This window comes from Nematostella vectensis, chromosome 5 (genome assembly GCF_932526225.1).
Source record: "Nematostella vectensis chromosome 5, jaNemVect1.1, whole genome shotgun sequence".
Lineage (NCBI taxonomy): Eukaryota > Metazoa > Cnidaria > Anthozoa > Actiniaria > Edwardsiidae > Nematostella > Nematostella vectensis.
This window is the reverse complement of record NC_064038.1, coordinates 15,509,504-15,636,215: the sequence shown is the minus strand read 5'-3', so window position 1 is coordinate 15,636,215 and position 126,712 is coordinate 15,509,504. Positions and strand designations below refer to the sequence as shown.

The following is a 126,712-nucleotide window of genomic DNA, read 5'->3' as shown; positions in this document are numbered from 1 at the left end:
AGGCGTTGTGGCAGATCTATCTCCCAGCTCCAAAGTATGTCCCCAGACCGCATTGGACTGTGAATAAACCTAATCAGATTCACCAAGCCGATCTGTTGTTTATGCCCCACGATAACGTAGGCAGAAAAACCTACCGTTACGCGTTGGTCGTGATTGATATTGCCTCGAGATATAAAGATGCAGAAGCACTGACTACCAAGGATTCGAGTGGAATTGCTAAAGGGTTTGAAAAGATATACTCCAGAAAACTTAAATGGCCTCATACGGTGATTGTCGATCCGGGGACAGAATTTAGGGGAGAGGTAACGAAGATTATGAAAAAGAAGGGGGTTACCATACAGCGAAGCGAAGCTGGGAACCATCGCGCACAGGCTTTTGTCGAACGCGCCAATAGAATACTGGCGGAGAGGTTGTTTTCTCATCAGTATGCTCAAGAAATGATTAGCGATGATCGGTCCAGAGTTTGGGTGAAACGATTGCCAGGTGTTTTGAAAACTCTGAATAGTCAACCCATAAGAATCACTGGCAAAGAGCCTGCAAAATCTATTGGTTTGAAAGAGGTTGATATTGACCCTCCAACGTATAAGCGGCCTGTTGGACTTGATGAAGTTAGACTACCACCAGGGGTTAGAGTTAGATATCTGTTAGCTCCTGGAGAAGAGGAAGGAGGTGAACGCAGACGAGCCACAGATCCTATTTGGAGTTTAAAAGTGTTTGATCTATCACGCAGTGTTGTTTCAGTTGGACAGCCTGTGTTGTATTACCTCTCCGAAGGCGCTCCAAGGAGGTCGTTCGTTAGGGAAGAACTTCAAGTCGTCCCTGAAGATACTGAGCCACCACCTAATAGCGTTCTGAAATGACCGTGAGCGAAGGTGTGAATACCATCATCACAGATGACCCGTTTATCATCCTCATGAGATAGAGCGACCTTGTTCACCGTTTCAGTGTAAACATCATGCTTATGACTTCTGATGACATTCATAAGTCTCATCTGAGGTTTCTTACCAAATAAGCAATCCTTGTAGTCATCGAAACCGATGCTCTTCTTGACGACTGCTCTCTTGACGCCCTTGCATTTCTTTTCTTCTTTACCTTCATCCATCTTGTACGAGTAAAGTTTGGCCCTCAGTCCTACAAATTCTGTGATTTGCTGACCCCCAGCCTCATCTTTAAACATTCCGATGACTTTCTTGTTCACACCCACCTCAATACCAGATGGGTGACCCTTCGGAAAGTTGCTGGTGTCGAACATGGACCTCACATCCCCGCTGATGTCCTCGTAAAAGTCTTTCGTCTCGATCTCATACATCAGGCTGTCAGTATCAGTGAATAAGAGCTTTGCATCCTCACCGTACTTGGGCTTGACGAAGTTGTAGTGGAAATCGTACATGAGCGTCTTACTCAGGTCCAGAATGGACATGCCCAAGTAGACAGGCTTGTTGAAGATCAGCTTTGTCTTCTTCATGTGGATGGCGGCTAGATTCTCGCAAAAGATGGTGCGATGTTGATAGTTCGGCTTTGATATGAGCTTCTTAGCCTGCTTCTCGTCCGTCACCAACCGAATGTCCACCCTGTTCCTAATGTTCTCCATAGTCTTACCAAAGACGGAGTTGTTCATTAACTTGAAAAAATCTTTCTCAAAATCGTTTGTCGCCTTGGCTCTCAGATCGGTGTTCAAGTCAATGTAGGGCTCCAGCCAAGCAGACTCCTCAAAAGTGACACCCCTGTGAATCTTAGTGACTTTTAGCCCAAAACTCACATAAAGTCTCAGAGTCTCATGGTGGATAACGTACTTTGTCTTGTCGTTAAGGTTGGGGACCAACTTGTCCACATTGCCTAGCCCGATAGATTCCGGGGCTAGTGGGTAATCGTTGTGTAAGTCATGTAGGTGGTGAGGGTACTCCAAGTCAACCTCCAGAATGCATGGGCGGTCTCTCCAACCTGACAGCTCTTGGTCACCCATCCACCTGAAACCGTGAGTCGGTAAAGGGTTGCTCATCGCCCAGCCATACAAATTGTTAGCATCAAGGTAGGTGATATATTTTGTGGGTAGGTCAGGGTCATACTCCTTCATGTAAGGGTTATTCGCCTCCCCATGTCTGTTGCTTATCATGGAGACACCCCCACGGATGCCCTTCTCAATCATGAGCAACATGTCATAGTCCGTTAGAAGCTCTAGCCTCACCTTGGTAGTCTTCAACGCCGCATCCCAAGCCAACCCTGGCGCTGTGTAGTACCAAGCGGGGTCCAGACCGTAATTCTTGAGACAAACGTCCCTAAAGTTCTCGAAAACGTCAGCTAAAAGCAACACATCCGACTCTAGGTACAGATTGTGGTAATCCCTCATGGTCCCCATCCCAAAGACCTCCCACACTCTCCGCGCGTGCAGGTGATCCTCCTCCGATATGTCGGTGTCGTTGAGTTTGGAGTGGAATGCCTCTCTCTGTGGGAGCTGTGTTGCGTCGAGCTTGCTAAAGCCGTCGAACCAGTCGTAAGGGAAAACACCCTTCCTCAACAACAGCTGGAGCTCCTCCCCCTCATAGTACTCCGCCAGGTTTTTGAAGCACTCCCTTGACATATTACCTACTAGACTGTCGAGACTGGCCGACATAAACCTGAAACTGTCGATAAATCTGATATCACGTTTAACATCAATCTTGTTGCCCTCCTTGTTCGTGAAACTGTCGACTACAATCTGTTTTGTGAAAGAAATATACTTTTCCTCGTTATTAGGTATACAGTTTATTTTACCTTCCGATGTACCAAGGTTCTTGATAAATAGATGGCTGTCGTACCCAGACAGATTGTGAAAGATAACAGGGAAGAACTTTGGAATTTTGTGATCTAAGTTGCATGCGTTGTGAGCAGCACCTCTGTACTTTCCGGTGAGGTGGCAATGGTCCAAAACCTTGTCTTCCCCTAATTCACCCTCACAGATGTGACAGTGAGTGGCGCCGTTATAGGCGATTTTGTCCTTCGGAGTCATTTTCACCTTCTTAGGGAACCTGAACTTATCGTAAATTTTCTTAATGTCTGACTCCAAAGACTCTACGAAAAGCTGTGGGATATCTTCGTCTGGAGATTCAGCTGTGTATCGTACAAGCTCGGATGGGGATATATCTCCGTCGAAACACTTGATGAGATAGCAGAAACCAGACGGTTTGTGTTTCTGGTATTGCTTAGTGAAGCTTTTACTCTCATCTGGGGAGCATGTGTCTATATTTTCTGTGAAGCTCTCAAAGTCGGCATAGACAACAAAGGGGACACGCATTTTTCTGTTGTAGTTTTTGAATTTAATGTGGGGTAGATTTCCATCCTTATCTATCTTAGGCATCTCTATTCCAACCGCTTCATGATTGCCGCAGCATTCAGAATGTTTTTCTAATGATTGTTTGCACCGAAACGAGTTCAGACATCTGCAGCATAAAAAACGAGTATGATGAAACTCATCAATTTGAGTAGATACTAATCTCATCATATTCTTTATCCAGCAGTAATGATTCGTCTCATCATCCGAGATGAGAAGTAAGTTGATTGCATTATCTGGATCCTTCTCACTGATTCTCAATGGATATATTTTGGTTTCGTATCCAAACACATTAACCGTATACTGGTTCTGTTTCTCGAACTTGTCAATCTGTTTTAGTGAGACGGGGAACTCTATCCCTGACCAGTCGAATTTCTCAGAGTTCTCTATCATTTGTTTACTGAACCTTTGAGGATCTTTCTCCCTAGGATACACAGCAGAGGTTACTGCCCACTTGAAACATTCGTGATCATTCTCGTTCTTAACATTGATGATCGCCTTCTTAGACGCTAGTTTCGGCGGCAGCGGAATATAGGAAGACCCAGAAAGCGGTTCAAAGGGGTCTATGTTGATGTCAAAGTATTCCACTTGGTCAAACTGCCATCCGGAGCCTTGCTTCTGGAACAGCTCAACTAACCCGAGTAAATAATTTGTCATCGTATCGAACAAATCAGAGAGATCAGTCGACTCTGTCACAATCTCGGGCTTCTCTGTATGAAAATATCCCAGTTCTTCTTCGATCTGAGCTGTAGCCGGATCCTCTTTTATAAACCCGCAAGTAAAGATAAACTTCACTTTGATAGGCTTTTTTTGTCGACTGATGAGCTCTAAGACTTTCGGTTTGATTCTGGCGATGAATGTCTTGGGGTCGTAACCTCTCTGCCCGGCTATTCCGTGGGTTTTAAGATACCCCTTCAACGCCGTCTGTTGTTCCTTGGGTGTGAAGCGATCTTCCACCTCCTCGTGTAGACGCTTAATCCTCTCCTTCAGACGTTCGACCCGTTTATCTGCAGCCTCTTTGACGGTCTTTTTGATGGGCTCAGGGACATAAGATAGTATCCAATCCGCAAACTTGTCTAACTCGCTCTTGATCAAGTTGGCCGCCCTGTTTGCAAAATGCTTGAGTGATTGGACGCGGGAACTCCGTGGGGGTTGGGAGGGTTTTAGAATAGGGACATTAATCTCAGGTATCGGGCCGTCGAGAATACTCTCCGACGTGTTGGACGGGGTAATGCGGGGTGGTCGTGGCAGTCCTTTGACAAGTTTGGGTAAAGGAACCCGTCGGGGTGGTGGTGGTGGTGACGTGCTGGTCAGCGCCCCGACGAGCTCGTCTCTCCGCATCCAGTAATATCTTGGGATACCCCGCTCCTTGGCGAGGGCTTTCAGATCTTTCACCTTCAGGTTCTCCATTTCTATCAAACCAGCCATGTCTTTAAACCACTTTTCAAAAGCTTTTTTAGATGTGAAGCTGAGAGGCTAGCCCCCTCGAGCTCCCCCTAGGTGCAGCACGTGACAAAATGATTGACAGGTGGGCTTGGCTATCACGTGACAAAGTGATTGACAGGTTTTTTACAAAATGATTGACAGGTGGGCGTGGTCGTCACGTGACAAAGTGATTGACAGGTTTTTTTACAAAGTGATTGACAGGTGGGCGTGGTCGTCACGTGACAAAGTGATTGACGGGTGGGCTTGGCTATCACGTGACAAAGTGATTGACAGGTGGGCGTGGTCGTGCAAGAGATCTCTGGCAAACTCGCGCATGCGCAGGTCGCGAGGCTTGGCGGAGGTGCGCGGAGACTTTTGCGCCATTTTGGAATGAAATTTGGGGAGATCAAAAAGTTGCGCCAGCTGCGCCAAAATCCTACTACTCAGTATCAGAAAATATCACAAAACAGTATCAGAAAATATCACAATATCAAGAGGTACAGCAAGGGAGAGTTAGATATCTACTTTATGCACACAAAATAGAAAAGAGTAGTGAGTGTTTTGCAATCTTTGAATTGTGTAAAGCATTATAAACATGTTGTACGAGTTTATATAAAATATAATCAGGGCTTAAAATTTAAAAATGACAAAAAAAAATTGCCCGTCCATCTCTGTTGGAAGAGCCAACTATGAAAATATCTAGTAAATAAATAAAATAAAAACCTGGAAAAACATTAACATTTCAATATTAAAAATATTAATATTAATACCTTAATGCTGCTTCCATTCCTTTTATGGAAGGTGGCGCCAGACCCTTGCAGGCAAGACTGCCAATTTTGGTGCCCTTCGGTTCGCCTAAGTATTCTAAAATATAAAAACAAATGAATAAATTTTTGCAATTACAATATTTAAAATTATTAAGGTTCAAATTATATAAAATCAACACAAACACAAAAGATGTGTGAATAGATCCATTTGGGGAACTGGATATTTCAAAAAGCCTTAATAATTTGAAAAGTAATATGTTCCTTGAACAAGGACCACCACTATATAAAAAGGCAACCTAGGTTCTTTTAAGTTTCTTCCTCTCGTGCCCGTTTGTTTTTCAACTCTCACTCACCTTGGGCATGCTTACCATCGATAAATCAGTGAATACAGGCATTTTAAAAACGGTAACCTCCTTTTTATAACACCTCTTTCCTCAGTGCATGTGTAAGAATAATGAGTGATAGTCATGAGCATTTCCTGTTTACTAACCTAATATTTCTATACCAGGACACAGTTTAATAGAGGTTGTTAAACTTTACTAATAATAGCCCTAACTCATTTCAAACTTGTATAATTCTCCTTTCTAACACCAGCCCTCCCTCCCTCTTATCAGCCAGTTTTGAGCTGGCTTGAATCAGTTAGTATCGGGAGCAAATGATAAACGACCTAAATGGCCTAGGGTCTGTAGGGTTAGTGTAGAATCTGTAAGAAATTGAAAGGAACTTCTTATTACCGCATTATTTTACAACAAAGCCGCCTATAAAATCCGGCGCTCCTGGTATTAGCCTAGATTAACAGGGATGGTCTAGCAGGGCAGTACGTTTATCTAGGATATAGATTGAATCTATAGTTATTTCATCTAAATAAGGTAAACTTGAAATCATGAAAGAGCGGCTTTAGGGCAAGTAAAACTTTAAACTTAGCCCGGCGAACGCGGTGAGGAAAATTTCACGCGTGCAGACGTCGATCGAAGTTACGTGTCACGAACAACTGAGACAAAATCATCTCCTGCTTGAAGCAACTGTGTCAAAATTATGTCCTGCTTGAAGCAACTGTGACATAATTATCTCCTGCTTAAAATGTGCGATTTTGGCCTTGCGAGGCAGTAAGCAGAGTGAATGCGTGAAATTTTCCTCAACATGTGCGCCGGTCTTGAGGCTTTACGTACGTAAGTTATTAGATCGTCCTTTTTTAGTCTCATTTACAGTATTTAGATAGAGCATCATACTTTACACTTACCGAGAAAGGTCTTGATAGTAGCCGCCCTAAATGGACGGCTATTTTCACCAAAAAGAATGTCGTGTCCTTCTCTCGTATGGCGAATTTCTCCATCTGAATAAGACGGAGTTCATAAAGACGAGCTGTGCTCTCTACATGAACTGCCGTCTCATTCTTGGTGGCCAAGCGAGACCCTGCCGATACGTTCTCACTCTCAAACTCGCTGAGATCCTCAGAGAGTCCCGCACTCTCAATATAACGCAGAACATTACTGCTTCTCATTTTGGGAGCCATGTTAAAGCTTAGATAAGAGCAGGGAAGTGGTGTTAGAGAATGAATGAGGAATTTTCAACGGCGTGATGTAATGACGTAATGCGAGCTGGCTCTCCTATTGGCTGAAAATGGTATGAATTCCGTATGAATCGTACGAACCAGAAACCTTCAAATAATCGTTCATTAATCAAGTTTGATTCTTGCTGCCCGGCTTAATTTTGTTTTTTTTTAGACATTTTCTGTTCGTAGAAAAATACCGAAAAATCGCTAAATATATTCGAAAATACATTTTCCCCTCTCAAGCCAAAAATATTTATCCGATTCGTTTCAAACTTTCACAGAATACTAAGGTCATCAAGGGCTATCTCCTGGCAAAAGATGGTATTTTTGTTCTGAACAAAGAAATTCTTGGTCTGAGACGGTCACTCTTAACAAACAAATTGATGTTTCTTTAAATTTCACACAGTTGAATGCATTTTTGTTTTGTTGTGTGTGTCTTGGGTAGGAGAAATTACTTGGATTTCTCCCCCTAACTGTATGGCCCCACGGACAGTTTTCATTTGGTTTTGTTGATATTATTACTGGAATACGGTTTACAGTGTTGAGGGTATTGATGGGTTTCCTCTACTTTCAAATGAACAATGTAGGTTATTTTGCTTATTGTTATCACATTTGATGTGGACATGTGATGGCTTGTCGCACAGAATGTATTTGACAGTGACACATTCTGACTATAAGAATTGCTTGAAGTGTCAAAAAGGGTGCGATGTAGTGGTCTAGACAGCCTTCCTCTGTTATCAGAACGATTTGAAATCAGGGTGGGAATATGTGAAACAGGACCATTATTTGAATCAACACCATGAGAAAATAGACCAGAAATGGGCCCAGGATTCTGGCTGATGTCTCCTGACAGGAGAATCAGTTGGATTGCTAACAAGGAAGCTTGCAGCAAGCACAGGCCAGAATCTGCCCTGAAAGACCAGACTACTGAAAAAGTCCCTGAACGGGAGAGGATTTAAGGCCGAGGACACCCATTAGTGCCTTTCAAAAACTTGTCATGAAATCGATTGACAAAGGATATGAGATCATCAATCATTAGTCCAGAGTTCTGATACATTTTCTCTTTAATATTAATATACAATGTGAGGGTCAAGACTAAAAATATGTGGAGTCTTGATGCACATATAGGCCTCATCATATATGCCTCATCATTGTCTCTAAGCCAACAAGAAAAAATTCAGAAAAAACTAACCCAAAAAAGAAAAAGAAAAAAATACCTATCAACAAGCTTAAGAGATGCAAATGAATGCAGATCTAGGGCAGCATAAATTAACAGTTCATTGAACACGGAAAATTTTTAATCAAACTTGGAATAAAATCACTTACTAAAAAAGAAAATATAGAAAATTCCAAGTTAATGAAAATAGAACAAAAAATGACGCTCTGAAATAGGAAGCAAATAAAATCGGCAACAGACCAGTTAGAAAGAATGCTGATCATGCAGATCAATAGATCGTACAGTGTTTCAGAAGTAAAACTCAAACAACACAAAGACCACTTTTTTGCGGGAAAGATGATATCAAACATAAAGAACCCAACTAATTTAGCTTGCAAAAGAACCTGAATAGAGTAAGAGAATAAGTAGGAGAGTCAGATAACAAGAAGGAAATAAATACCAAATTCCAGGAGGAGAGTATTTCCTTGTGTTAGATGTGTTGGCTTGATAAACTTCGGGTCTTTTGAGCTCTCACCATCGGCGACTTGGTTCTCAGGTGGACAAAATGAGCCAAAGAATCGGCGATAAAAGCAGTAATGTAGTGTATGCAGGACAATTGTATGTGGGCTTCCTGTGTTACACGTCATGTGATATTGAGGGGAGTAAAGAGAGGCGTTAAAGCGACTTGTTGTGTTGTGCTCGCTCCGATTTCTTTAGGCCTTAGTGGCCCACAGATACGACAAGTAATCGGCAAAAATAAAGCCGTATGGTTGAGTTGTTAGATGTTCAATCAGTAAATTGGTTCAACCGTCAAATATAGTATTAGAAAATGGACACAAATTTAGTAAGATCAGGAGCTTAGAAAAAACACGTCCGTACAGGTCCAAGAGAAATCGTTGTAGAAACTCAACCTACGATCGTGTGACATGACGGAAAAAACATGACGTGACGCTTCAAATAAGCCCATTTCACATCGAATAAGGCGGGGAATTTCTCTGAGTACTTAGTAACTTAAAGCAAACAAAATAACAAGTGCGACGTTTTTTAAATTGATGCGACTTTTTGTAAAGTGTCATTGAAATTTGACCTTTTGGTCCCTGAGGTGACACAGGGCAATGATGATCAAGGAAAAAAAATCTTAAAAAGCCAAAATCTGGTTATGTGCACTTCGGCCTCACGTTATTTGTGTTTTAAAAATCAGTCCGTAATACAAGGAGCCTATAGCCACTGAAGACATTGTGTCTTCTCTCTCTATCTGGAATTGCGCGTTTTCCAGGTTTTTCCGCCATGTCCGATCGTGTACGATTATATAGAAACTCACCCAGCGATCGTGTACGATTATATAGAAACTCACCCTACGACCGTGTACGATTATATAGAAACTCACCCTACGACCGTGTACGATTATATAGAAACTCATCCTACGACCGTGTACGCTTATATAGAAACTCACCCTGCGATCGTGTGCGATTATATAGAAACTCACCCTGCGATCGTGTGCGATTATATAGAAACTCACCCTGCGTTCGTGTGTGATTATATGGAAACTCACCCTACGACCGTGTACGATTATATAGAAACTCACCCTACGACCGTGTACGATTATATGGAAACTCACCCTACGACCGTGTACGATTATATAGAAACTCACCCTACGACCGTGTACGATTATATGGAAACTCACCCTGCGACCGTGTACGATTATATAGAAACTCACCCTACGACCGTGTACGATTATATAGAAACTCACCCTACGATCGTGTGCGATTATATAGAAACTCACCCTACGATCGTGTGCGATTATATAGAAACTGACCCTGCGAACGTGTACGATTATATAGAAACTCACCCTGCGACCGTGTACGATTATATAGAAACTCACCCTACGACCGTGTAAGCGATTATATAGAAACTCACCCTACGACCGTGTACGATTATATAGAAACTCACCCTACGATCGTGTGCGATTATATAGAAACTCACCCTGCGATCGTGTGCGATTATATAGAAACTCACCCTGCGATCGTGTACGATCATATGGAAACTCACCCTGCGATCGTGTACGATTATATAGAAACTCACCCTACGACCGTGTACGATTATATAGAAACTCACCCTGCGATCGTGTACGATTATATGGAAACTCACCCTGCGATCGTGTACGATTATATAGAAACTCACCCTGTGATCGTGTACGATTATATAGAAACTCACCCTGCGATCGTGTACGATCATATAGAAACTCACCCTGCGATCGTGTACGATTATATAGAAACTCACCCTGCGATCGTGTACGATCATATGGAAACTACTTTTTGATCGGGGAGTAATTGGTTGCGATAGCTAGGATCATATGGAAACCAACCTTAAACGTGTGGTCGACCTGCTCATTAATTCAATTTTGTGCGCAACGGAACGGTGCTAAGGACGTATAATACGACTCTGACACGCCGTTTAATCTAAAAAAAAAAAAAAAAAAAAAAAACAAGGAGAAATCCAAGCATTGATGCTTCTTCTCGGTAAAAAAGAAAGAAAAAGAAAAAAAAGCACATCCAATAAAAAGAATATTTCCCAATTCCCAAGTTTCGTTCAGTAAAATTATATGAATAAAACATCATTGTCTTGAGTGAGGCATTGTTCATTTCAACAATTGTTGATTCCAAAATGAATAATCAAGGAAACCAAGCGCGAAATGCTATCAGGAAACCTATCATCCGGAACGCTCAAGTTTATTTAGTCGCCTTACTCTTAGCACGATCCGTTTATGATGTCAATTCGTTCAAACATTCGAGAGTTCTTCTCCATAGACGCTTCCACTGTGAAATATAAAATCTTTTTCGTGCTGCATTTCTTTGGATTAGGATCTATTCCTCTCTACTTGCCTGTGTTCCTCCGCTCAATTGGCATCGATGCTTTCCATTCGGGGATCATCATAGCATTGCGAAAACTCGTGAGGATTCCTAGCAGTCCTCTTATAGGTGCTATTGCCGATAAGTCCCTACGACACAAGCTGACTCTGATGGTTTGCGTGGTACTTGGAACTTGTTTGTATTCAGGCCTTTCGTATATTCCCATCGTGCAAGGAATGGAGCGAAATGGGTATAATCTTAGCGAAGACGAAGGCAGTCAAGCAATAGCCACAGAGACCGTTCATTTATCTATTCACGGTCGACTTTCAACGCAAGTTATTTTCGCCACAGCTTTGTTTTTTGTTGTAAGTGGAGAGTTTTTTAATGACCCACTAGAATCGATACTCGCCGCTTCTATAGTTAACCAAGTTGGAGTCGAGCGATACGGTCACCAGAGACTGTACGGTGCATTTGGGTTCGGGATCGGGAGTTTGGTGACAGGCTTTGCAATGGATCAAACATCGCATGTCACGTATATCCCAGGGTCTTTGCCACATCATGGACCTAATTTCCTAACAGCCTTTATAATCAACTTTGGACTAAGCGTTTTTGCGTTGCTGCTTATAGGATTCACGTTTGAGATAACAATTAACGAGAAAAAGATACCGCCCAATTTCGCAAAGCACATTGGGCTACTCATTCGCAAGGAAACAGTTTTATTCCTGATCATCTTATTCATCACCGGTGTAGCAAACGGAGTCATCATGTCATTTCTATTCTGGTTCCTACGAGATATCGGCGCATCGCAAACACTCCTAGGCTTGGTCACAGTGGTCATGTGCTCGGCAGAAATGTTAGTGTTTTCATGCACCGGCACGATGATTGGTCGGCTTGGTCACGTGGGTGTTATAATTCTAGCTTTAGCGTGCACGATAATTCGACTCCTTATCTACCCCTTCCTTGAAAATCCCTGGTACGTCTTGCTAGTCGAGCCTATGAATGGTATCACCTTCGCCGCTATGTGGGCTACCTGTGTTTCCTACGCAAGCATCCTCGCACCCAACGAGGTCCAGAGCACGATGCAGGGGGTCGTCAGCAGCGTGTATTACAATCTGGGAGGTGGCACGGGCTCGCTACTGGGTGGAATGGTGTACAAGGCGTATGGACCGCGGAGCATGTTTTGGGCTACCGCAGGTCTTTGTGGAGTTGGTATGCCATTAGCGATAGCTTTATATTGCATAAATAGCGTAAAGGAAAAGATATCGAATGGGTATGAGCTGGTTAATGAGGATGAAAATCTGGAGTTACCTCTGGCCTTGAATGATGCCAATATTGCGAGATAAGAATCACAAGGAGAATGTGAACTGATAGATGACGACGTCCCAGTCTTCTCTGAAAAGACCCAGAATAAGAGTTTCAGGAACCTATAGCTTGATTAGTTCTTGTCAGAGTAGTTTTGATTCTAGAACCTTAAATAGGGGACTTGCGCTAAGAGATCACGTGACTGTTTGGGTTGCAAACTTGCGCGCGCTCAGGCTTTTAACGGCAGCCATACACTTACTCAACGAAAAAGGCGAGAACACTTTTTTCAGAAAGGGTTTAGTTTCATTTAAAGTTTTAAATTTTTCGTCGTTCTCTTGTGTGACGGGCTCAGTCGATTTTTTGTTTGATTATTTTGAATTTGCCACCGAGAGAGGACACGTGATCTCTTAGTGCAAGTTGATGACACGGTAATCTGGCAACACAGTTTTGCTTTCGCATTAATAGCGCGGAGGACAATAAGGGATAATTGGGATCTATGATGTAGATAACAGCTTATTTGAAGACACAACATCTAAGATAATATCAGAAATGTATGGGATCTAAAGACAGTATCAGAGTTTGTCCCCGCCAGGGGCGATTCTAGAATAAAAAGGCAGGGTGGGTATTCCAGTAGTAATTCACTGAACACTTCTAGAAACATTATCTATCCAGATACACACATATAAAATTACCAACCTTCTTAGCTACCAACGAAGGTGTCAACCGGAGTCGAACTCTTCTCGTCACATGAGTCCGGACAATACACACCACTCTTAAAGAATACTGACCAGCCATTCCTATTCCTGTTTTGTTTTCTACATAAAAACATAATACGAGCCTTACTTCCTTTATTTAAAAAATAAATAAAAATAAAGGAAGTAAGGCTCTGCGCCAGTGTCTGCACTTCCACCACTTCCAGGGGAGATATTCTGGAGGTTTGGGTCTCTGAACTTTACCCCTCTATTTGAACTGTACCTCTCTATTTGCTCTTAAACAGCCATGGCTCATTGTAATTTACCATATAGTCCTATAGTCAAATTCTTACGCGCGCTCTCATTGGTCAAAACAGAGTGAGATTTTTTTGTGGAATTCAATAGTTAAAAAGTGGAATTCAATGAAAGCACAGGTGTACCGCAAAATTTTTCCCAACGCGAAACATATTTTTCAAACTTACGCTTAGCTGAGAAAATCAAAGTTCTCATCAGTCAGTTCTCAATCAAAGTTCTCATCTCACTAGATTTGGTATGGATGAATGGACTTGTTTTAGAAAGAAACTTTCGCTATGAGATTTAGTCTGAATTTGCCAGACGTTAAAAACTTTCCAAGCCTTTGACTCTTGCGAGTAGGAAACAAACGGCGGCAAAAGTTAAAACAAAACACCGACATTACGGCTCTTGGCGCAGAAAGGCAAAAAAACATGAATGAAAATACAATTGCTACGTATATTTCAAACGAAATACAAGGATTCAAAGAGTGTATCACGGCCTACAACACTAGAAAAAAAGCAACAGAGTCGCTACCCAACAAGCGTAAAAATCCTGAGCCTCTGTACCACAACCGGTTTCTCGCTGGTACAGTGAGCAGCGGTCTGTTTCTGGAACTCACTTCAACAACTCCCCAATAGGCATTGCTGTCAACCTCCATGTTTACTTTTAATCCGAAGGAAGTCATGATTCTCTCTAAATTTGAACGGACACGCGTTTTAAAGCCGCATTGTCACCAGTTTACTTCCGGAGGTCCAACGAAAACCTCAACCGTTAAAAGACAAAAAAATCTATTAGAATCCGAGATATTTAACAGGCAATCCGCTCTAAATTATCAATCACATCCTCAAAAAAAATTCCATTAGACACAATGCTTTTAATATTTTGAAATATTTTTAGCATTTTCCGTTAAAAATCATCGAATCGACCAGAAGTAAACTGGTGACAATGCGGCTTAAACTGAAAACTCTTTTCAGTTTTGATCTGTCCATTTTCCCATCTCAGGTAAGAACTTCCAATCCTTACAGATTTGTGCTCGATCCGATAAATATCCAGCTATTAGTTGTACCATCGAAAATAAATATGCCGCCATCAAACCGTTGTCTCTTTTTCTTGAGATAACGATATAGTTTTTCGCGTGAAATTAACCATGGAATTCCCTCATCGATTATGAATTTCTCTATAATATCCATCAACACCTCCAGACATAACAACGTCGAGCATAATTAAGAGTGAGTCCAGAAAACAAGTGTGGCTGAAAAGAGCCTCAGTCGAGCATAATTAAGAGTGAGTCCAGAAAACATGTGTGGCTGAGTAGAGCCTCAGTCGAGCATAATTAAGAGTGAGTCCAGAAAACAAGTGTGGTTGAATAGAGCCTCAGTCGAGCATAATTAAGAGTGAGTCCAGAAAACAAGTGTGGCTGAAAAGAGCCTCAGTCGAGCATAATTAAGAGTGAGTCTAGAAAATAAGTGTGGCTGAATAGAGCCTCAGTCGAGCATAATTAAGAGTGAGTCCAGAAAACAAGTGTGGCTGAATAGAGCCTCAGCCGAGCATAATTAAGAGTGAGTCCAGAAAACAAGTGTGGCTGAAAAGAGCCTCAGTCGAGCATAATTAAGAGTGAGTCCAGAAAACAAGTGTGGCTGAAAAGAGCCTCAGTCGAGCATAATTAAGAGTGAGTCCAGAAAACAAGTGTGGCTGAATAGAGCCTCAGTCGAGCATAATTAAGAGTGAGTCCAGAAAACAAGTGTGGCTGAGTAGAGCCTCAGTCGAGCATAATTAAGAGTGAGTCCAGAAAACAAGTGTGGCTGAATAGAGCCTTAATCGAGCATAATTAAGAGTGAGTCCAGAAAATAAGTGTGGCTGAATAGAGCCTCAGTCGAGCATAATTAAGAGTGAGTCCAGAAAATAAGTGTGGCTGAATAGAGCCTCAATCGAGCATAATTAAGAGTGAGTCCAGAAAACAAGTGTGGCTGAATAGAGCCTCAGTCGAGCATAATTAAGAGTGAGTCCAGAAAACAAGTGTGGCTGAAAAGAGCCTCAGTCGAGCATAATTAAGAGTGAGTCCAGAAAATAAGTGTGGCTGAATAGAGCCTAAATCGAGCATAATTAAGAGTAAGTCCAGAAAACAAGTGTGGCGGAATAGAGCCTCAATCGTGACCGTTTGACCGTGCACTCTCATTCAACACAAAAATCAAATCATCTAATTGGATAAGAATGGCTAGTTAAATAGTAGGCGATTGAGTTATGAATTTTCTGTGTATTTGGATAGATAAAGTTAAGATCTAGCCATCCATTTACAGGAGCTCGGTAAACGTTTTGAGTGAAAATTTATTGCAAAGGTCAATTCATTACTGCCGGAACCCACTCCATGTTACTCTAAACACGCCCATGATTTGGATTGCAGGGCGCAAGACTTTCAATTAATGGAGGTCCCTTAGAAAGCTAATGAAAGCATACAGTGCTGATCTGGTAAGGCACCACTATAATGGGGGTAGAATAACAATCAGATACAACCAAAGATCAGATAAGATCAGAGACTCAGCTACACCTGCCCCAAGAGTGCTTTGAAAATAAGTTACAAAAATATCTGCCAAATGCATCTTTGCCTGGGTAAGTAAGGGAAATCATTTAAACCATGCAATAATGTCTGAATATGATCCGGCCATCTCTATTATACATAAAGCATAAGAGAGTGTATGGCCAAATGCTTGTTACATGTAACAAGCTTGTTATAATTACAATTGTATAAATACAAATCACACAATATAGTGTGTGGGAGTATGTACAAAATGTCGCGTGACCAGGGGATATCTGAGCAACATATTATTTATCATAATAAAAGTTTAATAAAACTTTATAAATATTTCTAAATAGGTTGTTTTTCAGTAAGCTTGTTCTATAAAAGCTACATAATAATGAACGGTATCAAATTTAAAAGTAAAAAAGGGTCGATAAGTGGTACTTGAAGCATATCCAATAGATGTTGGCGATTGTAATAGAGACAAAAATTGATTTTATTACTGATTGAATTGAACTGTTCGAAAAGTACTTTTTTCAGACAAAAAGCTTGAATACCCACAACTACTGTTGTACAATTTGTGTCATGCATGTAAACAATATTCTTGAAAAGTCCAAACTTGTCATTGACGCATTAGCAGGGCAAGTTTTTGTAGGAAATGAATATATTTGCACCTCAATTAAGCTTTGCAACGTGTCACTGAACTTTGCGTTTGAAGGTATCAAAAAACAAGCAAGAAAACAATGAAATACAGGCGAATGTAAAAGCGGGTGCAGGTATTGAAAAAAAATTATAAATCATTTGAACTCAAAGTGTGAGTGGAATACAGCTGTGTTAGAATTCATCCAAACTGACTCAGAGGATTTTATGCAGCAAATTTGTTTGACAAACACCCAAATCTTCAGAGTATTTTTAAACATTAAACAGATTCACTCAAGATAATGATATGTGGATAATGGATAGATTTTAGCTAGCCACAAAAATTTTTACAAATCATGCACTTATGTCAGAATATCGCTCAGTAATCTCTATATACAAAGCAGTTGTACAAAAGTATATGGTCTTAGTTTTTCTATCTGTGTTGTTCATGGTGTTTAGTTTCATTCAAAGAGGTCACACCATCAACTCTACACAGTAAGAGAATCCCATGTTTATACCATATTATGTACAGAGTCTACAATACTTTCAAGCAGTCATGAGTTATTGACCAATCAAGAGAGTTCTCCACAGTCATCAATCACAACCTTTTTGCTGGCTTTCCCCGACTGCGATCCTACCGCCTCCATCTTCCGCACAACATCAAACCCGTCAATCACGTTACCAAACACTACATGTTTCCCATCCAACCAATCAGTCTTCTCTGTTGTCAAAAAGAACTGAGATCCATTGGTATTTGGCCCAGAATTAGCCATAGACAAAACCCCAGCTCCATTGTGCTTCAGTACAAAATTCTCGTCTTCAAACTTGGCTCCATATATTGATTTCCCACCAGTGCCGTTATGTTTGGTAAAATCTCCTCCTTGGCACATAAACTGAGGAATAATCCGATGAAATGAGCTTCCCTTGTAACCAAACCCTTTCTCATGAGTACAAAGGCAGCGAAAGTTCTCAGCAGTCATAGGAACTACGTCCGATCGCAGCTCCATCACAATGCGACCTGCACTTCTTTCGCCAATAGTGATATCAAAGAACACACGTGGGTTAACCCTTTTACGCGAAACAGGTTGAGTTTCCATGGCTTCGTCGGTTTCTCCGCTAGTTTCCGTTGAATCTTTTTCCTCTAGAGTTTGACCAGCGTGTTTCTGTAACCAGGAATCTTCGCTCCAGACCGCCCTGCTATAGCCCTCTTTAATCTTCATTGGTTTTGCTAAATTTACGCGGATTGTTCGACCGAACAATTCGGACTCATTCATGTTGTCAATGGCGGCCGCTGTATCTTCGGCAAACTCAAACTCCACAAACCCGAACCCTCGATGCTTCGAGGTTGTATAGTCCATGGGTATCTGTACATCTGTAATGTCTCCGAAGGGAATAAATGCTGCATGAAGGACTTTTTCGTCTACTTCTTCAGCTAAACCGCCAACGTAAGCTACACGTTTGTTCGCCATCTTGAATCCGTGAGCGACCGTGATGCATTGTAGGATATCATTAGACCCAGGCTCCAGGGAGCTCCCGGAAGTGAGCGCATTTCATCTTTACCGGAAATGAAATGAGGTGGTTAGGTTAGGAGTGGCTCGGAAATGACACAAAAATACCCTTGAAAATCAGAGAAAACCCACAATAATGCTATTAGTCACTCTAGATGATTCATCTTAAGAAACTGTGATATTTAATTCATTACAATTTGATCTTTTTAGCCTCATAGTACCCGAATAGTAGCCTCATAGTACTCAAAGGATCCGAATTCCTAGGTTACACTTTGTCAGAATTTTGAGGCTTCGGGTCTTTCTGAATTATACGTGACCCTTTTTGGAGGAGTAATACAAGGCGTGGAACTTTTTTCCCCATACCGTATACGCGATTTATATTCAAGGAAAGCGCTTATTTGTATTTTTTTCTAGAGGCGCTCCTTCCCCCGGCATTGAAAGTCTGATTTGCATAACATTGAAAGACGTGTAAGTAGCATCAGAGTTGGGCGTGTATTATAACCTTGACTTCTTCCGCCGGAAATCTTCCCGTCACGCTCTATACGTCACGCACTACCGGAAATCGCCGCCACTTCCGACTGTGTGTTTATATAAAACGCTCTCGATGTTGAGTGTCCCTAGCTTTAACGTACCACTGAACGTGTCGTTTGACCCACAAAGGCATCGCGCGGGGAGTTCATAAAATAATGGTAGATACCTTCGTTTGGAGACTCCTGGCTGTGGGGACTTTGCTATGTTCGCTTCATAGAATACACGCTAAAGGTACAGAGATCTATGGTGTGGGGATATTGTTATTGCATGCACTGCTTCAGACTTCAGTGCGCTCTGTTTCGACTCCGGTAGATTTTGCTGCGCATATCTAGGAACCTATTTTTGTCGTATGAAACAGCACCATGTAAAGTCGTGTCAAGGGGAGCAACACAGTTCCGTGTCAAGGGGAGACAACGCAGTTCAGTATCAGCTCTGAATTTTTTCTCGGCCTAGAGCCCTGAACGCAAAGCGCTGTTGATAACACAGTGCGGAGTTATACTGCCCTAGCAAGGAAGATAATTGTACCACAATCGCCTTGTAAAATGTCGGTCTGTTTTTGCTTTAGAATAATTCGTTGTTAGTTAATGTTTTATCTTTACTTTTGCTGTCTGTTTACGTCTGTTTCGTGTTTTGTTGACTCGAGAGTTGAGGGCTGGTGAGCTTACTTTAATCGCGAGGTCAATTGCTTCAATTTACGCTCTCGTCGTCTTGTCATTTATCTTACTCGTAAGACAAAATGGACACTTTGCGGTGAGCACTATTTAGCCTTTCTTGTACCTATAATACACTCATCGGATGCGGGGATCAGCATTGTGCATTTTAAGCGATTCACCATGTGTTAGCCTCTACGTAGGCCAAGATTATCTTAAGCCACAGGCGTTCGTTTAACATTATCACAAAGCAAAGGCCATGTTATCGGTCATTAGCTCAGATAAAGTAGTCATAATCTGTGCACGCACAGTGACTGATAACCTAAACGTCTAGAGTCTCGAACAAAAATACCGATCTCTTCTTAAAATGCATATAGCTAGAGTAAGGCAAGGGACGAAGCGGGGAGGCTGGGGAGGTTTGCGCAATACTGAGTAGTCCAGACCTGGGACTCTCTTTGCGCTCGACAATTCTGGCTCGCGTGAAAGAGGGTCCAGTATTTATTGCATGCGCTTGCGCGAAAATACACCGCATATATGCGGTGTGGCCTGGTTGCTTAGTTCAAGATGGCTGCGAAAAGGACGAGCGAGGGTTTATTTAAGAAATAATACGCGGATTTTGGTCCTTTCGGAGAACAGGACAGATGATAATTAGAGTCTGGAAAATATATCAATCAAAGAGCTTTTCCGTTTTCGTGATTTTCACGCGCGCGCTTTAGGCAATAGCGCCATTCCAAACGAACATTTTATCGCGTTTTTATAGAAAACAAATCCCAAGCAGTTCGCTGATATTCCTTCACATGTACAAAACATTTGATTTTCGGAGATCTGCACTCGACAAGGTCTAGGGGGAATCGACCCTCCTTAGGCATGTCCGTTATTGCGCGCGCTCGTATTTCAACTTTTGCCATGAAGATCGCTGATTGGTACATGTTCGCGCATGCGCATGCAATAAATACTGGACCCTCTTTCACGCGAGCCAGAATGTCGAGCGCAAAAAGAGTCCTAGGTCTGGACTATCGGGCTTTTAGTCCAGCCAGAATGTCGAGCGCAAAGAGAGTCCCAGTTCTGGACTAAATACTGAGGTGACAGTGCACCCAGCCGACTCGAGTTTTGATAACTGGAATCTTTCTAATAATATATAACTAAAATAACTGGAATCAGCGGCGCAACCAGGAGTTTTAACAGCAGGGGCCCCAAAAGGCCCTTTCAAGGCATTTTCTCCTGTATTTAAGATAATGTCTTATACATTTACTGTATTTTTGGCTGCTAGAAGGGAGTGGGGGGGTCCGCGCCCCCCGGGCCACCCCTCCCCTCCTCCAATCAGTGCCCCCCCGGGCCACCCCTCCCCTACTCCAATCAGTGCCCCCCGGGTCACCCCTTGCCTTCTCCAATCAGTCGCTGCTGTGTCATCTCCATGAAATACTCAACACAGCGGCAAATGCTTAGATTCAAAATCTGGTAAAACCAGATTTTGGTCAATCCCTTCAAAAAGCAATAAAATGTACTTAAATATAACCGAATGACGATATATTAGCACAACGGATGTCGGGTTTACCGTCCCGATTCTGATTATCCGAACTTTCTTTTCTGCTCTTCTAAAATATCTTGATCGGTTATCATTACATTTTTTTCATTCTCGAGTGAGAGAACGATGTTGAGAACAAGTTTGTCTGATTTTAATGTAACTCTGAGCAACTCATTTCGGTTTGAGTAATTAAGATTCCACTATGAGTCAAAAGCGAGAATCAAATATCAATGCTTTTGGTAGTTATTGTTCAATCTCAGGGGCGGATCCGATTTGTCATCCCTCTCTTTTGTGCGAACTTATGGTACACTCTTTGTATCCTCGACTCCATTAATTGTTAAATCAAGTTTTTTATGTTTTTGCCCTTGTCACCGCCTTTTTGAACGTCTAAATACGACAATGATCTCCAAAATAGTGAAACTTAGAGAAAAAAAATGCAAAGAAAATCAATTAGAAGTTATCATTAAGTTTGTCAGCCCTAGGTGTGAGAAACAAAACATATCCTGTTACCTCTTTGCTGATAAAAAAGGGTTGTAAAAAATCGTCGACGTTTTGTTTTAAATCGTAGTCGTTTTTTTTTTTATTTCCAGAATGCGAAGATGTTTACCCTTCTCGGTGCATAAGATGGAAGCAAGATGGTCATTGCACTTCAAAGTCACTACGGGACTACATGACTAAAGTCTGTCCGAGAACTTGTGGACACTGTCGTAAGTAAATCGGACAACCATTTCCATGTTAGCCTCTTTCAGCAGCCGTCATGACCTGCTCACGCTCTCTGTCACACAAAGGCTACAAGCGCTTGCAGGCACCGCGACAGCTGTTAAATGAGACATATGTCCATATATGGTAACGATCAATATCTGATTAGTGATTGAGAACACAGGACATTTCTTTGTTCAACGAAACCAAGGACGCCGCACTAACCAGCAGAACGCAATCCTACAGGGAGCATCACACTTGTTCACCGATCATTGAACCAAATCACTACGTGCTTCGTCTCTCATAAATAGACTACCATAGCCTATTGTAGATTCTTGTTTAACCTCTTTGCTTTCTGGTGCTTAGAGCCTGCGTGCAAAGACACGGTGAAGGGCTGTGATTACTGGAGGCAGCAAGGGCACTGCAGTCCTGGCTCTCGCTACTACAAGAACATGCAACAATTCTGCAAGGCGACCTGCAACCTATGCCCTGGTAGGGAGGGAGGGGTGTCTAAGTGTCAATGAGGAAGGGACGAGGTGCCCAGTTGTCAGTAGGGAAGGAGAATGCCAATTCAAAATAGTATTGTCAAAGTATCAAAGGGGTGCTGCCCAAGTATCAAAATCAATCCTATTTGTATAAGCAACCCTCAAAGGTCCCTCTTTGATTAAAAATAAATAAATGTCAAAAAATTTTCTTTGGAAGGGTCTTATATGCTCTCTTTTGCAAGTGTCTTATATGCACTCTTTTGCAAGGGTCTTATATGCACTCTTTTGCAAGGGTCTTATATGCACTCTTTTGCAAGGGTCTTATATGTCCCCTTTTGCAAGGGTCTTATATGCACTCTTTTGCAAGGGTCTTATATGCTCTCTTTTGCAAGGGTCTTATATGCACTCTTTTGCAAGGGTCTTATATGCTCTCTTTTGCAAGTGTCTTATATGCACTCTTTTGCAAGGGTCTTATATGCACTCTTTTGCAAGGGTCTTATATGCACTCTTTTGCAAGGGTCTTATATGTCCCCTTTTGCAAGGGTCTTATATGCACTCTTTTGCAAGGGTCTTATATGCTCTCTTTTGCAAGGGTCTTATATGCACTCTTTTGCAAGGGTCTTATATGCTCTCTTTTGCAAGGGTCTTATATGCACTCTTTTGCAAGGGTCTTATATGTCCCCTTTTGCAAGGGTCTTATATGCACTCTTTTGCAAGGGTCTTATATGCACTCTTTTGCAAGGGTCTTATATGTCCCCTTTTGCAAGGGTCTTATATGCACTCTTTTGCAAGGGTCTTATATGCACTCCTTTGCAAGGGTCTTATATGCACTCTTTTGCAAGGGTCTTATATGCTCTCTTTTGCAAGGGTCTTGTTTGCACTCTTTTGCAAGGGTCTTATATGCTCTCTTTTGCAAGGGTCTTATATGCTCTCTTTTGCAAGGGTCTTATATGCTCTCTTTTGCAAGGGTCTTAAATGCACTCTTTTGCAAGGGTCTTATATGCTCTCTTTTGCAAGGGTCTTATATGCACTCTTTTGCAAGGGTCTTATATGCACTCTTTTGCAAGGTTCTTATATGCTCTCTTTTGCAAGGGTCTTATATGCACTCTTTTGCAAGGGTCTTATGTGCACTCTTTTGCAAGGGTTTTATATGCACTCTTTTGCAAGGGTCTTATATGCTCTCTTTTGCAAGGGTCTTATATGCACTCTTTTGCAAGGGTCTTATATGCACTCTTTTGCAAGGGTCTTATATGCTCTTTTTTGCAAGGGTCTTGTATGCTCTCTTTTGCAAGGGTCTTATATGCTCTCTTTTGCAAGGGTCTTATATGCTCTCTTTTGCAAGGGTCTTATATGCACTCTTTTGCAAGGGTCTTATATGCACTCTTTTGCAAGGGTCTTATATGCTCTCTTTTGCAAGGGTCTTATATGCTCTCTTTTGCAAGGGTCTTATATGCACTCTTTTGCAAGGGTCTTATATGCACTCCTTTGCAAGGGTCTTATATGCTCTCTTTTGCAAGGGTCTTATATGTCCCCTTTTGCAAGGGTCTTATATGCTCTCTTTTGCAAGGGTCTTATATGCTTTCTTTTGCAGGCCAGCCGCAAGCCACAGCACCCCCGCCCACAAGACCTCCAGGTATATATCCACTGTATGTAAATGTCTGTACTCTTCCGCTGAACTACAAATGATTTAGTACATTAGTACTTATGGTGGTGTTTCGGGGAGGGGGAGGACTATTTTGTTTGACTATTTTATTTTGTTGTTTTGTCGTTGTCTGCGAGACAGGCTACATGATTGGTAGGGTGAGTTGCCCTTTATAACGATATCTTATTTTTTAACTCCAAAGTTCAACCAAACACCGCCATGCCGGCTTGCGTGGACTCGTACCCGCTCGAGTGTGGTGGATATCGACACAGGGGATTCTGTAGGCCTAGCTCGCAGTACTACAACTACATGATACGCGTCTGCAGGAAGGCATGCGGATTCTGCCGTGAGTACATGCGCAATATAATTAGCTACTTGTTTGATCAATAAACATTAGATTATGATACATTGGTCGGCGTTTGTTATAGACGCATTTCTTAACAAAGTTAATTCGTAGGGGATCAACCAAATCCAAGACCTACACCGTCGATCCACCGGACCATCCAGCCAACTAATCGTCAAGGAGGTGATTAACAAAACAGACATACATACAAATAAGGCTGCACTCGGATAATCTGTGTCGTTACGCGTAGTGCTTATGGTAGTACATATGGTAGTTTCAAGAATGAGGATAAACCAATTCTATTTTTTGTTTCCTTTCTAAAATAGTCTATCTATTTGCAAGAAAATTTAAAGATAACCACTCATGAATGAAGTCTGATACTTTATTGATGACATTTGATAAAAAAATACCCCAGTCATCCGCTTGAAATAGCCGATGGAGCTTGATTCTTCTTGTGAATTCGCAGGAAGCTTGATTGCCATAACAGCATTATTAATCGCGTGATGAAGGCGTTGTTAGTCCCATTGTGAAAGAACAACTCCCCTTGACACCTCTATAGCACACCTTTGTTTTTAGCAAAGCGGTAGAAAACAATCCTTTATATAGTGGTATGATATTTCAGACTGCGCCCGCTCATCTCCTCTCGGCCTTGGCAGCGGTGTTATTCCCGACAGCGCGTTCACAGCCTCTTCGTACCGCGTCCTTGGGAACTGGGCAGCCGCGCCTTTCATGGCTCGTTTAAACGCCCGTGACAAGTCTCAGGGGAGAAATAACTTTATCGCGGCTTGGTGCGCAGCTAGACAGTCCAAGAGCGAGTACCTACAGGTATCGTGCTGACTCAACTCCGAGTAAAACCGGGTCTTTGGCGACTCATTTCGGATAGCTACCCAACCCCCTCCGTGAATTGCCGACTACCTCTCTCAAGTAGTATTTTGTCACCCCTAAGTAGAATCGTGCGATAATCGAGTAAAACTGCCTAAACATTTTAGAGTGAAATAACTTACAAATATTATCAAGCCTTTCACAAAGAAAGCAGAGTAAGAATCGAGTCTCTTCTTAGTAAAATTGACTCACATCCGAGTAGCAGAGAAGTACGGATTACGGATTTATCTTAAAGTAGCACTGCGAGTTTCTAGTGAGTGCTGCCTCCATGCAGTAATATTGAGTTAGGTTAATATTGATTCCGGTTCTTTTCTACTATACATTAACGACTTTAACAACTCCTCCCAAACACTAGACTTTAACATATTTGCAGATGATTCCAATTTGTTCTATTCAAACAAAAACCTAACCAATTTAGAATCTACCGTGAATTACGAATTTATTGAATTTATTGGCTCTGTGCCAATAAACTCTCTCTAAATATAGATAAAACTAACTTTGTGTTATTCTATCCTCCTCAGAAAAAAGTAACTCATCCTATAAAACTAAAGATAAACAATAAACCAATCAAATCAGAAAAAACATAAAATATTTAGGAATAATGATTGACTCACATCTTAACTGGAAATGCAACATAACGGAGCGTTGCAAAAAACTTAAACGTAATCTAGGAGCACTCTCAAAGATACCTTACTTTGTCAACATTAACATTTTTAAACAACTATATTATTCACTTGTTTTCCCCCATATAACTTACGGAATTTTAGTATGGGGCAACACCTATAGTACAACACTAAAATCTCTCTTTATAATGCAAAAACGTGCGATACGAATTATGACTTTTTCTAAATTCGATGCCCCATCTTCCCCCATCTTCAAACAACTAGGACTTCTTAAGGTTAAAGATATAGTTTACTTCCACACAGCGCTATTTATGTACTTTTGACTCATATAATTTCCCACAAATACAACACCCGACTTTCTGCCAAATCTAGTTACACCCTACCTAAAGCACGAACAAACTACGGGAAATTCAACATCCGATTTAGAGGTGTACAAATTTGATTTATGAAATCCTTCAAAAAAAAATCACACGACATGGTCGCCACCTATTAACCCACTCACATCTTCACCTGTAACCCATACTATCACCTAATTCTTGGCCATATATTCCTTCCTTCCTTTTGTTTTTGTTTCCGCTCTGCTTGTACCAGCTTGTATTCTTGTCGTATCCTTGTTGTATCCTTGTCGTGTCTCTATATTTGTGTTTTTCTCGTACATTCTTGCTTATGCACACAGCCTCCAGATCTCCAAACTAGGATTTTATATATATATATATATATATATATATATATGAATATAAAAAGAAAAAAAAAGAAAAAGAAGAGTAATATTATATCTCTAATGAAAAAAAAATAAACAAAAAAACACAACCTATGTAACACTTAATGTTGTGTGCAAATAGAAGAAGATGTGTTATGTGAGTTCATCTAGAGCAGTCAGTTGTATCGAGCAACTCTCAATTATTCCGACTCAACTCCAACTTTATTAGTTTAACTTGTAGTCGCAATTGTTGTTTTGTCCTTCATTCAATTTATGTTTTAACTTGTAGATCGACGTCGGCCGGACGGTAGCCATCACTCACATTTCCACCCAGGGACGGCACGGCAGCCCCGAGATGGTCAAGCAGTACCGCCTATCATATAGTACCAATGGGCGCGACTTCTACTACTACCAGGAGAACGGCATAGCCAAGGTAAACTCACAAGGTCGCGAGTACTACCCGAGTCACTACCGATCAATACCGAGTCATTTCCGAATCGTACCCGAGCCATCTCCGAATAGTACCGAGCTAAGCCTGCTACTACCAGAACAATGGCAAAATCAAGAAACACTCACAAGTTCACGAGTGCTTTCCGAGTCATACCCTACAAGTATTGAGTCATTCCCGAACAGCAACCGAGTTATATCGGAACTATTACCGAGTTAGTGTTTTCTTATCCGAAAAACGATCACGATAATATTTTTTTGGTTTCCGATTTCCAGGTCTTCAAAGGCAATGATCGCCGGGAAGAAGTCCAGACTAACAGTATCAAGTACCCGTTTCCCGCGCGTTTTGTGCGGGTCCATCCCGTAAGCTGGCATCTCATTTGCATGCGCGTTGAGCTCTACTCCTGCAGCGAGGACGGTACGCTTTCTACTTTCTGCTTTTTTATCGCCACAAACTAAGTAACAATTGTCTATTCCTATTGGATAGGTAGCAGGCCTGGCCCAGATCCCTCGGTCTCGCCACCCACAGGAAGCCCATGTTTGGATCGCGACTCAAACTGCGCCAACTGGGCCAACCAATGGCAGTGTTTGAAAAATAAGGAGTGGATGACCAGAAACTGTCCGAAAAGTTGTAGGGCATGTGGCCCGGACACTCCGATAGAGCCGGCTAAACCAAAGCCACGTAAGTCGAAATCAATCGCACTCTTAGACAACCAGAATCGAGTGTGTACAATATATAATGATGTGTCAAATGAGATGATAGTGACATCGCAGCTACTGCTGATGATGACATCATGAAACTGATTCTAAGAATGGCGATGACATTCTATTTTAAACATTAATTTCATTTTTTAGAGAAACGGGATTCCACTGTATACATAACAATAAAGGTTGTCAGCGCAAACGGTGAATAGCAATTGCTAAATGGCAGTTCTACGACCGGAAGGTGCTTTTGGGTAGTAATTACTTGAGAAAATAAAAGTGAAAAGTAAACTCAAGCGATATCAAAACCATATATTATTTTGCATATAATATTTCCAAAGGCAAATAAATACAAAAAGCCCAAAAAACCGTGTTCGTGAACCAGAAGAATAAATACAATACACCAAAAACTGGACAGTCGTATATTTTATTTATACTTTTCTAAATTTGATACAAATATTTTGGAATCTATGTGTCCTTTTGGTCGTGGAACTGCCATTTTCCAGGCGCCATTTGCACTAACAGCCTTTCCTAAAAAGGCATATGGAGCTTGCTCTCATCAGCACTTTGAAAACCGTAATAACGAGGTGCCCTTTTGTAGCGGGTGTGCTTAGATTGGGATTACGCAAGACCTAAAATTGTCCATATTTAGGTTTTTTTTTTCCTCTCTATCCCAAGGGTTCGACTGTGGTATCAAGTACACGAGTAACATCATCGGCGGTACGGACGCGGCCGTGGGGGAATGGCCCTGGCAGGTCTCTCTGTACCTTACTCATTACGGGCCTGTCTGTGGAGGGACCCTGCTGACGTCAGAGTGGGTGTTGACCGCTGCCCGCTGCTTTCGTGACAACAAGCGGGCTGGTGAATGGAAGGTTATTCTGGGAGAGACTGACTTCTACCGCAAGGAAGGTGAGTTAATGCTAGCCCTACTACGGTTACGTCACAATCCATGCTGCCAATCCCACATGGGGAAAATTCCCGTGTGGAAAGACTCGTGTAGGATGCATGAGCGCTAGGCAATCATAAGACGCAAAATTGGACTTTGTTTCTAAAAATACCTACAGTGGAACCTGGATTTTACGATACTGGGTTTTACGATAACCTCGATTTTACGATGGCGCTCCTTTCTCCCGGTGGAAATACAGTATGATATATAAGAAATTACCTCGATCTTACGATATTGGATATAAAATATATTCTCGATTTTACGATACTAATCTGTTTCCCCAAGCAAAATTTTGACCTCGATGAAACGATATTACTAATTCTGTCTATCAAAAAATAGAGAAAAACTCAAGACACCACACAAGTACAATACAGTTTTCTTGACAGATCTTGTTAAATACAAATTACAATCTTATAGATAGAAACTGTAAAGTACAGTAACAATATTATTATTTCATAAAAGTTGATAATTAACTCGACCTCGCTACAACAATTTTTTAATGGATTTTCCGTTATATCCCGTAAAATCGAGGACCTCTTTGCAACGATACATCTATTTTACAATACATTTTCTTTCTCCCGAGGCATATCGTAAAATCCAGGTTCCACTGTATCAACAATCATCTTAGATTATATCTTTTTATCATATCAGATCGAGATTCTTTAATAGGCCATTCCAGCTATAAGTTTGCGCGAGCATAACCATAGAAACCTACCTCAACTACCAGAATGCAGCGCGCGCTTTTTTAAGCTTACATCAAGCGAAGCGCGCGCTGCATGCCGGTAGTAAAGGTAGGTTTCCATGGTGATTGCGCGCGAATGCTTATATCTGGAATGGCCTATTGAGTGGTATTTTGGTCATTTAAAAAGGTCAACAAAGAGCTCTTCGAAACTTTCGGTGTTTTATAGGTGGCGAACAAGAGATCGCTGTGTCAAGAATCGTCATCCACCCGAAGTACCGAGATGCTGACGAGCATGACGTAGCGCTCGTCCAACTCACGAGACCTGCCCGACCGACAACACGAGTCAACACTATATGCCCTCACGACGGTGAACCCAGCTTAAAGGCCGGGACCGTGTGTTTCGTCACAGGTACGAATGGAAACGATGTCATGCATTATAGTGTTACTCTGCGGCGTAGCGGCTAGGTTTATTGTTAGCCATATTGGTTGGTTTTATTCACTTTTTAAGCAATCATTTATAGCATCCTCGGGAACCCAGGGCGTCGAGGTCACGAGAACGAGGCAAAACAAGGCCGGCGATGGGGAAAGGGGTAGGGGGCGGAGAGAAGGGAGAGCGCGCCAAGTTAGGCTGACCTCGATGCCCTGGGTACCAGACGATGTCATTTATTGATACTCCAAGCAATAATAACAAACCCCATGACCATGTTTTTCAACTTCGTAAAAGCGATATGACTCGGATATGACTCGGTACTAGTCGGACATGACTCGTGAAGCACTTGTTGTAAGTTTACCCAGACTTCGCCGTTCTCCTGATAGTATCAGGCGTAACTCGGTACTATTCGGAGATGGCTCGGGTACGATTCGGAAATGACTCGGTATTGATCGGACGTGACTCGGGTGACCTTGTGGCTACCTTATCTGGCTTTGTTGTTTCCGAACGCAATGGTCTCTATGTTAACTATTTTTTTTCAATGCTTACTTCTCTTTGAAGGCTTTCAGTTATCTTGCGAAGTATTCCGTGTATAGTAGCCAATGTTACAAGCTTTGGGATTGCTGGGCTCTATTATATAAATCGGGATTAAAGCAATCACAGCGCGCCTACTATCATTTTATAAAATGATGTGAAAATGTGAAGGGGCGATGCATCACAAAGGCATTGAAAGGCGTAACAGAAGAAAAGCTTAAACATAGCTCACCTATATCACCAACCAAGGCTTAACCTTTTTAGTAATTGCGTAATATTTCGTCACCACAGGCTGGGGCAATGTGCGTGAGGACGGCCAATCAACAAGCATCTTACAGCAAGCTGTCATGCCATTGGTTGATGATGCCACGTGCTCACGAAATCGTCGATTGCGCAGTCGGTTCAATGCAAAGAGCATGCTTTGCGCAGGGCCTGACCGCGCAGGTAGAGCTACATGTGAGAGAGACACAGGGGGACCCCTAGTTTGTCGAGGTAAGGGATTACAAGTATATTCAGGACTATAAGAATATGCAATGATTATCAGTTAGCCTACCTGTAGGCTTTGGGTTTTTTTCCGGAACGTAAACCCCGAAAACACAGAGTTCGCATAGCACAGTCGGCATCTTGGATAATGCCTCATTTGTCCTCCCTCTGCTGGCGGCCGTGGTATGCAAACTCCGTGTTTTCGGAATTTTCGTGCCGGATAACCTATTAAAGCCTACAAGTAGACTGATTATCAAGAGGGTAGGGGCTGGAAGAATCAGCAATTACGGCAAAATAGGGGCGAATCTAGCTATTTTTTCAAAAGGGTAATTATTTTTCGTTACGTTTGGCTTACTGACTCGCGCATACATAAACACCTAAGAAAACAGTTTTATCGATAAAAAGTGCATCAGTCGGGTGAAAAATACTTGTTCACTTTATGCTGGTACTCGAACTTCTCTATGGGCATTCTCAATAGAGGAATGTTCTTTATGGCATCTTTTTTACATAACTATTTCTTATGGCAGCCCAAAGAGTGGAGGGGGTTAAAGCCCCTAATTCCTCGCCCAGGATCCGCTACTGGAAGTAGATTAACGTCTCACGATTTACTCAAGACTTTAACAACAATACTTGTAATTTTTTTGTACAGATCCTGGTCAAGGCCGCTGGATTCAGATCGGCATCGTCAGTTGGGGTCACGGGTGTTCCACGCGTGGATTATACGGAGCCTACACGCGCGTGCAGACTTACGAAAATTGGATTATGAGGCATATAGGTATTGACAAGGAACTAGAGCCTTGATAGGTTAGAGCTTGGGGGGAGGGGTGGGGGGCGGGGAGGAAGGGCCCTGGGCCATGGGTGTTCTACGTGTTTAACTGCACAGGTCCTACACGCGAGTGTACATATACAAAAATCAGATTAAGGGGCGTATAGGTATTGACAAGGACCTAATATCCTTATATAAGAGATGAGAGGTGCTAGGGCCTACCAGTGGATTGTATGGGGAAGCCACGCGCGTGAAGTCAAATAAAAATTTGGATTAAAGCACATCCGTTGAATCCCAATAACTTTGCTTTATAAGGGAAAAATATTTCAAATCATGTATTATCGAGAATAAAGAAGTGTACAGAAGTACTTTTGAATGAGAAGTCATTTAAGTTAGCGGGTCGTTGTGTGTAGATGTATGAACAAAGCGCTATAAGCTTGAAAGAAAAGGGGGTGGGGATGAAGGTGGAGGACGAATATGGGAAGGAGGAGGATGGGTGATCACCATGCTTACAACCGTAGGAAAATACCAATATTGGATTAAAAAGGTATATAGACATGGGCTCGGCTAGTAGGGGGTAGGAGGAGGGGTGGTGTTGGGTGGGGTGGGGTGTGTAAGCGAAAAAAAAAAGAAATTTGAGCAGTCTAATGAGACTGGGCCACTAACTAGTACTAAAACACTAGCCACTAACTAGTACTAAAACACTAGCCACTAACTAGTACTAAAACACTAGCCACTAACTAGTACTAAAACACTAGTCACTAACTAGTACTAAAACACTAGCCACTAACTAGTACTAAAACACTAGCCACTAACTAGTACTGAAACACTAGACACTAACTAGTACTAAAACACTAGCCACTAACTAGTACTAAAACACTAGCCACTAACTAGCACTAAAACACTAGCCACTAACTAGTACTAAACACTAGACACTAACTAGTACTAAAACACTAGCCACTAACTAGTACTAAAACACTAGCCACTAACTAGTACTAAAACACTAGCCACTAACTAGTACTAAAACACTAGTCACTAACTAGTACTAAAACACTAGCCACTAACTAGTACTAAAACACTAGCCACTAACTAGTACTAAAACACTAGCCACTAACTAGTACTAAAACACTAGCCACTAACTAGCACTGAACACTAGTCACTAGCTAGTACTAAACACTAGCCACTAACTAGTACTAAAACACTAACCACTAACTAGTACTAAAACACTAGACACTAACTAGTACTAAAACACTAGCCACTAACTAGTACTAAAACACTAGCCACTAACTAGTACTAAAACACTAGTCACTAACTAGTACTAAAACACTAGCCACTAACTAGTACTAAAACACTAGCCACTAACTAGTACTGAAACACTAGACACTAACTAGTACTAAAACACTAGCCACTAACTAGTACTAAAACACTAGCCACTAACTAGCACTAAAACACTAGCCACTAACTAGTACTAAACACTAGACACTAACTAGTACTAAAACACTAGCCACTAACTAGTACTAAAACACTAGCCACTAACTAGTACTAAAACACTAGCCACTAACTAGTACTAAAACACTAGTCACTAACTAGTACTAAAACACTAGCCACTAACTAGTACTAAAACACTAGCCACTAACTAGTACTAAAACACTAGCCACTAACTAGTACTAAAACACTAGCCACTAACTAGCACTGAACACTAGTCACTAGCTAGTACTAAACACTAGCCACTAACTAGTACTAAAACACTAACCACTAACTAGTACTAAAACACTAGACACTAACTAGTACTAAAACACTAGCCACTAACTAGTACTAAAACACTAGCCACTAACTAGTACTAAAACACTAGCCACTAACTAGTACTAAAACACTAGCCACTAACTAGTACTAAACACTAGACACTAACTAGTACTAAAACACTAGCCACTAACTAGTACTAAAACACTAGCCACTAACTAGTACTAAAACACTAGCCACTAACTAGCACTGAACACTAGTCACTAACTAGTACTAAACACTAGCCACTAACTAGTACTAAAACACTAGCCACTAACTAGTACTAAAACACTAGCCACTAACTAGTACTAAACACTAGCCACTAACTAGTACTAAAACACTAGCCACTAACTAGCACTAAAACACTAGCCACTAACTAGTACTAAAACACTAGCCACTAACTAGCACTAAAACACTAGCCACTAACTAGTACTAAACACTAGCCACTAACTAGCACTAAAACACTAGTCACTAACTAGCACTGAACACTAGTCACTAACTAGTACTAAACACTAGCCACTAACTAGTACTAAAACACTAACCACTAACTAGTACTAAAACACTAGACACTAACTAGTACTAAAACACTAGCCACTAACTAGTACTAAAACACTAGCCACTGACTAGTACTAAAACACTAGCCACTAACTAGTACTAAAACACTAGCCACTAACTAGTACTAAACACTAGGCACTAACTAGTACTAAAACACTAGCCACTAACTAGTACTAAAACACTAGACACTAACTAGTACTAAAACACTAGCCACTAACTAGTACTAAAACACTAGCCACTAACTAGCACTAAAACACTAGCCACTAACTAGTACTAAACACTAGACACTAACTAGTAATAAAACACTAGCCACTAACTAGTACTAAAACACTAGCCACTAACTAGTACTAAAACACTAGCCACTAACTAGTACTAAAACACTACTCACTAACTAGTACTAAAACACTAGCCACTAACTAGTACTAAAACACTAGCCACTAACTAGTACTAAAACACTAGCCACTAACTAGTACTAAAACACTAGCCACTAACTAGCACTGAACACTAGTCACTAGCTAGTACTAAACACTAGCCACTAACTAGTACTAAAACACTAACCACTAACTAGTACTAAAACACTAGACACTAACTAGTACTAAAACACTAGCCACTAACTAGTACTAAAACACTAGCCACTAACTAGTACTAAAACACTAGCCACTAACTAGTACTAAAACACTAGCCACTAACTAGTACTAAAACACTAGTCACTAACTAGTACTAAAACACTAGCCACTAACTAGTACTAAAACACTAGCCACTAACTAGTACTGAAACACTAGACACTAACTAGTACTAAAACACTAGCCACTAACTAGCACTAAAACACTAGCCACTAACTAGTACTAAACACTAGACACTAACTAGTACTAAAACACTAGCCACTAACTAGTACTAAAACACTAGCCACTAACTAGTACTAAAACACTAGCCACTAACTAGTACTAAAACACTAGTCACTAACTAGTACTAAAACACTAGCCACTAACTAGTACTAAAACACTAGCCACTAACTAGTACTAAAACACTAGCCACTAACTAGTACTAAAACACTAGCCACTAACTAGCACTGAACACTAGTCACTAGCTAGTACTAAACACTAGCCACTAACTAGTACTAAAACACTAACCACTAACTAGTACTAAAACACTAAACACTAACTAGTACTAAAACACTAGCCACTAACTAGTACTAAAACACTAGCCACTAACTAGTACTAAAACACTAGCCACTAACTAGTACTAAAACACTAGCCACTAACTAGTACTAAACACTAGACACTAACTAGTACTAAAACACTAGCCACTAACTAGTACTAAAACACTAGCCACTAACTAGTACTAAAACACTAGCCACTAACTAGCACTGAACACTAGTCACTAACTAGTACTAAACACTAGCCACTAACTAGTACTAAAACACTAACCACTAACTAGTACTAAAACACTAGACACTAACTAGTACTAAAACACTAGCCACTAACTAGTACTAAAACACTAGCCACTAACTAGTACTAAAACAATAGCCACTAACTAGTACTAAAACACTAGCCACTAACTAGTACTAAAACACTAGCCACTAACTAGCACTAAAACACTAGCCACTAACTAGTACTAAAACACTAGCCACTAACTAGTACTAAAACACTAGCCACTAACTAGTACTAAAACACTAGCCACTAACTAGTACTAAACACTAGCCACTAACTAGTACTAAAACACTAGCCACTAACTAGTACTAAAACACTAGCAACTAACTAGTACTAAACACTAGCCACTAACTAGTACTAAAACACTAGCCACTAACTAGCACTAAAACACTAGCCACTAACTAGTACTAAAACACTAGCCACTAACTAGCACTAAAACACTAGCCACTAACTAGTACTAAACACTAGCCACTAACTAGCACTAAAACACTAGTCACTAACTAGCACTGAACACTAGTCACTAACTAGTACTAAACACTAGCCACTAACTAGTACTAAAACACTAACCACTAACTAGTACTAAAACACTAGACACTAACTAGTACTAAAACACTAGCCACTAACTAGTACTAAAACACTAGCCACTAACTAGTACTAAAACACTAGCCACTAACTAGTACTAAAACACTAGCCACTAACTAGTACTAAACACTAGACACTAACTAGTACTAAAACATTAGCCACTACCTAGTACTAAAACACTAGCCACTAACTAGTAGTAAAACACTAGCCACTAACTAGTACTAAAACACTAGCCACTAACTAGCACTGAACACTAGTCACTAACTAGTACTAAACACTAGCCACTAACTAGTACTAAAACACTAACCACTAACTAGTACTAAAACACTAGACACTAACTAGTACTAAAACACTAGCCACTAACTAGTACTAAAACACTAGCCACTAACTAGTACTAAAACACTAGCCACTAACTAGTACTAAAACACTAGCCACTAACTAGTACTAAAACACTAGCCACTAACTAGCACTAAAACACTAGCCACTAACTAGTACTAAAACACTAGCCACTAACTAGTACTAAAACACTAGCCACTAACTAGTACTAAAACACTAGCCACTAACTAGTACTAAACACTAGCCACTAACTAGTACTAAAACACTAGCCACTAACTAGCACTAAAACACTAGCCACTAACTAGTACTAAAACACTAGCCACTAACTAGCACTAAAACACTAGCCACTAACTAGTACTAAACACTAGCCACTAACTAGCACTAAAACACTAGTCACTAACTAGCACTGAACACTAGTCACTAACTAGTACTAAACACTAGCCACTAACTAGTACTAAAACACTAACCACTAACTAGTACTAAAACACTAGACACTAACTAGTACTAAAACACTAGCCACTAACTAGTACTAAAACACTAGCCACTAACTAGTACTAAAACACTAGCCACTAACTAGTACTAAAACACTAGCCACTAACTAGTACTAAACACTAGACACTAACTAGTACTAAAACACTAGCCACTAACTAGTACTAAAACACTAGCCACTAACTAGTACTAAAACACTAGCCACTAACTAGCACTGAACACTAGTCACTAACTAGTACTAAAACACTAGCCACTAACTAGCACTGAACACTAGTCACTAACTAGTACTAAACACTAGCCACTACTAGTACTAAAACACTAACCACTAACTAGTACTAAAACACTAGACACTAACTAGTACTAAAACACTAGCCACTAACTAGTACTAAAACACTAGCCACTAACTAGTACTAAAACACTAGCCACTAACTAGTACTAAAACACTAGTCACTAACTAGTACTAAAACACTAGCCACTAACTAGTACTAAAACACTAGCCACTAACTAGTACTGAAACACTAGACACTAACTAGTACTAAAACACTAGCCACTAACTAGTACTAAAACACTAGCCACTAACTAGCACTAAAACACTAGCCACTAACTAGTACTAAAACACTAGCCACTAACTAGCACTAAAACACTAGCCACTAACTAGTACTAAAACACTAGCCACTAACTAGTACTAAAACACTAGCCACTAACTAGTACTAAAACACTAGCAACTAACTAGTACTAAACACTAGCCACTAACTAGTACTAAAACACTAGCCACTAACTAGCACTAAAACACTAGCCACTAACTAGTACTAAAACACTAGCCACTAACTAGCACTAAAACACTAGCCACTAACTAGTACTAAACACTAGCCACTAACTAGCACTAAAACACTAGTCACTAACTAGCACTGAACACTAGTCACTAACTAGTACTAAACACTAGCCACTAACTAGTACTAAAACACTAACCACTAACTAGTACTAAAACACTAGACACTAACTAGTACTAAAACACTAGCCACTAACTAGTACTAAAACACTAGCCACTAACTAGTACTAAAACACTAGCCACTAACTAGTACTAAAACACTAGCCACTAACTAGTACTAAACACTAGACACTAACTAGTACTAAAACATTAGCCACTACCTAGTACTAAAACACTAGCCACTAACTAGTACTAAAACACTAGCCACTAACTAGTACTAAAACACTAGCCACTAACTAGCACTGAACACTAGTCACTAACTAGTACTAAACACTAGCCACTAACTAGTACTAAAACACTAACCACTAACTAGTACTAAAACACTAGACACTAACTAGTACTAAAACACTAGCCACTAACTAGTACTAAAACACTAGCCACTAACTAGTACTAAAACACTAGCCACTAACTAGTACTAAAACACTAGCCACTAACTAGTACTAAAACACTAGCCACTAACTAGCACTAAAACACTAGCCACTAACTAGTACTAAAACACTAGCCACTAACTAGTACTAAAACACTAGCCACTAACTAGTACTAAAACACTAGCCACTAACTAGTACTAAACACTAGCCACTAACTAGTACTAAAACACTAGCCACTAACTAGCACTAAAACACTAGCCACTAACTAGTACTAAAACACTAGCCACTAACTAGCACTAAAACACTAGCCACTAACTAGTACTAAACACTAGCCACTAACTAGCACTAAAACACTAGTCACTAACTAGCACTGAACACTAGTCACTAACTAGTACTAAACACTAGCCACTAACTAGTACTAAAACACTAACCACTAACTAGTACTAAAACACTAGACACTAACTAGTACTAAAACACTAGCCACTAACTAGTACTAAAACACTAGCCACTAACTAGTACTAAAACACTAGCCACTAACTAGTACTAAAACACTAGCCACTAACTAGTACTAAACACTAGACACTAACTAGTACTAAAACACTAGCCACTAACTAGTACTAAAACACTAGCCACTAACTAGTACTAAAACACTAGCCACTAACTAGCACTGAACACTAGTCACTAACTAGTACTAAAACACTAGCCACTAACTAGCACTGAACACTAGTCACTAACTAGTACTAAACACTAGCCACTACTAGTACTAAAACACTAACCACTAACTAGTACTAAAACACTAGACACTAACTAGTACTAAAACACTAGCCACTAACTAGTACTAAAACACTAGCCACTAACTAGTACTAAAACACTAGCCACTAACTAGTACTAAAACACTAGCTCTAACTAGTACTAAAACACTAGCCACTAACTAGCACTAAAACACTAGCCACTAACTAGTACTAAAACACTAGCCACTAACTAGTACTAAAACACTAGCCACTAACTAGTACTAAAACACTAGCCACTAACTAGTACTAAACACTAGCCACTAACTAGTACTAAAACACTAGCCACTAACTAGTACTAAAACACTAGCCACTAACTAGTACTAAAACACTAGCCACTAACTAGTACTAAAACACTAGCTCTAACTAGTACTAAAACACTAGCCACTAACTAGTACTAAAACACTAGCCACTAACTAGTACTAAAACACTAGCCACTAACTAGTACTAAAACACTAGCCACTAACTAGCACTAAAACACTAGCCACTAACTAGTACTAAAACACTAGCCACTAACTAGTACTAAACACTAGCCACTAACTAGTACTAAAACACTAGCCACTAACTAGTACTAAAACACTAGCCACTAACTAGTACTAAAACACTAGCCACTAACTAGCACTAAAACACTAGCCACTAACTAGTACTAAACACTAGCCACTAACTAGCACTAAAACACTAGTCACTAACTAGTACTAAAACACTAGCCACTAACTAGTACTAAAACACTAGCCACTAACTAGTACTAAAACACTAGCCACTAACTAGTACTAAAACACTAGCTCTAACTAGTACTAAAACACTAGCCACTAACTAGTACTAAAACACTAGTCACTAACTAGTACTAAAACACTAGCTCTAACTAGTACTAAAACACTAGCCACTAACTAGTACTAAAACACTAGCCACTAACTAGTACTAAAACACTAGCCACTAACTAGTACTAAAACACTAGCCACTAACTAGCACTAAAACACTAGCCACTAACTAGTACTAAAACACTAGCCACTAACTAGTACTAAACACTAGCCACTAACTAGTACTAAAACACTAGCCACTAACTAGTACTAAAACACTAGCCACTAACTAGTACTAAAACACTAGCCACTAACTAGCACTAAAACACTAGCCACTAACTAGTACTAAACACTAGCCACTAACTAGCACTAAAACACTAGTCACTAACTAGTACTAAAACACTAGCCACTAACTAGTACTAAAACACTAGCCACTAACTAGTACTAAAACACTAGCCACTAACTAGTACTAAAACACTAGCTCTAACTAGTACTAAAACACTAGCCACTAACTAGTACTAAAACACTAGTCACTAACTAGTACTAAAACACTAGCTCTAACTAGTACTAAAACACTAGCCACTAACTAGTACTAAAACACTAGCCACTAACTAGTACTAAAACACTAGCCACTAACTAGTACTAAAACACTAGCCACTAACTAGTACTAAAACACTAGCTCTAACTAGTACTAAAACACTAGCCACTAACTAGTACTAAAACACTAGCCACTAACTAGTACTAAAACACTAGCCACTAACTAGTACTAAAACACTAGTCACTAACTAGTACTAAAACACTAGCCACTAACTAGTACTAGAATACTAGCCACTAACTAGTACTAAAACACTAGTCACTAACTAGTACTAAAACACTAGCCACTAACTAGTACTAAAACACTAGCCACTAACTAGTACTAAAACACTAGTCACTAACTAGTACTAAAACACTAGTCACTAACTAGTACTAAAACACTAGCCACTAACTAGTACTAAACACTAGCCACTAACTAGTACTAAAACACTAGCCACTAACTAGTACTAAAACACTAGCCACTAACTAGTACTAAAACACTAACCACTAACTAGTACTAAAACACTAGCCACTAACTAGTACTAAAACACTAGCCACTAACTAGCACTAAAACACTAGACACCACTAGAACACATTTCATTTTAACTAAGGGAAGTACATTTCATTTAAACTAAGGGAAGTACATTTCATTTAAACTAAGGAAAGAACATTTCATTTAAACTAAGGGAAGTACATTTCATTTTAACTAAGGGAAAAACATTTCATTTGAACTAAGGGAGTACATTTTATTTAAACTAATGGAAATACATTTCATTTAAACTAATGAAACTACATTTCATTTAAACTAAGGAAAGTACATTTCATTTTAACTAAGGGAAGTACATTTCATTTAAACTAAGGGAAGTACATTTCATTTAAACTAAGGAAAGAACATTTCATTTAAACTAAGGGAAGTACATTTCATTTTAACTAAGGGAAGTACATTTCATTTAAACTAAGGGAGTACATTTTATTTAAACTAATGGAAATACATTTCATTTAAACTAATGAAACTACATTTCATTTAAACTAAGGAAAGTACATTTCATTTAAACTAAGGGAAGTATATTTTATTTAAACTAAGGGAAGTACACTGCATTTTAACTAAGGGAAGTACATTTCATTTTAACTAAGGAAGGTACATTTCATTTAAACTAAGGGAAGTACATTTCATTTAAACTAATGGAAGTACATTTCATTTAAACTAAGGGAAGTACATTATATCTAAACTAAGGGAAGTACAATTCATTTAAACTAAGGAAAGTACATTTCATTTAAACTAATGAAAGTACATTTCATTTTAAATAAGGAAAATACATTTCATTTAAACTATGGGAAGTACGTTTCATTTTAACTAAGGGAATTACATTTCATTTAAACTAAGCGAAGTACATTACATTTTAAATGAGGGAAGTACATTTCATTTAAACTAAAGGAAGTACATTTCATTTTAACTAAGGGAAGTACATTTCATTTAAACTAAGGGAAGTACATTTCATTTAAATTAAGGGAAGAACATTTCATTTGATCTAAGGGAAGTACATATCCTTTTTACTAAGGGAAGTACATTTCATTTTTTCTAAGGAAAATATATTTCATTTAAACTATGGGAAGTACGTTTCATTTTAACTAAGGGAAGTACATTTCATTTAAACTAAGGGAAGTACATTACATTTTAATTAAGGGAAGTACATTTCATTTAACCTAAAGGAAGTACATTTCGTTTTAACTAAAGAAAGTAAATTTCCTTTAAACTAAGGGAAGTACATTTCATTTAAATTAAGGGAAGTACATTTCATTTTAACTAAGGGAAGTACATTTCATTTAAACTAAAGGAAGTACATTTCATTTTAACTAAGGGAAGTACATTTCATTTAAACTAAGGGAAGTACATTTCATTTTAACTAAGGGAAGTACATTACATTTTAACTAAGGGAAGTACATTTCATTTAAACTAAGGGAAGTACATTTCATTTTAACTAAGGGAAGTACATTTCATTTTAATTAAGGGAAGTACATTTCATTTAAACTAAGGGAAGTACCATTCATTTAAACTAAGGAAAGTACATTTCATTTAAACTAAGGGAAGTACATTTCATTTAAACTAATGGAAGTACATTTCATTTAAACTAAGGGAAGTACATTTCATTTAAACTAAGGGAAGTACATCTCATTTTAACTAAGGGAAGTACATTTCATTTAAACTAAGGGAAGTACATTTCATTTGAACTAAGGGAAGCACACTTCATTTAAAGTAAAGGAAGTAAATTTTTTGCTTTTTGATTGGTCAGCGCTATGCGGAGAGTTGATTTAAAACCATCTTTTAAATGATGGCCAATGCATCCGCTTCAAGGATTTTGAATGACGGAAGCTAGAAGGCGATTTAGCTCTTGGAAAGCTTCGGTGATAGTTCGCAGAACATTGCAAATTGCCGCAAAAGAAATGAGAAGTTGTTTTCTGGTAGAAAGATCTTCAGCTATTTAAGAGTGCATCTAGTTATTTACACCTCATATCATACCCCGTCACTCCCGCACTGTTGATAGCATTGCGCACACATTTCAATCGAATTCTAGTCCGTGCCATGACGAGAAACGAAAGCAAATGAGTAGCCAGCTTGCACAGTGAATATACACTTGTGCATTAAGCTGACTCGTATTAAAAAACATTGCTCTACTCATGTTTAACCCGCGCGCCAAAAGTGAGTTGCGCACTCGTTTATCTACCATTGACTACATTCTTGTACACTTGTTCATAGCTTTTTTGACATCCGAAATGAGTCCCAGTGGTAAACGAGAACCTTATAAGAAATAGATAACTTTTATTGAAATATTATAATGAAAATATCTAGGAAATTCTAAAAGAAAATGGGGCTTTTTTGTATAAATTATGGAAAGCCCTGATGAATGATTAGGATTCTCCTGGGTTTCTAAAGGCCGGTTTTCACTAGCGAAATTTCTCTCGCGCGCTCAAGATGCGACAAAAATGACATCAAAACTCGCTAGTGTGCTCTAGTAGCGTTATGTAATGTTCGTGCGAATTTTCATGTTAGTGGTATTTTATCAAAGGAGTATGGAAGAAGTAATGAAAGAATGCCAGTTATATGCAGCTTATAGAAAAGAGAACCGAACTGGTTAACGAAAATAGTACAAGTTTTAATTCTATACCTTAAAATCCGTTTCTCGTATAATTCTTAACGTTGTTTGATATGTTCTTTTTAGGTCTGTATGCTAAATGTATTATTGACTTTTTGGTTCATTGAACATGTGAGCAATATTCCCGCCATTTTCATAGTTCAAAGCACGCATTTGTTTTGAATACGGCTCATAGATAACACGTTTGAACTAACCTAAAACTTTTTCATCAACAGGAAAACATTGAATATTATTGTGAATGATGTCTGCCATTGATTTGCTTAAGCTGTTGCCCAGCCGTTCTTGGTGGCATCACTCTCCAAGAACGGCTTCGCAGTAGGAAACGATTTGCCCTGATCAGTCAGTAAAGCGCAGATGTTGTACATTTAGAGTTGATTCTCACTTAGGCGTAATGCAAGCGCAACGCACGTAATTTTTGCACACACGTAAAGGCAAGCGCAGGAGAACGCAACTGCTTGATTGTCTTGTGTTTGACCGATTCTCACTTGTGTTTCGCTTCCGTTAGCGCTTTTGCTTTCGCAAAAAATAGTAAAGACATCAAGTAAAAAATACTCAAGCCCCATGTTATAATTTGCTAAGTGTAAGGTGTTCATTGTGAAGCTCCAAATAAGTAAGCAATAGTACGACTACAGTATCAACATTTACGTCTGTTTTCTGTAGGTTTAGTTGTCGAGCTTATAATACTACAAATAGGGGGCAGGCCAATTTTTAGTTAAATTAATGCAATTCTAAGAACTTAAAAATAAGCCTATTTGACGTTCCTAAAATACGAGCCACTAGTTTGGAAAACATTATGTCTGCCCATCAGTTAGAAGCTTTGTTTCGCTTGATTACTCAAAATATTTACAGGATTTCAAGTGCCCGAGAGTTCGTGTCGGTTATAAAACATGAAGGTCCGCGTGCCTGTTTTCACATATCTCTCACTTCCTCCGGGAAACACAGCAAAATTTCCTGAATATTCCATTGCACTATTTTAGTCAATCATTTAATTCGTGACATTTTCAGTCTTGTTTTTCTTTACCAAACAGCATGGGTCAGTGCGGGATCCCTGTGGTCAGTGAAGCGATATACTCACGTGAAAGGTCATAATTGCGAAAATTACGCTTTTCCTATCATTTTTAATCCTTTGTATATTCTGTTTAAATTGGTTTTATTTGGTCCATTTCTACTTTATTGAAGCTAAATCAAATAAGGCTGCATACGCAGACAGACTTTAACCTAAAATCCGTTAATCTTGTCAGTAAATGAGTATTACTAAATAAACTGTCGCAAGAGACTATAGGCCATTTGGTATCCAGAATGCCCCATGCCTTTTATAGCGAACATAGTTCCAGTGCGTAAATCAGAAAATATTTTTTATATAGACAAAAAAAAACTTGAAAAACAATACGCTTAAAAAACAAACAAACAATAGTTCATCGATTTTTCTGGAATGAATTTGGAAGTAGTGAGCTTCATAAACTGTTATAAACTCAGTTTTGACGGATGAACTATTCACGGACAACACTAGCTTAGTAAGGTAGGTCTCTGACGAGGGTATTGTTCCCTATAGGCTCGCGGCATGAGCAGGACAACATAAATTTATCCCTGGTTTGTTCATTTTGTATCATACTCAATCATATTCAATCAACTATCAAACAACCAATCAATGCTAGCAGCAGGCTCGCAAGAAACCATCTCAGTGCTGCAGTAAAAGTTATTGGATATTACACGGCTTGACTGACTTCTATAATAAAAAGAAGCGAATTTAATCTTGGTTTGTGATGATGAGTGCATAGTTGTACTGTAAGTCAAATGACTTTCGAGAGCGCGGGATTTAATGGGTTGTTGAACAGATGGTAAATGAGCATTAAATCATGCGTGCAAAAGCACTAGAAGGCAAGTGACAAATGAATGACTCTTTGGACACTTCTAACGATCGGAAATCTAATGATCGATGGATATTAACTTATTAGCGAATAAGATAAACAGACATGAACTTGCAGAACTTTTGAGCGTCCACTCAGATGAAAATCAAAATTGACTCCAAAACTACTTATTTTATGTTACTTGCATTTCGACATTTAGGCTAAGTTCAAACGTCGTATTATCCATGAGCCGTATTCAATGCAAATGCATGCAAATAAATCGAGTCGATTGTTTCATCTTCATTTGAACGCATTGGCATTGAATACGGTTAATGGATAATACGACGTTTGAACTTAGCCTTAGGGTATCTTTGTATGATTCGGGTTAAGCGCCAGTCCGGGATCATGTATAGATACCCTTGATGCACAAGCTCTTGGAAGTGTTCAGTAAGACAAAAACGTCTTGATGTCTTTTATGCGCATGACTTAGGCAATGGAGTTAATATTTTAATTTTTATGCGAAGGTCCGCCCTTTTCAAGCCTTCCCTCTTGGCCTTTTGTCCCACGAATCTTCTAGAGCATTAGCTAATTCCGTGAATGCATTCTATCTTCAAATAAACTGAATAAGAATGTAACTAGCTTATATGTATAGAATCGTTTAGTGATCCGATATTCACAACTTTCGAACATTTTTTGCAGATTTTCTATTCGTTAAAGTTTTTGAATTACTTTTAGCTGTTTTATGTGTTGACGGTTGGGGAAGGGAAGGAAAGTACATTTCATTTAAACTAAGGGAAGTACATTTCATTCAAACTAAGGGAAGTACATTTCATTTAAACTAAGGGAAGTACATTTCATTTAAACTAAGGGAAGTACATTTCATTTAAACTAAGGGAAGTACATTTCATTTTAACTAAGGGAAGTACATTTCATTTAAACTAAGGGAAGTACATTTCATTTAAACTAATGGAAAGACATTTCATTTAAACTAATGGAAGTACATTTCATTTAAACTAAGGGAAGTACATTTCATTTAAACTAAGGGAAGTACATTTTATTTAAACTAAGGGAAGTACATTTCAATTAAACTAAGGTAAGTACATTTCATTTAAACTAATGGAAGTACATTTCATTTAAACTAAGGGAAGTACATTTCATTTAAACTAATGGAAGTACATTTCATTTAAACTAAGGAAAGTACATTTCATTTAAACTAATGGAAGTACATTTCATTTAAACTAAGAGAAGTACATTTTATTTTAACTAAGGGAAGTATTTAAACTAAGGGAAGTACATTTCATTTTAACTAATTGAAGTACATCTCATTTAAACTAAGGGAAGTACATTTCATTTTAACTAAGGGAAGCACATTTCATTTTAACTAAGGGAAGCACATTTCATTTTAACTAAGGGAAGTACATTTCATTTAAACTATGGGAAGTACATTTCATTTAAACTAATGGAAATACATTTTATTTTAATTAAGGAAAATACATTTCATTTAAACTATGGGAAGTACGTTTCATTTTAACTAAAGGAATTACATTTCATTTAAACTAAGGGAAGTACATTACATTTTAACTAAGGGAAGTACATTTCATTTAAACTAAAGGAAGTACATTTCATTTAAACTAAGGGAAGTACATTTCATTTTAACTAAGGGAAGTACATTACATTTTAACTAAGGGAAGTACATTTCATTTAAACTAAGGGAAGTACATTTCATTTTAACTAAGGGAAGTACATTTCATTTTAATTAAGGGAAGTACATTTCATTTAAACTAAGGGACGAACATTTCATATAAACTAAGGGAAGTACATTACATTTTAACTAAGGGAAGTACATTTCATTTAAACTAAAGGAAGTACATTTCGTTTTAACTAAAGGGAGTACATTTCCTTTTAACTAAGGGAAGTACATTTCATTTTAACTAAGGGAAGTACATTTCATTTAAACTAAGGGAAGTACCTTTCATTTAAACTAAGGGAAGTACATTTCATTTAAACTAAGGGAAGTACATTTCATTCAAACTAAGGGAAGTACATTTTATTTTAACTAAGGGAAGTACATTTCATTTAAACTAAGGGAAGTACATTTCATTTAAACTAATGGAAGTACATTTCATTTAAACTAATGGAAGTACATTTCATTTAAACTAAGGGAAGTACATTTCATTTAAACTAAGGGAAGTACATTTCATTTAAACTATAGGAAGTACATTTCATTTAAACTAAGGTAAGTACATTTCATTTAAACTAATGGAAGTACATTTCATTTAAACTAAGGGAAGTACATTTCATTTAAACTAATGGAAGTACATTTCATTTAAACTAAGGAAAGTACATTTCATTTAAACTAATGGAAGTACATTTCATTTAAACTAAGGGAAGTACATTTCATTTAAACTAAGGGAAGTACATTTTATTTTAACTAAGGGAAGTATTTAAACTAAGGGAAGTACATTTCATTTTAACTAAGGGAAGTACATTTCATTTAAACTAAGGGAAGTACATTTCATTTTAACTAAGGGAAGCACATTTCATTTTAACTAAGGGAAGCACATTTCATTTTAACTAAGGGAAGTACATTTCATTTAAACTAAGGGAAGTACATTTCATTTAAACTAAGGGAAGTACCTTTCATTTAAACTAAAGAAAGTAAATTTTTTGCTTTTTGATTGGTCAGCTCTATGCGGAGAGTTGATTTAAAACCATTTTTTAAATGATGGCCAATGCATCCGCTTCAAGAATGTTGAATGACGGAAGCTAGAAGGCGATTTAGCTCTTGGAAATCGTCTGTGATAGTTCGCAGAACATTGCAAATTGCCGCAAAAGAAATGAGAAGTTGTTTTCTGGTAGAAAGATTTCCAGCTATTTAAGAGTGCATCTAGTTATTTACACCTCATATCATACCCCGTCACTCCCGCACTGTTGATAGCATTGCGCACACATTTCAATCGAATTCTAGTCCGTGCCATGACGAGAAACTAAAGCAAATGAGTAGCCAGCTTGCACAGTGAATATACACTTGTGCATTAAGCTGACTCGTATTAAAAAACATTGCTCTACTCATGTTTAACCCGCGCGCCAAAAGTGAGTTGCGCACTTGTTTATCTACCATTGACTACATTCTTGTACACTTGTTCATAGCTTTTTTGACATCCGAAATGAGTCCCAGTGGTAAACGAGAACCTTATAAGAAATAGATAACTTTTATTGATATATTATAATAAAAATGAATAGGAAATTCTAAAAGAAAATGGGGCTTTTTTGTATAAATTATGGAAAGCCCTGATGAATGATTAGGATTCTCCTGGGTTTCTAAAGGCCGGTTTTCACTAGCGAAATTTCTCTCGCGCGCTCAAGATGCGACAAAAATGACATCAAAACTCGCTAGTGTGCTCTAGTAGCGTTATGTAATGTTCGTGCGAATTTTCATGTTAGTGGTATTTTATCAAAGGAGTATGGAAGAAGTAATGAAAGAATGCCAGTTATATGCAGCTTATAGAAAAGAGAACCGAACTGGTTAACGAAAATAGTACAAGTTTTAATTCTATACCTTAAAATCCGTTTCTCGTATAATTCTTAACGTTGTTTGATATGTTCTTTTTAGGTCTGTATGCTAAATGTATTATTGACTTTTTGGTTCATTGAACATGTGAGCAATATTCCCGCCATTTTCATGGTTCAAGGCACGCATTTGTTTTGAATACGGCTCATGGATAACACGTTTGAACTAACCTAAAACTTTTTCATCAAAAGAAAAACATTGAATATTATTGTGAATGATGTCTGCCATTGATTTGCTTAAGCTGTTGCCCAGCCGTTCTTGGTGGCATCACTCTCCAAGAACGGCTTCGCAGTAGGAAACGATTTGCCCTGATCAGTCAGTAAAGCGCAGATGTTTCACATTTAGAGTTGATTCTCACTTAGGCGTAAGTGCAAGCGCAACGCACGTAATTTTTGCACACACGTAAAGGCAAGCGCAGGAGAACGCAACTGCTAGATTGTCTTGTGTTTGACCGATTCTCACTTGTGTTTCGCTTCCGTTAGCGCTTTTGCTTGCGCAAAAAATAGTAAAGACATCAAGTAAAAAATACTCAAGCCCCATGTTATAATTTGCTAAGTGTAAGGTGTTCATTGTGAAGCTCAAAATGAGTAAGCAATAGTACGACTACAGTATCAACATTTACGTCTGTTTTCTGTAGGTTTAGTTGTCGAGCTTATAATACTACAAATAGGGGGCAGGCCAATTTTTAGTAAAATTAATGCAATTCTAAGAACACAAAAAAAGCCTATTTGACGTTCCTAAAATACGAGCCACTAGTTTGGAAAACATTATGTCTGCCCATCAGTTAGAATCTTTGTTTCGCTTGATTACTCAAAATATTTACAGGATTTCAAGTGCCCGAGAGTTCGTGTCGGTTATAAAACATGAAGGTCCGTGTGCCTGTTTTCACATATCTCTCACTTCCTCCGGAAAACACAGCAAAATTTCCTGAATATTCCATTGCACTATTTTAGTCAATCATTTAATTCGTGACATTTTCAGTCTTGTTTTTCTTTACGAAACAGCATGGGTCAGTGCGGGATCCCTGTGGTCAGTGAAGCGATATACTCACGTGAAAGGTCATAATTGCGAAAATTACGCTTTTCCTATCATTTTAATCCTTCGTATATTCTGTTTAGATTGGTTTTATTTGGTCCATTTCTACTTTATTAAAGCTAAATCTAATTAGGCCGCATACGCAGACAGACTTTTGACCTAAAATCCGTTAATCTTGTCAGTAAATGAGTATTATGAAATAAACTGTCGCAAGAGACTATAGCCCATTTGGTATCCAGAATGCCCCATGCTTTTATAGCGAACATAGTTCCAGTGCGTAAATCAGAAAATATTTTTTATATAGACAAAAAAAACCGTGAAAAAAATACGCTTTTAAAAACAAACAAACAAACAAACACAAGTTCTTCGATTTTTCTGGAAGGAATTCGGAAGTAGTGAGCTTCAGAAACTGTTATAAACTCAGTTTTGACGGATGAACTATTCACGGACAACACTAGCTTAGTAAGGTAGGTCTCTGACGAGGGTATTTTTTCCCTATAGGCTCGCGGCATGAACAGGACAACATAATTTTGTCCCTGGTTTGCTCATTCTGTATCATACTCAATCATATTCAATCAGCTATCAAGCAACCAATCAATGCTAGTAGCAGGCTCGCAAGAAACCATCTCAGTGCTGCAGTAAAAGTTATTGGATATTCCACGGCTTGAGTGACTTCTATAATAAAAAGAAGCGAATTTAATCTTGGTTTGTGGTGATGAGTGCATAGTTTTACTGTAAGTCAAATGACTTTCGGGAGCGCGGGATTTAATGGGTTGTTGAACAGATGGTAAATGAGTATTAAATCATGCGTGCAAAAGCACTAGAAGGCAAGTGACAAATGAATGACTCTTTGGACACTTCTAACGCTCGGAAATCTAATGATCGATGGATATTAACTTATTAGCGAATAAGATAAACAGACATGAACTTGCAGAACTTTTGAGCGTCCACTCAGATGAAAATCAAAATTGACTCCAAAACTACTTATTTTATGTTACTTGCATTTCGACATTTAGGCTAAGTTCAAACGTCGTATTATCCATGAGCCGTATTCAATGCAAATGCATGCAAATAAATCGAGTCGATTGTTTCATCTTCATTTGAACGCATTGACATTGAATACGGTTCATGGATAATACGACGTTTGAACTTAGCCTTTGGGTATCTTTATATGATTCGGGTTAAGCGCCAGCCCGGGATCATGTATAGATACCCTTGATGCAGAAGCTCTTGGAAGTGTTCAGTAAGACAAAAACGTCTTGATGTCTTTTGTGCGCATGACTTAGGCAATGGAGTTAATATTTCACTTGTTATGCGAAGGTCCGCCCTTTTCAAGCCTTCCCTCTTGGCCTTTTGTCTCACGAATCTTCTAGACCATTAGCTAATTCCGTGAATGCATTCTATCTTAAAATAAACTGAATAAGAATGTAACTAGCTTATATGTATAGAATCGTTTAGTGATCCGATATTCGTAACTTTCTACCATTTTTTTGCAGTTTTCCAATTTGTTAAAGTTAAGTTTGAAACACTTTTAGCAGTTGTACTGTTTTATGTGTTGACGTTTGTTTATTAGCTCCAGCTTGTTTTCCAAAGCCTTTGTGTAATGAGATTTGCAAGCCTTTAGACAGACTAAGCGCTAAGATTAAAATCCTTCCGCTCTGTACACATCGCGCCGAGCTAGCGCTACGGGCTCAAACATTCCATCACATAGGGTGAGCAGCTTGAGTTATTATCAGCACAAAACAGAGATTGTTCTAGTTTAGCCTTTTGTTATCCATGAATACTCTTTAGAAATTGCGATATCTTTTTTTTGATTAGGTCAAAATATGATCGTGGGAAAATCAAACGAACGTAGACACCGCAGTTGAATGAGCGAGAAATGATCAGATGACGACCTTGCTTTGATATATAGCAGGTTTTCAACTTTTAGCTACGTTTCTTTTATATTACCTCAATTATTGAAAAATTTAAAGTATTTAATGGGCTGTTTTAAGGTTGCCGAAGAGCCTGAAAAAATACATATATGCAGTTTAGAAAGCTTAAACGGAAAAGTTCAAATTGGATTTTCTGATATTTGCTCCTATCGTTCTGTTTTACCCATTTCGCAGGTCCCCATTCTGTTCAAACACCTACGCAGTACTTAATTATCATGCATGCAATATTCTGTTGTGTGAGGAGTTTAGCTATTTATTCAAGAGTAAAAGAACAATACACCACTGTCAAGATTGATAGCACAGTGCTAAAATTACATTTGGGAGCGAATTCAAATGCCATTTTTATCACGGTATGAAATTGATGTTTAACAAAAATGCGCGCGAAATACACCAACTAAGCTTAAAACTCCTGGTTATTGTTTATAAATTCTTATTTGCCGCTAGAAAGCATTCCGAAAATTCTTAAAAAAGGGCTGCTATTGTGCCAAATCATCGTCTATAACCGATAAAGCACTTTAGCCCCACAGCAACCGTGAATGGCTGCCTACAGCTCACTAACCGAGAACAAACAAGATAAGCGACAGTCGACTTGTTTATGCGGAGAGCGCACAAAGCAATAGCAATATCGAGTGCAATCACCGTGTCCTTGATAAAAGAGATTGACAGCTATCCCAATGGGATCCGAGATTTGCAAATCAGGTTAATAGTATGTGCACTGTTTGGAACCTACAAACGTTTACAGCTATATGTTTACTTGCCTGGGCTTTGGGTTCGGGACATTGGGAGATTACGCATTTAGCGATTTTCGTGAAAATAGCCTTCTGTTATTTTAGCCCCTCGGTTATCTTAGCAAATTGTATAAATCCACTACAATATTGGTTTAAGTTTTATTTGACCTAAATCATTCATTTCTCATTGTATATGCAACTCATTACCGTTGGGGGAACACAATTTTTTTTATAAAACAGAAAACATATTCATGTTATTAAAAAATGGCACTATAAACGCATTTTGCTCATATTTTATGACTAGATTTTTTTTTCAATTCTAGCTCATGCAAAATAGAAATTGTGCAAAAATATTGAACGCACTGCAGTCTTTGTTGTCAGCCAATATTTAGATATCCAGAAGAGCAACTCTGCAGCAACTTCGATGCAACTAAATTGCGAATTGAAATTCCAAAACGACATGCTTCGTTCATAGATAGATTGCAAGACGGGGCCGGTTTTAAATTTGGTGCATAAATAATTGAAAAGGAAAAAAAAGCCATTGCCAAATTACTTATTCGATACCACTGTTGGCAATAATGACCCAAAGACAATAGTAGTTAAACCTAGCCCTTTGTGCTTTGCTTCGCTTGATTTCACTGTTTTTATTACACCTTTTGCTGTTCATTAACGGGAAAGGGAGATTCATTTGCGCCAAAAGTTACATCGATAGCGTGTATTGTACGTTCATCAACATTGCACGAAACATCATTTAGTGTGACTCGACTTTTAATAACAATAATTGAATATTCGTGAACATTCATTAGCATCAACGGAGAAACAATAACGCACTTGGACATTCAATTCGATTGGAACGAACATTCTTTTGCGCCCAAATTCAATTGCACGTTTGGACAATCAGTAGCGTTTAATGACAATCAGTTATACGAAATAGAAAATTCACTAGTGCCTTTTCAGACAATCATGTTCATCAAGGTGACATTCATGGATGTGGTTTGACAATCATTTGTTCGATAAACGTTCGTAATTGACAATAAACGCTACTGATTGTCCAAATGTGTAATTGAATTTCCGATTGCATGCAAAAGAATGTTCATTCCATCCCGAATCAATGCCCAATTGCTTTATTGATTGTCCGTTGATGCTACTAAATGTTCGCGCATATTCAATCATTGTTATTGAAAGTCGAGTCACGCTAAAGATGTTTCGTGCGATGTTGATGAACGTACAATGCACGTTAACGACACAACGTTTGGCAAAAATGAATGTCCCTTTCCCGTTATTGAATAGCAAAAGGTGTAGTTGGTTCTTGACTAAAATTGAAAATAACCATAAGTAATAAAAAGTTTTTCTCGACTTTTAGTTTTTATCAATACTTCTTTTAACATAAAATTTCAATTGATACTATAAATGTTTATTGATCAGTACACTCTAGATAAGTGATTTAGCGTTTTATCGACATCGAACACCAAAAAAGCACATGTTAGACCATCCAAAGAATTATTCAACACATATTTGGTAAGCAACATGTTGAATTCACACACAATTCACAAAGATTAGAGGTTATTAATAAGATTTTTTTAGCTCCACAGTATCTTTTGAAAAAAAAAACATCTTATAAATTTGGATGCTTTTACTAAAATGCACAAGAGCGTAACAAGCGATTATTATAAATGTTTACCGTCGAGCGAGGGAAAAACATAAACTAAATTTTCAAAAAATTGAACAACTTAAATGCAAGCACTTTAATATCAATAAAAAGTAAAATGGTGCGTATATCTTCATTCAAAACAAGGTCTTGCCGCTTAGGTCTGTGTCTACTCGATGTCTTAGTTGAGCAAACACAGACTTTGAGTTTTTGTGACAATAGGGGTGATGTGTGTCGACAACATAAGCATGATTAGGACTCATTTTTTTGGCCTTTGAGAATTGGGTGATAAACGTTTTGAACTGTATAAACATATTATTTACTTCTCACCATGATAATAAGGCATTTGGACAAAATGATAACAATTTTTTCACTATACTCTAATGACAGGGTTTATAAATTTAAAAAAGTCGATGATCTTATCATTTTTCAAACACTATAGAAACGATTCCAATCCAAACCATGCTTCGGTAATTATTTTGAGCTTATTTTTTTTTTTCCGACAGTACCTCACAAGAACTATCGTTGAATAAATCAAGTGAAAATCACTGATGTAAACCGGCATTGAAAGTGGGTCTGTTGAAGCGAGGAGAGACTTCAATCATAATTATATAATGAACTTCGATATTGACTTAAAAAGAAGGGCGCATTTATAAAAGCAAGATAACAATTTCGCCTAGAAATGCACTGTAAAGCAATGTATTCACAGTCTGCAGAAAACATGAACATGATTTCTGGAACGCTCTGGAAGTTATTAGTTTTCGTTGAAAAAACAATCACTCGTCCCTGTTGGCTAACCTTCTTTTTCACTAAAATAGTGATTTACCACAGTAGCGGACAATAGCGATTTATGCAAATTGCTAGCGAGTACAATAGGTCACGGTGACTCACCAATTGCCGATACCGCTAATTCACTCATAAGTTCACTGATCACTTGGGTGGGTTCATTTCAGCGCAGCTTTGCCAGCCTTAAGCAACCATTAACGAGGTCATAGCAGCAGAAATCCATTACAGCATTAAAAATCTCTTGTTTTAGAACAGGTTTGCATTACATTTATGGCTTTGGTCAAAGGAGTGACAGGGGAAAGTTTTAAGGTGAGAATTACTTGATTCTGATTTGCCTGTGTTTGTTTATCGTTATGCGAAGTGTTATGGGGTATGTGGTAAGAATAGAAAATTTCTTGGTTATTATAATGTCTCTCAAAAACACTTTTTTATGCTCTTGGGGTACCTTAAAGACAAATTTCATTAAGATTTCTATGAAATTCTATGTGCATTTGTTTCTGATTTATATTCACAAGATTTATAATAAATTTATTCATGACGTCACACAATCCAAGAATCTCTGAGGAAGGACCTGTGCCACATTTTCCCAAAATTATTCCATGAAGTCTATGACCAATATCATTTTATGATCCAATATATTCTGAATAAACTTGACTGTGTTTACTATCTGCATTACCCCCAGCGGCGATGTGATCGATAGTAAATTGTTTTCAATGCCGATACTTAGCATGGAGTATTTAGTATTTATAAAAGCAAGTAACGCGGCCTTATTGCTTTATTGAAAATGCAGCCCGGTAGATAAACTTGTTTCAAGCTTGAATGTTTGACTGGTTATTTGCACTTTGCATACTAACAGACCGAAGGCAAAGAGGCGTGTCCACATGGACTGCGTTCTCACACTATGGCGAACCCTTAAATTCACGGTATATGGCGTGAGTTCAGACAGTCGAGCCCTTTACATCACTGTTTTTCAAGTGACAACTTTGCACAGCCTCACGAAATCATGCGATCTTAATCTGCACCATTGACTGGTGTTAACAACGGAATGTGCCTAAGCTCTATATCTGAATAGGTACTTCTGAGAAAGACCTCCTTGCGCGGAGGTTTCGCTCGCATCCAATATAAATCATCTCAGAGGTGAAATGAGTTGAAAATCAGAGCATACTTAGCATAAGCTTTTTTGGTGTCAATTGACTTTTTTTGAGAATGCATATTTAACTTCTCTTATTCTTATAGGGGTGCGCGTAGAAACGAAACTGCGCGAAGTTTAAAAAAAACAGCTATTGTACTAGCTTCCGAGGCCTCGGAAGCTAGTATATATAGACGGATCGGCAACCCTGTCAATTTGAAAAGAAGTCTTTTGAACTTTGAATGCTAATTAGATTGTGTTATTTAGATGCAGAGGATGTTCAACAGAAGTAAAAGCCTAAATGTGGAGCTTGGACCACCTAGGAAGAAACTTAAGACGTCGCGGCCAAAGTTCGAGTTCTCTCTGGACGACCTTAACCGTCACCTGTACACGAGGGACGAACTCAAGTCCACGAATGACCAGTCCATAAAGGACTCGAAGAAAGAGGATGAGATGTGTTTCTGTAAGTGTCAATCTAATTAAAATTATAGACATATACACTTAATTTATCAAGTCCATTGCGCAGAGGTGTGAATGGATCAGACGAAGCAAGAGTGAGATAAGAGTGATAGAATAGTTAAGATCTGAGTAGTGGCCATTTGAGCTGATATTATAAATAAGATAATCCTGCTTGTGTGTTAAAGTATTGATAAGAGGACTTCTATTCATACGCTTGTATTGGTAACTTCACAGGGTGTGATGCCATCACTCCTCAAGACAATTTCAAGTGTCCCTATCACGGAGAAAAGAAACACGAGAAACCGGCTGAGCCTGCCAAACCTGAAGTGCCATATGCTTTAAGCAGTATCCCAGATGAAGTTAGACTCTGCAAGTCAAATATCCCGGGCGCAGGTTATGGGATCCAGGCAAACACAGTCATCCCTGCAGGTGCTTGGATTGGGCCCTACGAAGGAAATATGGTGAAAGCAGAGGATGCACCGAAGGAGAAAAACTTTTACATGTGGGAGGTGAAAATGCGTTACATTTGGCAGAAATATCTACATGATTAACTGATCTGCGTAAACGTCTCGTAAAAATTCTTAACTTATTCAAGAAGCTAATTTTGCTTTCATTTGATATCCTGAAGTCACGGAAATCAGGTATTAAGTTATTGTTTTTACTTTCTCATAGATATTCAAAGACGGCAGACTCTATGGCTTCATAGACGGCAGTGACCACAACACGGCCAGCTGGATGCGATTTATAAGATGCGCGCGCAACAAAGAGGAGCAGAACCTCTTTGCATTCCAGTATCTTGGCAAGATCTACTACCGTACATACAGAACCATCCCCATGGGGGAGGAGTTGCTAGTATGGTATGACGACAAGTATACTCAGTACATGGAAATGCCATTTGCGCCAACGGCGGAAGTCGCCATAGCAACTACTGATGGTGAGTGAACAAAATGCGAATGCGACTAAGGCCATCGATTGGGTTTCCTTATTTGTAGACCTGTATCCATTTCCATCGGCTAATTCAAGTTCCAGTTTTAGTTTTTTTTTTGCCAGGATAACAATATTTACAATATATATTACGACCAAATAATTTAAATCAAATTTTGCCAAGGCTTCAGAACTCAATCGTAGGTGATCATTTCTTTTGGGAATCAACCGTTTCTTCTCATAATGAAAAGCGTTCAGCTTTTAAATCCGTTGAAATTTCTCCTGCTTTTAAACATCTTATCGTTTCAATAAATAGTTCAACATATAATTCAATCTTGTATTACAGGAAATCTACTTCAGTTACTCAGGAAAGTTCCAGCACACGAGACACCAGAGCCGATCGCTGGTCCAGTCACACCCCCAGCCACGCCCACAAAACGACAAAACTTCACCTTTACAGGACCCACTTCTGGACTTGAAAAGAACAAAGCCTTGCAGATGCGCTTTAGTTACCAGAGAATAGGTGCCCTGCAGTCCCCAGGAGCTACCAGGGAGGCAAATGGCCCTGAGAAGCCAGCAACCTTTAAACCTCTTACGAGCACAACTGCTAAAACTGCAATGGTATCCCCAGTGAAGCCATCACCCCAACACTCAAAGGGCTTCGAACTAGAGATCACTCAACCAAAAACTGTAAAACCATCTGTGGAGATGACAAATAAAGTCGCGTTTCCACCGAGCCCGAACTCGGGTTCGTCAGCTGATAGCCTGTCTTCTCCCTCATCGAAAGGCTGCTTCAAGTTTGACGCTTCAGCACCCGTAGAGGTCGTAGGCACAGAAAGAAACGATGTGGTCGAGACGAGTTTGTGGCGATGTGGACAGTGCAAGAAGTCCTTCGCACAGCGTGCAATGCTTCAGATTCACGTGTGCGCACGCATTCCTAACAGACCCTACCAATGCGGCCACTGCGGAGACAGCTTTTGTCAGCCAAGTGAGCTGCGCGCGCATGCTGTCGTTCACCAAGGCAGGAAGCCATTCAAGTGCGGGTATTGCTCGCGCGCGTTTTCAGGGGCAACAACGCTGAACAATCACATTCGTACGCATACGGGCGAGAAACCATTCACGTGCGAGAAGTGCGGGAAAACATTTACACAGGGTTCCCAGTTGAGCAGACATCACAAGATACCCGGGGACTGTGTGCCCAGATCGTGACTGGAAAAAGGAAAACGGGAAACAAAACATTTTAACTCCGAAAACAGCAAGCCACTGAAAAAATCTTTGAAATGCTCACAACAAACATTATGAATATGAAACCTGGCATTATGGGTTATATTTTATATGTATTTGGACCATACCTCGCTTTTAACGATAACAAATTTTGTAATTTTGTTAATAAATTTTGTATTATTGTAGTGTGCACATCAGAAGGTGGGACTTGATATTTCCTGCCTTGCGAGATGTTTTGTGCAGATGAATAAAACATTAAAACATATCTCGTCGAACACAACGAGTCCAAGAAAAAGAATGAGTTAGTGTTTCTATGGGAGGAGGGGGAGAACGTAGGGGCTAGCAAGAAGATATCTGGTAGAAGGGGGAGGTAAAGAGAAGAGTCTGGGGGGGGGGGGGGGTTAAGAGGAGAGTGAGGGGAGAGGGATACAGAAGGAACAGTGGGTAAAGAAGAGAGTGGGGTACGGGTAAAGAAGAGAGTGGGGGAGAGGTGAAGAAAGGAGTGGGAGCAAGGTAAAGAAGGGAGTGGGGGAGGGGTATAGGAAAGAGTTGGGGAGGGGTAAAGGAGAGAGTGAAGGAGGGGTAAAGAATGTATGGGAGAGGGGTAAAGAAGGGAGTGGGGGAGGGGTAAAGAAGGGAGTAGGAAAGGGGTAAAGAAGGGAGTGGCGGAGGGGTAGAGAAGAGGAAAGGAGAGGGGTAAAGAAGGGAGTGGGGGAGGGGAAAAGAAGAGGAAAGGAGAAGGGGAAAGAAAAGAGTGGGGAAGAGGTAAAGAAGAGCGTGGGAGAGGGTCGAAGAAGAGAGTGGGGAGAGGGTAAAGAAGAAAGTGGTGAAGGTGTAAATAAGGGAGTGGGGGAGGGGTATAGGAAAGAGTGGGGGAGGGGTAAAGAAGAGAGTGGAGTAGGGGTAAAGAAGGGAGTAGGGGAGGGGTAAAGAAGGGAGTGGGGGAGTGGTAAAGAAGAGGAAAGGAGAGGGACAAAGAAGAGAGTGGGTGAGGGGCAAAGAAGAGAGTGGGTAAGGGGTAAAGAAAAGAGCGGGTGAGGGGTAAAGAAGAGAGTGGGTGAGGGGTAAAGAAGAGAGAGGGTGAGGGGTAAAGAAGAGAGTGGGTGAGGGGTAAAGAAGAGAGTGGGTGAGGGGTAAAGAAGAGAGCGGGTGAGGGGTAAAGAAGAGAGCGGGTGAGGGGTAAAGAAGAGAGCGGGTGAGGGGTAAAGAAGAGAGCGGGGGAGGGGTAAAGAAGAGAGCGGGTGAGGGGTAAAGAAGAGAGCGGGTGAGGGGTAAAGAAGAGAGCGGGTGAGGGGTAAAGAAGAGAGCGGGTGAGGGGTAAAGAAGAGAGCGGGTGAGGGGTAAAGAAGAGAGCGGGTGAGGGGTAAAGAAGAGAGCGGGTGAGGGGTAAAGAAGAGAGCGGGTGAGGGGTAAAGAAGAGAGCGGGTGAGGGGTAAAGAAGAGAGCGGGTGAGGGGTAAAGAAGAGAGCGGGTGAGGGGTAAAGAAGAGAGTGGGTGAGGGGTAAAAAATAGAGCGGGTGAGGGGTAAAGAAGAGAGCGGGGGAGGGGTAAAGAAGAGAGTGGGGGAGGGGTAAAGAAGAGAGCGGGTGAGGGGTAAAAAAGAGAGCGGGTGAGGGGTAAAGAAGAGAGCGGGGGAGGGGTAAAGAAGAGAGTGGGGGAGGGGTAAAGAAGGGAGTAGGAAAGGGGTAAAGAAGGGAGTGGCGGAGGGGTAGAGAAGAGGAAAGGAGAGGTGTAAAGAAGGGGGTGGGGGAGGGGAAAAGACGAGGAATGTAGAGGGGTAAAGAAGAGAGCAGGTGAGAGGTAAAGAAGAGAGTGGGGGAGGGGTAAAGAAGAGAGTGGGGAAGGGGTAAAGAAGAGAGTGGGTGAGGGGTAAAGAAGAGAGTGGGGGAGGGGTAAAGAAGAGAGCGGGGGAGGGGTAAAGAAGAGAGCGGGTGAGGGGTAAAGAAGAGAGTGGGTGAGGGGTAAAGAAGAGAGCGGGTGAGGGGTAAAGAAGAGAGCGGGTGAGGGGTAAAGAATAGAGTGGGGGAGGGGTAAAGAAGAGAGTGGGTGAGGGGTAAAGAAGAGAGTGGGGGAGGGGTAAAGAAGAGAGTGGGGGAGGGGTAAAGAAGAGAGCGGGTGAGGGGTAAAGAAGAGAGCGGGTGAGGGGTAAAGAAGAGAGTGGGTGAGGGGTAAAGAAGAGAGCGGGTGAGGGGTAAAGAAGAGAGCGGGTGAGGGGTAAAGAAGAGAGTGGGTGAGGGGTAAAGAAGAGAGTGGGGGAGGGGTAAAGAAGAGAGCGGGGGAGGGGTAAAGAAGAGAGCGGGTGAGGGGTAAAGAAGAGAGTGGGTGAGGGGTAAAGAAGAGAGCGGGTGAGGGGTAAAGAAGAGAGCGGGTGAGGGGTAAAGAATAGAGTGGGGGAGGGGTAAAGAAGAGAGTGGGTGAGGGGTAAAGAAGAGAGTGGGGGAGGGGTAAAGAAGAGAGTGGGGGAGGGGTAAAGAAGAGAGCGGGTGAGGGGTAAAGAAGAGAGCGGGTGAGGGGTAAAGAAGAGAGTGGGTGAGGGGTAAAGAAGAGAGCGGGTGAGGGGTAAAGAAGAGAGCGGGTGAGGGGTAAAGAAGAGAGTGGGTGAGGGGTAAATAAGAGAGCAGGGGAGGTGTAATGAAGAGAGCGGGTGAGGGGTAAAGAAGAGAGTGGGGGAGGGGTAAAGAAGAGAGTGGGTGAGGGGTAAAGAAGAGAGTGGGTGAGGGGTAAAGAAGAGAGTGGGTGAGGGGTAAAAAATAGAGCGGGTGAGGGGTAAAGAAGAGAGCGGGGGAGGGGTAAAGAAGAGAGTGGGGGAGGGGTAAAGAAGAGAGCGGGTGAGGGGTAAAAAAGAGAGCGGGTGAGGGGTAAAGAAGAGAGCGGGGGAGGGGTAAAGAAGAGAGTGGGGGAGGGGTAAAGAAGGGAGTAGGAAAGGGGTAAAGAAGGGAGTGGCGGAGGGGTAGAGAAGAGGAAAGGAGAGGTGTAAAGAAGGGGGTGGGGGAGGGGAAAAGACAAGGAATGGAGAGGGGTAAAGAAGAGAGCAGGTGAGGGGTAAAGAAGAGAGTGGGGGAGGGGTAAAGAAGAGAGTGGGGGAGGGGTAAAGAAGAGAGTGGGTGAGGGGTAAAGAAGAGAGTGGGGAAGGGTTAAAGAAGAGAGCGGGGGAGGGGTAAAGAAGAGAGCGGGTGAGGGGTAAAGAAGAGAGTGGGTGAGGGGTAAAGAAGAGAGCGGGTGAGGGGTAAAGAAGAGAGCGGGTGAGGAGTAAAGAAGAGAGTGGGGGAGGGGTAAAGAAGAGAGTGGGGGAGGGGTAAAGAAGAGAGCGGGTGAGGGGTAAAGAAGAGAGCGGGTGAGGGGTAAAGAAGAGAGTGGGTGAGGGGTAAAGAAGAGAGCGGGTGAGGGGTAAAGAAGAGAGCGGGTGAGGGGTAAAGAAGAGAGTGGGTGAGGGGTAAATAAGAGAGCAGGGGAGGTGTAATGAAGAGAGCGGGTGAGGGGTAAAGAAGAGAGTGGGGGAGGGGTAAAGAAGAGAGTGGGTGAGGGGTAAAGAAGAGAGTGGGTGAGGGGTAAAGAAGAGAGTGGGTGAGGGGTAAAAAATAGAGCGGGTGAGGGGTAAAGAAGAGAGCGGGGGAGGGGTAAAGAAGAGAGTGGGGGAGGGGTAAAGAAGAGAGCGGGTGAGGGGTAAAAAAGAGAGCGGGTGAGGGGTAAAGAAGAGAGCGGGGGAGGGGTAAAGAAGAGAGTGGGGGAGGGGTAAAGAAGGGAGTAGGAAAGGGGTAAAGAAGGGAGTGGCGGAGGGGTAGAGAAGAGGAAAGGAGAGGTGTAAAGAAGGGGGTGGGGGAGGGGAAAAGACAAGGAATGGAGAGGGGTAAAGAAGAGAGCAGGTGAGGGGTAAAGAAGAGAGTGGGGGAGGGGTAAAGAAGAGAGTGGGGGAGGGGTAAAGAAGAGAGTGGGTGAGGGGTAAAGAAGAGAGTGGGGAAGGGTTAAAGAAGAGAGCGGGGGAGGGGTAAAGAAGAGAGCGGGTGAGGGGTAAAGAAGAGAGTGGGTGAGGGGTAAAGAAGAGAGCGGGTGAGGGGTAAAGAAGAGAGCGGGTGAGGAGTAAAGAATAGAGTGGGGGAGGGGTAAAGAAGAGAGTGGGTGAGGGGTAAAGAAGAGAGTGGGGGAGGGGTAAAGAAGAGAGCGGGTGAGGGGTAAAGAAGAGAGCGGGTGAGGGGTAAAGAAGAGAGTGGGTGAGGGGTAAAGAAGAGAGCGGGTGAGGGGTAAAGAAGAAAGCGGGTGAGGGGTAAAGAAGAGAGTGGGTGAGGGGTAAAGAAGAGAGCGGGGGAGGTGTAAAGAAGAGAGCGGGTGAGGGGTAAAGAAGAGAGTGGGGGAGGGGTAAAGAAGAGAGTGGGTGAGGGGTAAAGAAGAGAGTGGGTGAGGGGTAAGGAAGAGAGTGGGTGACGGGTAAAAAATAGAGCGGGTGAGGGGTAAAGAAGAGAGCGGGGGAGGGGTAAAAAAGAGAGTGGGGGAGGGGTAAAGAAGAGAGCGGGTGAGGGGTAAAAAAGAGAGCGGGTGAGGGGTAAAGAAGAGAGCGGGGGAGGGGTAAAGAAGAGAGTGGGGGAGGGGTAAAGAAGGGAGTGGCGGAGGGGTAGAGAAGAGGAAAGGAGAGGTGTAAAGAAAGGGGTGGGGGAGGGGAAAAGACGAGGAATGGAGAGGGGTAAAGAAGAGAGCAGGTGAGGGGTAAAGAAGAGAGTGGGGAAGGGGTAAAGAAGAGAGTGGGGGAGGGGTAAAGAAGAGAGTGGGTGAGGGGTAAAGAAGAGAGTGGGGGAGGGGTAAAGAAGAGAGCGGGGGAGGGGTAAAGAAGAGAGCGGGTGAGGGGTAAAGAAGAGAGTGGGTGAGGGGTAAAGAAGAGAGCGGGTGAGGGGTAAAGAAGAGAGCGGGTGAGGAGTAAAGAATAGAGTGGGGGAGGGGTAAAGAAGAGAGTGGGTGAGGGGTAAAGAAGAGAGTGGGGGAGGGGTAAAGAAGAGAGTGGGGGAGGGGTAAAGAAGAGAGCGGGTGAGGGGTAAAGAAGAGAGCGGGTGAGGGGTAAAGAAGAGAGTGGGTGAGGGGTAAAGAAGAGAGCGGGTGAGGGGTAAAGAAGAGAGCGGGTGAAGGGTAAAGAAGAGAGTGGGTGAGGGGTAAAGAAGAGAGCGGGGGAGGTGTAAAGAAGAGAGCGGGTGAGGGGTAAAGAAGAGAGTGGGGGAGGGGTAAAGAAGAGAGTGGGTGAGGGGTAAAGAAGAGAGTGGGTGAGGGGTAAAGAAGAGAGTGGGTAAGGGGTAAAGAAGAGAGCGGGGGAGGGGTAAAGAAGAGAGCGGGTGAGGGGTAAAGAAGAGAGTGGGTGAGGGGTAAAGAAGAGAGTGGGTGAGGGGTAAAGAAGAGAGCGGGTGAGGGGTAAAGAAGAGAGTTGGGGAGGGGTAAAGAAGAGAGTGGGGGAGGGGTAAAGGATAGATATTTGGTTGGGGAAAAAAGAGAGTGACCGGACAAAAATTAAGGGTCAGTTAATACAAAGGGTCGGAAATAAAATATGAGGGAATGAGGGAGGTTCATTTAGTGGAAAGGTTTTCTAGTTTGTGATTTCAGAGATAGCGAATGATTTTGGCGGGCATGCGAACATTGGATCTTGACATTTTGTTATCTCCGAGCAGTGAGCTTTTAATAAAAAAATATTTGGCGACCCGGTGGCTTAAGGGGGGCTGTGGGTTTGCTAGCCTAAAGCATGACTAACTATTTGTCACACAAGATTTCTTTATGTTAGAAGATTGCTTGAAAATAACCCTATGAATTAGACCTTGTCACAATATCTTAACAAACGGTGGTAGCAATGCCGCCTGCAGGGAGTAAAGGCAGAAAATTAAATGGAGCGAAACTTCTTATGTTAATGAACTCACGGAAGATAACCATCTGGGATATTCTGGAAATTAGATGCTTTGGAAAATAAAGTGAAAAGCTAGTAGAGAGAAGCAATACATGCTTCTTTCTTATTCCTGCCCTAATACCTCTCGCCCTAGGACTATGAGCAGGATGACCCTAATAAGGCCTTACTCAACTTTGAAATCAATTTGGTAGTTCGTGCGGAAAATCAAAGCCTGTTCGACTCGACTGGGCATCATTGCGATGATACATACTATGATACATAACAAAGTTGGAGAGAAGGGTTTCTTACGTTCCCTGCACTAACGACTACTCATTGGCAACCATGTCCTGCACCATCCTATTCATTACTGAGTAAAGGATAAAAAGATCGTGGATAAAGACGACCTGATGAGGCATCCCGTGTGTGCCGTCTGTGGTCCACATGACGCCCAATAATCATTCATACATCGAGAGGTAATTAACGCCCGATTAATACGCCGCGCCGAATCTATAATGAAATTCACGCAAAACAACCAGCGTGTCTAAACGCTAATAGTTTTGCAATATACAGCAATTCGTTTGAGCATCTCAGGCCCGATTCTAATCTCGTGCTTTTGTGTCGAACTGTTCATGTGCCCCATCCAAACAATGAGATTGGGCCTGGGAGAAGCACGACTTGTGAATCAGGTATAATTCCTCACATATCATCTACCTTGGCTACTACCAAAAATTAACTGACTTTAAAAAAAATCTGAATTGATTTAGTCAATCTTGCATCAACAGTTGTTTTTTTCATCTATCAAACGGTATTCTAAAAGACATGATATGCATTTTTCTTATGATATTCTTTCATACGTGCGTAATAATATTTTTTCATTTGAAAGAACATATGATATTTACCTCCTGTAAGAAGTATTTTACATAGACGGAATGACAATTTTACATTATTATGTTACTTTAGTTTTAATTAACTTGTTAACATTTTATAAGCACGCATATTTTGGGTACACATCATTGAACTCCGGGCTGGGACTCTAGGATGCGAATTGCTAATGTGATCTTCCCCATTGAAATCCAGCCAAGGGAATCGGAGCTTAACAAAACCAATACGTTATGTTTCCGTATTGTTCATAATCTCTCTGATGTAGTCCAGAAGTTGGGGAGGGACCACACGAAATAATATCACCAGATACAGTACCAGAGCTGACTTCATCTCATAGATGATCAAATACTTCATTTCTGGCATGTTCGTCGTGTCCATTGGTGGTTGAGCATTTGGTTCAGTTCAGAAGATCTGAAGATCCCCTGATACATACAATTCTCAAGGTACTTGGCAGTGAATAAGTTTAGCAGCAGTTATTGAACGGTTATTATTTTACATTGAGAGAGAATTTCCTTTAACCGATATTTTATTTCTAAGTGAAACTTCGATTTATGACGCAAACATTAGGTTTGAAATCTATATGTTCATCCCGTTTTAATGTATGTGCGGCAATTCTAAAATATGCATAACAATGAACACAAATAGAGGTGATAAATACATCTCAGTGATGTGGATATTTGTCTAAAAACAAAATGCAACTATTTTCGGACGATGCATTAAAAACATAAGCGGTTTTGACGCTGCTAGGGACTAGTCAAGAAGATAAATTTTATTATTGATAATATAACAAAATTCATAAGAAAATGCAGGTCCACTTCTTGCTAAACATCGCCAATCCTGAACAATAATATGCTATGGTGCAAATCGGATCTTATGGAATTAATTCCACTCCCTAACAGGGTGAGGAAAAGTGCTTAACAGAAATGTGATGTGGACTCAATTTGATTAGATTTTGAAATCGGTAAAAAATTTCAATGCTTACTGATTTTTAAGCCATATAAAAATCTCAGAATTTGGTAAAAATTCAACCCTGGATTATGATAACCGAAGGAGATGCATTGCTTCGCACTCAAAAACATCATCTAATATCTGTGGGGGCGGTTTTCTATTGTCTTGTTATTCATGGATTATTATATACATTAAAAAAACAACTTGTTGCTACAAGCCAACGCTTCTTAAAAAGTCTGCTTTCCCTCTGTTATGAAGAAGGTATGAAGAAAGAGCTAGGATCAATAGTGTATTTTTTTTTTATCAAAGTGAAAGCCTAGTATCAAGCCGAACAGCAAACATTACACTACTGTGTGTTACTGTTGAACGTGCAATATTTTCTTTCCATGTAAATGTTCACAGGCAATAAACACGAATGCTACTTTCATAACCAGGCGCTCGTTTCTCGAAACATCCGGGAATTCTCGGGCCCGAAAACTTTTTATTTCTTAAATTTGAAAAGCTGGCTTATTTCCTATAGAATTTATGGTATCTAAATGTGTTGAAATATCTTCAAACATCGTATTTTACTACGAAGATTCATGTAAAGGATGATTCTCTTTATAGATTTATAGATTTTGATCTTTCCCGAGCTTCTCGGGCCCGAAAGTCACATGGCTTAATATTAAGAAAGTTCTCGGGATCTCGCAGTCACCCAAGCCTTCTCGGGTAAATTTTTGGCTTCAGCAAAACTTCGAAAATAGCCCTATTGACCGTAATCATTTGGAACATTTGAACCAAGAGGAAGTTCAAACTGTTCTAAAACACGAAAGCGGTTTTCAAAGAGGAAAACATGCGAAATGTTAAGCAAAATGCAAAATAAAGTTTTCGGGTCCGAGAATTCTCGGGTGTTTCGAGAAACGGGCGCCTGGACTAGTTTTTATTTACGTTTTATATGCTCATTTATCAGATACACGCGAATTCCCTAGTGCCACCTTGAAAGAGGCGTTTCAAGTTGTAAAAGTAATATATGAAAAACAGTAACTTCTTTGTATAAAGCTCTTTTTCTTACTTAGATGGGTATCGAACAAATAAACAAACAAGGGTAAAATCTACAAATCTACGAATAATCGAGCTAAAGTATAATATCGCACCAGCTCTTGCAGCAAACATATTTTAAAAGACTGGTATATGAACTTAAATAATCCACCGGTTACACTAGTGTGGCTCAACAGAGCACAACAGAACGAGGTACTGTCACTGGGGGTGGTCACTGCCAGAGGGTTTATTGCGTCCCCAGTGGTTCTTTTAAGTCCCTTCCGTTCAGGTTAGTGTAGTACAGCTTGAAAAAACGAGACCGTGTTAGTGTTCTTGTCCAAAAAGACTAGAAACACAGTAGAAATAACTTCCCGTCGATTAACTACGGCTATTTCAATTAACACATTTTAAATGAAATCTGTTAGTCCTGAAACAAAAATGTTCATGGTTGTGAAGGCCTGGCTGAACTAAACATGGCGTGCGACATGTAGCGTGCGACATTTTTCCTAGTTTAGCCACCTCGAAAAACATTGTAGCGCGCGCCAAATCTTGTAACAGCGAAGAAGAAATGTTTGTCGGATCGTTGGAAACATATTTGTGTCGCGCTCTACAAATTTTGTTTCGCGCACTACATGTTTTGGGTAGTGGATAAACTAAGGGACATTTAGAAGACATGTCGCGCGCTAGATGTCGCATAGTCTAGCCAGGACTTAAAAAGGTGTTCATTAGCTCACGAAACTAAAACTAATCCTTCTCCTTCTTGTGTTTTATAGTTTCTAGTCAATGAAGCCTTTCTTTTCTTTTTTTTTATCTATAAACGCAGCAAAATCTTGGTGTCGGGATAGTATTACGTATTAATGACGTCATTTTGCATTTACTAAATAGCACCAACTGACAAATGATTCGATGAACTCATACAGGGGAAACTGACAATGATGCTTATATGAAACAATAGCTCTAGGCGAGTGTACCATTTTCCCCATTTTCAAAGTGATTGAGCAACCCGCGCTAATTGGCAAAGAATGCACGGATTCACGTAAGTGAATAGATGAGACCTATCTACTATGAAGACAAACATGTTTTTATTTATCACGGATCGAAGTAAACAATAATGATATAGTTAGTATGACAAAAATATGAATAAATAGTTTCCGGCTAACTAATGCTAAGTATAATTTGGGATACTGATAACAATAACTAGAAATTTTGGTGAAAAATTGTTAATATTTTGTTATTTGAGCGATATTGTCGACGTATTAATACTTATGTTCCTAAATGTACCGTCTTATTAGCAATTGGCAACGTCGATGCGGATTTTACTTTGCAATATGAGTCCCTTAAATAACCGTTGTATCTTAATCTAAAAACTTAAATCGTTATAATAGATAATAAACATATATTATAATACAGGATATACTTATAGAAACATTATAGGTTATAATCCCATTTAAAAAGGGAGAAATGTGCTTAGACTGTTTCAAATGGATGTCATTTGAACTGCAATGATTTAATAATACACCAATATAAACTTTAAGTTTACATTAGTTTATATTTTGTGCTTGGATTAGGGAAATGATTTGAACATGAAAAAGCGCGCCAAAAATTAATATACAACTTACCCTTAGGCACTAGCAGCGAAAAACACACTGCATGGGCGGTCATTTGTGAAGATCACACCGGAAATTCTATCCATTAAGAAATGCTTCGCATGTGATGGCGATATGTTTATTACTAGCCTTTTGAAGTTATAAAGCAAATTATAGGCATTGTGCTATTTTTTTTATAGGCATTGTGCTGTTTTTTGATAAGAACTTTTTATAAGAGCGCCTAGCCTAAGATTTTACCAAATGTTAGAACATGCTTTGAGAATCAAAGCATGCGTTTTAAAATGCAGAGTTTATTTATGTTCATGATAATAACTAACTATTGATCACTTGTATAATTCTGTTTCTAATGCTTTGATTTTGATTTTTAATATTTTCGTATCCACTCTTTTGAATAATTTTTATAAACCAAAGATTTCACGAGATTCTAAGAATTGTTTAAAACATGCATAGGTTCATATAGCAGTAAGTATTATTTTGTTAGTGTGATGCACATTAGGAATGAAGATTCTAGTTGTGTTCATACTAGCGACTTGAAATGCTATTGTTACATGGGCTTCCTGTGAAGTCTATCAGTGACGTCGAAAATGCGTGAGCCTGCGATGCTTGGCGGCCTACGGCCTGACTCATGAGTCATGGACCGCCATATTGCATAAATCAAAATGTCTGCAAGATATATTCCTGTCCGTCGTTAAGGTACATTGAGTAGAAGTGCTGGAAATGTCTCGATGTCAATTAAAATAACGAACTGGAAATTGAGTTATTTTACATTTCTATTCTTTGCCTTTTTTCAGGGAAATGAGTGATCCTGAAGCGCCCAGGATTGGTGATGCGTTTCAACGTGATCGTCGCCATGGGCAACCGTACACGTCCGCAGCTACTAGTCGCTATCCCCAGACCCCAATCAGTTTCGCAGAGCTTCAAGGCTATCTCTTCAGTCGGACAGAAATGAGACCGGTGACACTTGACGATGTGAGAGAAAACGAAGTCGTGAATTCGCAGATTTTCTGTAAGTTACTCACAGGAGATTAGGGAAGCTCGTTTGGGAATATAGTGAAATTTCATTGCTTTTTAACACTTAATAAAAAACGAAGATGGGTTCAAGATCCATTGAATTCCTTTGAAAGAAAACTCGAGGAATCAATAATCACAAGTGATAATTTTATGGGTGGTGAAACAGGCCCTGAATCTTTCGCCGTTTTGATAGGGTCTGAATGTTTCACTCATTAAAAGAAAGCAAGCATTGGTTTAAAGGACCTTAAAAACCCCATCCTTCATTTTCTTGGGTATCATTTATAGCGGAGCTCCATAGGTATAGAGAAATGGTACACAACTATGCGACAGTTTTTTTTTGGTTATCGCGCGTGCATTCAGCACAATTAGTAATAACTCAGACCCACCAGAAAAAGAAAAAAACCATTAAAACATTTAGCACTATCCGATAATGCTACCTGTTTTTATAAAACCCTGCCAAATACAGTAGAACCTAGAATAATTTTAATTATTCAATTATTATATTTAATTAAAAGCTTAAAAGCTTTTTCTGTTCTATTTTTTTGGCACTCACGGGAAACCTTTGTCTGTTTAATTTGCCGCGCTATTCGCAACACGCGGTCCCTCATAAACAGTAAGAAATATATGCTCCATAAATAATATTGTAAACCTTTATCAAGCGCCTTTTCTTCTTCTGTTTGGTTGATGTCTTACCACAATGAACATGGTATTTTCATTTTAAATGATTTTTCTTAAGTTCAGGTTTTTCTTCACTAAATGGCAAAAGAAAAACGAAATGGCGTAATTCGAGTAAAACTCGTAAACTTTACATTCAAGGTATAAGAAACGAGCTTCCATTCGATAGCATTTCATCTAATGTTGGAATATGCTTGAATGAAATAATCGTTATGAATCTGCTAGCTGCTGCCTCTAAAGGAATTCAAACTGGACCCTTCTTTTATAGCACAGCATTTAGAGTTTCAGAATATAAAGTTACATTCTCTAAAATGATCGTAATCCGCTTTAGACTGTGCCTGAATCTACGTATTACAGGATGGATTTGAAGTACATTGAATGCTCGTGAAGCAAGATTTGTCCTTTTTAAATGATATGTATGGCTTGCAGGGTGTGATGGTTGTCGATGTGAACGCCTGACACCATGCCCAATCCACCCGGCCTCTGTGCACCACAGGAAACCCACAAATTCAGCTCCATTAAGGCTTAGCTATGCCATTGAGTCGATACCCGACGAGGTTCAGCTCTGTATCTCGGGCATTCCTGGGGCCAAATATGGCGTGTGCACAAAATGCAGAGTCCCCCAAGGAACGTGGATAGGTCCTTATGAAGGCGTCAAAATAAACCCGTCAGATATCACCCCAGAGACCGAGGCTAGCTACATGTGGGAGGTAAGATAAGGGCAGTATATTCTTCGCAGATGACAACATGAATTTCCTGTTTAAAATTTTACACACTTGATGGGTTGTGCTTGGGTCTTGTTTTTTCTCTTCTTTGACGAAATAGGTTTCCTTCGTGATTAGAATCAAACACAGAGATAATCCTATTCGAAGAACGCAGTGGCTATATGTCCGACAGTCGGGAAAGGTCCTCAATGGACTAAATGCCCGACAATTCTCATTTAATTCAAATAACCCAGTAAATTGTCGCCCCCTCTAGTTCAAAGTATTATCTATTTGTGGAGAAAGGGCAAGCCAATTTGAGTTGAGCTTTGTCGGTATTGAATGTTTTCTCTCTACACAATATAATCGTAATTTTAGTGCCACTCAATTTTAGTACTACTTATTTTGTATAAACAGTGAAACCCTTTTGAAAACTGTTCTTATTATCAGTGTGTCGTTATTTAGCGGACTGAGATTTACAGAAATTGTAAGCAGTGTCCTTTTATTGGGACTATAAGTTACCCTTTTTAAGCGAATGTCTAAATCAGGGCACATTTGTATTACTTATTTTATTTCCCAGAGCTGTGTCACACCTCGAAATATTGGGGGAGGGGGCACGATACGAAAACACTGAGAAAATATTTGGGAAGATAGCCACGCCCCTACTGATAATTTCCTTATAATTCTAAAATATTTGGGAAGGGGGGGGGGAAGGCACGGGCTCTCAGGCTGGTTATCACAAGGACGCAAGCGCAAGCGTAAGCGCAAACGGAAGCGAAACAGAAGTGAGAATCGGTCAAACAAAAGTGCAAGAAAATCAAGCAGTTGCGTTCTCTTGCGCTTCCGCTTGTGTTCCTGTGAGAATCGGAAAATTACGTGCGTTCCGCTTGCGCTTACCTCCAAGTGAGAACCAACCTTAATAAATAATTAACTATCTAGGTATATCAGCATGGGAGACTTGCGTTCTATTTGGACGGCAGTGACGAAAACTCGTCCAGTTGGATGCGGTTTATAAGATGCGCGCGCAGCAAAGAGGAACAAAACCTATTTGCGTTCCAGTACCTCGGGAACATCTACTACCGCGCATTCAAAGATATCGCGCCAGGCACAGAGCTGTTGGTCTGGTATGACGAGATCTACCCACAATACATGGGAATTCCGCTGGAAATACGGGAGACTGGCAGTGTAGATCAGCTTGGTGAGCTTGTTGTTTTCATCTTATTCTGTATGTCGTCATTATCTTAAATCAAGAGAGCCAATAACATTGCTATTACCATCACCACCAGCATCACCAATATTATCACCCATCGTCGACATATCGCCATTACCATCAACGAGCATCATCACTGTCATCGTAATCATCATTATTATGACTGTCATAACCATCAACATTATCATTAACATTAGGATCACCCATCACCATCACCATTGCCATCGCCCATCTTCACAACCGTCACCATCATCTTCGTTACCATCATATTATCAACATTTACCATCCTCATCACCATCATCTTACAAACATCACCATCATCTTACAAACATCACCATCACCATCACCATCACCATTACTATCATCATCTTACAATAATCATCACCACCATCACCACCATAATCATCATAATCACCATAACCATTGCTACCATCAACCACCCCTTATCATTACCATCCTTATCACCGTGCAGGGTGCAAAAATCCAGGGTGCGAAAATTGGGGAAATTGGAAAAATAGGTGAATTGGCCACTGAAAAGTTGCCACGTTTGGTACATTTGCACCATCATTAAAGCCATTATCAATTACCCCGTGACGGAATCGCCATCGCAATAAGTACTACCACGACCACCACCAGAATCATAAGCCGTGGTCATTTATTTATACTATTTATTTGTCATTTTAAAAAAACTATTTTTTATGTCCTCAGTGGTAAAACCAGACTCTAAAGTTGTTGTTGTCGTCGCACCTAACGGATCACCATGCTCTAGTGCACCTACACCCCCTACGCAACCGGGACAACCCACACAACCCGTGCAAGCAGGACAAGCTATACAACCCATGCAAGCAGGACAAGCTATACAACCCATGCAAGAAGGACAACCTATACAAACAGCGCAAGCAGGACAAGCTATACAACCCATGCAAGCAGGACAACCTATACAAACAGCGCAAGCAGGACAAGCTATACAACCCATGCAAGCAGGACAAGCTATACAACCCATGCAATCAGGACAAGCTATACAACCCATGCAATCAGGACAAGCTATACAACCCATGCAATCAGGACATCCTATTCAACCCATGCAAGCAGGACAAGCTATACAACCCATGCAATCAGGACATCCTATTCAACCCATGCAATCAGGACAAGCTATACAACCCATGCAAGCAGGACAAGCTATACAACCCATGCAATCAGGACATCCTATTCAACCCATGCAAGCAGGACAAGCTATACAACCCATGCAAGCAGGACAAGCTATACAACCCATGCAAGCAGGACAAGCTATACAACACATGCAAGCAGGACAAGCTATACAACCCGTGCAAGCAGGACGACCTATACAAACCGCGCAAGCAGGACAAGCTCTACAACACATGCAAGTAGGACAAGCTATACAACCCATGCAAGCAGGACGACAAAGGCAAGCAGGGCCAGCTACACAGACTATTCAGGGAATTTTTCCAGAATCACAACAAGCTTTGCGCGGATTACACCAGGGCCTACCAATGACGTATCCCGTACCGGAAGCAAATTACTCCACCCAAAGTTTCTTACGGGTTCCCAACACCAGTATCGATAATAGAGACTTCCGTTCACGACGTTCTAATGACTTCCGGCCTCAATATTCTCATGACGTCCGGTCAAGACCAAGGCAAACTTATCAGAACATACCACAAGGGAGATTTATTTCTAACCCATCAGGGAAACACGGGCAGAGTAGAAGCGTGTTGACCGTGTCACCATGGGAACGTAGCGTCCCGTCTGTTGATCATGCGCAAACGGCTGAGAACACAAGCATTGCTCAGGTGTCAATAACAGGCTCTCACGACCATGAAAGTGACGAAGATGAAGAGGACGAGGAAGAAGATGGCGCGTCTTATAGAATACCGCTGCCCTCATTGCAGGCGGATGCAAAGGAGAGCGATGATGATTTGGGCGAGAAGAGTGACGGAGATAACGAAGTTGTCAAGTGTGGACAGTGCAATCAAACATTCAACCAAAGGTCGGCTCTACACATCCATGTCTGCCCGCTAGTACCAAACAAACCGTACCACTGCGGCTACTGCAGCGAGTCGTTCTCGAATCCTAACGAGCTAAGGAACCATTCTATTGTTCACGCCAACGAGAAGCCATTCAGGTGTGGATATTGCTCGCGATCGTTCTCAGGCGCCACGACACTGAACAATCATATTCGCACTCACACCGGTGAGAAGCCTTTTATGTGTGAAGCCTGCGGAAAGACATTCTCCCAAGCTTCGCAGCTGAGTAAACACCAGAAGATACCTGGAGACTGTGTGAGTCCTTAGCGTTCATGCGAGCGGCTAGACGTTTCACAGTGAAGATGACTTGTGATGTGTTAGCCTTTAAAGTAGAAGCAAGCAGTATAACATTCTTCCATTTTTTTGAAGCTCAGAAATCATAAGAAATACCTGGCGACTGTGTTAACGTTTTCGAGGCTATGCAATTCGAAGCACTCAAAGATAGCTTGTGATGTGTTTGGTACCTTAGATTCGAAGCGTCCCAAGCCTCGTAGCTCAGAATGCTTCTGGTCTAAAAATGACACCAAAGACCAGAAGCTACCCAGGACAGTGTTAGAGCGTTCACTTTATAAAACTTTTCACAACTTTGCAACTCAACGAATGTATCACCCGGATTTGTAACAATCAACGGGATATGTAACAACAACCGGATTTGTTAACAACAATCAACCTGATATGTAACAAACTAGTCAACCGGATTTGTACCAACGTTTAACAACCGGATTTGTAACAACCCATGGATTTCGTCAAATGGATTTCGTTTGAATACGAACTCCATTTAAGGTCAACAAAGGTCAAACATTCCAAGTTTTCGTTGGTTCTAAGGTAAGTCGCGGGGGGGGGGACCCTCGCGATGACGTCATCAAAATACCGTTCGGTACATATATTTTAGCAGATACATTGTTAGAAGGTCAAACTTGGTTTTCCTGTCCATGGAGGCAAGGGGGGTGCACTGGCGATCTCACCTGACGTGAGGTCATCGATGACGTCATCAAAACAAAAATACCTACATTATCTCACCGGTTGTTGTTACATATCTGTTTAGTGATTGTTGTTACAAATCCGGTTGTTGTTACATATCTGGTTATTGATCCCGCGTTGATTGTTACAAATCCGGGTAATACAATGAGCACGTTAAGATAGTCTACTTTAGTAAGATAGACTGCTTTGTAATGCAACAAACCCGAATTTAGAATTAGTCGAGTACCATACAGTTCTTCGTGGTTCAAGAATATCCCTGACTCTGCCTTGAAGAAGTCTTATTAAGACGAAAATTTGGCAGAGTCGATTACCAGTTTTTGGTGTATTTATCCAGATATCTCAAAAGTACATACAATACCAAGTGTCATTTTCGAAAATCAATTCATTTTAAAGTAATACTAAGACCTGGCTTTTATTTCATTACAAGTGAGTTACCGGGTTAGTTTTCAAACCTCATGGGGAGGGAGAGGTAAACACTTTCACAGATAACAGTGATTTGTTTGTTACCCTGTGTACTTAAAACTAAACGTAATACTACATTAATTTTTTTGCCCATTTGCGTTCGTTATAAGTAATATATAGAGCATTATAAAAATTACATAAATGTTATGTCGATTGACAGGGTGATGTCCTGGTGGCGGGTTGCAGTATTGGTTTCCATAGGAACGCAATCGCGTACAATCGCTAAAGATTGCAGCTAATTTGAGTACGATCGCAAACGAACGCAAAGTAGCTTCCATATGATCGCATTCGATCGCAGGGAAGCTCACCTTGCGATCGGTGCGACCATATGGAATACAGCATTGATCAGAGACCAGATTCACAACACAAAGATTTGGAACACTAATAAAACATGTTTATTTTGAATATGCTGTTTTATGTTGTAGACTAGAGGTAAGGTCTTTCACAAAAATTATATATTCTTAAAAGTTATATGAGCCCTAACCCTTTGCAAGTCTTATATGGTGTTCTCATACTCGACTGCAGGTGAAAGAAGCGGAGAAGGGACGCAACACTTCATTTACTTCCCTCTCCTCTAGCGCTGACTTCCCGCCTGACATCCCCGCTTTCTTATTCTCCGTTATTCTTTTCTTGTAAAACATCATCTTAACAATCCGTCGCAATGAAGTTACACAAAGTCGCATCCTTTCAGATGCTTATGGAGCTTCATGCACTGGCTAAACTCCTTATTGCACTTGAAACACTTGAATGGCGTCTCCCCGGTATGTGCGCGAATGTGATTGGTCAGCGTCGTGACACCAGAAAACGCGCGTGAACAATAGCCACACTTGAACGGCTTCCTTGATTGATGAATAACAACATGCGCGCGCAGCTCGTGCGAAAGCGCAAAGTTTTCTTGGCAATGACCGCATTGATATGGCTTGCTAGGAAAGAGTGCGCACACATGATTCTGTAGACTCGAGCACTGTGTGAACACCTCGTCGCATTTTCCGCAGCTCATGGAGTTTACCGCTCTCTTAAAGCTTGTGACTTTTACGGTATTCCCCGACATAATAGGGGTTACTTCCTTTCGTTCTCTTCTCTCTTCTGTTTTCATGGACACCGCTTTTGTTATGGAATCTATTGGTAAGTTTCTATATCCCGGGAATGCTGTCTCTCAGTTTTCTTAAGACAGTTGTGGATGCAAACAAGAGCTCAGATGTTTCAGGACAGTTGAAGATCTTTGTAAGGTTTCTTCTTGCACGGAAGCGTTGGCTGTATAAAGACGGTCTAAAGACTGTTTGACGGGCGTTTAAACATCGTTTTAATACCGTTTGACAGCTTGAAGAACTTGTATGACATGTTTTTGCAAAAGCCATTCTGTGGCTTTGTTCCCTCACATTCCTAGAAGCTGAAAGCTCTTCCCGGCGTTCCATGTTAGCTGGGTTGGTGTTTGGACTATAGAAAAGGCAAAGCTCAATTTCTTCTTTGCAATACAGTAAGAACATTCATTTTCCCAAATCAGCTCAAACATGCTCTTAAACATATTTTGCATGGGGTAAAACAGGGAAGTTTTAGTAAATAGGGTTCTTTTTTTAAGAATTCAGACATTCTTGGCTCTTAATGCGGCCGTGGGCCTGTGGGCGAAACTCCATAGTTATATAACTATGGTATAGCTATCACGTTATAGTCAGCAACACTTACGGGCCGTTGTTATCAGTGACTTCGTGGGACTGCTCGTAACTTCGTGAAGTATTTTACAGTTCTCGCCGTGAAATTGATGCTCTGGAAAGACTCAAGACGTGGCTCCCAATTCGCGTGATGTGTTAGTGAGTTTACACCGTAAAGTGAGTGAAACACATCATCGTATGTAAACAAAGGACGTAGAGGCGATGGTCTCTTTCCCAAAGAGTAAGACATACTCCTCGTGTACCTGTTAATTCATATATAGCATTGTTTAAATAAATAATTACAGGGGATACACGGTTATAGAAATCGCCAAGAGCTAAGCACAAGTACCGTCATAATGCTAAATTCCTAAATGCATATCAAGAAAATTCAGGCAAAAATTGTCGATTTTGCCAAACGCTGTCACTTTCATATAATAAGGAAACTAATATATTCCTTATTTGGAAAAAAAGTGCATGATTCTTGTAATTTTTAAGGTTACCGTACCGCAGGTGATTCGTAAACATTATGACTTGTAATCAGAAGAGAAAAACAGTGACTGTGACCATCTTTGGTCAAAAGAGAAAGTATATGAAAAGAAACTAAGAGTCCTCTGTACCAGTCCATTAAAACGACAACGTTTTCTTCATATGCGAAATATCGTTTTTTTACATGGGACCGGATGAACTGTCAGTGAAATTCCACAGGGAACTCACAGCGACAACAATGCATGTTATCTTATTTAACTACATCGAAGGCAAAAGCGAGACATTCGAGAAATATTTACTTTTTAAATAATTCTTGTAAAACGTGCAAATCAAACCAGGGAAGTGTTCCTGATCAAATTCGACTTTTATATCAATTTTGATATAAAAGTTACTTAATTACAATATTTTTTATCTAAGTAACCTTATCGGCAGCTCGAAGGTTATATTTCGGTAATCAGTTTTCCACTTGGAAGGTTTCATTGTGATAAACGTCGTAATAGCTTTACAGATCATTACCTTGGGTTTCCCGCCAAAACTATTCTTCCCGGCAAAACGCACGCGCCACAGAAAGCCCCAGCTCCCGGCCAGTACAAACTTTTGAGTCTCCAAACGAGGCTACCATTGACTCGGCATCGTGGAATTTGTGTGGAATGTCAAGGGCACAAAGCGTTTTAGAATCGGTGCTGTTCCTAGTAGCTATTGTTGTTTAACCCAAGACCGTGGGAAAAGTCCGGTTTACAAATTTCGCTTCCGACTGTTAAGTAATGCCTTTGTAGCGGGGTTTTGTTAAAACAACGTCTTCTATTATATACCGATTTCACAACAAAATCACACAAGAATGCCAAGGTAGTACGATTGTATTAATTGAAGTCACTGAAGCGAATGCCTGTTCAATAACCATAACCGTTGCCTAGGTCTTCTTCGTGTTCATCTCTGGAACATATTTTTTAAGAAGAGATATTTTTTAGAACTCAAAATATTGTCTATGGACATCCGTTATTATGAGGCATCTAACTCAGTAACAATTGAGCGATCTGGTATACACGTTTTAGTAAGTTGCACAAAGTAATTATATGAATTGTGAAGGGGGCGAAGATTGATCTGGGTAGTAGTTTCAGGTATATATAATTTTCGAGAGTGGTTTCATTTTTTTTTAATTGAAAACTCTTCACTATTTTAAGCTTTAGACTCTTTGAAATTTGTAAGAATAAAAGGCCACACAGGAAAAAAGAGAAAAGACATATTTAACATGGGATTAATAAGTGTTTGTATTATTAATGAGCTGGATTGTGCCTAAAACGCTAAAAAAAAGACAGAATCTGATACATGGCACCCTCGACCGTTGATAGAACTAAGAGAGAAATCAAGAAACAAACATTAAACCGTACGTTGTTATCATTATTTTATTACAACATTTTTTCAAAGATATTGATTTAGGTATTTTATCTATTAGATATATATATTTTATCTATTAGATGAATTAAAAACCAGCGAGGCAAATCCAATCATTTCCGGTGGCAAGCTACACTCTTTCGAAGGCTGTATTTATAGCGTACAATAGTATCTAAGGTTGATATTATAAATACAATCCGAATACGCATTTTACAACACATCACACTACCAAAACAACATTTTCCTGCTATCTGAGCCTCGGTATGGTGAAATCTGAAGCTTAGCGTTCTTATAAAAAAAGTTCTTATAAATATATATTGTGTACCCATAATATTGTTGTCAGTGCGAAAAGATAACATGGGTGTTGGATATTTCAACTGAATGCAGAAAATATGGGTAAAATTTGCAATTGGTTTATTTATTATCTCACAAATAATCATAACTAAGCAGCGGTCGATCTTAGAAGGAGAATTTGCAATTACGCTTTTGAAAGCATATGTTCATTTACATAAATAAGAGAAGGGTATCTCATCATACTGTGTCTTAAAATATGTAAATGTAGAACTGATTTTGGCGCGAAATGAGAAGTGTGGATCGCGCACCTTGGAATGGATGACGCACTTCGCAGTAAGGGCTAAAAAGTTTGTGATGAAATTATTTTGAACTATACTTTATTTGTTTAAGCCACACGGATGCAAGTTGTGAAGGCGAATTCCTTTTTTGCTCAAACTCGTTTAATTTATAACTACTATTTGTTATGTATGGATGTTTTTCAATCATATATTTGATGTTGTTTTTACGGCACTTTCTTTTTATAAAGACAAGCCTTACGCTGTTTCCTAAAACACATGGTATAGATTGTCTTGCCTCCTTTCAATCAAAATGTCCTTCTTCAGTAATGCCACGGTCGAGTAGCTCAAGCGGCACTGCCTTCACAGGGGAGCATTCTCCTGACTCCCTGCTGTTCCTCACGTGACGCGCGTGACAGGCCGCTTGGGTAAACGTCACGCCACACTTTTGGCAGCTGTAGGGCTTCTGTCCGGTATGCATACGAATATGATTGTTCAGTGTGGTGGCTCCGGCAAAGGCCCGCGAGCAGAATCCGCACTTAAATGGCTTTTCGTTCACGTGACTGACCACGTGACTTCGGAGGTTTGAGGGATTGGCGAAGGCCGCTGTGCAGTGGCCACATTGGTACGGCCTCTTTGCCAGCTTGGGGCATTTGTGCATTTGCAGGGTCATTTTTTGAGGAAAGATCTTTTCACACTGAGCACATTTCCATGATGTAACTTCTTCTGTCGGGCTTGTGTTCGGTGTCTCTTTTCTTATTGATTCTCTGCCTTCTGCAATCTTCGCTAGCTCTTCGTCATCTTCGAAGGGGCTCGGATTCTCGTCGGAAGTAGTCGAAACGTTTCCGCTACATTCGGAAGCTGTCCGTGTCCTTATTTCGATCCTGTTTCCTAAAGACACTTCTTGCTTTTCTGGTCTCTCGAAGCTGACAATATCATTTACAAAATGTTTCGTAGAGCTATCGGAAACTCCTCGGTAACTGCAATGCTTCTGCAAAAATTCGGGAGGCACAACGACGTCGGTTCGAGTTTCGCTCGGGTAACGAGACATATCGAACGACGTTATGCGGAATTGACTGTCTAGTGATCTGTTGCGAACAAGCAAAGCGTGCTGGTGTACGCACCCTGGGAAAAGAAGGAAAAGAAGTGCAACCAATAAATGGAGCTCCACTTAAGCATGTTTAGAAGGTGTGCGGAGGATATAACACGAGCCTCCCGCTACCCTAGTGACAATAGAGGCAAGGACACGACGTCGACGGCGAGGAAAACCAGATAGAAAGAAATGCGCTCGAGCATGGCGTTCAATTCACTTGCAGTGGAAAAAGACTACAATTAATCAGACAGAACGTATGTCTACGTGCTCCTACTGAATTTTGAACAATTTTTTTTGTTTTCTGCCGCCGCCGTCGTTATCTGGTCAGTAGTAAATGTAGTCTGTATTTCGGGTGGATCCCAGTCCCCCGGCTGGGTTCTGATTGGTTGTTGGGAATGGCGGGCTGTGATTGGTGGGAATATATCGGGCGGAAGTGACGTCACGGGTGTACTTTGGACTTGCGCCTTTGATCTTTGGACTTTGGAGTGGGGAGGGGAGGGGTGGTGATTGGTCGAAATATAAGGGTTGGAAGTGACGTAAACAGTCCACACCATATTTAGAGTAAAATATATTTCATTAAAGAAACAACATGATACAAGGGTCCATAAAAAGTACGTTATTTATCCAGTATCTATCGTAGTGTTCTTAGCGTTTCCATAGAATGTTAGAAAAGTCAATGGAAGGTACTTCGAGTTCGCGTCTACCTTCTACGTGGATGATTACCCTTAGATCATTACAACTTGGTGAAGGTGTTGGGTTACCTGTGGTACCAGACTGTTTTTGGGGTAGTGCTGGGTTACCTGTGGTGGTAGTAGTAGTAGAAGTAGTAGTCTGATTTTGGGAGGGTGGTGGTTGCGATGAGCTACCCCTGTTATTTTCGGCTTCAGCGGCTTGTACAAAAGTGTATAGTTCTTCCCTATGTCGCAACATGTACCGGTAGTTGGCAAAGGATTGTAGAGAAGCAAAGACACGTGGTGCCAGTGAGGTTGTTTGCATATCGTTTAATCGTCGTAGGTTCATTCTTCGAATGACGTTCAGTATACGTTCGGAGATGTTGACCGAGAGGGGGTTGCTATTTACCAGTGGGAGCGCTTGTTCTAGAGCTCTTATTAGGACTCTGTAGCAATCATCGAGAGACTGTTATAGGGGCTGAGCTGGAGGGTGGAGTTGGATGACTGGTAGAAGACGAGGAGAGGGAGGTGTGGGTGCGTCTCGATTGACTTCTTCTTCTTCATCGCTTTCACCATCGAGGTCTGAGATCATGCTCGTATCGCTATCGTTACTCTCGTAGTTGTTGTTGTTGATGTTTCGGCGACCAGCATGATCAAAAGGAACCCAATCATTGCTTTCGTCACTCACGTAGTCGTTGTTGTTGTTGATGTTTCGACGACGACGAGCATGATCAAAAGGATGCCAATCGAGATGGAATCGTTCGTAGATAGGTCGTAGTTCGTGTCCTACGGGAGGTGGTGGTGGGGGGTGGTCGGCATCGTACTGGTTATCGCTTTCCCAGTTTCACTCTCCCCACTCGTTGTAGGTCCAGGCTATGCATGCTCGTAGATAGGCCTGGATGTAGTCTAGTGGGGTTAGAGTGCTTCGGCGAGAGACCGATTCTCGAAGATTACGCATGTAACTGTTGTGCCCCAATTCGTAGACTTCTCGTTCAGCGTGACCTTCAGGGGGTGGGGGTGGGATGACGTTTTCGATTGTGCGTGTTGAGTTGCGCGTCAAACTGACACTCCCGCACCTCTTCGTAGTTGTAGCCTTGGGCCTTGAGACGCAACTCCACCGCACGCGTATGCTCGCGAAGCTCTTGCATCGTGGTGTTCGTCAAAGGGTTGACAGTGTGAGGTTGGAAACACGTGGTGCAACCGTGGTAGAAACACACGTGGTACTGATACACTGTGTTGGTAGACTCGGCTTACCCGTCCACCTTGATCCGGCCTGCCAAGCTCACTTCGCCACGGTTCCCGGCATGCTGAATAAACACTCCTTCTCCCTCGCGATGTCCGATGTACTTGATCCCACTTGGCCATCAGGTCTAGGATCAACGCCTCCACATAATGACTCACGACATGCATGACGTTATACGTATCAATCACATCGTAAGTCACCTGAGGCTCATCAAGTTCGTTATAAGACTCCATGGACTCATCCTCCCCCTCCTCCTCTTCCTCATCGCTAGTGTCACTCTCGACGAAAACTACTTTCTCGGCTTCTTCGCCATCGGTATCACTTCCACTACATCCGGCATCTCCTCCTCCTCCTCCACATCCTCCTCCTCCTCCTCCTCCACATCTTCATTTATGGGTGGGGGAACTGGGACGCTTACGTTTACGCAGGTTGTAGGGAGCTTCTTGCCTTTGCCCTTGCCCTTGATTTCGTCTTCTTTGCTTCCTTCGGCTGCTCCGCCCACGGTCGCATTTCTTGTTTGGAGGTCTCATGTCACACGCAAAATACACACCTCCTTTGGAAAACTGACCGCGGCTCACTCCGACACGGCAAATGAGGTTATGTTCACACACTGGAAAATCGGTGACGTTAACTCCCTCCTCGACAGTCTCTCTCACTGCCTCGGCCTCGTTTTGATTGAAACAAAAGCCACACTCTATCTGGTCTTTTGAAAAATCCACAAGTACCGCACTTTAAGGCAGAACCTACTTTTTTGACCTCTACGTTACAAAAACACCTCATCATCAACAAACAAAGCAGCAATGTTCTTCGCTTCAAAATTTCCATCTTATGTACTCTTTTAAGAGTAGCCCATAATAATACCCTCACCTATGACGTCACTTCCGCCCGATATATTTCGACCAATCACCACCCCTCCCTTCCCCACTCCAAAGTCCAAACGTCAAAGGCCCAAGTCCAAAGTCCACCCGTGACGTCACTTCCGCCCGATATATTCCCACCAATCCCAACAACCAATCAAAACGCGCCACGACCGCGCGGCCGGGGACTGGGATCCACCCGATATACAGACTACATATACTTCTTTGGTCCCTTCCCGTGCTTACACGTTAAGTCACAATCATGACGATTACATATCCATAAGATATTAACCAAGTTAACCAAGTATCAGGGGGGGGGTTGGGTCGGTGGGTGGTGGGGCGAGGACTGAGGAGACGGTCGGGGTCATTACTCACCACGTGACTCTGTCTCGGTGTTGGACCCTTGCCCTTGTTTTGCCGCTTTCCTCAAATCCATCTCAGAGGTACTCACCGACCTCTGTAATCCGTGAATACTGGCCAAGGGTATCCCAAGATACTGCGGGTAGCTTTTGTCGTACCAGACTAGGAGTTCCTCTCCTGGGACTATCCTGCGAAGGGTACGGTAGTACACGGCCTGCTGGAACTGTATTGCTGACAGATTCTGCTCGGTGGAGTTTCGCGCGCTACGGACGAAACGCATCCAGTTTGACGTGAACTCGTCGCTGGCGTCGACAAAAAAGCTTAACACACCGTTCTCAAATATCTGGGGAATATAAAGGAAATTAGAAAAAGCCAATTATGCTACCATTTTACAGTGGTTGATCGGAATTATCTAACAGCATAAGCAATGCGTTTTTGGACGAAGGATAGTAACAGAAAATTCGACATTTTCCGTATTTGGACTAATGTCCTATTCTAGCCAAATATTTGGCTGACATCTTGGTTAGAGACAGCAAATTATCTCATATCGAAATATGTCATAACTTCATCATCAGTCATCGCCATGAGGACTTGTGTTATCGCTGGAGGATTTAGAGATAAATTTATGGACTAGAAATTCAAGGGATGATGGTAAAATGCCCATCGAATGGTGATGTAGAAGTAAAACAATCGACGTACCTCCCACATGTAACTGCTGTCAGCGGTCGTGTTCACATCCGCAGGCTTCACTTTATTACCCTCATAAGGGCCCATAATAAAACCTGCAGGGATTCCTGTGGTGGCGCGAACCCCAAACACGTGGCCTGGTAACGAGGAGGTACACAACTGGAGCCCTGGTGGAAATGACGTAAATGCGCGGCTACACAGCTTGTCTGTACGCTGCTCTTGATTGGTTGATTGAGTGCATGCAGATAAAAGTACGAGTTGATTATTGTCTCTTTCGAATGAGGATGACAGGGTTTTACAACCAAAGTCACCAGCATGGGTTTTCTGTGGTGATAATGGCGGTGAAGGAAGGATCGAGGTGTACTGGGCACTGCTGAGTCTTCTATCATTGATTGATACCTCTTTTATCTCTGAAATAAACGTGGCAAAAGCGATAAACTCAACAAAATTTTGAAAAACTTAAGGGTTATATTCTGGTAGAAAGGTTGCATGATTGTTTCAGCAAGAAAATTATAAGAATAATTAAAGCTGTTTCAATATCTTGCGAATTCTCAGCTTAATCGCCTACTGGTTTCCGTTTTAGCGTTTTAATTGAAATGGTTTCCAATAACGTCACCTCTCCGCAAGGCACTGACCAATTAAAAACACAAAACAAAACAACTGTTGGAAATTTTCGGCGAGAGTTTGCAGACTATTGAAACACAGCGGCAATTGTGTTGAAGGCAACCAATCACAAACCTGTGGTAAAAAGGGGTGTTCGGAATTTGCAGGGCTCTGTCTGAATGCTCTAGATGTCAACAACACTGGGATATTTTACATTCTCTTGGATCAGGTTACGTGATAGTTTTTGAGCAGTTTTTGTTAATACAATAACGAAGGTTCGCGATGATAAGGCACGCTTAGTGAGTAACAACAATGGAGTACTATTAAAGGTTGTTCTTTTGAAGCACGTATTTTATACTTCCGACATAAGGATCTTTTTCTTCTCTACATCTATCTACTTTATTAACTGATAAAACCATGTCGGTATCACATCAGTATAAATAAATACAAGGTAAAAATATACAGATCTGTAATAATTTACATAACTTATACAATATATTCATAATTTGTAAAATAAATTTATAAAATAATTTTCAATAAAGTAATTCAATTAAATAATTTAACTTAATTAATTTATAACTTGAATACTAGAACCACTGGCCATTATCAATTAAATGCTGCTGAAGCTTCTCTTTGAATTTGCCCTTTTCTTTTATGTCGGTAATTGAACCTGATAAATTGTTCCAAAATTTTATAGACCACGGGAAAAAGCTATTTGCATGCTGGTTGCACTTGGAATGTGTTCTATGGAAGCGCTTGGAGTTGCCATTCCTTGAAGGCCGGTCCATCGGAACCAAGAAGGGCTCTCTCTCAATGTCCACAGTTCCATAAACAACCTGATGGAACATGGACATTCGAGAGAGAGTCCGTCTGCCCTCAAGGGATGGCCACTCCAGCTCTCTTAGCATGTTTGTTACGACCCCTGGCTCCCTCAAATAATTATTATAGCAAACTCTGGCTGCAGTCCTCTGCACCATATCAAGGCGGTGTTTATCCTTTTGGAGATGCGGGTACCAGGCAGAGTTTGCATATTCAAGCTTCGGTCTAACTAGACTGCAATAGAGTTTAGACTTGCAGTCTACCGAGGCTGTTCTAAAATTTCTTCTAATGACCCCAAGGGTCTGATTTGCACTAGATGTAATTTGTGCGATGTGTTTATCCCATTTTAAATCCCCTGAGAGTAGTACTCCTAGATAGGAGTGATGGTAAACCCTCTCTAGAATCCTGTTGTTAAGTATATAGGGATGGTCTGGAGTATATTCTTTAGGAATACTTGCATTCCAAGCAACAAAGCAAACCTGAATTAAACCATAAATATCATTGTATAAAAAACACAAATCAAAAAAGTTTTCCGAAACGGTTGAGTTTTACGAGTGAAATTTGTCGTGCAGTCAACGGCCAAAAATCGTATGATGATGCACCCATATTATCGCATGATCGTGCACCGATATAATTCCCATGCTTAAAGGTTAAGCTTTGAGTATATGTTAATATTGAATCGATACTGTTTGCACCGCCGTGAAAAGCCTTTTTAAAAGTCCAAGAAAGTATGCGGGAATGCCGCTATAGTTAAAATATGTGATTTTGGAAAATCTAATCAATTTTACAAGCTTTCGATAAAGAATACTTAATAGAAACACCACACACAACTTTTAGCATATTTTTAGTTTTCATAAGGCACAAAAACCAAAGCAAAAATCTTTGAACTTGCCTAGTACAAGATTTTGTTGTGCGGCAAAGAAAAATTGCTCGATTTTCTGTTGGAATTGTGTTGATAGCACTTGGTGCTCGTGACGCACAGCACGATTCAGCCAGCAATTATCTGATGCAGGGTGGCTTTTTGGCATACACGTGACAGTGAAAACCACGAGAACTTTAATAAGCCCCTGAAGCGGATTTCTTTTATGTATCTAAAGGAAAGGGGAGAGGGAGGGAATGAGAGGTTATTCAGAATCCCGATTTTACTGTCAAAGATAATAAAATACGCTGCCATACCGATATTTTTGCATGATCGTGTACCGATATTATTGTACACTTATTTAAACGCACTAAAATACCACGCAGACTTTGCCATCATTCATCTAAAGCCTTGGATCATAAGAAGGATACTGAAGCCTTTAAGAATGCCGATCATTGTTGCTATTTTGAAATACAACGGTTTATCTGGGAGAGAACCCTCCACGAATGACTTTTGTTTCAGAACTGCGATACGATATTTGCTGGAAACATCACAGTTATTTGATTGGGTAAGCCCGATGGCGAAGGGATGCTTTGTTTGACTAGGTAATCTTTTCGCGAATCAATCATGACCATAACAAAGCAACCTGCGAATTGATTATTTTGAGAGCCAGTGTGGAAAGGGGGCATCACTTTATTAAAGAATTTGTTATAAGATCTTAATAAAATAAGTTAACAAGAAACAAAAAAGGGTTCTTAAAAAAACGCCAAACCCAGAAAAAAACATTCTGCGCCAGGACTCGAACTTGTGTGGTACTAAAGCAGGATGCAAACATGCCCGCACACCCAAGGTTAGGAGCGAGTGTAGACGTGGCTTACCTGAACTCTTTGGGTGATGATCCAATTGTTGAGTAAGCATCAACTCCACGCCTCTGACGGGCGTCTGGCCGTATAAACACGACATTACTTGGCTTGGTGTGAACGCAACTTTGTCTTCAATGAACGACTCCATTCTTGAGCTGCCACCATCAATATAAGCACAAAAATCAAAGTTTGAAGCGGTGACGAGCTTGATGGTTTGGCTGTCCCTATGCTCTAGTGCTGTGGAGAGCACAACAAAGCGTGACTTTAATTACGCCCCGCATGAGTGTGATATTGTTAAAAAGCACTGTCACGGATGGTGGCCACTGCCTGATGGCTCATTGCGTTACAAGCGATTTTTTTACATTCTTTCTTCATAACATGCGTATTGTAACTCTAGTTCAATAAATCACATCTTTCTATTCTGCTTTGCTTTGATTGTCAGCGGGATAAGAGCGTTATTTTCATTAGGTAACTCCTGAAAAAATGTTTTTTAGTGTAGTAAAAATGTGTTATACTGTATTCTAACGAAAACGGAAAGCTCTTTGTAAACTTCGTTGGGAGAGAAAATCACAAGAAAGCGACACCTCTTTCAAGAGAAAATTAGGACGTATATCGACAAAACAATTAACTTATTTGTGTTTTGCTTATAAATTATAACTGCCTATCGGTCAGAAACGCAAAAAAAGCATAATATGAACTTAAACAATAATGAGAAGGCTATCAACCAAAAATTGATGCTGATAAGTCATATGAAACCGAATAATTTAAGTTCAAATGATGCAATCTTTAATCATTCAATCGCTTAATAGTCTCTGTCTAACTAGATCATCACTAGCCCCAATATCTATGAAGCTCGAAAGCGGCAAGTTTAAACTTTGGAAGGGTACAGCGACAAACATCAAAGACTATATCATATCGTTCCACTGTTTTTTTTAAGTCCATTGGGTAAATCAACGAGAGAAACTACACAAAAAATATTGTCTCAATATTAAAGAGGAATGGAAAGAATACTCTGCTCCGCTAAACAGCTCAGTCATTTAAGCTTGGACTATCCAAATTATCAGAAGTATTTAAAGGGGCTCATAAGAAAAAAAAATCACAGGAAGACTAGACGTGTTGAAATTATATAAATTAAAGGTTTGAGATTGGCAGTTTATATTGCTCTTTTAGTTGGAAAATGAGCTGCAAAGTTGAGTCATAGAAAAGCTTTCTTTTCATAACATGTAACACGTTATAGGATGTGCATGTCTGATGAAAAACGGGCAGACAATGCGCTAGTCTTGTAAATAGTGCACTCCTTACCTTCGCGATCGCTACCCTTAAACACTGACCCTCATGTACCTTATTTCCTACAGCAGCCCAATAAACTATCCTTACATAGACTGGATCCTATTCAAAACCAAGCATGACTCCGAGTTGTATTAAACCATTGATTTTGTCCCTTTGTCTGATGCAGTGGGCGTCGGCTTTCTAGAATGTACCCAGGGCATTCTGGAAAGGAATAACATTGGCTTTTATTTACCTGGAAAATCTGCGCGGTGCTGCGTACGTTCCGTAGTAAGTCTACAGCCCCCATAAGTATTTGGATGAAGGAACTTTAAATGTTAATGTGCACTCGGGGCCAGGGTTATGTAATTTGAATCAAGGCTGAATGCGAATCAATGAACTATAGAGCGATTCTTAATTCTGATTGGACAAAGAAACAAACTTGTGTTTTTGCATAAATTTGTTTATGATTGATCGGAACTACACTATATTTTGTTAATGCTATGATTATAACAAAATATATATAATTGTGAATACTGCCGATCAGCGTTTTGTCTTTGAGATAACGATTGCAATGAGTATTATTGTTATAGTATCATCCGGAAAGCGCAGCAAACTTCATTTCTCTTTATCAGCAAAGTTTTATTTGATACTCTTCAATGCATTTGTATAGAAATTGTAAAGCCAATCAGCCATGATATATACCACAAATTCTACATAAACAAAAGCTAGAACAGAACAAAGGCCCTGTCAAGACTAGCACTCTCAACACATAAGGCTATATCTGTGTCGCTGTTGGTACGTTAAAGCCTGTTTTTATAAACAAAACTCTCATAACAACGTTCAGTCTTTCCTTAAAATTTGAAAGCAATTTAAGAGCATATCCCAAGCCACAAGGGAGCTCACCTCTACGGTTTTAATAAATTTAGAATTGTTTTTTTAACTTTGCGTCGTTGTTGTTTTAGTGTGTGTATTTGTAAGGGAAGGGCCCGGTGCTTTCTAGTGCCCTCTGATCGGTCTTATTGGCTAGCGGAAATCGCGACTGCTAAATGGCTTCCGTGTCACGACATACCCGGAAAGAGACTACTCATTCATTCTCTTCAAATGGATCCCTCAACCGGCTTGTACCGGCCGTGAGAAGTACCCACAAGCCTAAAAGATTGCATAAATGAAAAATAAACACAGCAGCTGAAACATGAAAAGCTACAAACTTTGCAGGAATGCAATATTTTTAAAAGTGTTGCTGTCATGGTAAATTAATGAACATTTACGCTGACTGTATAAATACAAAAGATAACCTTGCTACCGAACAAGGACTCAAGTACTGCCCCGGGGAAAATTATAGCAAGCACGGAATGGCGGAAAGATGAAATGTCAAAATTCAGAGAACATTAAAAGAAAAATCCTTAAAGAATTTATTGAATAACTAAAGGCATCGAAAACAAAACAAAACCGTTCATTATGATAAGCGGCGGAGAATAAAGGGCACGTAAAGCAGGGTCGGGTCCATGGGTTGGGCGGGCGGGCCAAGTCCCCCCCCCCTTTTTTCAGAGATTTGGCTTAAAAATAACAAGAAATATAAGGATGTCCACGGAAGAACAATTAATCCCCCCCCTTTCTTGAAACTCTTGCTTCGGCTCCACCTTTTTGGAACTCCTGTAATGTACCTGTGTGATTTGAAGTAAAGAGGGTGAAAGCCGAAAGCACTTTTGTTGAGTATTACGTATTGCGAACCAATGCAGGCAAGGAAAAGAAAACGATCATCGTAAAGGGACGGAAGCCAGCCTGGAGTACCCCACATAAATCTCTCTGTGTTTTTTATTAATAATTTTTGCTATGATGCGCGAGCTAGATGCGCAACAGATGACGTAATAACCCCTTTAAAAAACACCAACAGATAATGCTAGATGACACCGGCACGTAATAGTTTAAGCTACAATTTAATACATTAAAAAAGATCGGATCACCTGTGCAGGCATTTACAAAATTTTTCAAATTCGAAGAGAAATTGTCTATTAGAGACAATCGAATTGTGTTTGCCCATCACAATGGTGTTGGGGCGTCACACGTAATAACGGACCGGAGGGCCCGGAAGGTCCTCTTCATCTGCATTTGGTCCCGCGAAGGACACGGTGAGATCCGTGTAGGTCTGTGACGGGGAGAGCTTTAGTAGCTTGGTCATCCTGTGGATTAGAATGGGAAAGGGTCCGAGAAAGGTTGAGTGAGATGAACTTTAGCAGCTTGGTAATCCTGTGGATAAGAGATGAAAAGGGACTGGGGAAAGGTCGAGGTGAGATAATATTTTGTAACTTGGTCATCCTGTGAATAAGAGATGAAAAGGGACTGGAAAAGTTTGAGGTGAGATAATATTTTGTAACTTGGTCATCCTGTGGATTAGAGATGAAAAGGGACTGGGAAATGTCGAGATGAGATAATATTTTGTAACTTGGTCATCCTGTGGATAAGAGATGAAAAGGGACTGGAAACGTTTGAGGTGAGATAATATTTTGTATTTTGGTCATCCTGTGGATAAGAGATGAAAAGGGACTGGAAAAGTTTGAGGCGAGATAATATTTTGTAATTTGGTCATCCTGTGGATAAAAGATGAAAAGGGACTAGGAAAGGTCGAGGTGAGATAATATTTTGTAACTTGGTCATCCTGTGGACAAGAGATGAAAAGGGACTGGGAAAGGTCGAGGTGAGATAATATTTTGTAACTTTGTCATCCTGTGGATAAGAGATGAAAAGAGACTGGAAAAGTTCGAGGTGAAATAATATTTTGTAACTTGGTCATCCTGTGGATAAGAGATGAAAAGGGACTGGAAAAGTTTGAGGTGAGATAATATTTTGTAACTTGGTCATCCTTTGGATTAGAAATGAAAAGGGACTGGGAAAGGTCAAGGTGAGATTATCTTTTGTAACTTGGTCATCATGTGGATTAGGATGAAAAGGGATAAGCCAATCACTCGTTAACGCCTGTCTATGGCAAATCGATGATAAGGTAATACTACCCCAGATTACGTAGTGCGTAAGTATAAACGCAAAAGATTTGATAAAAAGTAATAATGACATATCAGAAATGGCGGATGGTAAGACTGATGGTATAAGTTACGACTAGAAAGACCACTACAAAACAAGCTGTAGAAAACCTAGATGCTCTGTGTAGGCACATGGTATCAGGGAAATAAATCATTTATTTTTCTCGACTTTCCAAAAGTTTTTCACTTTACATTCACGGCTTCGATGTGAATGTGTGAAAAAAGAATGATGCGTTTTCTACATTTTTGTTGTGTTGTGTTCAACAAGGAAAAAAAATTAAGGAAAAAAATTCTGCTTTTGACATTGTCGCGACATCTCCTTGAAAAATAATTTTGCCCCCCAAATCGCAAAATTAAAGTCTCGCGAAATATGCCAAACCTTTTTTTTGCAAAATTAAGTCTCCGCAAAATAAAATAACACTAATTAAGGTAGATGGATGCGAATAACTGATATGTCGGTAGCCTGCTCGCAGGCGGTACTCGGTTTTATTATTGCGAAAAGCCCTCTTGGTTCGGTGATCGCGGGCGCCTTCTTGTGATTTAGGCCGCGTGGTTCCCGGGGGCGAGCGCAAAAAAGGACGCGGCGCCCTATCACCGAACGGAAAGGGTTTTTCCGCAATAATAACCCCGAGTACCGCCTGCAAGCAGGCTAATATGTCGGGCGCCTCATCACGGTCAGTGACGTCAAGACACAAGGGTTAGGATGAGCTTTGTAGGAGATGTCTGGGTTAGGGTCAGGCGTTTTGATAGGATAGAGTATGATAACAAGACAAAGTTCTTACTTGTGGTCCAGGCGTTTTGATAGGATAGAGTATGATAACAAGACAAAGTCCTTACTTGTGGTCCAGGCGTTTTGATAGGATAGAGTATGATAACAAGACAAAGTCCTTACTTGTGGTCCAGGCGTTTTGATAGGATAGAGTATGATAACAGGACAAAGTTCCTACTTGGGTCCAGGCGTTTTGATAGGATAGAGTATGATAACAAGACAAAGTCCTTACTTGTGGTCCAGGCGTTTTGATAGGATAGAGTATGATAACAAGACAAAGTCCTTACTTGTGGTCCAGGCGTTTTGATAGGATAGAGTATGATAACAAGACAAAGTCCTTACTTGTGGTCCAGGCGTTTTGATAGGATAGAGTATGATAACAAGACAAAGTTCCTACTTGGGTCCAGGCGTTTTGATAGGATAGAGTATGATAACAAGACAAAGTCCTTACTTGTGGTCCAGGCGTTTTGATAGGATAGAGTATGATAACAAGACAAAGTCCTTACTTGTGGTCCAGGCGTTTGGCATGCCCAGGCACTACCGGAACATAGATCATCTTAACACCCTGAACAACCATGGTCACTTGCAGGCCATACTGGTCCTGAAAAGACACAAAACGAAGATTATTGTTTTTTTGAATGACGAAAAAACATGACATGACGCTTCAAATTAAGCCCATTTCACATTTAATAAGGCGAAAAATGTATCTAAGTGCTTTAGTGAGTAATAGCAAACAAAATATCAAATGCGAATTTTTCAAATTGATGTGACTTTATGTAAATTGTTATTTATATGTGGGCTTTTCGTCCCTGAGCCCATACATAGCGCAAGAATGATCAAGGAAAAAAATTCTTAAAATGCCAAAATCTGGGTATGTGCATTTAGGCTTCACGTTATTTGTGGTTTTGTGAATCATCGGAATACAAAAAACCGATGGCCATACTAAGAAATCGCGTCTTCTTTATCTCAAATTGCGCATTTTCCAGGTTTTTCCGTTATGTCTTCTTGTAGTTGAACGGTCATTCCAAATTAAACAAACCACAATAAGTATTTAGAGTGAATCCGTAAAAGGACAGGTCTAACATAGGGCGACAGGTTTAGGCTGTGTCTGGTTGGAAGCAGATGGATGGGACGCTTTTATACACCAACATAAGAGTGTGGGGGGGGGGGGGGTAAGGTAGTTTGCCAACATTTCCTTTGTCTTGTGGTTAGCAATATGGGAGGGGGGGATAAGGTAGTTTGCCAACATTTTCTATGTCTTGTGGTTAGCAATATGGGAGGGGAGGGGGTAAGGTAGTTTGCCAACATTTTCTTTGTCTTGTGGTTCACAATATAGGAGGGAGAGGGGGGGAGGTAGTTTGCCAACATTTTCTTTGTCTTGTGGTTCGCAATATAGGAGGGAGAGGGGGAGGGGGAAAGGTAGTTTGCCAACATTTTCTTTGTCTTGTGGTTAGCCGAACAAAGCGGGTACCAGCAATGCTGGCTGTATTGGCGCTGTCTGCACGTGGCTTAAGTTTGACTCACCTTAATACATTGATTAAAATCCTTAAGTTTGAAGTTTTTGTTTCCCTTGACGATCCATCGATCCCAAATTGTGAAAGTTAAACCGGGCCTGTAAGACAAACACATATGTTAGCCTGGTTACAGAAGATAGATGGTTGTAAATAAGGAATAACATTAGCTATAAGCTAATTTACAATTGTGGCAGGCTTCTTCGTTCGAACATTATGACCGAGTTAAGCCGAAAAAATCCAACACCTGCTAACTAAGATATTCACATTTTCTTTAAAATCAAGAAAAAATAAATAAGGGGACTAATTGCGAATAAAAATGACAGCTTTTTGAAAGGCAAGTGGAAAATATAGTTAAGAAAATAGACGCAGTAACGATAGTCTTTCACAAAATCCTGCCTCAAACCAAGCCATCTAACTTTGGTAAAAACGCGTCCTGCCCTATAAGCATGCGCGCAAAGGATCACGGTAAGGTTTAGCACGCCCGAAAATGAATCAAGGGAATGAAACTCTGCGCTGAAACTCGCTTCGCTTTCTCTTGTCGCTTATTTGGTCGGCGCTGGACGCGCCTGGGTACGAGGCAACACATGATCGTTTTAAAGATATAAACATAAGCACGAATTAGGGCGAGAATTTGATAATCTATCACTGACCTGATAACTGTGGTCGCCGCGGGCCCAGGCTCGGAGAAGATTACGTAGGGTAGTGCCAGATTCATGAACCCATTCCTGTAGTCGGCCCGAGGCCTCCCCATCACTATCTTGACGAGCTCTACAGTAGCCTGGGAACGAAAAACGAAAACCATTCTAGAATATCACCATCATCAATGACACCACCATTGACGCAGTCGAGTTGCGTGACTGTCTTTCATGACATGCTGTGATGTCTTCTGTGGATCTCATAGAGGACAGACGCACAAAAAAATCTGATCTATTTGTTTTATACAACAATTACATTGTTTCCTTACGTTACAATCTAGGGGCGCGCGCTCATGCTGTCACCAAGTGGCGTGTATGGTCAAATAACACACTGACCCTTGACCAATCAGAGAACGCGATGCTGTCACCAAGTGGCGTGTATGGTCAAATAACACACTGACCCTTGACCAATCAGAGAACGCGATGCTGTCACCAAGTGGCGTGTATGGTCAAATAACACACTGACCCTTGACCAATCAGAGAACGCGATGCTCGAGTGTCGCTGTATAATCAACATATCTATGTAAGATATCTTCCTGTCCGTCGTTAAAGTTGATTGCTTAGAAGTGCTTGAGAGTTTTTTTTTACTCGTGATTCTTTAGATCTCATCGGTCGGATCAGGGCGCGCGGCCTGATCATCAAGTTAAGCATGTACCCTGTTCACCTGAACATGGAGCACCCTTACCAGTCCGGCTACTGCCGCCGTAGTGGTTGCGATAGCGGGGATGATTTTCCCGGCGATGCGCTTTACTTTAAGTCGGTCAGCGGTCTCAATGCTGTACATACGAGCACGCAGGTTCTGTAAAAAGACACATACTACGTCAGATGAGCTAAAGTCGAGATCTAGATAACCAGGAATAAAGGTAACCAAACAATGGTGATATCTGTCTTTATCGAGACTTCTTCAGAGAAGTCGAATACAAGAGTGCAGATTTCTCAAGGAGTGACGTAAATTACCATTATCTCAATACAGCCATTTTTGTCCAATTCCAGAGGAAGGGGGATGTGCGTGGTGTGGGTAAATTACCATTATCTCAATACAGCTATTTTTGTCCAATTCCAGAGGAAGGGGGATGTGCGTGGTGTGGGTAAATTACCATTATCTCAATACAGCTATTTTTGTCCAATTCAAGAGGAAGGGGGATGTGCGTGGTGTGGGTAAATTACCATTATCTCAATACAGCGATTTTTGTCCAATTCCAGAGGAAGGGGGATGTGCGTGGTGTGGGTAAAAAGGGGGGGGGGTGGCGTTCAGAGGAAATCCCCTTGTGTGTGTATGGGGGAGGGATATACGTGAATGGAAGCAAAGATTACTCACGGCAGCGGCGGTGATGAAGTCGATGTGTCCATTTCTGTCGTCGTCCTTTTCAAACTCCAACGGGTAAATACCAAGAGAAACTACAACAAATTGTATTTAAAATTCTGTATAAATATGCACGTGTATCGGAAAGGCATGTTATATAGCACTTTAGAAAAACCCATCCTTTTACCAATATATTCCAGCGTTGCACCATCAAATGCATTATTATACTGTCTGTTATGCATATAGTACTCGCTGCATTCGAGCTGTTTCACGTGACACGAAATGTCACATGGCCGTAACTACCTGTGGGCTCATCTGCGATTATTCTTGTTAAATCTTCCCGGCATGCTTGGAGGTCGTCTTCACCGTGACTCGTCTTCAAATTCTTTTCTTTCCGGTTAGCGGTTTCATCGGTCTCGATTGTCTAAAAAGTAAGGAATATTCAAGTGGGAGTGTTTCTTAGAATCACCATATTTGGGTTAACTCTGTATCTTGGTCACCACAAATGGGTGCCATGTTTATCTTTGTATGTAATCATCAATTATTCTTCAATGAAACGATTGTCTAAAAAGTAAGGAATATTCAAGTGGGAGTGTTTCTTAGAATCACCATATTTGGGTTAACTCTGTATCTTGGTCACCACAAATGGGTGCCATGTTTATCTTTGTATGTAATCACCAATTGTTCTTCAATGAAACGTCGTCAGGGGGTGGGGCACCAGGGGCATGGGCCCCCTAATATTTGCAAAAATTAAAAGGAAACGACCAGTAGGGGCTTTGCTGTGTCCCAAAATATTTTCCTTTACTCACGCCCAATACAATGTCATCACGCGAATCAACTATTTCCATCAGCAAATTCAAGCTAGAAACTGGGATACTCTTATATGCTTTGGGATGCTTTTATTTAAATATTTTATTATGATATATTTGTTGTTTTGGGGGGGATGGGGGATTGATCTTTTCTGGAATTTTTGGCGATGCTTACCTTGTTTGATGGCACAAATTCTGGAACTTTAGCGGTTTGCACTAACGGTAGAATGGCCTGTTGTGACATATCCTAAAAAGACAATAATGGCCTGGACTGAACATGGGTAAAACAACTTATGACCTGGACTAAACACGGGTAAAACAAGTTATGGCCTGGACTGAACACGGGTAAAACAACTTATGGCCTGGACTAAACACGGGTAAAACAACTTATGGCCTGGACTAAACACGGGTAAAACAACTTATGGCCTGGACTGAACACGGGTAAAACAAATTATGGCCTGGACTAAACACGGGTAAAACAACTTATGGCCTGGACTAAACACGGGTAAAACAACTTATGGCCTGGACTAAACACGGGTAAAACAACTTATGGCCTGGACTGAAAACAGGTAAAACAACTTATGGCCTGGACTGAACATGGGTAAAACAACTTATGGCCTGGACTGAACATGGGTAAAACAACTTATGGCCTGGACTGAACATGGGTAAAACAACTTATGGCCTGGACTAAACACGGGTAAAACAACTTACGACCTGGACTGAACACGGGTAAAACAACTTATGACCTGGACTGAACACGGGTAAAACAACTTATGACCTGGACTAAACACGGGTAAAACAACTTATGGCCTGGACTGAACACGGGTAAAACAACTTATGACCTGGACTAAACACGGGTAAAACAACTTATGGCCTGGACTGAACATGGGAAAAACAACTTATGGCCTGGCTAAACACGGGTAAAACAACTTATGGCCTGGACTAAACACGGGTAAAACAACTTATGGCCTGGAATGAACACGGGTAAAACAACTTATGGCCTGGACTAAACACGGGTAAAACAACTTATGGCCTGGACTGAACACGGGTAAAACAACATATGGCCTGGACTAAACACGGGTAAAACAACTTATGACCTGGACTAAACACGGGTAAAACAACTTATGACCTGGACTAAACACGGGTAAAACAACTTATGGCCTGGAATGAACACGGGTATAACAACTTACGACCTCGACTAAACACGGGTAAAACAACTTATGGCCTGGACTGAACATGGGTAAAACAACTTATGACCTGGACTGAACACGGGTAAAACAACTTATGGCCTGGGCTGAACACGGGTAAAACAACTTATGGCCTGGACTGAACACGGGTAAAACAACTTATGGCCTGGACTGAACACGGGTCAAACAACTTATGACCTGGACTAAACACGGGTAAAACAACTTATGGCCTGGACTAAACACGGGTAAAACAACTTATGGCCTGGACTGAACACGGGTAAAACAAATTATGGCCTGGACTAAACACGGGTAAAACAAGTTATGGCCTGGACTGAACACGGGTAAAACAACTTATGGCCTGGACTAAACACGGGTAAAACAACTTATGGCCTGGACTAAACACGGGTAAAACAACTTATGGCCTGGATTGAACACGGGTAAAACAAATTATGGCCTGGACTAAACACGGGTACAACAACTCATGGCCTGGACTAAACACGGGTTAAACAACTTATGGCCTGGACTAAACATGGGTAAAACAACTTATGGCCTGGACTGAAAACAGGTAAAACAACTTATGGCCTGGACTGAACATGGGTAAAACAACTTATGGCCTGGACTGAACATGGGTAAAACAACTTATGGCCTGGACTGAACATGGGTAAAACAACTTATGGCCTGGACTAAACACGGGTAAAACAACTTACGACCTGGACTGAACACGGGTAAAACAACTTATGACCTGGACTGAACACGGGTAAAACAACTTATGACCTGGACTAAACACGGGTAAAACAACTTATGGCCTGGACTGAACATGGGAAAAACAACTTATGGCCTGGCTAAACACGGGTAAAACAACTTATGGCCTGGACTGAACATGGGTAAAACAACTTATGGCCTGGATTAAACACGGGTAAAACAACTTATGGCCTGGACTGAACATGGGTAAAACAACTTATGGCCTGGACTGAACATGGGTAAAACAACTTATGACCTGGACTGAACATGGGTAAAACAACTTATGGCCTGGACTGAACATGGGTAAAACAACTTATGGCCTGGACTGAACACGGGTAAAACAACTTATGGCCTGGACTAAACACGGGTAAAACAAGTTATGGCCTGGACTGAACATGGGTAAAACAACTTATGGCCTGGACTAAACACGGGTAAAACAACTTATGGCCTGGACTAAACACGGGTAAAACAACTTATGGCCTGGACTGAACACGGGTAAAACAACTTATGGCCTGGACTGAACACGGGTAAAACAACTTATGGCCTGGACTAAACACGGGTAAAACAACTTATGACCTGGACTAAACACGGGTAAAACAACTTATGACCTGAACTAAACACGGGTAAAACAACTTATGGCCTGGACTGAACACGGGTAAAACAACTTATGACCTGGACTGAACATGGGTAAAACAACTTATGGCCTGGACTAAACACGGGTAAAACAACTTATGGCCTGGACTAAACACGGGTAAAAACAACTTATGGCCTGGACTGAACACAGGTAAAACAACTTATGGCCTGGACTGAACACGGGTAAAACAACTTATGGCCTGGACTGAACACAGGTAAACAACTCATGGCCTGGACTGAACACGGGTAAAACAACTTATGGCCTGGACTGAACACGGGTAAAACAACTTATGGCCTGGACTAAACACGGGTAAAACAACTTATGGCCTGGACTGAACACAGGTAAAACAACTTATGGCCTGGACTGAACACGGGTAAAACAACTTATGGCCTGGACTGAACACGGGTAAAACAACTTATGACCTGGACTGAACACGGGTAAAACAACTTATGGCCTGGACTAAACACGGGTAAAACAACTTATGGCCTGGACTGAACATGGGTAAAACAACTTATGGCCTGGACTAAACACGGGTAAAACAACTTATGGCCTGGACTGAACACGGGTAAAACAACTTATGACCTGGACTGAACATGGGTAAAACAACTTATGACCTGGACTGTACATGGGTAAAACAACTTACGGCCTGGACTAAACACGGGTAAAACAACTTATGGCCTGGACTGAACACGGGTAAAACAACTTATGACCTGGACTGAACATGGGTAAAACAACTTATGGCCTGGACTGAACACGGGTAAAACAACTTATGACCTGGACTAAACACGGGTAAAACAACTTATGGCCTGGACTGAACATGGGTAAAACAACTTATGGCCTGGACTAAACACGGGTAAAACAATTAATGATCTGGACTTAACCTAGAAAAAAACAGTCAATGAACTGGGCTAATCATGGGTTAAGATAATAATGACTAGAATAAAGCTTAACTAATTCATTATACTTTAAGGAAAGGGATCGAGCTTATCAACACTAAATTAGCCAAATAAAAACACGGGCGTATGAGAAATGAAGCTAGATAGCCTTGAGAATCATCAGGCTCGATTCCCGGATTCGACATAGGATTTCTTCAAAGGGGTTTCCCGGTTTTTCTTTCTCAACGACAACAAAAAGGAAATACTGTTTGGGTCTCCGTGTGGCTACCTGAGGCGCCTTCCTTTCAGCTCTGACTCGAGCACGATCTATGCGCCTGCACTTAAACATCCCGGTTGCGAGTATGGTGATTCCAAATTATATCCATCTATCTATTTTACCTGTTTTCGGTTATTCCATCTATCTATTTTACCTGTTTTCGGTTATTCCATCTATCTATTTTACCAGTTTTCGGTTATTCCATCTATCTATTTTACCTGTTTTCGGTTATTCCATCTATCTATTTTACCTGTTCTGTGACGGTTATTACATCTATCTATTTTACCAGTTTTCGGTTATTCCATCTATCTATTTTACCTGTTTTCGGTTATTCCATCTATCTATTTTACCTGTTCTGTGACGGTTATTCCATCTATCTATTATACCTGTTCTGTGACGGTTATTCCATCTATCTATTTTACCTGTTATGTGACGGTTATTCCATCTATCTATTTTACCTGTTCTGTAACGGTTATTCCATCTATCTATTTTACCTGTTCTGTAACGGTTATTCCATCTATCTATTTTACCTGTTTTCGGTTATTCCATCTACCTGTTTTACCTGTTTTCGGTTATTCCATCTACCTGTTTTACCTGTTTTCGGTTATTCCATCTACCTGTTTTACCTGTTTTCGGTTTTTCCATCTACCTGTTTTACCTGTTTTCGGTTATTCCATATATCTATTTTACCTGTTTTCGGTTATTCCATCTACCTGTTTTACCTGTTTTCGGTTATTCCATCTACCTGTTTTACCTGTTCTGTGACGGTTATTCCATAAACATCAGCGTACAGCCTCGCCGCCGTCGAGACAAACAGCAGGTCGCTTTGAAGAAAACCACACAAATCAGATAAAGGACAAGCAGGATTAGGGAGTAAAGAAATAAAACAAAAAGAAGGATCATTTATTCCTTCTGGAAGTATTTTTCGTTGGTATAGGACAATTGCTTTATGCAATCATGGTTTTGGCATGACGGAAATCATATAAAATATTGATTGTAGTAGACTACGGCAAAAGGAAAGATAAACAAAGTGCTGTAAAGTTAAGATGCTTTGAGTTACTCACATATCATTATCCGGATTGAAAACTTGAGGCGTAGGTGGTCGCTTTGGACTCTGCCAGAACAGACCTAAAAGCAGCGATTATTATTTATTATTGTTATTATTTGAGTGGTATTTTGGACAATGACATGAAATAATGAAAATATATATGGAGGTTTGTTAAATGAAGTGTGATTTTCAGATAAAAAGCATATTTCCATACTTCCGTCTTTTAGTCTTGTGTCCACTGGGAAAGCGTGAATCAGTTGCTTTGCCTGAAAGTTAAAAGCAAGAACATTTTATCAAATTCTTTGACAAAGCCATCTTCTCCCTAAAAGTAAATCAAATAAATTTCCAAGAAACAACATTTTTTATGTTGAATCTTGTAAATAATCTCTTGCCAGACACATTTAGTTTTCTTCAAAACAAGAAAAGTTATACATACACATATCCTATTAGAAACTCTGCCGAAACAGAAAATATGCTACCATCACTCAAAAAATCTAAATTTGGTCAAAATTCCATTTCATTTAAAGGAAGGAAACTATGGAACAATCTGATCAAAGATTTAAAAGAAATGAAAACCCCTTCACTTTAGAAAAAAAGGATTTCAAATATATAAAAATTAATCTTTGTGCAGAATTTTATCATACCATGTATCAGGAATCAATGATTATTATGTTTTTTTCCTTAAGTTAAGAATGATGGATATTATATATTAAAATGTTAGAAGATGTTAGAAACTATATAGTACCATTTTAGAATAACTTTTTTTCAAGAAATATTTGACGTTTATTTTGTTTTATTGTTACAGTTCCGGCAGAATTGAAAAAAAATTAAGCCAATTATTCAATCATTTCCAATCCAAAATAGTTGGGTCCAATAAACAACAAGCTCTGCTTGTTGTTTGGAACCCAGTCATTTCACATATCACACTTAACGGCTTTAAAATGTATTGTAAATAATATTGTGTGAAGTGAAAAATAAAATTGATTGATTGATTGAAATCTCCAGCTTTATTTTGTACGAAAAACATGTCGAGCAACAATACTGTGACGCGTCTGCATGATATGAAATAAATGGGTTTACTTAGTAACCTTTGTTGTGTACAAATCGAAAAAGACTAATCAAGCCAATAAGGTAACCGTTGATTTATTTATCTTGAATTCTACATTATAGGCGATGAAAACAGAGGTATGAAAGTAAAGTTGAATATTCATTTGATTTATTTTTTAGAAAGAATAGAATGTCACCTTGTGGTTGAAGTACTTCTCAAACTTGACGCGCGCCAGTGCTACACATTCACCCCACGTAACCGGCCGCCTTCTCATCATTCCTAGAACTTGACCCAGTCCATCCACCTCGGTACCAGTCTCCAATTTCTATAGTAAAGAATATGCAGGACGTTCAGGTCGTGACCTTCAAGGCTCTTGCACGAAGAGAGCAGGCAACCAAGTTGCGGACTGTGTACAATTAATAGCATGGGTACAGAGATTCCAGCTCTCTGATTGAAGAGTGTCCTTCAATTTCCTCTGTTTACAATTAATAACATGGGTACAGGAAAATCCAGCTCTCTGACTAAATAGACTTATTTCCTAATAGGGGACAGGAACCCCCCCCCCCCGGGTGAGGCTATCAAGAGGGTAACAGGAGCATAGCAAAGATGCGTGGATAAGATTCAACCGCGACAGGAAGCCTGACCCTCGAGGTTATGGTTATTCTTGCTCTCAATGGGGGGAACAAAAGTTTTTTTAATAAGGTTAGGAGGTATTGAGACAGGCATCCCAGCGTTTCCGCACACTTGCAGCAAATATTCTAAAGAAAGCCACAAGCATCCCGATATCAGGGCAAGTTTAGAATCCATACCTGTAGCAGCTCTTGAGGTGATTGATGAGTACCCCAGAACTTCTTGAAGAGCCCTGCTTTTTGCGTGAATGAGCTTTCAAACTATAAACAATTAGAGGATTAGAGTCTCTGGTTAATTTGATAAAGAGTCGACTTGCAGTAAGAAATCACGTGACTTTTTGGGTGGCAAACTCGCGCTTTTGGCGGGAAAATAACAACCAGGGGTTTCCTGAACTCGCTTATATAACAACCAGGTCTTTCCTGAACTCGCTTATATAACAACCAGGGGTTTCCTGAATTCGCTTATATAACAACCAGTGGTTTCCTGAATACGCTAATATAACAACCAGGTGTTTCCTGAATACGCTTATATAACAACCAGGGGTTTCCTGAATACGCTTATATAACAACCAGGTGTTTCCTGAATACGCTTATATAACAACCAGGGGTTTCCTGAATACGCTAATATAACAACCAGGGGTTTCCTGAATATGCTAAAATAACAACCAGGTGTTTTCTGAATTCGCTTATATAACAACCAGGTGTTTCCTGAATTCGCTTATAAAACAACCAGGGGTTTCCTGAATACGCTAATATAACAACCAGGTGTTTCATGAATTCGCTTATATAACAACCAGGTGTTTCCTGAATTCGTTTATATAACAACCAGGTGTTTCCTGAATACGCTTATATAACAACCTGGGGTTTCCTGAATACGCTTATATAACAACCAGGGGTTTCCTGAATACGCTAATATAACAACCAGGTGTTTCCTGAATACGTTTATATAACAACCAGGTGTTTCCTGAATACGCTAATATAACAACCAGGGGTTTCCTGAATACGCTAATATAACAACCAGGTGTTTCCTGAATTCGCTTATATAACAACCAGGTGTTTCCTGAATACGCTTATATAAGAACCAGGTGTTTCCTGAATACGCTTATATAACAACCAGGGGTTTCCTGAATACGCTAATATAACAACCAGGGGTTTCCTGAATACGCTAATATAACAACCAGGTGTTTTCTGAATTCGCTTATATAACAACAAGGGGTTTCCTGAATACGCTTTAAAATGTTGGAGGCAGTTTCCCTTTTAAGTGTAACTATGATGTGAAAGTGCTCCCTTTAAGTGTAACTATGATGTGAAAGTGCTCCCTTTAAGTGTAACTATGATGTGAAAGTGCTGCCCCTGGATACTAAATTACCGCTTTTTTACAGAAACGTTTTAGAAGCTTGGAAAAAGTTAGAGTTATGCAAAAGTGATACGATTCTGGAGGAAATAATCTGGAGCAACAAAAACATCAAAATTGCAAGAAAATCAATATTTTACAATAAATGGGCGTGGTTAGAATAAGGCATTTGCTAGACGACATGATGGCTATCGGATCTTGGCCGACGTTGCTGAATAAATACAGACTTCCTTTCCCTGTTCGCATTGAAAAAAGCGTCAGCGGAAAAAAATCAAAGGGCTCTGTGAGCCAACTCGTGAATGCAAATTTGTTTTTCCAGTTTTTTTTATAGTGTGCATAAAAGATATACAGGATGAATTTTAAACAAAGGATGAATAAATCCAAGATGCTGGGAGTACAAAACAATGTCCTTTCTTTTCGATGTAATGAAACACCAAGAAGAGTATGATTATTTATTATTATTATCATTAAAAGTAAAAAGAAAAATGAAAAAAAAAAATTAGACGTCACAAGTAGGGATCAAACCTCCGGTTTATGACGTCTTAGACAAGCGACAGAACCACTATACCACCGAGGCATTGCCGAAGTAACCCCTGAGTAAAATTAGTTTTTATCCTAATTGGTATCTCACCGTTCGAACTTCTTTTGCTAACATGTCAAATTTCGCCCCATTATTTCCGGAAACAGAAGTTAAATACCCGACATAATTAATCAAGCTACAGTCATATGTATTTTAAGCATGTCAACTTTCTAGAAATTCGCAAAATCGTTATTGATCGTCTCTTGATGAATAAGCGTATTTGAACGAGTTTTATTTGATATTTAGTACTTAACTAATAAAAAAAGAATTATGGAGAAAACAACTTATGAAAGTCCATACTAGTTTTCTTGACCTGCAAACAGAGGCTTTCTTTTATTACCCTGCAAAGAAAGGCCCTGCTTACAGAGTGTTTCTCTGACTTTAAAAGTCGCAGCTTTGGCTATCCGCTCTTTCAACACAAAATCACTCTTTCAGCACAAATTCAAACAAATAACGCGAAAACCCAGAGACGCGAATCTTCAAGTACTAGAACAAGGAGAATTAAAAGCTTTGCTAGCATCTTACTTGTTTTGTAAACTAACAACTTGAATTGGACTGATTCGTAGAAGATCGATTGACGTCAGTGACGAAGGCGAATGCGCACGCTCAACCCACATCGAAGACTTTTCTGTAAAACCTAGCTTATATATACTTTACGGCTATAACACGTAATGACCGAAGCGGTCACAGGTCGATGACAAGGCTCTTTCATAGTACTAAGCTTTAACCGGAAGTTGGTCACCGGAAGTTTACAGGAAGATCTAAAAACTGCTGTGTTGCGAAAGCACATAAAAACCACAAAAAGATTACGGATGATAGATCCGACGATCGAGTGACACAGAAGTCCCTCCAATAACTCGTAAGTGCCTTTGCAAGCTGACTCCCACCCTGACTCTCTACATGTGCCACGACCCTGACTCTCTACATGTGCCACCACCCTGACTCTCTACATGTGCCACCACCCTGACTCTCTACATGTGCCACCACCCTGACTCTCTACATGTGCCACCACCCTGACTCTCTACATGTGCCACCACCCTGACTCTCTACATGTGCCACGACCCTGACTCTCTACATGTGCCACGACCCTCCCTCTCTACATGTGCCACCACCCTCCCTCTCTACATGTGCCACCACCCTGACTCTCTACATGTGCCACCACCCTGACTTTTTACATGTGCCACCACCCTGACTCTCTACATGTGCCACGACCCTGACTCTCTACATGTGCCACGACCCTGACTTTTTACATGTGCCACCACCCTGACTCTCTACATGTGCCACGACCCTGACTCTCTACATGTGCCACCACCCTGACTCTCTACATGTGCCACCACCCTGACTTTTTACATGTGCCACCACCCTGACTCTCTACATGTGCTACCACCCTGACTCTCTACATATGCCACGACCCTGACTCTACATGTGCCACGACCCTGACTCTCTACATGTGCCACCTCCCTGACTCTCTACATGTGCCACCACCCTGACTCTCTACATGTGCCACCACCCTGACTCTCTACATGTGCCACCACCCTGACTTTTTACATGTGCCACCACCCTGACTCTCTACATGTGCCACCACCCTGACTCTCTACATGTGCCACGACCCTGACTCTCTACATGTGCCACCTCCCTGACTCTCTACATGTGCCACCACCCTGACTCTCTACATGTGCCACCTCCCTGACTCTCTACATGTGCCACCACCCTGACTTTTTACATGTGCCTCCACCCTGACTCTCTACATGTGCCACCACCCTGACTTTTTACATGTGCCACCACCCTGACTCTCTACATGTGACTCCACCCTGACTCTCTACATGTGCCACCACCCTGACTTTTTACATGTGCCACCACCCTGACTCTCTACATGTTCCACCACCCTGACTCTCTACATGTGCCACCACCCTGACTCTCTACATGTGCCACCACCCTGACTCTCTACATGTGCCACCACCCTGACTCTCTACATGTGCCACCACCCTGACTCTCTACATGTGCCACCACCCTGACTCTCTACATGTGCCACCACCCTGACTTTCTACATGTGCCACCACCCTGACTCTCTACATGTGCCACCACCCTGACTCTCTACATGTGCCACCACCCTGACTCTCTACATGTGCCACCACCCTGACTCTCTACATGTGCCACCACCCTGACTCTCTACATGTGCCACCACCCTGACTCTCTACATGTGCCACCACCCTGACTCTCTACATGTGCCACGACCCTGACTCTCTACATGTGCCACCACCCTGACTCTCTACATGTGCCACCACCCTGACTCTCTACATGTGCCACGACCCTGACTCTCTACATGTGCCACGACCCTGACTCTCTACATGTGCCACCACCCTGACTCTCTACATGTGCCACCACCCTGACTCTCTACATGTGCCACCACCCTGACTCTCTACATGTGCCACGACCCTGACTCTCTACATGTGCCACGGCCCTGACTCTCTACATATGCCACCACCCTGACTCTCTACATATGCCACCACCCTGACTCTCTACATGTGCCACGACCCTGACTCTCTACATGTGCCACGACCCTGACTCTCTACATGTGCCACGACCCTGACTCTCTACATATGCCACCACCCTGACTCTCTACATGTGCCACCACCCTGACTCTCTACATGTGCCACGACCCTGACTCTCTACATGTACCACAAACCTGACTCTCTACATGTGCCACGACCCTGACTCTCTACATGTGCCACGAAAATTTCGCTCTCATTCCTTTAATACATCACGAACCCCTACGTAGGGTCAAAGACATTTCTGTGTTGTGCTGACCGTGAGTTTGACAGTCAAAAAATCACTCGATTTCTAAAAAATGCGTTGCTATTTTCCAAAATAGACTCAATTTGAAAAAAAAAAAAAAAAAAAAACATCATGTTGAATGATGCCCACTATGAAAATGTCGTGAAAAGGTTGTCGGAGATCAACTTGGCTAGCACATCCTTTCATATGGTCTACGTCAAGTAATAACAGACAATTTGAGTTCTCCGACTGATCTTGACTAACTATTGACTAACTATTATTAACTAAGGTTTTATCAACTTACCTTATCTCTTGCCCATTGTATGCAGTGCTCAATAATTGCCGGGAAGGACTTAAGAGTGCAGTAAGGAACCTCTTGATCGACTGGATCACGCTTAATAAACACAGAACAACATGAAATAAAAACTTAGTATGAGTAGAGTATTGCTTTTCCACAAGCTATCCCCCTATGGAGAGGGTCCCCACCTAATGACATTTCTACCCTCTTGCAATTGTTCGAAGTACAATGTTTGTATGGAAAATAGCCCCCCCCCCCATCCAACTTCCATTATCTGGGAATTTTCCAATTTCCTCCGTAAAGGGTAAGATCTTTTCTGAAATCAACCATTAAACATTCTTTGGCTATCCTTTAGAAAACAGTGAGCTAAGTGAAATGAAATAAATTACTCCATCTTTAATTTTCAGAAAGAACGGTTTATTATACGGTTGTTATATCTTCCCTGTCCGGGCGGTCTGACTAGACAGTGCTTGGCAGAATAGAGATTCTTACAATAGTGGGCCATGGTCATGCGCAGTATGCGGTATTTTGCACGGAATCAAGGCTACAAGGTCTTCTGGTTGCCCAAGGTAAACATAGGGGGGTATTGTAAGAATGCTGTTTAAGCGTCATACCTTAGTTTTCAAACATTGTTTTAAAGAATGTGAGAAAACATGGGTGTTCAGGGGAGCAATGGAAGAAAGCCTCGCCTTCTGGCGAGTGTTCTGCGCATGATTGGAACTGGTTGTCTTAAAGACACTCCTTGTCATTCAATATTGGAAGAATAATTATGCGATAAAATCTCGAAATATGCACCTAAAGAAAAATTTTTATTCTTCGAATATTCGAAACTTATTCGAAACTATAACTTCCCCGAATCAGTCGATGGGAGTGGATTGTTTCTCACACTTCGTATTTTGGAAAGTTTACAAAACGGCGGCAGAGGGGGCTCTTTGAAGATGTAATAAGACTAACCTGGCTGGTGTAGGACTCTGTCAGGTGAGGAACGATAACCTTAAAATAGTAATCTAATTAGTAATCTTGCATTTATTAGAGACTGCTTGAGTAGCAAGGAAAAGGAGGACACTTACACCCCTATGAAATGGGTGTGGCCCACTTACCTGCACATGCCCCTTTGCACCCATTGTGCCAGTCTCTAGGAGGGCTCTTTGATTGCTGACGCATCGACTACACAATCAAACAAATTAACACCAAACAGAGGTAAGCTGAATTTTGTCACCATTTCGAAAAAAAAAAGACATTCAGCGTCATCTAAAAACATAGCCCTTCAACCCCTAAGCACTCATAAACGCCAGTTAAATACTGCCAACTAAAAAAAAAACAACTAGAAATTAAAGATCACCAGATCAGGTTACACCAGATCCATCTTAGAAGCAGAACGAATACTACAATTTGAAAAAAAATTGGTGGCCGTTAAAAATACCACTTTAGAAATAAGCTGTGTAGCAATGTTCAAATTAGGTTGCACTTATTTAGAATAGGTGTAAGTCTGTATTGTACCTGTCCACGTATCGTCTAGCTTCTACGTTATCCAGAGCATTCACAACAACTTCCTGGGACTCGAAGAATGCATCATTGAACGTGTCTTGCTCGGTATCGGGACAAACTGTATCGAGAGAACGCGAGAACTTTAAAATGTGTACCCTCATGGAGAGGCATAAATCATATCTGTGATTTCCTATTGATATCTTGTGTTTACAAGAAGCAATGATATGGAACTCAATATGTTTATCACAATTTAACACATATAAATAATCAAACTTAGCATTCATTGTTCTATAATAACAGAGGCACCGACCTTTCTTATATATATAGGATGAGGTCATTATATATATATATATATATATATATATATATATATATATATATATATATATATATGTATTAATAACATCTATAAGAAATAGATAAATGGTAATATCTATGAAGAAGGGCGTAGTTGGACGCTGCTCCTTCCCTATCTAGCCTGCGAAAACATATACCTTTTTGTTGATGAGCTTCAATATGTAAACCTAATAAAGAAAATATAAATCTTAAATACAGGGAAATATCACATAGGCAAACAATCAACTGTATGATCAACTTTTCTTACTAGGATTAATTTCCTTTGTAGACGTTGCTGAAGTCGTGGACTTGGCTTTCTGAATGACAACATAGGGTTAAAGAGCCGTGGTCAGTCACATCTTTGTTATTGTTTTTATCTAATGTTGGAGGGAAATTGTGCGAAGATATCTCGACAAAAAACTCATACAAGAGATTTAAAAATGAATTATCAAATTAAACAGATGCAGGCTTTCTGATAATCTGAAGAGAACATTGCGGCTGACAGAGACTTATGGTAAATGCTTGTTATCCAAGAATAGATAAAACAACCCGGAGTGTATTGTTGCAAATTGAAGATTCTAAGCACAAGTTGCTCAATTTCTCAGTAGAATTTGAGGGTTCAAGCGCACTCGGCTCCGCCTATACTTACGCGACTACCCATACACCTGGTATAACAAGCGAGGCGAGGTTTTTTCTTTACCTGTATGTGGTGAGGACGGAAGAGGAACTGCCGATTAAGGTTGGACTTTTCTATGAGGTCATTATCTGTAATTGAAATCTAAAAAACGAAATAAAGCACTAAGAAACAACTACCATTACACCCATCTACTGTTTATCTCAGAACCTAAATCTTGTATTGAAAATAGACACTTAGTGAAGGTTTCGGAAAAAGTAATGGTTGATTCTTCAGGAGAAACTAGTCCACCCTGCCTAAACACGAGTACAAGACTATAGGATAGGCAGGAAGCTACCAAAACTTACAGCTTTAAGAAAAATGTATTCGCTAAACACGGTCCGTGACAAGTCCAGTCCAAGATGTTAACAACCTTTATTTTAGCCCGGCTCACAGGTTTGCTGCCTTCCCCCATTTCACACAAAGAAGCACGAAAACAAAACAGTTCCTGTAGAGTCAATTCCGATGCCGTGGAGATTTTTGTAACAATTCATTAGATCTTCAAGTGCTACGGAGATCTTTTCTTTAAACCCCCCTTCCTCTTCCCCCAAGATGCTATGGAGCATCCTAGGCCACGCCCCACATGGCAGCGGGTAAACTTCTTTATCTTAAAAAATCTTGCATGTTTTAACTTACCAGACCGTTGTTTCCTGATGCTATCCCAAGTAACGCGAAATTCTTTAAGAATTCACATCCTATTGCACCACAGCCAACCTGAGGAACAAAGAGAGTAAATAATAATAATAATAATAATAATAATAATAATAATAATAATAATAATAATAATAATAATAATAACAATAACAACAATAACAATAACAATAATAATAATAATAACAATAACAACAATAACAATAACAATAACAATAACAATAACAATAACAATAATAATAATTTGCCCCGCAGGGAGTAAATACCAGGTTGGTGTCTGGCGAGGGATAACCCACCACCTCACAAAAGTGATGAAAATGAGTTCTAATAGTAATAGAGATAACGACGTGAATGAGAACGGAGGTGTTCTCTCGTCCGGCAGAGAAGGTGTGGGCGGACAGGCACCACTCAGTCGTCAACAAACAACTGGCCGTAGGAAATGGAACAATGCGTTGTATAGAGTTGTGATGGAATGCTATTTTGAGAGCAAACCAGGGACTCGGGGCTACAGGAGGAGGATGCTGAACAGCTGGCAGAATAGAGGGATGTTCAGACTGTCTGAGCAAAACCTGGCAGATCATGCGCGAGCAATCAGGAACAACAACTGGCTCTCTGACATCGAGCTGGAGGAATTAAGCGACAGGTGAACAATGTGGAGGGTATGGAAGGCAATGTTGTTGTAGATGAGGTTGAGGCTGTAGATGAAGGGGATGGGCAGCAAGATCAAGGGGCAAATGATGAGCAGAGGTTTGAGAGTAGTGGCGATGAAGGTACCAGTTCCAGGCTTTGAATGTGGAAGAATTGTCGGCGAGACAGAGAGAAATCTTGGATGATATCAAACGGGCTTTTGAGGAGGGAGACGTGGAAGAATTGAGGTCCCTAAAGCATGTTGAACGAAGTAAACTGCGTGAAGTGTCACAGGAGGTAAATAAAGTATTAGAGCACATCAAAACGGTAGATATAACTGGAACCAACCGGCTAGTGCGTGCTGCAGCTATTGTTGTAATACAGAGGCTAGGCCTGAAGAAAAGATCAAACCAGCCAAGAAAAGAACCTTTTTGGAAAAGGAGAATAAGGAGCAAAATCGATTCGCTGAGAAAGGAAATTAGTATGTTGGAAAGTAGCAAAACTATGCAGAAGAAGGGAGGGAGAGGTTTGACCCAGATTATGAGAAAGCACCAGGTAAAGAAGAAAGGGCTGAATGTTGTAATTGAGGAGTTAAAGCAGCGGGTGTTAGCTAGTGCTGCAAAACTGAAAAGATATGAAAACCGGATAAATCAGTTTAGACAAAATCGTCTGTTCCAATGCGACCAGAAAAAACTCTACCAAGAACTCGACGGGATAAACATGGAGAATAACACCATACCAGACCCACAGGAGAGCTGCGAGTTTTGGAAGAGTATATGGGAGAATCAATCAGAGCACAATCGAGAAGCCGAATGGCTTGATGATGTAAGAGAGGAGCTTAGCCAACATGTCCCCCAGGAAGATGTGGTGATTAAGGAGGCAGATGTGAATAAGCAACTAAAGAAGGTTGCAAACTGGAAGGGGCCTGGGCTGGATGGAGTGCAAGGTTACTGGCTGAAGAACTTTAGAGCCCTCCATCATCCAATTGCTGAACAACTGAACCTAATTCTTGAATCAGGGTTTGTGCCACAATGGATGAACCAAGGAAGAACTGTCTTATGTGTTAAAAACCTGACACTAGGGAATACCGCAGAAAACTTCCGGCCCATTACATGCCTACCACTGATGTGGAAACTACTCACCGGAACACTCGCAGACAAAATATACGATCACTTAGAAAATGCAGAAATTCTCCCTGTAGAACAGAAGGGATGCCGCAGAGCTTCAAGAGGCACCAAAGATCAGCTCCTAATTGATAAAATGGTACTAAGAAATTGCAAAAGAAGAAAAACCAATTTGGCAATGGCTTGGATTGATTATCGGAAGGCTTACGACATGGTTCCACACTCCTGGATTTTGGAAACGTTAAACATGACTGGCGTAGCTCCAAACATCCAATTGTTGTTGCGCAACAGCATGCTAAACTGGAAAACGACACTAACATCAATGGACAAACTCTGGGAGAAGTGAAAATACAACGAGGCATTTTTCAAGGCGATAGCCTTTCCCCTTTGCTATTTGTAATATGCTTAATACCACTGTCGATTATACTGCGAAGTGCAAGTGGGAGGTACCAATTAGGGAAGGATGCGGGATCCCTAAACCATTTGCTGTTCATGGACGACCTAAAGTTGTATGGGAAGAATGAAAGTGAAGTTGATTCATTTATATACTCAGTGCGAGTATTCAGTAGTGGCATTGGCATGGAATTTGGCCTTAAGAAGTGTGGGTTCCTTATACTTAAGAGAAGAAAAGTTGTGAACTCGGATGGAATTGAACTCCCAGATGGACAGAAGATGAAGACGATAGAGAATGAGGGATACAAGTACTTAGAAGTCCTTGAGTACGATGACCTACTACACGGAAAAATAAAGGAAGACCTAAGCCGGGAATACTTCCGCAGACTTAAGAAAGTGCTAAAGGCAAAGCTTAATGGAAAGAACACCATAATGGCCATAAACACTTGGGCGGTATCAGTTTTAAGATATGGAGCTGGTGTAGTTAAGTGGACCAAGACTGAGGTGGAGAACATAGATAGGAAGACAAGGAAACGGATGACGATCTATGGAATGCTACACCCTCGAGCTAATGTTGGCCGTTTATATCTACCAAGACGATGTGGAGGCCGCGGGCTGATAGGGGTTGAAGATTGTATACATCTAGAAGGAAAGGGATTGGCAGACTATGTTCACAAAAGCGAGGAACCGTTACTTCTAGCGGTGAGGAATGAAGGAATACTTCGTGTAGAGGAAGAACAGACTGCTAGGGTCTTAAAAGAAAAGCTCAAAGAAAAAAGACAAGAGGATTGGAAGACTAAGCCATTACATGGTCAGTTTCTTAGAGAGACGGAAGAAATAAGGGATGAGTCATCGTGGGACTGGATGACAAAAGGAAACTTGAAGAAAGAGACAGAAGGACTGATCACAGCAGCTCAAGACCAGGCGCTGAGAACGAATGCAGTAAAGGCGAAAATAGAAAAACAACAGATATCTCCCTAATGCAGAATGTGTGGCTTGAAAGATGAAACGGTGAATCACTTACTGTGTGAATGTAGCAAGATGGCACAGAGCCAGTATAAACACCGACACGACAACGTGGCCAGAATTGTGCACTGGGCAATTGCAAAAGAACATGGATTTCAGGTTAAAGAATAATGGTATGAACACGAGCTATTACCAGTCATCGAAAAACCTGACCTAAAAATACAGTGGGATGTTACCATCCAAACAGATAGGGAAATCCAAGCCCGAAGACCTGACATCGTAATAGTGAACAGAAAAGAAGGTGAATGCATAGTAATTGATATTGCTGTGCCAGGAGATGCTAATGTCGGCTAAACGGAAAAAGAGAAAGTCCTGAAATACCAGGATATAAGAAGAGAAATTGCCCGATTATGGGACATAAAGACATGTGTCAATCGTTGTTGGCGCTCTCGGAACAGTCAGTAAAAACTTGACAAAGCATTTAAGTTCGATTGGTTTAAATACAAGGATCGAGTTACTCCAGAAAGGAGCTCTCCTCGGATCAGCGCGGCTACTAAGACAGGTGCTCGAGGTCTGAGGTCGTAGGATACGACTTGACCTCAATACATAACCTACCAGCTGTTAACAGCTGTGATCGAATATGTGTAAAATAATAATATATTATTATATATTATAATATATAATAAATATAATAATAATAATAATAATAATAATAATAATAATAATAATAATAATAATAATAATAATAATAAGAATAATAATAATAATAATAATAATAATAATAATAATAATAATAATAATAATAATAATAATAATAATAATAATAATAATAATAATAATAAAATAACGGAAGAAAAAAAGTAATAATAACAAAACAAACTGTGCTGTATAACTGGTTCCGATACTTGAGATGGTTTGACATATGTAAATAGCTATTCGGTAATTTTGGGCTGTTTAATGTTGAAGGCAGATTCTAACCATAAACAGCTTGAGGTCAGCGATCCTTCTGACAAGTTCATCCCCGATACAAACACGCAGTGCGTCATAACGATCACATCTGAAACATAGTAACAATGGTGATAGTGTAAGCATTAACAAGAGACAGGAGGACGGACGGATAGACAGAGTAATCTAAAGTAGGGTATACCTTGGCGAGAATGATGTAGGGCTGACATTCTCTTGGTATGGTAACAGCTCAATACAATCAAGATAAAGCTGAAAACAAATGACAACAAACGGCGCTCTCAGTTCAAGAATAATTTTCGGTGGTCTGATAAAATGTAAAAGCTTTTAAAAACAGTACCTAATTTTCTGAATTGTTTTTAGGGCTAGTCTTACTAACAAGCTGTGTTGTAAAAATAGCTTTCCTTCCAGTTACAAAGAAAACAATACCGCAATGATCCTATGATTTCAAAACAAAATATGCAAAATATGCAATTTCCTAACACATTTTTCTTTCTATTATTTTATTAACAAAAATTGATGTTGTCGCCTGCCATAATATACATATTTGTGCTTCCCTCTCCCCCCTTCGTAAAATTCTGGCTTTGGGGAGATGCCTTTTTTTGGGAGCTTTGGGAGCTAAAGTCAAATATTACCAAACTTACCCATTGCCTTATTGGCATGTATTTCCCTGTCAGAGCCTTTAGTACCTCCTGGGCAGCGATCCCACCCATTGCAGCAGACAGAGGAGCGAAGTACCCACGACCAACAAACGACATCTTGCGTATGACGTCACTACTGATGACGTCAACCTAAAGTATTCGTTTGCCTTTACTAGAGTTGCGCGTAACATAACATAGTTTTCGCATTTTTTAAACTTTAATCTAAAAAACACTTCATAAATATAACTTTGCAACAACAGAGTTTTATGTGAATAATAACAACTAGGGTAGCAACTTTTCATGCTTTAACATTTTAAACATAATGAGATTAAGCGGGACAATTTTAAACATGAATGGAATACTGCGGATCATTCGCTTTCCTAATGCGTTGGAAGTATTCAGGGGAATATCCCATACAGACTATTTATGCTCTTTTGCTGTATCTCAGATACCATGGTAGCATTATACCTTGTTTTCTGTCTGTGAATTCAGCTCAGTTGCTATGCGCAGTACCTCCGCGGCGTCTTGCTCATTTCTGAAAAAAAATTGCAGCTTAAATTCGGGTGTTGCCGCATGAAACAAACAAACAAACAAACAAACAAACAAAAATAAAAATCAAGAAAGTTACTGCCTTCTTTTAGAAGGGACTTTATTGCTAGGATTGCTTGGTCAAGAAAATCCCTTTTACTTTAGCTTAAACAAGTTTCAAAGAAAATACCAAGACTTTATATTCAGAAAAGACTTTTTCAACAATATAGCGAACGGAGAAAAGCGAGTTTATATTAGGGCCACGTCCTTGCTAGACCGTAAAACCTTAAATTTCACGTCGTGGTTTACGAAGAAGAGTTGAAATCAGTCAGAATGCATTTTCACGTGCGGCCTTGAATTCTGGAATAAATTCCATTGTTTCTCTACAGTCGCCTTCCTTGTCGTCGTCTTCGCATCCCGCAAGTCCCTTTTATCTCTTTTGTCTCATTTAGGGGGAGGATCTAAATTCTAGATCCGCTACCGAAGAAGCTAAAGATTTTAACACTTGAGAGACACTCCCAAGGAGCGGTTCATACGTCGCGCTTCTGCCGTGCCGAATCTAATTGTTTGGATTGGGCACATGAACAGTTCGACGTCTGAGTCAATTCAGGTTAGTCATGCTGGACGGAAAAAGCAGGACACCGATTCAAACGTCGAGCGCTTGATTTGCCAAATCACCATTTACTTCTCCTGTTTTGTACAAAAGGAACTCTACATTAAATCAATATTGTCCACTCGCAACCTATTGAACGAGACTAATTTAATGCGACTTCGGAATCAATGTTGAACCCAATGTATTTGTGTGGTTACAAATATACAATTAAATTCGGCACAGCAGGAGCGGTGTGTGAATCGGGCCTCGGCACGGCAAGAGCGCGCTGTGTGAATCGGGCCTCGGCACTGCAGAGCGCGCTGTGTGTATCGGGCCTCGGCACTGCAGGAGCGCGCTGTGTGTATCGGGCCTTGGCACGGCAAGAGCGTGCTGTGTGTATCGGGCCTCGGCACGGCAAGAGCGCGCTGTGTGTATCGGGCCTCGGCACGGCAAGAGCGCGCTCTGTGTATCGGGCCTCGGCACGGCAGGAGCGCGTTGTGTGTATCGGGCCTCGGCACGGCAGGAGCGCACTGTGTGAATCGGGCCTAAGCTTACCTGACGTTAGGCAGGTGACCATTCTTCTGCTGGAATGCCATAAGCGAGCGGAAGCCAAGATGCAGCTGAACAGGGAGCTAAGAAAGAAAGTGACACAAATGTGATCATTCCCTTATTTTGACAGTCATGCTTGGTCATGCCTAGTGCACACTAGCGACATATCGACATGGGCGCGCGCACTCTTATCTTCGACATAACGACATAAGAGAAAAAACATGTTTTTTCTTTTATGTCATTATGTCCATGTGCACTAGGCGTCACACCAACGACATATCTATCGACACGGACGCGCGCACTCTTATCTTCGTATGTTCAAGTGTGAATGGTTCGACATTTTGACACCGACATAACGACATGGACATAATGACACAAGCCAAAACAAACAACAGTTTTTTTTCACTTATGTCCATGTCGTTATGTCGGGCTAAACAGAGTGTGCACGCCCATGTCGTTATGTCGTTATGTCACTAGTGTGCACCAGGCATTTAGGGGTCCCGTTCTTCCTGCTATATCGCCGTCGTAGTTTGCTTACAGCATGGGAACTAAACCATGGACATTTCTAATGTATCACATACTTTCGAGGCACTCCACCAATCACAGCGATGTACAATAATTCAAGTGAAGAAATGCCTCACAAGCGAACTTTTACTGTACGTATTTCTTTTGTAGACCTCATATAAATCACATCAACAGCATCAACAACAGCCCAAAAAGAGAAACATTGGATAAATTACAATCATATTTATATTCGTTTCTTCTCTAAACTAAATTGGGGTCTGGGAAAAATAATATGAATAAAAAATGTGAAGAGCTTGAATACTCGATCGTTTATTGATGCTTCGCATCTTCTTCGAGTAAAATCCTAAAAGAGTGTCTCTGCTCTAAAGCCGATACTCGTCGGTGATTGAGGAAGTGCCTCGAAAGTATGCGAATATCCAAGGGCGTTGACGGGGGAGGGGCAGGGTGTTGGAAGGAACGTATCTGATTAAAACAATGTAAGCTGCTTGTTCACCACCTAGCATGAAGATGGAACGATTTCATGCACGTGACACTCTTATTGTATTCAAGGGCAAAAATACTGACCTCCATTTTGCATAAGTCTGCTGTCAAAATATCAGGTTTTTCTAGTTGCCTTTCTAGTGATTCCTGAGATGAAATAAATTAGTGAAAACATCAATGCAATCTTCAATTCTCACCAACCACCAAGCATATAACGCGGAACCTAAGTGGACTCACAGCATAAGAAAGAAAGAGCTTCATCACGAGAAAGTAAAAAAATATTATGTTTCGCTTTCATTAGAGTAAAAAATTCACAATCACATTGTTGGGTCTATGTCTTTATTTATTTTTTTATTGGTGCATGGGTGGCTCGGCAGATTAACACAGATCACCACATCACACGTGCCATGTGTGTATGCTAAAAATACTCACAAATTTGAGGATAGTCGAGGATGGCTTGACCTGGCGTGCGATGCCTCCATGCTTGTATGGTCCATACTCATCTCCAGTTGTGTCACTAATAGTGAAAGCATATGGCGACAGAACTATAGACAGATATGAACAACAGTGTCACTAATAGTGTAAAGATATGGCGACAGAACAATAGACAGATATGAACAACAGTGTCACTAATAGTAAAAAGATATGGGGACAGAACTATAGACAGATATGAACAACAGCGTCACTAATAGTGAAAAGATATGGCGACAGAACTATAGACAGATGTGAACAGTTGTGTCATCAATACCAAATGGGTATGGCGACAAAACTATGAACAGTAGTACGTACAAATCCTTTTTTGGTGCTTTATAAAACACAATAGACTTTATTTTTTTGTGCATAAAATAGCATATTTGTGATTATCAAACAATAATATAGTACCTCTACTGACAGTGCACTGTGTATTGTTTAGCTTTTCCATGCCGACAATTTCTTTACAGGTTATTGTGTCACCAGTCTCTAGACCATGCAACGTGTTGTCAAGGGTGGTCACAACACCAGGGTTATCCTGGAAATAAGAATTAGTCATAATTATTATAATGCAATTTTCTTTGTAGATGATTATGATGATGATGATGATGACGATGAAGATAATGCTGCTGCTGATGTTGATTAGATTCCCAGTATCATGCAATCGTGACAATGATTACAAAATTGATATGATAAAATAGTTGATGCTGAAAAAGACGATGATTACCAACACAACTCCACTTCACAATATTGACGATGAACATTATGATGACAGTTATCATGACAGCTATGAAAATAGGGGCTATGAAAATAAGTTATGGCATGAGATACATGAATAAACTAAGAACATTATTCTGAAGTAGCAAAACATTGCAAGAGAAGATCACAGGACAAACGTTGGAGTCCTCACTACTAAAGTAAAAGGTGGAGGTAGCGGTTTTGGTATAAATGTGAAAACGCATTTTCATGTCATGCTATTGAATTTTCAATGTCCACTGCTGTTTGCTGCTGTTGTCGTCTATGTTTTTTTGTTTTTGCTTGAGGTCCCTAATAAAAACCATCCAAAAAATTTGTCTTCTGGTACATCTGCCACATTAAAAATGACTATGAGCAACAGTATTGCGACTTGTCTGATACCTTGGTTATCTTTCCAATGAAGAATTCTTTTGGTTCCTCTCCAGTAGTATCCAGCACTTCAAACTCATTTCCAAAGTCACAGAAAAGACATCCAAATATGCCATACAAACTAGTACTGATAAACTGCAAATATAATCATAAAAGGATTATTTGTTTCAATAAAAATTTTATTAAATGAATAAGCGTGTGAATGTTTGGTATTCCACATTCCAGTGGTGGTCACTTAAAGTGGTCTGCTTACAGAAGATACATCTTAAGATTATTTAAGATATTCTATATCTAAACATTTCCCCTGAGAATCCAATGTATGTATTTACCTGTTTTTGTGGCTTTTGACTTCTACAATAAGAATTAACTTTAAGTTGTACACTCAATGGGGCATCTGTCAGGATCACACACTGGAAACCACAAAAAATATTTTTTAATGAAAAAAGGAAATAGGATAGCAATTAATGGAAAGTGCCTGAGTATTCTATCTCTCTTCTCTCTCTCTTTACACGAGAAGAGGAAGGATTGGCACAAAAAATAATAAAGTATGCATATATATGTGTGAGCACCCACGGGAAAACCAAAACACTGGGGCAGGAAGGGCCATTTCAGGCTTTTTTTGCTGAGTGCAAATCACAAAAGGACATATATTTAAACAATGATTTGTGATTACTGCAGTGTTTTGTGAATAGTTTGCTCAGCATGAATAGTGGCAGACTACGCGAAAATCTGCTAATTGTATTTTCTTTTAAGAAATAATCCCTTTTAAACGTAGGTTTGGCAATTACAAAATATGATTACTGATTTTTTCAAAGAGTACATTTGTTACATGGATACTCAGATTATTTAGAAAACCTAGCGAGATGTACCTGGTAATTTTTTAAAACATCTAAATTATTTTCATCGAGAGCGTCAGTTTGAGTATGCACAGACACATATGGGTTTAACTCAGCTACGCGACCAGCACTGGCTACTGCCCTAGAACAGAAATAATTCCTTTATGATTAGTACTGTAACTAATCACAAGATTTAGTGGGGTGAGAGAGGGGTCATAAAATCCTTTAAAACACAAGAGTTTAAATTATGTAGCTTTTTGCACAGCAAGGGTATTGTAGTTAAAGGGGAAGTGTCCACCCCTAGATCTGCCATGATTGATTATATATTATTATAACAGGTTATTATTTGATTCCCAAAAATACCCACAACCCCAAGACCCTCTCCCCACAGAAGAATTAATTCTCAGAGCCTTCCTCCTGAAATAAACATTCCCCTGGGAGTGGACAAAAAGGTAAAAGTAATGAATTTACTTTTTAATTTTTTTTGACATTCCACAGAGAAGCAAGGAAATATTTATTGCATAATGTCAGAAGGCCATTACTTTACCTGTTTCTAGATGATTTGACATCATCTTCTCTCAAAAAGAACTGGCTGCCTAAATCTGCCATTGATGCAGCTCTTGTGTCATGCAACGTGATTGACTACAGAATAAAAATCCAGGTAACTACCATACACAAACTAATAACAAATGTATAATGTGTATAAGTATTGCATGGAAAAAAGTTATTGTTTGTGGAAATTCAGCACAAGCTTCAGAAATTGAAATTTATAAATATAAAATATATGAAAAGCATATGAAAACTAATAGCGCAAACAATTAGGTTGTAAAGTGTTTAATCAATTTTTACCTTTATTCCAGCAAGGGTCAGATTCTTTGCTGTTGGAAAATGGCAACCGAAATTAATCACTAAATTTAACAATTATTCGCAAAGGTGAAGTTAATAGACATTTTTTCTAAAATTGTTTTATTGAACTTTTTTACCTTAATTAATGGTCACGCAAGACAGTCATTAATTAAGGTAAAAAAGCAAACCAATCAGAGCACCAAGTATATATTATAAATATAATAATCATGAAATAAGCTAAACATTCCACAAGGCTTTACTCATTTATATCTACCCCTAGTCCACCCACTTAGGAACACACTAGAATTTTGTATACTGGAGTTACTCACCTATCTCTACCCCTAGTCCCCCCACTCAGGAACACACTAGAATGTTGTATACTGGAGTTACTCACCTATCTCTACCCCTAGTCCACCCACTTAGGAACACACTAGAATGTTGTATACTGGAGTTACTCACCTATCTTTACCCCTAGTCCACCCACTCAGGAACACACTAGAATGTTGTATACTGGAGTTACTCACCTATCTCTACCCCTAGTCCCCCCACTCAGGAACACACTAGAATGTTGTATACTGGAGTTACTCACCTATCTCTACCCCTAGTCCACCCACTTAGGAACACACTAGAATGTTGTATACTAGAGTTACTCACCTATCTCTACCCCTAGTCCACCCACCCCACTCAGGAACACACTAGAATGTTGCATACTAGAGTTACTCACCTATCTCTACCCCTAGTCCACCCACCCCACTCAGGAACACACTAGAATGTTGTATACTGGAGTTACTCACCTATCTCTACCCCTAGTCCACCCACTTAGGAACACACTAGAATTTTGTATACTGGAGTTACTCACCTATCTCTACCCCTAGTCCTACCACTCAGGAACACACTAGAATGTTGTATACTGGAGTTACTCACCTATCTCTACCCCTAGTCCACCCACCCCACTCAGGAACACACTAGAATGTTGTATACTGGAGTTACTCACCTATCTCTACCCCTAGTCCACCCATCCCACTCAGGAACACACTGGCGTGGGCCATTTTCTGCATTGCTTGGTCACCAAGCATGTAGCGCTGACGACTGTATAAATTAAAAAATTGAAGTAAAATCAATAAAGAGTGGTTAACAATGACTTGTGGCATGAAGAAATGTATGAAGCAGGGCTTTTAAAACACTTCCCAATCAGAAACACAGTGGTTCCAGCCAATCTTCCAGCCAAAAAGACATTGAAGTTTAAGTTTTTGGCTATGTGTGATGGTTCACAGGAAAACCAAACTTGCAAGTTTGCAGTGGAATATAATAGAAGGCTTGCGCTGGCAAAATGGGAAGCTTGCCCTCTCATAACAGAAAGCACTTGAACCCTAAAAGGGAAGCTTGAACACTCGTGTAATGGGAAGCTTGCGCGTGTTTAGTGGAAAGCTGGCTCTTGTGAAATGGTAAGCTTGCACTTGTTGAAAGTTGGGCATAAGATGAATCCAAACATTTAAGTCTGTTGTTAGAATTGTCAACAATTGAGTTTCATCATCTCTGTCCTAATATACAGTATATGCAATATCTGAAATCTTAGATAATAACTACTCAATCAACTACAACTTTTTCAATCTGCGTTTAAAAGGGGTTTATCATAAGATGATAAAAAGGGGTTCATCATAAGATGATAAGAGTTTGAACTTACCTATACAGGGAGTCGTCTATTTCTACTTTGTTGGCCATTGTTAGAAACCGACAAGCCTTATCTTTCAGCAAAGTCTTTATTATCTAAATGGAACACACAAGCTTTCTAATGACAACAATAAAGAGTAACAACTTCAAATTAAAGAAGGTCTATTCAAAAGACAAGACTAATTAAATGTAGAGTTTGTTTCAATATGTCATATACAACCATTTGAATAAATCTCATTGGATTCATTAGCATCATAGGCATACTATACTAGCATTTAATTACTATATAGCGTAGGACACCACTTCCTGTAGTTGATTGACATTTGGTAGTCAGGTGGACTCGGTTTGTGTAAGACTTCAAGCTGGCATGTTTGGTTAAATAAATGGACAAAGTTTGACTGAGTTTCTAACAATAGGTTAGATTTTGTTGAATGTTTGACAAGAAACCTATTAGAGATATCTTTTTGAATGTATGTTTTCCCGTGCAGGGTCACATATGTTATTACACACTAAAACATTGGCCACACATGTTTGGCACAGAGTTTTTAATAGTTAATCACATAAAATTATTAAATGCAGTTGAAATGCAATATAATTAGCCTATTTTTCTGTCCCAGGACACATTCGGCCTACCTTCACGACATGGTGCAAAATTATGTAATCCACAACAGCACACAGATGAAACCCACACCCAATGGAATGGATAACTTTTGACTTTTAACTCAAACTCCCTATTACTTGAACTGAATTCATGCTCAGATAACATACTCAGATAACTGCTTTCAATAACTTGAATTATTTTTTATTTTCCAGGCTATAGTTACTAGGGTTCCACTCTATAAATGGGCACACACCCCTGGAAATCTGTTTCTAATATCATCTATATTCACAAGTAATCACACACAAAACAAAAACACAACTGCTCCAAACAGCTGCAATCTAAGAAAACCTCTGCGCTTATTTACATATCTTACAAAGACACTATAACAGAGAAGTGTGTGATAATACAAAGAATCTAGAAAAATGCAAATGTTTGGGTCGTTATTCTCCCCATAAATGCATCGATTTCAAGAGCAAAATGGGAAAAATTGTAAAGATTAAATTGCAGATAGTGGAAAATTCGCACATCTATCAAGAATTCCAGCAAAATTAATTAATTCTTAACCCGCTGAATATATAATCACGTATATAAGATCAATAAGCAACCAGTTTGTCTAATTTAATCTTATATATTTTGTTGATTTTCTCTGATTGCAAATCTGAATCATGCATTGGAAATATTGTGATCAGCGAATTTTAGAACATAGCTTACACAAATCTGCTCAAGACTAATTGTGAGAAGTTATTTCATTTATAAAACATCATTTACGGGTTAACTATCTTGCAAATACCTTGCTTCCAGTGCAGCGTATCTTACCGATTGCTAATACATCTTTGTTCCGCAAGAATCATTTAGACCGAAACAAACCTTCCTTCCTTAGACGTCCGATTTAGCCAGGCGTTATGCGCTGCACACATTACCGGGCTAGACCCAGGTCTCCATTATGTTGGGGGAGGAGTGGGAGCGACACTCGTTCCACATTGCGTTAAAACTTGCAGGGATGGAAAATTCATTGTGGTCAAGCATATTACGACGACAACAAGACGAATATTCTACCTGATTCCTCGGCAATGGAAAATCGTGTGGCGCTGAGATTTGGGCTAGTTGGAATCAAACTATGTGTGAGGATGTTGCCGTGATTGGAGGAAGTGTGCCTGCCCTGCGTCCGTTTTTGCGCTCGCCCCCAGGAACCGTGCGGCTTAGAATACAATATGGCGCCCGATCATCGCCCGATCACATCGAACGGAGAGGGTTTTCCGCGATGATAACCGAGTACCCCCTGCAAGCAGGTTACCAGACATACGCTGAAACGCTGTAGTGCAGCTTACAGCAATGCTGGATATTTCGATCCAACACCGCTATCTATACAAAGGAACTGTCTTAACCCTGTATTAGTCGGTTACTCCACGCACACAGCTCGATGTGAGATAGACTGAATAATATCGGGGTCTTTTTCGCGCTTGCTTTTCTTTCGACTAAGCGCGTTGCTTTAGTAGTGTGGTGGTTTGTAGCCTACGTGTAGCCGCTGACTCGATAGGAGATCAGAAAGTGAAGTTCCATGTGGACTGTGGAGCAACAGTGAATATTCTCCAGAGCAAATACGTATAGAAAAGCGACATAAAGCCAACGAAGAAAGTACTCCAAATATGGAACAAGTCGGAGCTCAAACCACAAGGAGTCTGCCGCGTGAACGTCACAAATCCGAAGATCAGAGAGAGCTTTGATGTTGAATTCATGATCGTCAAGGAGAACCTGACACCACTCTTGGGAGTACACACAATTCAAAAAATGAAGCTGATCAAAGTGCAGGAAGAGAACTCTGAAAAGGTGTGCGTCACCCAATGCAAGGTGTGCGAAGAGAGAACAACCGAAGTACAACAGCGAAGCAGATAATAGAGCAGTACAATGATGTATTTAGTGGCGACTTAGGGACACTCGAAGGAAAGCAGCATCTGGCTGTAGACCCGACCGTGCCACCTAACATCGCACCGTCAAGACGGGTACCTTTTGCGCTGAAGCCGCAGCTGGAAGCCGAGCTACAAAGACT

General features: G+C 40.5%; 7 protein-coding genes across 18 annotated transcripts; 4 read left to right on the top strand and 3 right to left on the bottom strand.

The window, feature by feature from the left end:
* Positions 1 to 10,974: 10,974 nt before the first annotated feature.
* LOC5510389 (major facilitator superfamily domain-containing protein 6) lies at positions 10,975 to 12,399 on the top strand. Its single transcript, XM_001630809.3, has one exon. The coding sequence runs from the start codon at positions 10,975 to 10,977 to the stop codon at positions 12,397 to 12,399; it is 1,425 nt and encodes a 474-aa protein (XP_001630859.3).
* Positions 12,400 to 16,167: 3,768 nt separating this feature from the next.
* On the bottom strand, positions 16,168 to 18,005 carry LOC5510374 (peptidyl-prolyl cis-trans isomerase E). The gene has a single exon (XM_001630790.3). It carries the CDS (start codon positions 17,965 to 17,967, stop codon positions 17,071 to 17,073), a length of 897 nt encoding a protein of 298 aa, XP_001630840.2. The 5' UTR covers positions 17,968 to 18,005; the 3' UTR covers positions 16,168 to 17,070.
* Positions 18,006 to 18,573: 568 nt separating this feature from the next.
* On the top strand, positions 18,574 to 31,444 carry LOC5510369. Its single transcript, XM_032379521.2, has 14 exons — positions 18,574 to 18,768; positions 21,303 to 21,419; positions 21,778 to 21,903; positions 23,488 to 23,529; positions 23,741 to 23,884; positions 23,996 to 24,064; positions 24,504 to 24,706; positions 26,376 to 26,519; positions 26,810 to 26,951; positions 27,021 to 27,215; positions 27,914 to 28,144; positions 29,090 to 29,272; positions 30,119 to 30,319; positions 30,960 to 31,444. Exons 1-14 carry the CDS (start codon positions 18,693 to 18,695, stop codon positions 31,109 to 31,111), a joined length of 2,025 nt encoding a protein of 674 aa, XP_032235412.2. The 5' UTR covers positions 18,574 to 18,692; the 3' UTR covers positions 31,112 to 31,444.
* A 23,123-nt stretch (positions 31,445 to 54,567) lies between these two features.
* Positions 54,568 to 58,463, top strand: LOC5510380 (putative histone-lysine N-methyltransferase PRDM6). The gene is made up of 5 exons (XM_032379506.2): positions 54,568 to 54,771; positions 55,859 to 56,054; positions 56,285 to 56,559; positions 56,723 to 56,984; positions 57,321 to 58,463. Exons 1-5 carry the CDS (start codon positions 54,733 to 54,735, stop codon positions 58,181 to 58,183), a joined length of 1,635 nt encoding a protein of 544 aa, XP_032235397.2. The 5' UTR covers positions 54,568 to 54,732; the 3' UTR covers positions 58,184 to 58,463.
* A 5,860-nt stretch (positions 58,464 to 64,323) lies between these two features.
* On the top strand, positions 64,324 to 75,993 carry LOC5510371 (neurotrophin receptor-interacting factor 1). Of its 3 annotated transcripts, none has more exons than XM_032379504.2 (5): positions 64,324 to 64,522; positions 69,295 to 69,509; positions 70,619 to 70,899; positions 71,830 to 72,088; positions 72,809 to 75,993. In XM_032379504.2, exons 1-5 carry the CDS (start codon positions 64,491 to 64,493, stop codon positions 74,410 to 74,412), a joined length of 2,391 nt encoding a protein of 796 aa, XP_032235395.2. In that variant the 5' UTR covers positions 64,324 to 64,490; the 3' UTR covers positions 74,413 to 75,993. The 3 variants fall into 3 exon arrangements, with proteins under 3 accessions (XP_032235395.2, XP_032235394.2, XP_032235393.2); XM_032379503.2 differs by lacking the exon at positions 64,324 to 64,522 and adding an exon at positions 65,160 to 65,374; XM_032379502.2 differs by lacking the exon at positions 64,324 to 64,522 and adding an exon at positions 67,786 to 67,932.
* Positions 75,994 to 79,108: 3,115 nt separating this feature from the next.
* LOC5510391 (putative histone-lysine N-methyltransferase PRDM6) lies at positions 79,109 to 89,396 on the bottom strand. 4 transcript variants are annotated; one of them, XM_048727823.1, is made up of 5 exons: positions 89,262 to 89,396; positions 87,755 to 87,976; positions 84,608 to 85,005; positions 83,924 to 84,251; positions 79,109 to 80,809 (listed from the first exon to the last, which is right to left on the bottom strand). In XM_048727823.1, the coding sequence occupies exons 2-5, from the start codon at positions 87,885 to 87,887 to the stop codon at positions 79,989 to 79,991; spliced, it is 1,680 nt and encodes a 559-aa protein (XP_048583780.1). In that variant the 5' UTR covers positions 87,888 to 87,976; positions 89,262 to 89,396; the 3' UTR covers positions 79,109 to 79,988. The 4 variants fall into 4 exon arrangements, with proteins under 4 accessions (XP_048583780.1, XP_048583781.1, XP_048583779.1 ...); XM_048727824.1 differs by having other exon boundaries at positions 87,755 to 87,894; positions 89,262 to 89,380; XM_048727822.1 differs by lacking the exon at positions 89,262 to 89,396 and adding an exon at positions 89,042 to 89,217.
* A 1,533-nt stretch (positions 89,397 to 90,929) lies between these two features.
* On the bottom strand, positions 90,930 to 125,577 carry LOC5510370 (ubiquitin-like modifier-activating enzyme 6). 7 transcript variants are annotated; one of them, XM_048727828.1, is made up of 37 exons: positions 125,456 to 125,577; positions 124,078 to 124,160; positions 123,388 to 123,482; positions 122,397 to 122,425; positions 122,095 to 122,189; positions 121,581 to 121,689; positions 121,041 to 121,121; positions 120,724 to 120,846; positions 119,998 to 120,124; positions 119,548 to 119,660; positions 119,200 to 119,262; positions 118,117 to 118,193; positions 116,910 to 116,976; positions 116,445 to 116,591; positions 115,985 to 116,052; positions 115,816 to 115,894; positions 111,713 to 111,790; positions 111,104 to 111,181; positions 110,672 to 110,720; positions 110,562 to 110,591; positions 110,080 to 110,185; positions 109,680 to 109,746; positions 109,534 to 109,572; positions 108,586 to 108,675; positions 103,753 to 103,833; positions 103,140 to 103,268; positions 102,110 to 102,161; positions 101,912 to 101,975; positions 101,602 to 101,671; positions 97,309 to 97,380; positions 96,628 to 96,748; positions 96,340 to 96,419; positions 95,707 to 95,820; positions 94,977 to 95,104; positions 94,337 to 94,424; positions 93,319 to 93,413; positions 90,930 to 91,188 (listed from the first exon to the last, which is right to left on the bottom strand). In XM_048727828.1, the coding sequence occupies exons 2-37, from the start codon at positions 124,113 to 124,115 to the stop codon at positions 91,068 to 91,070; spliced, it is 3,063 nt and encodes a 1,020-aa protein (XP_048583785.1). In that variant the 5' UTR covers positions 124,116 to 124,160; positions 125,456 to 125,577; the 3' UTR covers positions 90,930 to 91,067. The 7 variants fall into 7 exon arrangements, with proteins under 7 accessions (XP_048583785.1, XP_048583787.1, XP_048583786.1 ...); XM_048727830.1 differs by having other exon boundaries at positions 119,578 to 119,660; XM_048727829.1 differs by having other exon boundaries at positions 125,482 to 125,537.
* Between the last annotated feature and the right edge of the window lie 1,135 nt (positions 125,578 to 126,712).

What these genes read in the sequence shown, in the direction of transcription:
- LOC5510380 (XM_032379506.2), top strand. Translation starts at nt 54,733, where the DNA reads ATGGCTTTGGTCAAAGGAGTGACAGGGGAAAGTTTTAAG. An exon ending in TGACAGGGGAAAGTTTTAAG is followed by an intron (nt 54,772 to 55,858) that starts GTGAGAATTACT and finishes TGTGTTATTTAG; the next exon opens with ATGCAGAGGATGTTCAACAG. An exon ending in AAAACTTTTACATGTGGGAG is followed by an intron (nt 56,560 to 56,722) that starts GTGAAAATGCGT and finishes ACTTTCTCATAG; the next exon opens with ATATTCAAAGACGGCAGACT.
- LOC5510374 (XM_001630790.3), bottom strand. Translation starts at nt 17,967, where the DNA reads ATGGCGAACAAACGTGTAGCTTACGTTGGCGGTTTAGCTGAAGAAGTA.
- LOC5510369 (XM_032379521.2), top strand. Translation starts at nt 18,693, where the DNA reads ATGGTAGATACCTTCGTTTGGAGACTCCTGGCTGTGGGGACTTTGCTA. An exon ending in CTACTCCTGCAGCGAGGACG is followed by an intron (nt 26,952 to 27,020) that starts GTACGCTTTCTA and finishes CCTATTGGATAG; the next exon opens with GTAGCAGGCCTGGCCCAGAT. An exon ending in GACCGTGTGTTTCGTCACAG is followed by an intron (nt 29,273 to 30,118) that starts GTACGAATGGAA and finishes TCGTCACCACAG; the next exon opens with GCTGGGGCAATGTGCGTGAG.
- LOC5510371 (XM_032379504.2), top strand. Translation starts at nt 64,491, where the DNA reads ATGACGCCCAATAATCATTCATACATCGAGAG. An exon ending in AGGCTAGCTACATGTGGGAG is followed by an intron (nt 70,900 to 71,829) that starts GTAAGATAAGGG and finishes TTAACTATCTAG; the next exon opens with GTATATCAGCATGGGAGACT. An exon ending in TGGCAGTGTAGATCAGCTTG is followed by an intron (nt 72,089 to 72,808) that starts GTGAGCTTGTTG and finishes TTATGTCCTCAG; the next exon opens with TGGTAAAACCAGACTCTAAA.
- LOC5510389 (XM_001630809.3), top strand. Translation starts at nt 10,975, where the DNA reads ATGTCAATTCGTTCAAACATTCGAGAGTTCTTCTCCATAGACGCTTCC.
- LOC5510391 (XM_048727823.1), bottom strand. Translation starts at nt 87,887, where the DNA reads ATGGAGTCGTTCATTGAAGACAAAGTTGCGTTCACACCAAGCCAAGTA. An exon ending in TCATCACCCAAAGAGTTCAG is followed by an intron (nt 85,006 to 87,754) that starts GTAAGCCACGTC and finishes CGTTTATTTCAG; the next exon opens with AGATAAAAGAGGTATCAATC. An exon ending in CACCGAGACAGAGTCACGTG is followed by an intron (nt 80,810 to 83,923) that starts GTGAGTAATGAC and finishes TTCTTTTCCCAG; the next exon opens with GGTGCGTACACCAGCACGCT.
- LOC5510370 (XM_048727828.1), bottom strand. Translation starts at nt 124,115, where the DNA reads ATGGCCAACAAAGTAGAAATAGACGACTCCCTGTATAG. An exon ending in CCTACATCATTCTCGCCAAG is followed by an intron (nt 115,895 to 115,984) that starts GTATACCCTACT and finishes ACTATGTTTCAG; the next exon opens with ATGTGATCGTTATGACGCAC. An exon ending in GTGCAAAGGGGCATGTGCAG is followed by an intron (nt 109,573 to 109,679) that starts GTAAGTGGGCCA and finishes TACTATTTTAAG; the next exon opens with GTTATCGTTCCTCACCTGAC.